The sequence below is a fragment of the Acomys minous genome (genome assembly GCF_964271855.1).
Source record: "Acomys minous genome assembly, chromosome: 16".
NCBI classification, from domain to species: domain Eukaryota; kingdom Metazoa; phylum Chordata; class Mammalia; order Rodentia; family Muridae; genus Acomys; species Acomys minous.
The window spans coordinates 56,231,532-56,373,871 of NC_140498.1; the positions used below are offsets into that span (position 1 = coordinate 56,231,532).

The 142,340-nt window shown below is 51.2% G+C and overlaps 1 protein-coding gene, 2 long non-coding RNA genes and 1 pseudogene across 9 annotated transcripts in view; 3 read left to right on the plus strand and 1 right to left on the minus strand.

The window, feature by feature from the left end:
• The first annotated feature begins 1,522 nt into the window (after positions 1 to 1,522).
• LOC311585746 lies at positions 1,523 to 5,015 on the plus strand. The gene is made up of 3 exons (XR_014775334.1): positions 1,523 to 1,742; positions 4,122 to 4,289; positions 4,653 to 5,015. It is a non-coding gene; the product is annotated as an uncharacterized lncRNA (long non-coding RNA).
• Positions 5,016 to 9,603: 4,588 nt separating this feature from the next.
• On the plus strand, positions 9,604 to 23,121 carry LOC311585744. 4 transcript variants are annotated; one of them, XR_014775329.1, is made up of 6 exons: positions 9,604 to 9,673; positions 10,036 to 10,164; positions 15,656 to 16,241; positions 20,754 to 20,859; positions 21,512 to 21,726; positions 22,548 to 23,121. It is a non-coding gene; the product is annotated as an uncharacterized lncRNA (long non-coding RNA). The 4 variants fall into 4 exon arrangements; XR_014775330.1 differs by lacking the exon at positions 21,512 to 21,726; XR_014775331.1 differs by lacking the exon at positions 21,512 to 21,726 and having other exon boundaries at positions 20,754 to 20,855.
• A 7,360-nt stretch (positions 23,122 to 30,481) lies between these two features.
• KATNAL1 (katanin catalytic subunit A1 like 1) lies at positions 30,482 to 85,076 on the plus strand. 3 transcript variants are annotated; one of them, XR_014775271.1, is made up of 12 exons: positions 30,763 to 31,110; positions 36,524 to 36,699; positions 38,433 to 38,593; positions 51,662 to 51,818; positions 60,135 to 60,262; positions 60,621 to 60,726; positions 61,696 to 61,854; positions 62,806 to 62,932; positions 65,284 to 65,418; positions 75,192 to 75,318; positions 80,888 to 82,483; positions 82,584 to 85,076. XR_014775271.1 is itself a non-coding variant. In XM_084761001.1 (11 exons), exons 2-11 carry the CDS (start codon positions 36,538 to 36,540, stop codon positions 81,084 to 81,086), a joined length of 1,461 nt encoding a protein of 486 aa, XP_084617127.1. In that variant the 5' UTR covers positions 30,482 to 30,599; positions 36,524 to 36,537; the 3' UTR covers positions 81,087 to 85,076. The 3 variants fall into 3 exon arrangements, 2 of the variants coding, with proteins under 2 accessions (XP_084617127.1, XP_084617126.1); XM_084761001.1 differs by lacking the exon at positions 30,763 to 31,110 and adding an exon at positions 30,482 to 30,599 and having other exon boundaries at positions 80,888 to 85,076; XM_084761000.1 differs by having other exon boundaries at positions 80,888 to 85,076.
• Positions 85,077 to 141,606: 56,530 nt separating this feature from the next.
• The window catches only part of LOC311586383 (small ribosomal subunit protein uS5-like), a 904-nt pseudogene continuing 170 nt past the window's right edge, over positions 141,607 to 142,340 (minus strand). The window contains exon 1 of the transcript in view: positions 141,607 to 142,340. This exon is cut by the window's right edge and continues 170 nt beyond it. The product of the transcript in view is annotated as a small ribosomal subunit protein uS5-like (transcript).

A 142,340-nucleotide genomic window follows, 5' to 3' on the forward strand; every position in this document is an offset into this window, starting at 1 on the left:
CTGCCAGCCTTGAAGGTCTCCTTGTGGGGCTCCTGAACCCTGTGGGTCCTTCCATCCTCCCATTCTTCTGTACCACCTGGAGTCGAGCAGCGAGTTCCTGCATCTGTCCCGAAGGGCTAAGATCCGAAATATATAAGGAATTAAAGAAAGCGAACACCATCAAACCAAATATGGCAATCGGAAAATGGGGCACAGAGCTAAGCAGAATTCTCAACAGAGGAACATCAAATGGCCGAGAAGCACCTAAAGAAATGCTCAACGTCCTTAGTCATCAGGGAAATGCAAATCAAAGCGACTCTGAGAGTCTATCTTACACCTACCAGAATGGCTAACATCAAAAATTCAAGTGACAGCACATGCTGGCTGAGGATGTGGAGACAGGGAACACTTCTCCATTGCTGGTGGGAGTGCAAACTTGTACAGCCACTCTGGAAATCAACCTGGTGCTTTCTCCGAAAATTGGAACTAGTGCTACCTCAAGATCCAGCTAGACCACTCCTTGGCATATACTGAAAGATGCTCCACCATACAACAAGGACATTTACTCAGCTATGTTCATGGCAGCCTTATTCCTAATAGCCAGAATCTGGAAACAACCTAGATGTCCCTCAACCGAAGAATGGATAAAGAAACTGTGGTACATTTGCACAATGGAATATTCCTCAGCTATTAAAAACAAGGAACTCTTGAAATTTGCAGGCAAATGGATGGAACTAGAAAAGATCATCCTGAGAGAGGTAACCCAGACCCAGAAAGACACACGTGGTGTATTCTTATTTATAAGTGATTGGTAGCCCATCATTGATGTCCTCTGAGAAACATGCATTTTTAACATCTTTGTTTTCAGCACATCTCCATGTGATAGTGGAGAGGGAGACCCTGTCTATTTTTTCCAAGGTTGAGCTGGTTCGCCACAGACATCCTTCCCATGAATTTAACATTCAGCCTTACATTTTATTTTAAATGAATCTTCATGCCTGTGTGGTTCTGAGGGTGGAACTGTAAGACCTGGAGGGCTAGGTCCTACTTCCCGGAGCCCAGTGAGACAAGAGAGTCCAGTCAGATGCAAACAGTAAGAGATGCTTTATTTATCAACCACGATGGGGTCTACCAAGCTCTATTGAGCTGGAGACCCCGAATAAGCAAAGCGTGGGTCTTTTATATTCTTACCAAAGCAGAACTTAGTACAAACATGATTGGTTAGTTGCCCTTTAAAATGATTGGTTACTAGTTATTTTATCCTTGAGGAGACAAGAGCTCAGCTTGGGGCATCACGTGCTCAGGACAGGTAAGAGGGTGTGGTTTTAGAACAGATCTGAGGCCATCTTGGAAGGTACCGAGTGGTCAGGGTTGAAAAACAATTTTTCTATCTTTTCAGAACCTGAGGCCTTGCATGTGCGAGGCGAAGTGCTCTGCCATCCTGCTCTGCCCAGTTGATGGCTCTTATTCACCTGCGTTGCTCTTCTCCAAAATACCGTTAATAAATCACCTCTGCTGTGGCTATGCGCGTCTGGTCTACAAATAAAGGAAGTTTAAGTTGGACGTGGTGAGCCAGCCCTGGGGAAGCTGGGGGCAAGAGGAGCGTGAGAACGAGGCCAGCCTGGGCTACACGTGGGAGACCCTGCCTGGGGAAAAAAAAAAAGCAGACTCCCAAACCCAACCCCCCCCCCCCCAAAAGACAACCAAGCAGACAAAGGAAGGAAGACACGAACTGGGAAATTCACTCCTCCTGTTGACTGTTGGTGAGACCTTTGTGCTGTTCCATCCGCGGTGGGAAAAGCAGACGCCTGCAAAGGGGGGAGGGCGGGGGAGGGCGAGGGAGGGCGAAGCTTTCGTAATAGCCGTGCAGGTTTTAGTGTAGGTCAACTCTACAGAACGTGGGAAGAGAGACTCTCAGCTAAGGAATTGCCCCCATCGGATTGGGCTGCGGGATATTTTCTCAATTGCTATTGGATGCAGGAAGGCCCAGCCCACTGTGGGCAGTACCATCCCTTAGGCAGGTGGGCCTGCGCTATGGAAGAAAAGTGGCTGAGCCAGTACGCAGCACTCCTCCATGGTGTTTGCTTCAACTCTTTGCTTCCAGGCTCTCACTTCGGCTTTCCTCGGGGTCGGAAGCTGAAGTCGGTCCTTTCCCCCCGCCCAGCAACTGTAAACCAAGCTAGAGCAATCGCTAGAGCAATCCATTTTCACTACTGAGGTCTGCACCTGTGACCTCAACATTTCTGACAAGGCCTGACCCTCCCCCTCTCCCCAACACTGCGGTACTGAGGCATCAGACCTCACCCTGAGTTTGGATGGGTGCGAACCGGACACTTGCGCGATTATAGTGAGAATACTTGTGAGGGAAGAGAGGGGGCGATTCACGTCAGCAGGCGGTGCGTGAGCTAGCTACCGGGCAAGGGTGCGCAGGACCCTTGGCGGACGCTGACCGCGCTACTTAAGCAAGGCGTTGTTGGAACGGTGGCCGCAGCAAGGCCTAGAGGCAAAGGGAGCTGGGCGCAGAGCCAAACTCCACCGCACTGTACAAGTGCGAGCCCAGGCGAGAGGTTGAATTTCCTACAGTTCGCAACTTATAGAACGCGAGAAACCCGCGGGAAACGCCTTACTTGCGTGACTGTTGGGGGCGGGGACCAGGTGATGGGAAAGAAAAAAAAATCGACGCCGACCTTTCTTTCCTCCTTGCTTCATAATTCCTGGTACTGTAAGAAATTCGGCCGAAAAGGGCATGTTTATAAACCTTGTTCCGGGCAGTGGAAATGAGAGCAAAGCCCTGGCCTTGCGGTTCTGTCCGCGTTTGGCAGAGGACGACAGCTTTGAGCCAGAGACGCCTCTGCAGCCTGTGGCGCTCTGCTGAGTCACCGTCCAGACCTCGGAAACGACAGTGACGAGGCACAAGCACCACATGACTGACTGCAAACTTTGCTTTGTGCTGTAGGAAGAAGGAATCGTCACGGCAGCTGCTGTGGCCTGAACCCACTTGGTCTCCTTCAGTGTCTGCCTAACCAGGGTATAGGAGGCACCCCCCCCCCGAATAAAAACATACCAAACAAAACAACAACAACAAAAAAACCCAGTGCCACGCTTGTCCTTTCCCAGACATTCCTTGTCACGTCAGGATGTCTTTTTCCTCTTGGAAGCTCTCCTTGTGGTCATAGCAGCGTCATTGCAGCGTTCAGCTGTGACCCTGCAGCGTTCTCGGGCAGGCAGATGAAATTTCAAAGAAGAGGCCTTTGGCCTGGTGTCTGGGATTACACAGGGATTTGGCGAGTTAATCTCTTCTGTGTCTGTTGTTGGGGAAAAGGAAAACAGAGTTGCTCTTTTACCCTCTCCTGCCCCCATTCCATGTCTGCCCCCCCCTTCTCTCCTGGAAGGCGGGGAGGCAGAGGAGGGTTGGGCAGGTCCGTTTAGCCTCTGAAGGCCAGCTGGGTTCACCTTAGACCTCCAAAGTGGACACTGCTGGTCACAGTTTAAAGATCCTAGGAGGGGTACTCCGCAGCCTCCCTAGAGAGTCAGGTCAGAGAGTGAGCTGTCACTGGAAAAACGTAATTTTCTTATTATACTAAAAATGCACAGCGCCAAGGACTGAACCTAGGCCTCTGCACATACTGGGCAAGGGGGCTCCCCTTCTGACCTAGATTCCCCAGCCCAGGAGTGAAAATTAATTTTAAAAAATCATTTTTATTTTTATAAAGTTATGTCTATGGGTGTTTTACCTGGGTGGATGGCTATGCACTATTTGCATGCAGTACCCTCAAAGGCCAGAAGAGGGCGCTGTATCCTCTGGAACTGGAGTTAGAGGTGGTTGTGCGTCACCAGGTGGGTGCTGGGAGCCGAACCCAGGTCCTGTGCCAGAGCAACACACGCTCCTAACCACTGAGCCATCCCTCCAGCTCTCAAACTGAATATTTTGATGCATAAAGTCCTGGGTCTGATATCTACATACCTAGTTTCCAAAACAAACAGAGCAAAACAAACAAACAAACAAACAAAAAACCATTTAAATTTGTGGTGCCAGGGTCCAATCCAAGGCTAGCAGTCTATTCTCGGTGCCCCTCCTTAAACCTGAAAGAGTTCTTGTTCTAGTTTTCTGAGTACAAATGATCCCTTTTTTTCCCCTGCAGGTTCTGCAGTCACAAGGAAGCACCCCACATTTGGATGCTTCCAGGAAAGATGGGGTCCCCCCCCAATGTCCACGTGCTAGCCTCCAGAAGGACCACATGTTCTCCCGTCATCACAGTGGCCCGAGGCTTTGCAGTTCCCCAAGCACTGACTAGGTGCTTGCAGTGTCTGTGAGTGGCTCTCTGAGACCAACGTTTGGCCCTTCTGCCATTGGGGGGGGGGGGGGGGCGGGGGGACAAGCCTGGTACGTTGCCTGTTTCTGTTTAGCCTATGAACTAAAAATGGATTTACCCTTGGCTGTCCTGGACTCACTTTGTAGACCAGGCTGGCCTCGAACTCAAAGAGATCCGCCTGCCTCTGCCTCCCGAGTGCTGGCATTAAAAGGCGTGTGCCACCACGCCCAGCCTGGATTTACCTTTCTTAAGTGGTTGAAAAAGAGTTGAAAGAAGAATGCTATTCAATGGCATGTATGTGTGAGGAGTGCCCCTAAGTAAAGTCCACTGGAGGCCAGCCCTGCTGTTCCTTTATTTCAGTCTCATTGGATACTATTTGTGGCTGCCTTCCCGCTCCAACGGCCGTAGTGGGTGGCTATGACAAACGCTACAAGGCTGGCGAACCCTAAAGAAAATTCTCCCGAGGCCTTTCCCAGGACAAGTCTGCCAAACCCTGTCTCAGAGCTTCAGCGTCTCTGGGCTCTGCCTCCTCCGTGATGACGTGGTGTCCAGGATAGCCCCTCAGGCCTCGGCCCCAAGATGAGAAGACCGTCTCCTTCCTCGGTGGCCTTGTTAAGTCAATGGTGGTCAGGCTGCTTCACCTAAGCCTACAGGGGGAAGGCCAGAAAAATGCGAGACCGGAAAGGAGGGCGGGGTCAACTTGGGGAGGGGCGTGGCTGGGAGCAGAGGGCGGGGTCAACTTGGGGAGGGGTGGCTGGGAGCGGATGTTGCCAGACCTCCTCCCTCGGTGGCCAGGGCGATTAAATATCCCGTCTTTGCTTTTCATAGTTGTTTGTCTCTTTGGTTGACCTCCTGGGGAAGGGGTGACGAACCGAGATTGCTGGTGTGTGTGTGTGTGTGTGTGTGTGTTGTTGTTGTGTATCAGAATGTAATTCACGTGACTTGAAGGGAGAAAAGACTATTTGAGGGGAAAGGAGACCGGAGAGCAGAGGGGTTGGCGTGAGCTGGTAGGGAAGAGCATGAACAACCACAAAGTATAATGACACAAGTGCACAAAAATGCCACGTGCAACTCATTAAATCGACTTTTAAAGTAATTGGGGGGTGGGTGGGAAATTATGTACAAAATAAAGTGTCACGACGTACAGTTGTTACAGGAGATTTTTAGGGTCAAAGCCTGGGGCCCTGGCAACCGCGGCAATCTTGGAAGGCTTCTTTTTCTTCTTCGGTTTGTGAGCTCCATCTGTCTTTCGTCCAACTCCTCAGTCCAGGCCGGAAGAGGAAGAGGCAAAATAACAAGAGGACGCCCTGAAGCTGGGCAGCAAAACCATTCCTAGGAACCTGCAGGACTCATGACGCGTGGCCTCTCTTAGCGACAAGGGTCGTGTGTGCGTGCGCAGGCGCTTTGCCAGCCTTTGCTGGACCTCTGGCCTTGCCAAGCGAGACACACAGAGGAGAGCAAGGGAGTCCCGCTCCGCCCCCCGGCGAAGGCGACACCTGCTGCAACCCCCTTTTTGTGTTGTGTCGCTGGGGCTGCCCGGTGGCTCCTCTCTTCTTTCTCGTCAGAAAATGTGATCGGCCATCCCACAAGGTAGCAGCAGCTCCCAGCCACCCGCGAGGCCAAGCTCTGCCTGCCTGAAGGCATTTAGGGTTAAATAAAAAAGGAACAAACAATGGTGGAGTTCAGAAGTGACAGCCACCTGACAAACAAAACAAGGCAACAGTGTATATGTATTCTAAAACGTCACTATTTTGTGAGTGTGGTAACCGAGGGCCACGCCCATGTGATCTACTGTTTATGTACATCCCACATCCTGGGCCAGTGTTTTTTGTGTCTTGAGTCGGCTGACTCGAGTTCACATCTGTCATACACAACTACTTTAACTTTATAAGCAGAGTTACGTTTCATAAAAAGCTCAGCCATAGCTGGGCGCTGGTGGCGCACGCCTTTAATCCCTGCACTCGAGAGGCAGAGGCAGGTGGATCTCTGAGTTCCAAGCCAGCCTGGTCTACAGAGTGAGTTCCAGGACAGACAGGGCTGTTACACAGAGAAACCCTGTCTCAAAACAAACAAACAGCAGCAGCAACAAAAATAATAATAAATCTCAGTCTCGAGGCTGGAGAGATGGCTCAGTGGTTAGAGCATTATGTTGCTCTTGCAGAGGCCCCAGGTTTGGTTCTCAGCTCGCAGGCAATGGCTCAGAACCATCTGTAACTCCAGTTCCAGATAATTCGATGCACTCTCTGGCCTCCGTGGAATAGAATACACACTTTTTTCTCCGTTGCATTTTTATAACTCTTAGAGTCTGAACTACTTATACACAGTCATGGACTGTCTTGGGTAGTGTGTGTGTGTGTGTGTGTGTGTGTGTGTGTGTGTGTGTGTGTGGTGCATACCAGGCACCCGCCTGCCCTAGTCTCCTGAGTGCTGAATTATAGACATTTGCTAACAGGTCTTTTCCCCCCCAGTGTTTCTTTGAGTATGTGTTCAGTCTCTCATGCAAAATACAAACTGGTTTAGATGAAGGATCATGCTGTGGGATGCTATTTGGATTCTAGGATTGTACATAATTTTTTTTTGAAAAAGGACATCTTGAATGTTGAACGAGGAGCCTGCCTTTCCACATAAATATATTTGCAGATCTGAAAACAATCTTTTATTAGACCAAACATCTTTTTTTTAAAAGCCCTTTCCTTTAACATGTTATTTTTATAGGTGCTAAAAGAAACACAGTGTGGTGGTAATAAGACCAGACACTTGTTGGCTTCCGGCTGCGTAGAGAACACTTTCCGGATCGCTTTCCCATGAAAGAACTGTTTTCCTCCTCCTAAGAACTTGGGAGAGGCTGGTGTGGCTGCCGCCCTCATCCTACACCTTAGGAAACCAAGGCGCAGTGCCGCCGACGTCATCGCCAAGGTTAGACCGCACCGCCAGGTTCCGGTGGCTGGGCCCCGAGTCCAAGGCTTGCCCACTGCACTCTGCAGCTCTCTCACAGGCCAGTGAGAGAATAAAGAGCAGAGCTGTAATTAGAAGCCGGGGAGGAGGCGCGGAGACCATCTCAGGGTTCGGCTCTCGGGAGCCTGTGACGTGGAACGAGTAACAAAGATGCCACATGCTAATGAGGTTGGGAGAGAGGAGAGTCTGAGTCTGTGAGCTGCGGGCCTATTTTTAGAACTTGATCTTCTGATGTTACGAAGAAAACGATGATGCTTCCCAGTTGCTCTCTCTGTATTTGAGACCTCTGACTGGGATCAAGTTTTTTTTTTTTTTTTTTTTTTTTTAAGGATGTTCTCCCCAAACTCGGGCTAATGCACTCTGTCGGGCTTTTCATTACAAGCTGCCATCTTACACCTAATCCTTTTCCCCTTTATAGCTAGGAACTCTGCCGTGGGGGCCTTAAGTTCTTTCAATATCTTTAGGGGCCAGTATTCTTGTGTGGGCTTCTCCAGCAAGCCAATTCTGCTCCTGAGCTCTTGGTGTCGTCCGGTCCTGTCTTCCATCTCCTCGCTGGATGGCAATAAAATGCTGAATTATTACTCATTTTGTGAGGTCCCAGAGGTGCCTGTCTAGAGGCTACTCTATGTGCTAGAAGCCCTCTCAGGTGGGAGGGATGCCTAGTCACCATTTAAACATGCAGGTTTTGTAATAGGACCACCACCCCCATAGCTGTTCGCAGCCAAATGCAAAATGGGATCAAATGAAATAAGTCAGCATAAAAGGGAAGCAGGGGGGGAGGGGGGAGGGGTGTCTCTTTGGTGCCCATCTCTACGTCAAAGCCTTTCTTCGTGTCCCATGTGAGAAGCGATCGTTATTAGTTCTGCGAAGCGCAGTCAAGCTGAAGTTTTTAGTTGTCGTCTTCAGTTCTGCCTGGATTCTTTCTAGCAGTGTGTTCTCTGGAAAGAAATTTAAAGACTTTTGAAAAGATTTTCGTTTTGTGTGCCCGAGTGTGCCTGCATGTGCAGTACCGGAAGCGGCCAGAAGGGGGCATCAGATGCCCTGGAACGGGAGTTACAGACGGTTGTGAGGCATCATGGGGGTGCTGGGAACCATCCTCTCCTAACCACTGAGCCATCCCTCCAACTCTCCTCTTTAGGGAAAATTTGAACCTTGTTTTCTCCTCCTCTTCTTTTTTTGTAGCCCAGACTGGTCTTAAATGCATTATGTAGCTAAGGTTGACCTTGACCTCTTGACCCTACTATCTTCCTTTTCTTTTTCTTTAAAAATTTTTAAAATTTACTTTTATTTTATGTATGTTGGTATTCTGCTCCTCTCTGTATGTGTGTGTGTGTGGGTGTGTGTGTATGTGTGTGTGTGTGTGTATGTGTGTGTATGTGTGTGTGTGTGTGTGTGTGTGAGAGAGAGAGAGAGAGAGAGAGATCCCCCTGGAACTGCAGTCACAATGTTGTACACTGCCATGTGGGTGCTGGAAATTGAACCCTGGTCCTTTGGAAGAGCAGCCAGCACACTTAACTGCTGAGCTGTCTCTCCAGCCCCGTCTTCCTTCCTTTTATAAGTTCCGGGTATCACCATACCTGGCTAGAAACTATTCTGAAGAAATATAACACATTTATATCTATAGTGAAAATGTATTTTTATTTGGGTCGACCCTAAGGGGAACCACCATTTAGAATGTATATGACGTACAATACAATGTAGTTCAGTGGAAGAAACTAAGGTGAAACACTGCATGATTATTTCTTTATTATGAATGGAAGGAATTATATTAACTAGCCATCTGTTGGCGCAAATTTATCTTCTAGGATTAAAAACAAGTTACATAACCTTTTAAATGTTTAAAAGCCGGAGAGACGGCTCAGTGGTTAAGAGCCCTGGCTCCTCTTGCAGAGGGCTGACTGGCGCTCAGTCCCGTGCCCTCGTGTGAGCTCACAACCACCCCAACTCCGGTTCCAGGGGATCTCACGCCCTCTTCCGCCCCCACAGGCAACTGCACACGTGTGGTGCACACACTTACATGCGGGCAAAACATTCATTCAGGTAAAATAAACACATCTAAATAAAATAAAATAAAAAGGAATTCTAGTGTCTGCGATTTGGGAACAAACTGTGCCCAGTGTTTAGAGGCTGTCGTTAGAACAGTGATGGGGAAGGTGGGGTGCGCAGCACCCTGGGTTTTCTATCCTGTTCATCACCTCATCCAGTGCACACAGAATTAGACCCGCTTCTCTCCAACAGGGGCAGGTTAGACAGGAGGCTCTCCATTGGAGAAGGATGGCTGAGGCGGGAGATAGGGGGTGGGACATCCGGCAGGCAGAAAGGATTCTGGGATAGAGCCAGGTGCCGGGGAGAGGCAGGGCGGGACAGGGGGCGGGGATTCATCAGAGAAGATGCGGGGAGGACAGACACATGGTACCTGGGCAGAGGTAAGCAGCCATGAGGCAGAACATAGGTGAATATAATTGGGTTATTGTTATAATGAGCTAGTCAGCGAAGAGCCTAGCTATGTGGCCAGGTGTTTGTAAATATTTATCTTGAGTCTCATGAGTCATTATTCCAGGAGCTTGGGGATGGGGGGAGGGGAGAAGGGGCGGGGCGGGAGTTGGGCAGGGGGCGGGCGCAGAGGGATGAGACCCTATAACAGATCATGAGTGTCCTTCAGAAGTGTAGGGGTTAAAAGCTTGGTCACAAGTCTGTGGCAGATATTGGGAACTGGTGGAATGCTTAGGAGAGGATAGGAGGGGGGCAGAGAGAGGGGGGGAGTGGCGACGTCATCGTGTCTTTGAAGGGGCCGTTGTCTCCTTTTGTCTGATGTTGCTTCGTGGAAGCTGTGAAGTAAAGAGGTCTCCCACCCCGGAGCACCAGGTCTAAAGCGACAAGAGCAAGCCACTGTGCCCCGAAACCCCTGAACCCACAGGTCAGAAGATCTTTCCTCTGTTTAAGTTAACTATTTCAGGCTCCTAAAAATTTTTTTTGTGGGGGAGGGGCAGGATGCGTATGCTACCACACATATGTAGAGGTCAGAGGATAAGATTTAGGGTTGGTTCCTGGGAACTGAAATCAGAGCAGCGGGCAGTACAGCAAGTGCCTTTCTTTCTTTCTTTCTTTTTTTAAAAAATATTTATTTATTTATTATGTATACAATGTTCTAACTGCATGTGCACCGGTAGGCCTGAAGAGGGCACCAGATCTCATTATAGGTAGTTGTGAGCCACCATGTGGTTGCTGGGAATTGAACTCAAGACCTTTGGAAGAACAGCCAGTGCTCTTAACCCCTGAGCCATTTCTCCAGCCCGCAAGTGCCTTTCTTTACCTGCTCTCCTGCTGGCCCAGCCTCGGGTGTTTTGTTACAGTAATGGAAAGCTGGCCTATGTAGGAGGCTTGCTGGATACTGCACATGTGAGGTTTTAGGGTCACTGTGGTTCAGGCCCCGGTTCTGGATCTCTTTCCCCGGTGACCTCAGGCACACTGAATTACATCTTCTGCATCTACAATAAAAAGGATATACCTCCCCCCGACCCAGAACTACAAGCTGTTGTTCTTTTAAAAATTGAAACCAATAGGCATGGGACACGCCAATGGAGTCTCCATAGCAGCCCCAAGCCTAAGCTCCACGTCCGAGTAGGCCAGGGACGCTGAGGCCCCGTGAATGCCCAGTTCTCCCCGACCCCAAGGCTTAAATTGCAACAGGCCAGTTTGATGACATTGCGTTTGAGAAGCTGCTGTGACATTAGTAAAACATACCTCTGCGTACGTCCGTGAGGTTGTTTTCAGAGGTGACTCTGACATGAGGGCTCCTCCCCATAAACGTTTAAATCCATGGACACAGTTCTGTGTGGTGGTGACCGTTGGCACTGGGGCCTGGCTGGGAGAAATACGTCCCCGGGGGTGTGCGCCTACAGCTAGGTCTCAACCTGCGTCTTTCTTGCACTCCATCTTCTCTCTGTGTTTCCTGGTTATCCGTGAAGGGAGCTGCTGCCCGCTGTGTCATGCGCCCATCGCCAGGATATTCTATCTCAGCACACTGAGGAAACAACAGTAACAACGGGGCCGGGTGGTGGTGGCACACGCCTTTAATCCCAGCGCTCGGGAGGCAGAGGCAGGTGGATCGCTGTGAGTTCGAGGCCAGCCTGGTCTACAAAGCGAGTCCAGGACAGCCAAGGCTACACAGAGAAACCCTGTCTCAGAAAAACCAAAAAAACAAAACCAAACAAACAAAAAACCCAGTAACAACAGAAGCACCTGTGACATGAACGCTCTGAAAGCGCGCACAGCATCAGTAGGGTCAGGAGGCTGCGTCAGTGGTCAAAAGCGCTTGCTGCTGTTGGGAAAGGATCTGGCTTGATTTCTGTCAAACCTGTCCACTAGCTCATAACCATCCCAACCACCTGTAACTCCAGTCCCAGGGGATCTAGCGCCTTCTTCTGGCCGCCACAGGCCCTGCACTCACATACTGCACATACACACATGCAGGCAAACACATAAAATAAAAATAACGAACTAAAAAAATTACTCATTCTTGCCTTTAAGTTGTTCTTCCAGGCATTTTGTCACAGCAACGGCAAAAATAAACCATTCAGGGTGGAGTCTAGACACCTAGATGCCTGAGTCCCCCAAGGGCTATAACAACAACACTGTTAGAAGCTCAGTAAGCACCCCATCCCCACAATGACCGTTGTCAGTGTACCCGTAGAGATGGCACACAAGGGGAGTTTTATAGGTGATAACACGCTGCACAGTGACTGAATGCCTGCCATAAAGTGCACTGCAGGAGCAATCTCTGCCACTCAGCATTTTACACCCTGCACCGGCAATGTCCCCACAGCTGTGTGCATGGTCTGTAAGGAAAGAGAGGAAGCTGAGGGCGCAGAGCAAACGAGTCCAAGGCCACAGATTGACAGCCATGGGGCTAGGATCCAGGTTCCTGGCTGTTATTGATTTTATAAATTGATGTTTGTGGGGTCTCAGCACACGTGAGGGCAGCAGAGCATTGATCCATGGGAGGGAAGGAGGAGATTTGGTTCAGCATAACTCAGTAGCCAGTGTTGATTCAAACCTTGAGAGTCTGACACCAAGTAATTTATTTTAGGCATATATATATATATATATTGAGACAGGGTTTCTCTGTGTAGCCTTAACTGTTCTGGACTCACTTTGTAGACCAGGCTGACTTCGAACTCACAGAGATCTGCCTGCCTCTGCCTCTGCTGGGATTACAGGCGTGCGCCACCACTGCCCAGATATTTTAGGCATATTTAAGCACAGCACAATTGGGTAAAAAAAAATTTTTTTTCTGGTGATAGCTTAACTTAATTCGGTATGCACAATAAAGCTGAAGACGTGACTGCGTCGAAACGCTTTGTGAAGTATGTGTGACATATTTCGTAAAGACGGAGTCTATAGGTTGACTAAGAAAAACAAGCTCATGAGAAGGGTCTGGGGGAAGGCGTCGGTGTGCACTTGGCCACGCAAACAGTGCAAATGTCACCAGGCCACCAACCACATCCGCTCCCAGCCTCCTGAATGGATTACAGTCTCTCTCCCCCCCCCTCTCTGAAGAGACAACCTGTGTGTTTTATGTTCTTGGTCCCCTAGTGCTTATTGTGAGCACAGGACACCCCACAGATGCCGCGACGCATGGGGCGCCAAGTAGCTCCTGCCTTCCGTGGGCCCACAGTGAGTCTTGCTGTCCTCGGCTACAGAATGCGGCTCCAGGACTCCAAGACCTATGAGGACAGAAGGACATAACACGAGTTAGGGAGGACTGTTGGGGACCGTGGGCCATGTGGCCAATGTTCAGCCATCATGTCAGCCGTCTTGTCATTTACCAGAAGCCAGCGGACCCTGCTGTGGTTCGGCAGTTAGACTAAAGATAAGATCTAGACGGAGCCACCCTGTTGTAGTTTAGCAGTTAGATTAGATAAAGATAGCGAAATATTCGGTGTGGCAGGACGTGGTGACCTGCCTGGAATTCCTCGAATCTTGAGGCTGCCGTAGCAATATGCTTCCCTGCCCCCTGCCTTATGAAAACTCTGTGAATTTTTTCAATAAACGGGGCTTGATCAGAATCCAGACTTGCCCTCATTTCTTTGTGTCTCCTGCCCCCCCCTCCACAGGTACCCACTGAAGACCCTGCAGGCCGGGTTACAGGACAGCCAAGGGAAGCCGACTCCATGGCTACTGGGAGTAAGAGGGAGGACAGAGCAGCAGTTTGAGGGGTGCTTCTGCCCTCATGTCCGGGTTACAGACGGTCACAGTGTGAGGTGTTAGTGTGCAACACGCTCTGTGTCTGTGTCTGGGTTGGCCTCTTCGTTGCTTTGCCAGACAAGGTTAGGGAGTTGACTCAACCGGCTGACCCTGGGGTTCCTGGGGTTAAAAACCTGTCTGAGGGGAAGACGCTGGGTCTGTTTTGGTTTCAGTTGCATCTCCTCTGCTGCGTTGGGGACTTTCTGGCTTATAACAGTACCTGGGCATGTCTTTAATGCCCTCTGAGGTCCACAGTGTGCCTCTTGCCGCCTTTTGGCTGCCGGGGGCTATTTGGAGGGCCGGGGTTAGCAGTGGGCTGTGGGTACTGAATTTTTAAAAAATCTGTTTGAAAGAGCTCCTCCCTTGCTCTACACAGGGCCTTCTGTCTGAGCCCAGACATGGATTAGTATAGCAAGGGCTGAGGTTTATAAGACTTGAAAACAGGGAAATAGTTCAGAGACCAGAGACGCGTGCCTGAGAAGAGCTCTTTCACCACCCCACTGTCAGTGGGACAGTCCACCATATTTAGCTGTGGGTGTAAGCTGTGTTTTAAAGTGAGAACTGTCCCCCAGAGGCCATTTCCGTGTGTGTGTGTGTGTGTGTGTTTGTGTGTGTGTGTGTGTGTGTGTGAGAGAGAGAGAGAGAGAGAGAGAGAGAGAGAGAAAGAGAGAGAGAGAGAGATATTTTTTAAAAGATTTATTTATTAAGTATACAGTGCTCTGCCTGCATGTACACCTGCTGGCCAGAAGAGGACATCAGATCACATATAGATGGTTGTGAGCCACCATGTGGTTGTTGCTGGGAATTGAACTCAGGACCTTTGGAAGAACAGGTGACACTCTTAACCTCCGAGCCATCTCTCCAGCCACACTAATTCCCACACGTTTCTTACTTAGCACTCTCCAGCACAACACTGTATGGCAATCAATTTTCTTTAAACGTTGAGAATTTTGTCTGCTAATTATATGTTCGTCTGTCCGTATTATATTTTGAGTCTATACTTGACACTGTGATGGGGCGGAGGGTACAAAATTGTTAGGACACAGTCCCCATAATTAGACCAGGAAAACAGAGAAGTAATGCAGTAGTTAAAACAGCATAGGTTGGGGCTGGGGAGACGGCTCTAGGGCTAAGAACATGGACAGCTCTTCTGGAGGACCGAGATTTGATTCCCAACACCCACATGGCAGCTAGAGACCCTCTGTAATTCCAGTACTAGAGCATCTGGTGCCCTCTTGTGGCGTGTATGGATACTGCATGCGTGAGGTGCGTGGCAAAACACCCATCCATAAAACAAACAAGAAATTTTGAAGAAAAAAAAAAGTGTAACTGTAATAAGGATGAGGAAAGGGGGTGTATCATGGGGTGCTATGGGGCACAGGAAAGAAGTCCAGGGGTCATGCAATGGCAGTGTCCTCACAGAGTCTTTTAAGGTAAATGGGGGAGCTTGCCAAGCGAAAAGTCCCACATGGGGAAGATGGGTGTGAACACAGGCAGCCTGAGGAGGCTGGAGTATTGGAGAGCAAGGAAGAGCTGGCAGGGCCGCATCACAAGCACACACTGCACCATCTCCAGGGAAGAGGGTTCTGGAGCCACCAGAGCACGTGATGCCCAGTGAGGGCGCGTGCGCGCTGATTTGGCGAGTTCCGGTTTCAGCAGGTGCATAGAGCATCTGGTGCCCATGGCTGAATTGAGTGCATAGGCTAAAAGCTTTTAAAAGGCTGTCTGAGTTCTGTTCCATAAACCAGAGAAGCCATGTGGTTGGCGCTCATCTGAGCATGCTGTTCTGGCACAGTCCGTGGGGAGGGCTTGAGGGTCAGCCAGGAAGGCGATGCTGAGGGTGGAGGTTGGTGAGAGAGACGGTGTGCATAGGATGTTAAAGATCATGGCTCGGCCAGGCCAGCTCGGCCAGTGCCGCCTGCAGACTCTGGAATGAGAACCAGGTCTCTAGGCTTCCTCAAGCTAGTGTGGTGTGGCCTGTCATAGCAGGCTGACCACAGTCGTCAACTGCTCCCGCCTGTGGGAGAGATGCGCTGGCAGAGGCCAGCCACGCCCCTCTCCTGGGATTATCCCGCCCCCTGAGTATGGGCGGGGTCTGAGCTGGCCTTTACCATCAGGCTGCCGAGATGGATGGTCGACTTCTGTGAATTCGTTTCCCCCAGAGTCCGGCTTTTCTCTGCGTAGCAAGTCTAGCTCCCAGCTGGCTTCGGTAAAGCAAGCCATCAGGCCTCGAGCCACCTCATTGACGATGCTTCAGTTACAAAGAACTGAGGGCAGAGCGCTGGCCGGTAGCCAGAGAGGAACACACCAAACACTGAAAAGGCGGGGAGTTCTTTGGGCTGGAAGAAAAGGATGTTCACAGGTAACAAGAAACCAGCGGACAGTACAGAACTCACGGTCAGAATACCTCCAGCTGCGGCGCTGATGGGCTCATCAGTTTGCCTTTAGGAAAACTATTGAATATAGTAGTGGTAGCAACAAAGTAAAACCCTATGATAGGAAAGAAAGAAAGGAAAGAAGAAAGGAAGGAAGAAACAAGCCTACAACTAAAGAAAACAACTAAACCACAAAGGCAATGACAGGAAGGAAGGACCAAGGGCCCACAGGACTAAGCCCCGGTTATACAACATGGCAGGAGAAAACCCTCACCCGTTGTGAACGGCCTTAGTGGTGTAACTCTCAGACCTGGCACTCAGGAGGCAGAGGCAGGTGGAGCTCTGGGAGTTTGGGGCCAGCCTGGGCTACACGGTGAGTCTCAGGTCAAATCAGCCACACTGGGAGATGCTGTGGCGGTCCTTTTGCTTTTCAGAACCAAGTGACGCAGGATGGTCAACTGGAGCAAGGTGGGGAAGTGAAAACACACCAGAATCCTCGTAGCCCCTGACACAGCTACAGCCGCCTTCCAGTCAGACATTTCTCAACAGCCTTGTCGGGCGCCATGCCAGAGTGTAATCCCTCCAAGGACTATGCCGATGTGCTTGTCTCTGGCGTTGTGTGTGGGCCGTCCTCCCAGCCTCGTTTCTTATGTTGACTTGTGCGCCTTCCAGGTGGACAGCCTTGGCTGTCTTGGACTCACTTTGTAGACCAGGCTGGCCTCGAACTCATAGTGGTCTGCCTGCAGGCATGTGCTGCTGCACTCGGCTCTCCAGGTGGCTTTCTTTCTTTTCTTTTCTTTTTAAAGATATATTTATTTATTATGTATACTGTGTTTTGCCTGGATGTAAGGCCTACAGGCCAGAAGAGGACACCAGATCTCATTGTAGATGGTTGTGAGCCACCATGTGGTTGCTGGGAATTGAACTCAGGACCTTTGGAAGAGCAAGCAGTGCTCTTAACCTCTGAGCCATCTCTCCAGCCCCTCCAGGTGGCTTTCTAAAGCTTTAAAAGACCCAGCGGCCTCCACTCTGTCACCTGTGTAGCAAAACCTTCTTCACACGGAAGCTAGGAACACCACCAGAGCAGAGCAGGAACCCCAGCCACCATCCCGTGACAAACAACGGCGCTGTGAGGGGAACCGTGGAGGAATATTTGCATGCAGAAGGCTGTCCGTTCTAGGTGACCGGGAATTGGTCTTGGGATCCAGCAGCTAAGGGAACACGGGAGGAGGCATGAGCAAAGGCTCAACACACCCTGGAAAGATTCCGTCACCTGCATTAACTGTTCCTTCAGAAGAGCAGCACTGAGCTCAGGGACATGGACGGGGGCCACTGCTAGATTTGTCTCTGTAATCCATGGCCACTCTCCTGAGCCTCAGATGCTTTACTGGCCACACCAGCCTGATGCAAGGGCTTTGGGCTGGGCGAATATGTCCTTTCCAATTCCTTAATAGTTTCTGTGATATTTTTATCCTATTGCCAAGGCTGCCTGTGCTGGACACGTATGAGGAGTGGGTGCCTCTGCAGGCTCCACTTTCACTCAAGCACGGTCTTTTTGTTTGTTTGTTTTTCAAGACAGGGTTATTCTGTGTAGCCTTGGCTGTCCTGGACTCACTTTGTAGACCAGGCTGGCCTCAAACTCACAGAGATCTGCCTGTCTCTGCCTCCCGAGTGCTGGGATTAAAGGCGTGCGCCACCACACCCAGCCAAGCACATGTTCTGTATAGGCAAAACCTCTGCAGCTGGAATGCAGGCTGTGTGCCTGGGGTACCGCAATCTGTGGCTCACTTTTTCTGTATGGGGAAATCTAAACAGTGCATTCCCCTGTAATAACTGACTCCCCTAGGAGCCTGCTGATGCGCTCTCTACCTGTGACTCTTCTTCCTCCACACCTGTCCACACAATCCACACCCGTCCACTCAATCCATGCCCTCCACATCCATCCACACCCATCCACGCTCATCCACGCCCTCCACACACTCCATACACATCCACACGATCCACACCTGCCACACACGTCCACGCCATCCACACCCGTGACGCTTCTGGGCTTTGCCCTGACTTAAGGCACGCTTGGCTGTCTTATCCAATAGAGTCCAACCCAACATTAACGAACCAAGGAATCTGCATTTCGGCAGACTCCTTCCCACCCACCCCATTGCCTTGTATGGCTCCTGCATGCAGCCGCCTCAGCCGTTCCTCTAAGCAAGCCGTTCAGAGGCTCACAAACGCTGAATTTGGCTGTGGTCAGGTTTCCCCTACGGGCTGTGACTCTGCACTTGACGTCCGGTGACCTAGATGGGCTCACCACTTACTGCCTCCTTCCCTGACCCCTCTGAAGGGCACTGGCACGTTACAAACTTTACTGCCATGCCAGCCTAAATGATAGATCAGGACCCACAGCGGGTCCCATAGGACTCCCAAGGCCCCCTGCAGAACTAGCTTGTTTCTGAGCTGCCCTATGACCCCAGCCCTGTCAGATCTGGAGAACTGAGCACCAAGCACTGCCTCACTCATACTTAGTTCTGCCCTCAGTAACACCCGTCTTTCCTCTCCTGGCCTCCCGCCTCTGATAATGTGACCACCGACCGGGTAGCAGTGGCCCACGGGAACCAGAGCACCAGAGCCTGGCCGTCTTTACGTTGCTTCATACGATGCAACCCCTACCTCAGTGAGCTCCCCTTGCCACTGCTCTCTCCCCTTCCAGGCCCTCACACAGATGCCATCCAGCCCCACGCCCACAACCGCATAAGCTAGACTGTGAGCGAGTGGCTCAGAAGCCTTTCCCTGGGTCATGAAGTCTGAGCGCCAAGCCTTGACTACATGAGGCTTGCTCGCCACTGTTCATTATGAAGCCCCTGCCTGCATGACTTCCCCCTCATGGCGCAGGGCGGGTATCCTGAGGGGTATGGTCTGTCACCTTACTGCACTCTTCCTCCTCACTGTCCCATCATTCCCGTGGGCTCCATGTTTTTGAGTCCCATGCGGGCCTAGTCAGCTTCTACCTTCCAACCCCACTTAGAACGGCAGGACAATGGCTCCACTTGGTCCTCCTTTCTTCCTGTTTCTGTCAATTCAGAGGCCAGAGGCATCATCACATATGTTTTTCTCTTTGTGATTTCTTCTTTTTGTGGGCAAGTTCCTAGAGCGCAGACAGCTGAGCCTTCGTTGCATGTCTTACCACCTACAGGCAAGGCCACGCAATGGAGGCCACTGTACCAAAGGCCACACAATGGAGGCCACTGTACCAAAGGTCACACAGTGGAGGCCACTGCACCAAAGGCCGCACAACTGAGGCCATTGCACTGAAGGCCGCACAACTGAGGCCATTGCACCAAAGGCCACACAACTGAGGTCACTGCTGCACCGAAGGCCACACAGTGGAGGCCATACCCTGCTTATGATACTGTCCCAGGCTGGTTACTTTGGGGGGACTGCAATACATTTCTGTAACCCATCAGTTGTTGTGAGGGGTGTCCCTAAACTCACACAATAGACCCCATTCATGGAGAAGGTGTGCCTCTCTGCACAGAGGGTGGTTACCCTGGCATCCCTCCAGGACACTCCATCCTTAGGTGGAACAGCCTCAGCTGCAGACCTTACCTGTCACAGTAGAGGAAATACAATTGTTACTATGGAAAGGCGGATGCCAGTCCATACCTCGCGGGCCAGGACTGCCCCTGCAGAGGGTCCACCCTCAGATGGCTTAGGTACAGCGGCACAGCTTACCATCCAAGGCAGGGACAAGGAAGCATCCCTTCCCAAACCCATCTGCTGTATCCCTGTTTAGGTACCAAGTGTCACAGTAACTTTTCCTAAAGAGACTTGAGAAAACAGTCTTGTCACCCCCAGATAGGGTACCAAGGACAGACCATGACGTTATTATGCTTGAGTCTAGCTTAGAGCCAGAGTTTGCCTGTAGCGACATAGAGGAGCACGGCTGAGGAATGGCGGACCGGAGTGTGAACACTTTAAGGCCAGCTGCACCACTGAAGACTGTCTTTCCTGTCCTCAGAGGAGCAGGTCTCCTTGTGCACTGACTTGCGTGTCCTCTTCTCCTTCCGGGGTGGAGGGTGGTGTGTCGACTCTTGCGAGGCCTCGCATGGGTAAGCAGCTGCTGTCTGAAGACTGTTGCAGCCATGTTATGCTCGGAGGGATGGGGTGCTCAGAGGGTGTGTGTGTGTTCACAGTGCCTGAATGGTACCGAGTCTGGACTTTGCCTCTGCTAAACGGATGCTAGTGCTCATTTGAGTTTGTCCCCGCTTAAGTTCCAGGACACAGGCAGAATGTGACAGGAATGGCCTCTGGTCCAGTTCCCAACAGAGTTCCAATTTCTCTCTGAACTCGCAGGCGACTGGCCTTCGCTGTCCGCATTTCTATCAACATCCTGGTCTTTTTCACTTGCACCCGAACGACACATTAAGCTCTGCTTGCAGCCTTTTGCAGTTGCTTTAGCTCTCAGCTCCAAATCCTCCCATATTTTAGTTGAAAAAGCTTACAAACCGTGTGGTCTGGTTTACCGCAGCAATTAGCCTGCGAAGTATTCATTTTCTCCATTAATGAATTTCCTTGGGGCTATGGATCTGACAAAAGGCTGAGGAGGATTTCCACTCCCGGGTTATTTGGTGTCTAGACCACGATGTTGGGGGAGGCCCGCAGCTGGAGACGGGCGTGGTCTGAGATGCCTCGAGCTGGAGGGGCCCCACTCACATCTTGGTGGCTGACCGAGAAGCACCAGTGAGGCTAGAGTGGGGTGCATGGCTGTGTGCATCGAGAACCCCCCGCCTTAGAGCAGGAGGCACAGCTTGGAGGACTTTGAGGAAGGATGGCTGCGCATCCTCTGGCCCCGCCCCCACAGAATCAGTCCCACCACTTTCCCTTACAGAGGCAGTGGCTGGGGAGCAAGTGTTCAGACGTGTTGGCCTGTGGCAGACAGTTCACGTTCAGCGTGTAACATGTGCTCTGGGGGGGAATGGATGAAGATGAGGTAGGTAAGCGTTGTTCGAATTGTTCACCGCCAGTGACGGGGTTTAGAGGAGAAATGTGAGGTGAGACTCGAGAAACGAGTTAGGCAGCCTGAACATAGGGAGAGAACCCCAAAGAGAAGGGACAGGTGCACCATTTGGGGGGTTAGTCAGTCAGCAAGAAGTCACTCGATCCCACAGTCCCGCTGCAGGGCGTGGCTGCCGTGGCCACGCCCTCTGCCTGGGGGCGGGGCTTCCGCCTCCCAGAGACTCACTATAAAACCCAGACATTTTTATTCCACTTTCCTCCCACTTGACTTTGCCCTTTTCCCACCTCCCTGCCCTCTCCTTCCCTTCCACCACCCCCAAGAACGCGCTTTCCCTTCCCATCCGCCTCCCGCACCGTCGCCATTAGCCCATTCCGATTATTTAATCAACCACAGATTTTGTATCATTCGTGTACATAAGCCACTACGACTCAAAATATGCCAGACAAGCTAGAGCCAGAAAAGGAACTAGGTTTTTTCATCCCAAACCTATCACTCCAAATTCTCGATTGCTGAAGGACACCAGAAAAACAAGACAGCAGAGGATTTGGGGCCAGGAGGGGCTGCCTAGGGGGAACTTCCGGGAAGAGAAAATGGATGCTCTGACATACTGTTCCTCTTCGCCCGCTGAGGTTGGAAATGGTCTGTGACGGGGGTCAGTTGGCAAAGCACCGCTGCCTGTGAAGAGAAAACCCAACTACTTGTCTGTGACCGTGCCTCAGTGGGTACACTGAGAGGTGACGTCCTTTTCAGTGCAGTGGAAGACAGTCTGTGCGTCACAAACAGAGCAACGGTTGCCAGTATTAGCCCGAGTGATCTGTCTACTAACGCATTAGCTTTCAGCAGGGTAAAGAGGGCCTTGCTGCTGTTTTCTTTTTTCTTTCTTTTTTTTCTTTCGAGGCAAAGTTTCTTTGTGTAGCCTTGGCTGTCGTAGACTCGCTTTGTAGACCAGGCTAGCCTCCCGAGTGCTGGGAGTAAAGGCGTGTGCCACCACGCCCGGCTTTGCTGCTGTTTTCAATGGAGATCCCCATTACTCCAGGCTTCAGGTGTCGACCCTGTAAGCTATGCGCCCACACCACGACCAAGTTTTGTATCTGTCGTAGTGATTCGTTGCTGTGAAGAGACACTATGACCATGGCACTCTTAAAAGGGAAAACATTTAGTCAGGGCTGATTACAGTTTAGAGGGTTAAGCCCAGTATCATCACGGTGTCCAGAAGGCAGCTGGAGCAGTAGCTGAGAGTTCTCCAACTGGACAGACAGAGAGGAGAGGAGGGGAGGGAAGGGAAGGGGAGGGGGAGGGAAAGAGAAGGAGGGGAAAGGGAGACTGCGTGGCTTGAGCTTCTAAAACCTCAAAGCCCACCCTCTGTGACACACTTCCTCCAAAGCCAAACCTCCTACAAGGCCACTCTAAGTGACTCCTGGGGGGCCGTTTTATTCAGACCACCATGGTTATCTGTTTGTTTAGCAGCCTCAAGCCCTGGGGTTTAAAGTTTTGAGCTTACATAAATACAAAACCATAAATAGAGGAGAGCCCTCACAAACTACTGCCAAGGACTTTTTTTTTTAATGTTTATTTTGGCATACCTAGGAAATACTTTAAATTCTTAACATGGGAGGCAGTTCTTTTCACGGAGACTGTGTGACTGCGCCTTGTCTCTCCCGGCAGGCGGAAGACTAAGCGCAGTCAGTGTGTGAGGTAGGACCCGACGTGGGGAGCGGACCTACGCATTCCTCTTCCCTGTCTACCTTCTCAAACGACCTGCAAGAGGTGATGGCAGCGGAGACAAGACTGTCGTTCTAAAGGTCTCTTTGGCACACTGTGGCGTGAATGTGGAGGTGTGAGGGCGACTTCCAGGAGGCAGGTCTCTCCTCCTGCCTTGTTCTGAGGCAGAGTCTCTCTTGTTTCTGTCGCTGTGCCAAGAGCACTAGGATTCTTCTTCAGTCTGCCTACCTGTGATGTCACTGCTTACCTGCCACGGGGGGCGTGGCCCTGCGACGGGGGGCGTGGCCCTACCATGGGGGCGTGGCCCTGCCACGGGGGGCGTGGCCCTACCCTGGGCCACATAAAAGACACCCTGCACGTGGCTCGCTCTCTACTCTTTTACCTCTACTTCTGTCTCTACCTCTCTTCCCTACTTCTCTCTACCTCTCTCTCTAGCCCCCCTCTTTGTCTCTGGGGTACCCCTTCCCTCTTTCCTTCTCCCCATATAGTCATTTAATAAACTCTGTAAAACATAATATCTGCTGCCTGGTATCTTATATTTTATCATTACTTTAATTTTTTATATATAACACCGAGTGCACAGCCTTCTGGTAGATTGCCCCCCAGTTCCACCTCCCATCTGGCTATGGGGGTGCTGGGGTTACAGACCCACACCATCTTCCTTGTCCAGCTTTCTGTCGTGGGCACCAGGAATCCAAAAAGCACCTTCACCTGCCGAGCCAGTTCCCGGCCTCCTCAGCATCTGAAGTCTCTCTCCTGCGTTTGTCAAGTTCCGTGTCCTCTCTGGAGACCTGGCCTTGCTGCTTCTCTTCGTCTACCTCCTTCCTACCTGCAGCTGGGGAGAATGCCGAAACTTCCCATGTGTGGGCCAGGTCAGGCTCCACTCGCGCCTCAGGGTTAGCCTAGTTTCTGGGGACAGCTGCAGGCTCATTAGTGCTAGTCACAAGGCTGGACCGGACCTGGGGTCCAACAGTCGCTGTACTGTACTGTCATAGGATGGAGTTTCGTTTGTCATAAGCCTGAGGTCTAGGGTGGTCCCACATGTCACATGTTAGTTCTGGCCTCCTGGTCCCTGCGTGTTTGAGATGTTTCCCACCGCGGTGGGGCTGCTTATACCACGTGGTAGGATGGCTCAGTGGGAAGTGGTACTTTATTTCACAGTGCTTGTTGAAGAAGAAGTCAGAGGATTTTAACAGAGAACTTAGCGTAAGGAGTTGAGTGAACAGATAAGAACTGTAAAAAGGAACCCAGGCATAATATTAAGCACAAGGGGCAGCTGCAGGCAGGACCAAGGATTGAAAGGTTGCAGTTATCAGAGCCCAGAGCTTGGAGGAGGGGGTGGGGCAACAGGGCTGGAACTGACAGAGGGACACTGCCTGGTTGAGCTGATAGCTTGGGGCCAACGGTAGAGATGTAGGCTTATGCTGCAGCCAGGAGGCCTGGCATCAGGCTCACAGGCCTCTGCCATGTGGGGTGATACCCACCAGTGCCCCCCCCCCCCCGAGCCCTGTGCATTCCCCCTGCAGTCGGCAGACGGCAAAGCAGCAGCACTTGGCTCTACCGGCTCTGCCGCCGCAGTGGGAGGTTGAGAGGCAAAGCAGTGAATGACTCAGTAACTTCCAGAGTCACCTTAGCTATGAGGCTGTGCTCCAGACTTAGCTGCACGCCTGTTTTCCTGTACCTTGTCTGTCACATTGGAAATGCTAAAACGCTGGGACAGTAGCACACACCTGTAATCCCAGCACTCGGGGAGACTGAGACAGCAGGAACCAAAGTTGTAGGCTAGTCTGGTTCACATAGCTCCGTGCCCCGCAACGTGAGCTCCACCTGACCTGTGACCTGTAAGGAGGCCGTGGTCCAGAGAGGAAAACTGTTCCAGTGGGGGGGCGGGGGGGCGGGGGAACCCAGCTTCTTCCCACTGTCTTTGCCCACTGAGACCTGACTCACTCACTGGGGGGCCCCTCTGCTGAACACACATGGGCACCTGTCTCCCCAAACCCCAGGGACATTTATATTAAGAGGTCACACGTGTTCTGTACACAATTAGCACCATTTACTGCTGGGTTTGCTTTCCTACCTACAGTCAGCAAAGGCTCACAGTGTTAAATGGAAACTTGTGGAAAGTTTTGGTGTCTTTAAAAACTCAGTTATGTTATGTGAACAAGTTTTTTGTTTTAATCCCAGATGTGGGATATGGGCCTGGCTCAGACTGTCCACAGCAGCAGACTATGCGACTCGTTCGGGCTGTGAGAGGGCGTGATCTTTGCCAGCTGCAGATAGTTTAATTCTAAGGACTATGAGAGGCAATAAATGCCAGAGCCCAGAGAGAGGGCGGGGGCTCCGAGAAAGAAGGAGGAGGAGCCGGGCGTGGTGGCGCACGCCTTTAATCCCAGCACTCAGGAGGCAGAAGCAGGCGGATCACCGTGAGTTCGAGGCCAGCCTGGTCTACAAAGTGAGTCCAGGACAGCCAAGGCAACAAAGAGACCCTGTCTCGAAAAACAAAAACAAAAAAAACAAACAAACAAAAAAAACCAAAAAACAAAAAAAAAAAAAAGAGGAGGAGGCAGCTGAGCACCCTCTGTGCCCTCCCAGCCCCCCCCCCCCCCCCCGCTGCTCCTGGCTGCTGTTGCTGCAGTTTGACTAGAAGAAATTGGAGATATCTTGATTACAAAGACTGGACTTGCCCCAAAGACCCTAACCAGCCGAAAGTAGTCTAAAGAGGTTGATGCCCCCTGTCCCTTTTAACTGTCTTTCTCTCCCACCTAGAGATGGGGGGAGTGCGGCGGGGGGGGGGGGGGTTGGAAGGGAGGAAGAGGCATGAGACACGACATGTAAATAAAACAGTTTTTAGAAGTACACCAACAGAAAATTCCAGAGACAAACAAACACACGAAAAATTTAATAGGGCCTTAGCTTGCTTGGAACTCAATATGTGGCCAGGCTGGTCTTCCTGCCTCTGCCACCTAAGGATTAAACTTGCGGGCCACCAAACCCCATACAATGTGTAAGTTTTAGGTATCTTTATTTTAGTGTCATTATTCTAGTCTACAATTATTGTTAATCTCTTACTGTGGCTAATCTATAAACTAAATTCAATCATGGTGTGCCTTTGGGGAAAAAGCAGCACACATGATTCAGCACTATTCACTGGTGGCCTTTGGACAAAATCGTCTACAAACAAGGGGGATCATCATAGTCCCAGGGGGATGTACAAGAGGGAAAGTAAGGGACCGCAAACCACAGGGAGGCGTGGGAGCCTGTTTGCTGAACAAGCTTGAAGATGCCGGTTCGAGGGCTCACAACCCATATGAAGAAACCTGGGCCTGGTGGATGCTTGGAAGGCCAGCTCTAGGAGGCAGAGGCAAGCTCACTGACCAGCCAGGCCGAACCAGATGGTGAGCTCCAGGACAGCAAGAGTCAAGAGACCGTGCCTCAGCAAAACCAGGCTGTACAGTAGCCGAGGAATGATGCTTGGGGGTGACTTCTGGCCCCCCATATGTGTGCACATATGTACGCCAAGACACACGCCATATGTCTATCTGTCTATCTATCTATGATGCTGTTTGGGGGATACCCAGAAGTAGAAACATTTGAAACATAGCAAGGAGAAGGTGAAAAAGAAATAGATGAGCTATCACCACATGGAACGGACAGCAGGTTTCGTGACAAGTGAGTGAGAGGCAGAAAGATACTGCAGTGGGCGGGGGGAGGTGGTCAGGAACAGAAACGCTGTCTGGGAAGGGGTTGTGTAAGTCTGTGCAGGACAGGTAGGATGCCGATGGCGGCCGCAGCGGTCAGTGGAAGCAGAGGACCGCAGCAAGGATGCACGAGGGCCAGGGAGGACACTGAGCTTTCGCTAGAGTTGGGAGGTGGGACCCTGGGAATGGTCGAGGATATTGGGAACACTACAGCGGACAGATGGAAAGCTCTGAAGAGAGCAAGGGTCATGGGTCACCACAATGGGTGATCAGCAGCATTGAACTCTAGAGGTCAAGAAGACCCGGACCAAGACTGCAAGAGAAAAGTATGATTTGATTAGAGATCCTTATAAGAGTGATAAATTCATTAGCATTAATTTTCCAACTACAGTTTTTGGGTTGGGTTTCTACAGTGCTAGCTATCACGTTAACAGGACAGAGTGTGGTGGTTTGAATGAAGATGGCTCCCATAGGCTCCTATATTTGAATGGCTGGTCCTTAGTTGGTGGAACTCTTTGGGAAGGATCAGAAGGCGTGGCCTTGTTGGGGAGTCAGTGTCACTGGGGATAGACTTTCCTCCTCTGTGCCTTACAGTTGTTATCTTAACACATAAGCTCTCAGCGGCTGCCCCAGTGGCCAGTGGCTGTCTGCTTCCAGCCATGATGGTCCAGGACTCACCCTCTGAAACTGTCAGCAAACTCCAATTAAATGTTTTCTAGGTAACCTTGGTCATGGAGTTCTTCGCAGCAAATAGGACAGTAACTAAGACACCACGTATCCACTGAAAATAAGAAAAAAGTTTCTTGTTGGTTCAATTTCTCCCAAGCTCCCTTTGGGGAGTTTCTGCCTGTGCCTCAGTGGCTTGTGGTGTTCATGACCATGCACCCCAGCTGGTGTGAACGCTGTCTGCTGTCTCTGCCATCACCCATTTTCAAATGGCTTGTCCTGCTAAGCCGATGTCATCAGATCGTGGCACTGAAAATCAAATCAAGGCAGCTAAGCATCAGAACTTTATCTTTTCTTCCTTCCTTCTTCTTTTGTGTTTTTGTTTTTGTTTTTTGTTTTTTCAAGATAGGGTTTCTCTGTGTAACAGCCCTGGCTGTACTGGACTTACTTGGTAGTCCAGGCTGGCCTTGAATTCACAGAGATCTGCCTGCCTCTGCCTTCCAAGTGCTGGGATTAAAAGTGTGCGCCACCATGCCTGGCTCATGTTTTTGTTTTTTGTTTTTGTTTTTGAGACAGGGTTTCTCTGCGTAGCCTTGACTGTCCTGGACTTTCTTTGTAGACCAGGCTGGCCTGGAACTCACAGCGATCCACCTGCCTCTGCCTCCCCAAGTGTTGGGCTTACAGGCGTGCACCACAGTGCCTGGCCAGAACCTTATCTTTGGAGTCCTTTTCACTGCTGCAGACGGCACTACAGGCCTGACTAGCTGCCTTGAGAAGGGCAGTGAGGGTCACAGGGAAACTATAAGGAGTGGGGGTGGGGTGGAGAACAGGACAGACGGATCAGGTGACCCTCATCCTCCTGTAGATCCATGTGTTCCGCTGGGAGCAGAGCGCGGTTACTTTCTCCTGGAAAGTAGAGTCTCCCTGCTCACTACTCATGCAGAGCTGTGGAGGCAACGCGACAGGTGGGACCTTATGGGTTAAATGCTGCCCCTTCTCTCTGTAGATGTGCACAGGGCTCTGGTTTCATTTCCTTAGGACAGAACCTTGTTATCTTCATGAGTCGTCCGCCTCTGTTAGGTAACCCCCTCCCACAGGTGTAGGAAAAGGGTTAATAACTGAAGCCACTGGGCTGGAGAGATGGCTCAGAGGTTAAGAGCACTGACTGCTCTTCTAGAAGTTCTGAGTTCAATTCCCAGCAACCACATGGTGGCTCACAACCACCTATAATGTGATAGGATGCCCTCATCTGACCTGCAGGTGTACATGCAGGCAGAATATTGTATAAATAATAAATAAGATAAAATAAAATAAACACATTAAAAAATAATAATTGAAGCCACTATGAAGGTAGACTGACAGGTCGTGCGCACACGGACTAAATAACACTAAATGTGGGGATATATACTATGGTGTGAAAACAGCGTGCAGGTGTGTGTGCAAGTGCACATGTGTGAGCGTGTGCGGGTGTGTGTACAGGTGCATATGGCAGCCAGAGGAGCCTTAAGTGCTGTTCACTGGCTTGGAACTCACCAAATAGGTTCGGCTTGACCTCCCCCCCCCCACCACCACTGTGATGACAAACTGAGCTGCCACACCTGGCTTTTTCCGCCCCATTGCTTCTGGCACTAAAGTCACAACTTTATGTTTCTCAAGACAAGCACTTTAAGGACTGTGTCATCTCCAGGGCCCTGAAAAACTATTGTAATTTCTGCCACCGAAGTTCCTTTGGGGAAGGCACTTGTTCCGTGTAGGAAGACACTAGGTAACCAGGTTAGCAGTGGCAGGCATGGAAACGTGGGCTGGGAGGCGGGAAATAGTGCACAGAGGGAGAGGATGAGTGGGATGGCGCTGGAAAAGCGGTGGGCAGTGGCGAGCTGTGACATCTGCGGAAGGAATGGGAGCTGTCGGATGAAAATGCCATGGGCGGGGGGCGGGTGGCAGAGGCGGGGCGATCGCTGTGCATTAGAGGCCAGCCTGGTCTACAGAGTGAGTCCAGGATAGCCAAGATAACAGCGAGAAACCCTGTTCCCTCCCCCCCCAAACAAAACAAAAACAGAGAGAGAGAGAGAGAGAGAGAGAGAGAGAGAGAGAGAGAGGCAGAAATTCTAATTTTTAGGGGTGCGTGCAAGCCTGTGTATTTAATTAAAATCCATCTACTCCAAACCTTCAGAAAAGTGCTTTGCAAACATACAAATAATGGGCGGGGGTTGCAGGTGAGGTGTGAGTCCTCAGAGAAAGGTCTTTGAGCTAGAAGTGACATTGACACTGGGTCCCCCACGGGCAGTAGTGTCTTAGAGAGGACTGGCCTCCTCATGGAGGTGGGCCAGTTTTACAAGCTCTCTGTGATAGGGCGACACTGATAACAAAGTAACTTGGCTTTTCAACTGTTTTGGTTTCTCTCCCCACCTTTTTGAGACAGAGTCTCACCACTTAGACCTCAAACTTGAGGGCAGTGGACCAACTTAGCCTCCCAGGTTCTGAGATACCATGTGGGAGCCCCTGCACCCAGCTTCATCATAACATACCTGTTCTTTTCTCTGACAGGCTCCCACATATCTCAGGCTGGCCCTTTAATTCTCCATGTAGCTGCTTCCATTCTCCTGAATAATGACTAGGGTTATAGGTGTGGGCCACCACCCTCGGCTTCTGTGACGCCGGGAATCAAACCCCATGACTTTATGCACGTCCGATAAGCCCTCTAACAAGTGAGCCACATTCTCAGCCCTAATTTCTTTTTTCTTTTTCTTTTCTTTTCTTTTTTTTGTTTTTTGTTTTTCGAGACAGGGTCTCTCTGTGTTAGCCTGGGCTGTCCTGGACTCACTTTGTAGACGAGGCTGGCCTCGAACTCACAGCGATCCGCCCGCCTCTGCCTCCTGAGTGCTGGGATTAAAGGCGTGCGCCACCACACCCGGCAGCCCTAATTTCTTAAGAGGCATTATGAGAAAATATTAAGGACAGTAAGTCACTTCCTCCCCTTTTTTAAAAAAAAATTAATTTCTTAATTTCCTAATCTATAAAAGGTGGAGATTGGGCCTGGAATACCCGTGGGTTTTCTATTAGAGCGCTGGCATTATATTCCTTTTGAGGTCAATTTATGTACAGTAAAATGTCCAATCTTAGCTCTCCTATTCCATGAACTCTGACAGCTACACACAATTCCCTGACCTAAACCTTTAGCAAGATATAGCACTTTTTTTTTTTTTTTTTTTTTTTGGTTTTTCGAGACAGAGTCTCTCTGTGTTAGCCTTGGCTGTCCTGGACTCGCTTTGTGGACCAGGTTGGCCTCGAACTCACAGCAATCCACCTGCCTCTGCCTCCCGAGTGCTGGGATTAAAGGCGTGCGCCACCACGCCCGGCGATATAGCACTTTTTAATCAGCACAGGACAACGTCCCCCCCTAGGCCAAGAGTCTTGGGTTCCTCACCCTGCCGGCTGAGGGCTCCAGGCTAGCAGCACTGGCCTTGGCGCATCCTTCCCCACAGCCCCTCCCCCGCCGCGCTGCCGCGGCTACCATGGCAACCGTGCACCGCCTCCCTGCGCAGGCCGCGAACTAACGGACTCCAGGCGGTGGCTAGCGGAGCCCGCCCCGCCCCGCTCCTTGGCAACCCTGTCCTGCAGGATCTAAACGGTGAGCCCGAGGGGCCGGCGTGGCCGGGAGAGCCGAGCCGCGGCGCCCAAGCGGACAGCCCCAGTCCGCAAGCCATCTGCATTAGGGTGCTCCCGGGAGGAGAAGCGGGAGAGCCGCGCGGACTCTAGCTCCAGTCGCGAGGCATCCTGGGTCTTGTAGTTCGATGGCTCCTCGGGCTCGCCGCCTCGGCCGCGTGACTCGGTGCCGAGAACTACAAAGCCCAGCGGCCCCGAGCGCCCCGACCCACTGATAAATGGGGAGCCGCCCTTAAGGCGTCGGTGCGGCTCCCGGGTGGTCTCTGAGTGGGGCGGTGGCCGTCGGGCGGGGGACGCGCAGGTGACCATCCGTGCTGCGCTGCGGTGGGATGCCGCTGACCCCGGGGCCCCGCCCATCACCACCGCGCGGGGCCTCCTAGGGTGCTGCCTCTTGGTGCAGAACCGTATGTATGGCAAAAGGTCGATGGAGATCCGACAGACTGGTCATTAAAAGGCCTTTTCCCGTGAATTTCTAGGTATTTCTGCTTATTTTTCAAGTAGCTCAGAGCTGTCGGCATATTAAACCCACCCATTAGCGTGTGTTTAGAGGGCAGTGATATTTAAAAGGATAAGTGTGAAAGCGGATGAAAAATATTACTGTTTTTTAAAAATTGTTTTTCATTTTAGCTATTAAGGTTCAATGTCGCCCCTTCTCGCTCTGCTCCTCACTTTGCATACACTTAGTTTGGTTCTACTTTGAAGACCAGTTAAACTTTAAATGGTTAGTTAATTTCTTTCTTTCTTTCTTTTTTTTTTAAAGATTTATTTATTTATTATGTATACAGTGCTCTGCCTGCATGACAGAAGAGGGCATTAAATCACATTATAGATGGTTGTGAGCCACCATGTGGTTGCTGGGAATTGAACTCAGGACCTTTGGAAGAACAGCCAGTGCTCTTAACCTCTGAGTCATCTCTCCAGCCCCCAATTTTTTTCTTTTTCTCTCTTTCTGTTTTTCTTTTTTTCTGGAGAATATCCTTAGAATTTTTTTTTCTTCCTTCCCCCAAATACTTGATAGCACTGAGGTGTGAAGCTGTTGGGTCTGGAGTATTTTGAGGCGGTCTTAAATAACAAACTCAGTTTCACTGACTGATACAGGACTGCTGTTGAGGTTACTTAGTTTTCCTGGCGTGGGTTTGGTATGGCTGTGATCTTACCCACTTGTCTATTTCATTAAAAGCTTTGTTTGGCCTTTCACTGTCTTTGACATTTGTATTGCCAGATCTCCTTATTTCTGATTTTGGTAATGTTTTCTCCTTTTTCCTAGCCAGCTTTACTAGAAGAAGTTTATTAATTTCATTGAACTTCCTGAAGAATCTCCTTTTGCCCACATTGAAATGTTTTGTATTCTTTTTCTTTTTAAATTTGATTGAGCGATTTCACATTGCACTGTGAGGTTTGGGCTAGCTAGAACTCACTACGTAGACCAGCCTGTCCTCGAACTCAGAGATCCATTTGTTTGTGCCTCAGAAAGCTGGGATTCGGCATGGCCCAGGGTGACTTCTTCTCTTTATTATGTGTAGTGAGGATTTTGGTTTCTTTGAAAAACACAGATATAAGAACGGTTCCATTTGATCCCAGGTGTGGGATACGGGGCCACGTCAGACTGTTGGCAGCTGCTGACAGTGATTTGCCCGGTGTGTGATCTTGCAGGTGCAGACAGTTTCTGCAATCGTGTGATATTTGGAATTCTGGGGACTCTCCAGAGGGTATATAAATGCTACGGTCCGAGAGGAAGGGTTGTGGTTTGTTAAGTAGTCATATGCAAAGAAGAAATTAGATATCCTGATTTAGAAGATCGGGCTTGCCCCAAGGCACTCGATGCTCCTAATTGGCAGCAAGTGGTCTAGGGGCAGTGATAACATCCCCCGCCCCTTCCGACCCCTGATTTTATTCAGGGATCTCTTTCCTTCCATCTCTATCCTTTTTTTCTCTCTTATCTGAGGTTAGGGGCTTGAAAGGGTGGAAGAAAGAAGAACCCACAAATGTAGCCAACGTCTGGCTGCAATTTTGTTTTTCCTTTCTGCCTCTTTGGGGTTGAATTCCTCCAGCCCTCAAATGGAAGGTGGGCGCTCCTCCACCCAGGGGCCAGTTCACACTGAGCTGTGTGTGCGCGCGCGCGCGGCTCTTAGCTGCCTTTCTCTGGAGTGGCAGTGTTGAGTAGGTGTGTTGGAGATGGCGTGCCATTTGCACAGCTTCATGCGCGTACGTCTCTGTGCTGTATGTGACATCTAAATTATTATTTTTGTCAGCGCACACTCTAGTCAAAACAAGAAAAGGTGGAGAACTGCATTTGGAATTTTAACTTGAGAGCACAGGGAGTCAGAGGACGAGGCACGGTGCCTTGTGTGGCACACGGTGTGTGTGTGTGTGTGTGTGTGTGTGTGTGTGTGTGTGTGCGCGCGCGCGCGCGCACGCTGAAGCGTTGGCACACACTAGCGTCGTCACCAGAGTAAGCATCCAAGGTGCAACATACCCAAGTTACGTAAGAAAGCAAAGGCCAGGCGGATCATCAAACTTGAGGAGACTTCACAGAACCGGAAAGTGGAAATGCCTGTCAGTTTCCAAATGGCCCGTTTGTTAGCCAAGCAGGGAAATCATTGACCAGTGGGGAGTTAGATTGCAGCAGGATCAGAATTGTGTCTGGAGAAAATAAACTTGTTTAAAATGATTAGCCTTTTGGCAGGAACAGTTGCTCGAAGCGTTGAGGGCGCCATTAATCAATTAGAAACCAAAGCAAATGCTTTCGAGTGGCTTTCCCTGGCTCCTGATGAGATGGCAGCCGTTAGCAATACTGCTTGGTTGGTTGTTTGAGCAGCCAGTGCTGAGCTGAAGCTATCGAACAGTGAGTGTGTGCTGGGGTGGCCAGGAGACACAGTGTTTTCAGGACGTTAAAACACCAGTCTGTACAACTTGAATCTGAGGAGATACATTAGAACGATGGTTGTAAGCATCTGTGTAGAATGGGCTTGCGTTCAGGTGGCCATGGTCACGATGCTATGAAAACGTCACTCGGATGAGGCTTGTAGGTGCCTGTTGTTAATTCTGTGGCATTTGGGAGATAGTACGTATATCTGTCGTATGGTCAGGGTCCCTGCAGGGTTAGCCTTTGCCCTCATGGAATTAACAGGTGTCAGTTCCACAGCTTTGTGTCAGGCGTAGAACCAACACCTCCCATGCCTTTGCCACACAGCTGCCTGATGGCTTAGCCATACCCGGCTTTGAGTGTAGCATAGAGGCGGGAAGTCGTCAGAACGAGAGAAGCTGCCCTCAGCCACTGTCATTGAACACCGAATGGCTTTAGCCATCAGCTTTTTCTCTAAACGAATGCACCTTACACATCCCAAGACAGAACAGGAGTTTCTATCAAAACCAATACAGCAGTAAAATTACTGCAGTGCCACTCAGTGCCCCCACACACAGCTAGCGTTGCTCGGCTTTCCGTTAGTCAGAAAGCAAAGCAGGTGACGTCTGTCTCCGTTCCCACCTGCGTGGCTGTCAGTGTTCTGAGCTGAGCCGGGTTTCACATTGTTTTCTTGACTCCGATGTCAATTTCTGTATTAGATTTCCATTTAACTATGTTTTTGGCGTTCCTTGCAGGCTCATCTTTAATTGGTCTGGAATAATGTGTAGAATGCATTGTTTACTCTGACTGAAAGCACGTGGCTGCAGTTTGCTAACAGTGTGTGGGAGGACTGAACTGGTGACTTCCCAGCTGAAATGCATACAGTGTTATTAAACACCAGCTCGAATGGCATGTTTCTTGTGATTGACAGCCGGGAACACTAACTAACTCAGTCCTAAGCCTTGGAGAGAGCTGTTTCTTTTCACTAGGAGACTTGCTTTGCAGAGGTCCTATTATCTATATTTTTAAATTTTGAAATATAGAAAAATCTCCTCCTCCTTCAATTTTAAAAATTTATTTAGTATACAGTATTCTGCCTGCATGTACACCTGAAGGCCAGAAGAGGGCATCAGATCTTCTCATAGATGGTTGTGAGCCACCATGCAGTTGCTGGGAGTTGAACTCAGGACCTCTGAAAGAACAGTCAGTGCTTTTAACCTCTGAGCCATCTCTCCAGCCCCTTGTTCTTATTCTTATTTTTTTTCAAGACAGGGTCTCTCTGTGTAGCCTTGGCTGTCCTGGACTCGCTTTGTAGACCAGGCTGTCCTCGAACTCACAGAGATCTGCCTGCCTCTGCCACCTGAGTGGCAATTTCATCAGCCTATGTAAGTGTTTACCCGGTATCCTCTATTTTGCTTGTTAGGCTCCTTAAAATTTAAATAGTTGTTTGAACCTATACAAAAAGGATATAACTTTTTTTATATCTATTTTTTCCTACATAATGGTGTGCCTGCACATATTAGCAGACAGCAGCCTTAGAAGACTGTGCGTCACAGAGAACTTTGTTCCCTCTCATCTTATTCATCGAGGCTTAGCTAGTCACAAAGCGAGAGTTCAGACTGGTGCGACAAATACCCGAGAAGCACAGCCCCCGGGAAGGTGGGTCTGTTCAGACATGATGGTTTTAGCTTCAGCCCATGGGAAGCTGGTTCTGCGCTTCGCTCCTTCCTGAGGTACTTAGCACATTCGGGCAGAAGGGTGTGGCTGACTGGGCTTGCTGTGGCACCCAGGAAGCAGAGAAAAGTCTGGGTCCCCGGGCTCTGAGATGCTGCCACCCATCCTCTGGGCAGGCTTTTTCTCAAGGTTGACTTTCTCTGGAAACGTTTTCTCAGATAGACCCAGAGATGCAATTTACTGAGCTTCTAGGTGCCTCTTTTAAATATGTTAAATGTATATACATGGTGTGAATGCACACTTGTGTGTGTATGCACGTGTGTGTGTGTGTGTGTGTGTGTGTGTGTGTGTGTGGTCAGAGGGTGACAGCAGGGTTCTCCTCCTTGCTCCCCGTCTTCTGCACTGAGGCAGGGTCCCCACTCGTGCCCACAGCTTGCTCAATTCTACCGTCTCCTTGGGGAGGGTCAGGCTACCCCAACCAAGCTCGTTCTCTGGAAAGACAAGGAGAAGTACTTCTATTTTCTTTGTTAGACGTTTGATTGGAGATAGTAGGGCAACTGGTACTCTTGCTGCGTTCCCATCTGTATTTCAGGCTTCTGTGCTCCTGGTCTTGGGAGGAAAGTGTCTTTTCTGAGAAGCCTTGGGTGCCTCTAGGAGTCTTTAAGCACGTCTAGAGAAAAGCCAGACTTGCCGAGCTGAAGGACTGGCCTGGAAGCCAGAGTCACAGAGGACATCCCTAGCGTCCGATGGGTGGGTCAGGTGGGGCGTTATCAGGTGGCTGAGCAGGGGAAGGGGAGAGCCAGCCCAGGAGCGGTACCTGACTGTCTCCCCCGTGCAAAATAAATACACAGTGAGGGGGACGGACATGGTGAGGTGCAGAAATTGCTCAGTGTTGCTCTCAGACTTGCTGTGTGACACAGCTGAGGCATCTACGTGACAATGGACATCAAAGGCTCCTCCGTCCTCCACAGTGAAACCTGATTGTTCCCAGGTCAAAGGGTGTCAGTGAAAACAGCACGTGCTCAAATAGTTACTGATGTTCACGCACTTTTTCTGTGTTATAAAGAAGTAGCTGGGCAGAGCAGAATCTTGCGAATATGTCTGAGCTTGTGGCAGTTATAAATGAGCAAGGAGCATGCGTGTCCACTGTTCTCACAAACCAGCCCGTTGTCACCAGCTGGGTGGCACTGCCTGTTACCTCCATGGGTGTCCTGCGGTCTCCTTCACTCTTACAGAACTGGAAATTTCGTTCAGCAGTAAGGCTACGTTGACTCTCAGCACTGTTTGGTGCACATGTTACAAAACTGATAATTGTTTTAAAATCCAGTGCCAAGGACTGCTTTTAAAAAGCGTTGTATTTTATCACGCAGGTGTCAGAAAGAAGATGAATCTGGCAGAGATTTGTGAGAATGCAAAGAAAGGGCGAGAGTACGCGCTTCTGGGAAATTATGACTCATCCATGGTGTATTACCAGGGCGTGATCCAGCAGATTCAGAGACACTGCCAGTCACTGCGCGACCCGACCCTCCGAGGAAAGTGGCACCAGGTAGGACAACCCACAAGGGTTCCATGCACGGTGGTGGCCCTGCTGGTGAGCTTGAGGAAGCAGACTTGTGGAATTAGCCAGAGGCTTTAACTATTGCTTTCATTTGTCTGAAAATTGAAACACATGTAACTCTGCCTGCGGTTCTGATAGGCTACCTCCTTAATAGTCTGTATTTTTTGACCATTCATTTTAATCCTTGAGAATACTTAACTGTACTTAAATGTTTTCTTAAGGTCCATGCTTAATTTTATCTGGCCACACATTTTTGAAATTAGATATTTCTTGTTGCTCTCTCTCATCTTTGTAGTTCTGACGTATTTAATAAACGCTTTCATCGAGAGCCTTCTTCCAAACCCAAATGAGCTGGTAATCTAATAAAAAGCATTAACATATTTTCTGTCTTTTTGACTGTACAATTTGATTATATAATAGTCTAGTTAATGCAAAACTGGAATTACGATTTCCCCAATTACGGTTGTAACTTAAGATCCTTTTAAAATGAAAAGTACAAAGACGGTGCTTTGAAGCTTGCGTTTCCTCTGCTGCCTTTCCAGAACCTCTCAGTTGCCTGGAGTCAGGGATGTTGCTTCACTGACTTTTGAGGTAAATTTGGCTCACGCTCCAACATGAGCCTACCCAGTTGTGTTGAGCAAGAGCAAGCGCACTGGCTGTGACTCGGCCTGCAGCCTTGGGCCTCCCAGTTCCCATTCGTGCCTCTCAGGCCTGGAGCTGTTCTGTTGATGTGTTCCCCGCGTGTGCTTTGCACTGGCCCTGGCGTGCAGCGCCTGTGTGCAGGTGGTGTCTCAAACAGCCACTCGGGCTGGCAGCGGGCTCTCGCTGCAGGCTTTGGTTCTGCAGCTTCCTCGGGTGTCCTCTTAATATGGTTGCAGGGGGAAATTTTCTTGTGCTCTACCTTGGAGTTCAACGGGCTTTCTGGTTAAGAAGTTACTGTAATTGTAAAGTGAGTTTAAAATTACAGCCTGTCCAGTCACTGTGTGTGTTTGAGAATTGGCCTGAGGACCGGGTTTGAAGGCAATACTTTGCACATTGTAGGTTCTCAGTTACATCTTCTTTCTTTCTTTCTTTTTTGTTTTGCTTTGCTTTGCTTTTTTGAGACAGGGTTTCTCTGTGTAGCCTTGGCTGTCCTGGACTCACTCAGTAGACCAGGCTGGCCTTGAAATCACAGAGATCCACCTGCCTCTGCCTCCTGAGTGCTGGGATCACAGGTGTGCGCCACCACGCCAAGCTTGAGATACAGTTTTCAACATGACTTAAATTTAACATCAAATCATATTCAGGACTCAAAAGAGCTGAAGGACAAGAGAGGCTGTGATGAAGGGAGGGTCGTGCTTAACACAGGGGCCACACTTGGGACGAGCGTTTCATATTTAGTGACAGTGGAGATGGGGGATAGGGTGAAAAACCTGACCAATTTCATCCTCATCTCTAAGAATATGGAAAGATGTAGTGTAATGTCTGCGATGTCTGCGATGCCCAGCTTGTTCCTGACTTCAGTGTTTTCAGGCACCTTGATAATAACTACATTTTAACTCAACACACAGCCCTTCCTTTTGTGAAGAGGCTGGCTACGTGGCCTTCTCGTGCAGCTGTGTGCCACCATTTCTATGACACACTTTGCACACTTGGGTACTAAGAAAGCTTGCACTCTGTAGTAACTTACTTCCTCGTAGTGAGCTCTGAATGGCGTCTAACGTAACCGCTCCTTTCTTAAGGTACGGCAGGAACTCTTGGAAGAATACGAACAAGTTAAGAGCATCGTCAGCACTTTAGAAAGCTTTAAAATTGACAAGCCCCCCGACTTCCCTGTGTCTTGCCGAGATGAACCGTTTAGAGACCCGGCAGTTTGGCCACCCCCTGTCCCTGCAGAACACAGGTAAGTGCACCTTGGGGGACGGGCTGCTGGATAGCAATGCCCAGGGTGGAGCTTTGTCTGAGCAGTGTTCTGCAGAACCACCTTGGGGGCTTAGAAACCTAGTATGTCCATCATGATTGTCCTTGTAGGTGTCAGGCCTTGTCAGGCCTTGTCAGCCCTTGTCAGCCCTTGTCAGCCCCTTGTCAGCCCCTTGTTAGCCCCTTGTCAGCCCCTTGTCAGCCCCTTGTTAGCCCCTTGTCAGCTCCTTGTCAGCCCCTTGTCAGCCCCTTGTTAGCCCTTGTTAGCCCCTTGTCAGCCCCTTGTCAGCTCCTTGTCAGCCCTTGTCAGCCCTTGTCAGCCCTTGTCAGCCCTTGTCAGCCCCTTGTCAGCACTTGTCAGCCCTTGTCAGCCCTTGTCAGCCCTTGTCAGCCCTTGTCAGCCCTTGTCAGCCCTTGTCAGCCCCTTGTCAGCCCCTTGTCAGCCCCTTGTCAGCCCCTTGTCAGCTCCTTGTCAGCCCTTGTCAGCCCCTTGTCAGCCCCTTGTCAGCCCCTTGTCAGCCCCTTGTCAGCTCCTTGTCAGCCCCTTGTTAGCCCCTTGTCAGCCCTTGTCAGCCCTTGTCAGCCCTTGTCAGCCCTTGTCAGCCCTTGTCAGCCCCTTGTTAGCCCTTGTCAGCACTTGTCAGGCCTTGTCAGCCCCTTGTCAGCCCCTTGTCAGGCCTTGTCAGCCCTTGTCAGGCCTTGTCAGCCCCTTGTCAGCCCCTTGTCAGCCCTTGTTAGCCCCTTGTCAGCCCCTTGTTAGCCCCTTGTCAGCCCTTGTCAGCACTTGTCAGGCCTTGTCAGCCCTTGTCAGCCCCTTGTCAGCCCCTTGTCAGCACTTGTCAGGCCTTGTCAGGCCTTGTCAGGCCTTGTCGGCCCCTTGTCGGCCCCTTGTCGGCCCCTTGTCGGCCCCTTGTCGGCCCCTTGTCAGCCCTTGTCGGCCCCTTGTCGGCCCCTTGTCGGCCCCTTGTCAGCCCCTTGTCAGCCCTTGTCGGCCCCTTGTCGGCCCCTTGTCAGCCCCTTGTCAGCCCCTTGTCAGCCCCTTGTCAGCCCTTGTCAGCCCTTGTCAGCCCCTTCTCAGCCCCTTGTCAGCCATTGTCAGCCCCTTGTCAGCCCCTTGTCAGCCATTGTCAGCCCCTTGTCAGCCCCTTGTCAGCCATTGTCAGCCCCTTGTCAGCTTCTTGTCAGCCCCTTGTCAGCCCCTTGTCAGCTCCTTGTGAGCCCTTGTGAGCCCTTGTCAGACCTTTTCAGCCCCTTGTCAGCCCTTGTCAGCCATTGTCAGCTTCTTGTCAGCCCCTTGTCAGCCATTGTCAGCCCCTTGTCAGCCCCTTGTCAGCCATTGTCAGCCCCTTGTCAGCTCCTTGTGAACCCTTGTCAGCCCCTTGCTTTCTATTTCCCAGTACCAGGTTCTACAGCTTACTGTTAGGAGCGGTCTTTTAGACTCATGATTTCAGCATCACACCTTGTTGTTGAGAGAGACTGACCCCTTCAGGTGAAAGGGTGGGCGCCTGCACCGGTCCTCTGGGCAGCCAGTGCCTGTGTGTAGAAGGCTGCTGTAATTGACAGTGCTTTTTTGCTTCAGTCTCTTCAGGGTGGCATGTGAGGCTTTTGCTCCCACCTGTTTCTCACACACTCTCCATCTGACCGCTCTCTTCTTTCTCTTTTCGGTCTGCACACAGTGTGTTCTTTCTCCAAAGAACACCCACAATTCACCTCACTAAGCTGCTTACCTTTTTTTTTTTCCAAGACAGGGTTTCTCTGTGTAGCCTTGTCTGTCCTGGACTTGCTTTGTGGACCAGGCTGGCTTCGAACTCCCAGCTATCCGCCTGCCTCTGCCTCCCGAGTGCTGGGATTAAAGGCGTGCGCCACTGCACCTGGCTAAGCTGCTTATCTTAAGTCTGTCAACTGACCGAAGCGTTGTCTTTGGTGTCTGGCTGGCAAGTGTCCAGCTTCATTCGCTTGTCTCTTCGTGGTTCAAGGCTGTGACGGGTGAGGGCCATGACCCGGTTTACTTAAAAACCTGGCAGTAGCAGGAATAAAGGAGCAGCAGGGCTAGGCTCCAGTGGGCTTCATTTAGGGACACTTAGCACATATACATGCCCTTGAATAGCATTCTTCTTTCAACCACTTAAGAAAGGTAAATCCAGCCTGGGTGTGGTGGTGCAGGCGGATCGCTGTGAGTTCGAGGCCAGCCTGGTCTACAAAGCGAGTCCAGAACAGCCAAGGCTACACAGAGAAACCCTGTCTCAAAAAACAAAAAAACAACAAAGCAAAAAACCAAACAAACAAAAAACAAAAAACCTGGCAGTAGATGCTCATGGGAACACAGAGGTTTGCCCTTAGTGGGAGCTCAGTGCTGAGGGACTAAAGTGAGCAGCTTTATGAGTTAGCCCGGGGCCCGGGAGAACTGGCCGCTTGAGTCAGGTTGGAGCAGGCTCTGTGAGCAGATCTTCCTGGCTCCCTCCCCCCAACCCCCCACCCCCGTCTCCTGCGTTGTGAAGTGGCACTGTGGGCACAGTGTTGGCCCAGAAAAGATACGTTTTCTTTTAGCCAGTAGCTGGAGTCGTCTGGGGTTAATTTTTTTGGTGATTCAATTTAAGACAGGGCTATATATAGCCCAGGCTGGCCTGGAACTTCCTATGTTGCCTAGGCTGGCAGGAACTTGTTATGTAGCCCAGGCTGGCCTGGAATTTGCTATGTAGCCCAGGCTGGCCTCTATCTCTGATCTTCTTGAATCTGCCTTCCAAGTGCCAGGATTAGACTTCTGCACCACTGTCCCATCAAGTTCTTCCAGAATTGCTCCTACTAGTTACAGGGGGCTTGTGATTTTCCTGGTAAAGGCATACACTAGATGGGAATTCTTTTTTTTTTTTTAATTACTATTAATTAAACAGTTTTTATTGGAAATTCTTTTTTAAGGTAAATGATATGTCTATATATTTTTATTTAGTTAGCCTCACCCTTCAGAAGGGGTCAGGGCTGTTCTCTTGGAAGCTCCAGAGTAAATATTGGAGGAATGTGACTGTAGTCTGTCAGAACACCACATTTTTTCTATATATGATAGAATGACTCACTTTTTCCCCCCTGAAAGTCATTAATTCTGAAATATACATCTGGCATAAAGCTAATAGCTAATAATAAATTTACATTTTAGAGTACATGTTCTGAATTGTTAGGTCACCATCATTAATTTTAGGAAGCTGTGGCTGCAGACAGTAACTTTAATTATTTGTGACTCAAATGATAAAAATTGTGGATAACATTTTCCCATTGATGATTGCCTAACTAGAAACTGTCCCTCATTACTGGCCCCCAACTGCAGCCATTTCCTGTCATTTGTCCTTCCTTACGTGCCTGTAACATAGATTGCATTTTATAGTTGTTATATTTATTTTGTTGTTGTTGTTTTTCAAGGCAGGGTTTCTCTGTGTAGCCCTGGCCATCCTGGAACTCACTTTGCAGACCAGGCTGGCCTTGAAATCAGAGATCCACCTGCGTCTGTTTTCTTAGTGCTAGGGTGCAAGGCGTGCGTCACCACCACCTTGCTATGTGTAGCTCTTCTATGTGGCATGTGCTTCTGTGTTCTCTGTGGGTTAGAGAGTGTATAAACCGATCTGAGCATGTGTGTCACTTGGAAAAGAGAGTCTCATTTCCACAGTGTATTAGTTACTTTTGTGTCGGTGACAACCACCTGAAAAAACCAGTGGGAAGGAGGGCTCACTCTGCTCAAGGCTGTGGAGGCAGTGGAGGGTGGAGGCTGTGGAAGGTGGAGGCTGTGGAGGGTGGAGGCTATGGAGAGTGGAGGCTGTGGAAGGTGGAGGCTGTGGAAGGTGGAGGCTGTGGAGGGTGGAGGCTATGGAGAGTGGAGGGGTGGAGGCTGTGAGGGTGGAGGCTGTGGAGGGTGGAGGCTGTGGAGAGTGGAGGCAGTGGAGGGTGGAGGCTGTGGAAGGTGGAGGCTGTGGAAGGTGGAGGCTGTGGAGGGTGGAGGCTGTGGAGAGTGGAGGCTGTGGAGGTAGAGGCTGTGGTTGCCAGTGCCACGCTCAGCAGATGCCTCGGTGGAGGAAAAGCTTGGCAGAGTAGTGCCGGTGCTCACACGGCAGAGGGAGTGAAAGGAAGCCTGGGCAGCCTGCTTCCAGCAAGCCCTCCCTTTAAAGGCTCCACACGGCACTATCACAGGGACCCAGTTATAACAGCTAAACCCACAGGGATGTCTCACATGCAGCCTGCAGCCATTATTACTGCCTAGGTATTGACACTGAACCCCACTCTTACAACCTCCCGACTTGTCCTGTGTTTTCTTGTAGTTACTGACATGTGTGTTACAGTGAACCTCAGAGCCACCTACAGTATTCACTCTCCCTAAAATATTCCTTTCATTTTTAAAAGTAAATACGGTAGATCCTTTTTCAGCCTTATTAAAGTAGAATTTGTATTTAAGTTCTACAACTTAACAAATAGATTAGATTATGAATTAATGACTACAATTGAACTGACCTCACCTAATTTGCCTTTTTTTCTTTTTGTAGGGAGAACACAAGATCTGCCTTAGCAAAATTCAAGTGTAGTGCAAATGGTTAACTGTGGTCCCCTTCATGTATGCTAGAGGTCCCTGTGACAGTGTTGGCCTGTGCCGTGGTCTGTGTGTCTGCCAGAGCTCTCATGTTGGCACCTTACTGCCCAGGGCAGCAACACCGAGAGGCTGGCTGCCTGAGGGACTGGGTCCTGAGGGTGAGGCCCGGGGATGGACTGGTGCTGTTAGCCCTCACGAGAAAGTCACTCCTTTCCACCCACAGACGTGTGACCACGCCACACTTATGTGCTTGTAGCTGTGGCTGCCTCAGCCCCAGACTTCTCCGCATCCCAATGGGAGCACAGACAGCACTGCTTGTTCTCAGTTACCCAGTCAGGTGCTTTGGTAAGGGCCCGGATGGTCTGAGAAGGCCTGGTCCCTTCCCTTCAGCTCTCGGTAACCGCCACTGTCCCCTGCAGTTCTGGTAACCGCCACTGTCCCCTGCAGTTCTGGGATCTGACTGCCTCAGGTTGCATATGTAAATAAGTCCCTGTGACCTGTCTTTCTGCAGGGGGTTTCTTCCACTTAGCACAGTGTCCTCTAGGTTCATCCGCGTCTTTGCAAATAGAGAACCTTTCTTCTTTAAAGCTGGATAACAGCCCATTTTATGCTCGCCGCATTTTTATGCATTCATCAAAATTATTTCCACGTCTTGTTGCTGCGAATAGCGTTGAACTGAACATGGTGGGGGTGCAGCTGCTTCTTCAACCCCATCCACTTTTATTTAGATATATATTCACAGATGGGATTACTGGATCATATAGTAATTCCATTTTCAATTTTTAAAACATTTCTTTATTATATGTGTATGGGTGCTTTGTGTGCATGTGTGCCTCTGTACCTCTTGATCACACATGTGCAGTGCCTGCAGAGGCAGAAAGTGGGCCTTAGATCCCCAGACGACCGTCAGCCACCGTGTTGGGTGCTGGGAACCCAGCCAGGTCCTCCAGTGCTCTGAGCTGCTGGGCCATCTCTCCAGCCACTATTTTTAATTTTTGAGGAGCTATTGGTGTTCTTCTCGATGGATATATGAGTCACATTCCCATGGGTTTTAACCTACCCATGCCTTTAGGGGAGGGACAGGTGAGTTGTCTGTGTGAGCCTGGAAGTAATCATTGGGTTTGTGCTGTGTGGGTACTTTTGTGACTAAAGCCCTAACGGACCCTCTAATGCTATTTCCTCAAGACCTGGAGGCAGGGGCTGTGGAGAGAGCCCACTGTGTAAGGAGCTCACTGTGTAACTAACCCGAGATTGGATCCCTGCGCCCACATTAAACCTGGGCACAGAGGTGTAGACCTGCAGTTCAGGGCTGGAGGCAGATGGAGGAAGGTCCAGGGGCTTTACTGGCCAGCTGGTCTAGCTCAGTCTCTGAGCTCCAGGCTTGGTGAGCCAGACTGACTGCCTCTCTTGTCTCTGTCTCTCTCTGTCTCGTGTGTGTGTGTGTGTGTGTGTGTGTGTGTGTGTGTGTGTGTGTGTGTGTGTGTACATGTGCTTAGGGAAGATAGTACACTGTATCTCCACATACACTTAGGGAGATTGGTTTTCCTTAAGTCCCTGTGGGATTTCTTACAGACGTGATGTTAAGGTTGTCGCCACAGGTCGCCTTGAGTCCCCTGCCAGCTGCGGTAACTGTCAGCATTCAAAACAACGCAAAACAAACCCAGCTAATAATGAGAAGGTTTGGCTAAGGCCCAAGTCAAGGACTGAGAGAGAGGAGGCGACTGTTTGCTCTTTGTGAGTCCTTCACCTCTGCTCGCATTCGGTTGTGTTCCAGCACAACGGGGCGGGAGGGGCGGCCTTGCTGTGGCGCTGAGAGCCAGGCATCCTCCAGGCTCGCGCCATGTGAGGGCGTCACAGTGAGATGGAACCTGTGGAGGAAGGATGCTGCAGGGCCCACCTGCCCGGGCTTTGTAAACGCAGCTTGTGTGCGTTTACCTTTGGCCCTGCAGGTAGTGTAGTGGCAAGAGCAAACTCCACAGAGCTGGGCCCCGGGGGTGCTGGCACCTGTGACCCGCCGAGCTCTGCGCCAGCTGCTGTGCGCCTTGGGTGGGAAGCACAAACAGATAGGGCCCTGCCCTGGGGTGGGCGCCAGAGCATTCTGGGTAAAATAGATTAGAGTTGGTGACAAATGAGATAGTGAGAACGAGAGAGCAGTGGGACTGGATCACTAAGTAGCTGCTGAATAGGGATTAGAGGTAAGAGGGACTGTGGGCGAGCAGTGGAGGCTGCCTAAGAGCGCCCGCCCAGGAGGGGGACAGACACTTACGGCTGTTCTTTGTATGATGCAGCAGGTTCTAGACTAACACCAGGCTAGTGCCAGGCGGGGGTCACACCATCCCTTGGCATTCTGCAGGCATGTATCGCCTGGGATGTGGGATGGTGTCTCAGATTGCGAGGAGAATATAGGTGACTTGTCTCAGTAATAAGTGGCATTGACTGAGTTCTTTACATGGTTTATAATTTAATCTTCACACCCTCCCATGGACAGAGCCACTACAGGAAACTGTAGTACACTATAGGGCACTATAGGACAATGTAGGCCACCGTGGGACACCATAGGGAACCATAGGGCACTGTGGGACACTAGGATACCATAGGACACTATAGGGCACTGTAGGAGACTATAGGAAATGGTAGGGCACTATAGGACACTCACTGTAAGACACCATAGGACACTATAGGACACTATAGGAGACTATAGGGTACTAGGATACTGTAGGACACTGTAGGACACTGTAGCACACCATAGGACGCTATAGGACACCTTAGGACATCATAGGGCACCATAGGACACTGTAGTACACTATAAGGCACTGTAAGACACCATAGGACACCTTGGGCCACTAAAGGGCACCATAGGACACTGTAGGGCACCATGAGACACTGTAGGGCACTGTAAGGCTGAGAACCAGGAGGACGGTAGCAGCACACGCTTACCTGCAGCTCAGCACACAGCACTGGAAAGACAGCCTAAGTTTTATTTGGATATTTGAAACATGATTTCCTGTGAACGTCTGGGCTGGTCTCAAACTCCTGATCTGCCCGTCCCAGCTTCTCCAGGTCTGAGATTTCAGGCGTGCACCACTGTGCACAGTTAGAATGGAATGGCAGAGCACCGCAGACCAGGTTTAGATGGAAACGGTGAGTCCACAGTTGGTCCAGCTAGTCCCACTGACACGAGGAGCAGAGCAGAGAGGCGGCTGCTTGTTTACAGCCGGTGCATGGGAGGCTGTGCTGGGAAGGTGATGCTGGGGGCGGGAGCGTTGCTGCAGGCCGGGCAGGTCTCAGGAGCAGTGGTCCTGATGCAGTGGGGCAGAAAGCTCAGTCAGAGCAGGGTGAAGTATAGAGAACCAGCTCCCTCCTCCTTAGTGCAGGTGCTGTTGTCAGCTTATAGGAAGGTAACAGCAAGGAAGGCTGGGAAGGGGAGGGGCCTCCAGAGGGAAGGGCATTGTGCTGGGCTTTGGTTTTTTTGTTTTGTTGTGTTATGTTGTGCTTTTTGAGACAGGGTTTCTCTGTGTAGCCTTGGCTGTCCTGGACTCACTTTGTAGACCTGGCTGGCCTCAAACTCACAGTGATACACCTGCCTCTGTCTCCCGAGTCCTGGGATTAAAGGCTTGTGCCACCACCCCCAGCCCTTGATTTTTAGAGTTTGTCTTATGTAAGCTTTCGGTAGGAAAGATCTGTTTCTTGCTACAAAACCACTAGTCACTTGAATTTTGGAAATCTAGATATTTACTACAGTGAGTGCCTAAAAAAATTTTTTTTAAAGATTTATTTTTATGTTGTGTGTGTGTGTGGGGGGGGGTGCTTTGTCTGCTGTGTGTCTGTGCACCACATGCATGCAATGCCCACGGATGCCAGAAGGGGGCACCAGATCCCCTGGAACTGGAGTTACAGGTGGTTGTGAGCCACCTTGTGGGTTTTGGGAACTGAACCAGGGTCCTCTGCAAGAGCAGCTGCACCGTAGCCACTGAGCCATCCTTTCGGTCCCCTAAACTTGCTTATTTCCATGTTTTAGAACAGGCAACTGAATGTGGACAGTATCATTTACTACAGGCAAAGAGTCAAAACAAGATGGTGAATTCAGAATGAAAGAGTAACACAGTTGCTATCACGTTTGCACTGAAACAGCTTTGCCTTGCTGTCCTTCTCCTGGTAGCCTGGCACCCATTCCCCTCAGTTCCTAGGAGGCTGAGTTCCCAGCCACTGCAGCACTGGGATTGAGCCCTTGACTCCATCCTGCAGCTGGCCAGTGTGACAGTGTCTCCTCCCTCCTCACCTTGGCGACACTTGCTCTGTCCTTGTTGGCACTCCTTCCCCTCTTCTGGATTCTGTGGCGTTTACATGGCTCCACTGTGCACCCCTTCCTTTTGTGACAGTGGCCTCTTCTCTCCTGCCCTCCCCTGTCCCTACTCCCCAGCTCCCATGCTCTTCCTGGTGCAGCTCAGCGTGACGTCACTGGTACCCTCTGGATGCTGACAAGCAAGAGCAAGGTCTGTGTCACGCAGCATCTCCTTCCCTGCCACTATGCATAGACCAGTTGCCGGCTCTGGGGACAGAGAGGGTCTCCTCTTAGCTCTGCCACTCGGTGGCCCTGACGATAGGCTGGCAGCTTCGTTTTCCCTCTGTAAATCGAGATCAGTGTGGCAGTTGCCCCGGGCGGTGGTTGTGAGGTTGAAGTGGCTTAGTGCACGCAGAGTGTGACGAGCAAGCAGCCTGGGGCAGGGTGTGCAGGACGGGTTTGCAGCAGGTGCAGCCTGGGGCAGGGTGTGCAGGACGGGTTTGCAGCAGGTGCAGCCTGGGGCAGGGTGTGCAGGACGGGTTTGCAGCAGGTGCAGCCTGGGGCAGGGTGTGCAGGACGGGTTTGCAGCAGGTGCAGCCTGGGGCAGGGTGTGCAGGACGGGTTTGCAGCAGGTGCAGCCTGGGGCAGGGTGTGCAGGACGGGTTTGCAGCAGGTGCAGCCTGGGGCAGGGTGTGCAGGACGGGTTTGCAGCAGGTGCAGCCTGGGGCAGGGTGTGCAGGACGGGTTTGCAGCAGGTGCAGCCTGGGGCAGGGTGTGCAGGACGGGTTTGCAGCAGGTGCAGCCTGGGGCAGGGTGTGCAGGACGGGTTTGCAGCAGGTGCAGCCTGGGGCAGGGTGTGCAGGACGGGTTTGCAGCAGGTGCAGCCTGGGGCAGGGTGTGCAGGACGGGTTTGCAGCAGGTGCAGCCTGGGGCAGGGTGTGCAGGACGGGTTTGCAGCAGGTGCAGCCTGGGGCAGGGTGTGCAGGACGGGTTTGCAGCAGGTGCAGCCTGGGGCAGGGTGTGCAGGACGGGTTTGCAGCAGGTGCAGCCAGGCAGGGTGTGCAGGATGGGTTTGCAGCAGGTGCAGCCTGGCAGGATGTGCAGGCCCTGGCGTCCAGTGGCCGACACCCTGACTTTGGCTTTGCTCAGATGATTTCAGGAGTCCAGCCTACTTAGCTTTTTTTTTTTTTTTTTTGGTTTTTTGAGACAGGGTTTCTCTGTGTAGCCTTGGCTGGCCTGGACTCCCTTTGTAGACCAGGCTGGCCTTGAACTCACAGCGATCCGCCTGCCTCTGCCTCCCGAGTGCCGGGATTAAAGGCGTGCGCCACCACGCCCGGCCCCAGCCTACTTAGCTTTTATCCTTTCGTTCCTACTGCTACCAGACCTCACGTGTGCTTATTGTCCGCCCCTCCCCCTCCCCCACCCCCATCATACACCTGAGGCTTGGTCACTGCTGCATCCCTAGCACAGGAAGAATATGTGGTCCAGGGTAGGGTTCCAGCAACCTTGGAGGACTGTGAGGTGCCTGTTTACACATCTGTCCCTCATCCATCTCTTTCTGCTTGCTTTCATCCTTGCTGATGTGTATTTAGTGGTTCTCGCAGTGAAGGCCTCCACTGGTGATAAAACTATCAGCTTTTATTTTAGAATATCTGCCTCTTCCTGTGGCTCCTAAGCGGTAGCTGGGTGTAGAGTAGCTGGTATTGATTCACTGTGCGGAGATGATGGACCAGTTGCTCTCTGGTTTTGAAAAGCTGTGTTCTTATAGAGTGTCGGTCTGTTTGACCATCAGGGCCGAGCGCAGTGGCCCCGTGCAGCCCCACCAAACCCTCTTTTTAAGAAGCCTTATGAGTTTGTTGCTTACTCAGCCTGGAAGCTGTCACGGAGTCCCCGCAGTGAAGCATGGCACTGCTCAGTGATGGCAGTGGACAAAGAAGCCCAGAACGGAATCAAGGGTGTCCTCTGGGACATCGACAGAGTCTGTTACACATGTCATGTCCAAAGGCAGTGAGGTGGAACTGAAGACGCAAAGAGCACACACGTACTTCCCAGGAGACATGGGACTTGCCGAAAATGCCACCTGCAGCTTGTTGAGCCCTCCGTGCGCCTATCAGAATAGTGCATGCAGGCCGAGCTCGGCGCACCCCTTGGAAGGCAGCCTGTGGGAGGCTTGGAAGGATCTTAGGACATAGCTAACCAAGCCAGCCGTGGGCTCAGACTGGACCGCGGTGGGCCTTGTGAGCAGCTGTAGGAAGCCAAGGGTCAGGACTGTCTCAGGATGCATGGCAAGGCCTCACAGAGAGCCTGCATGAAGCTCAGGGGCTGGGCTCAGCCTAGAGGAGCAAAGGCATCGTGCTGGACCACAGTGAGCCATTTGAATGGCAGCTGCTGGCATTGAGCGGAGGGAAGATAGTCTCCTTGTGTCACCGATGCCCGGGACTTGTGCAGGAAAGACACTTCTGCATACATGCACACACAAAGCTTTCTAGCTCTTCCTCAAAACAAGGAGTAAGTCAAACAGGCCCGGTTGCCTTTGTTCACCGCTGTGATAAAACCCCAGTGAGGAAAGACTTGGTTTGACTTGTGTTCCTGGGGACTTCACTTGAGCAGGAAAGTTAAGGGAGCCAGGCAGGCAGGAGTGGGAGGCAGCTGCTTGTTGGTTCTGATCAGAGTCGGGACAGGGATGGACCACAAGTGTTTCTCCCATCCACTCCCTATGTCCCCCAGGCCTTGCTTCTCAAAGGTTCCACACGCTTCCGCTGCTGAACCATGAACTGGGGGCCACACCTGTGGGAGCCACTTTCCATCTAACCGCAGCTCAGTGTCAGAGCCGCAGCCCTCAGGAGTGTGTGGATCCTTATTCTTGTTGGGCCAAGGACACCAGGAAGGAAACCTGGTGCTGAGTTAAAGCCCCGGAGCTGCAGGGGGCACTGCAGACAAAGAGGGCGGAGAGGTAGCACGGCTGGAGGGGCGGGGACCTGGACTGCTCCCTTCCAAGCAACAAAGGGCTTGCTGTGCCCTTGAACTCAGCAGCCATGGTTACATGCACAGGATCTTCACAAGGTTGGACCCTTGAGCACTCTGTCATGGAACGGGGAGGGCCTTATAGGGCCCCACTCTTAGCTGAGTTAATGGGGTTGGGGGAGACCTTTTCAGCCATTGGTCAGGTGCTCATGCTCCTGTGACCAATGCTAATGAAACTTCTATTGGGACACACACAGAGAGCAGGGGAGAGGGAGAGAGTGAGAGAAAAGAGAAGCTAATTTGGAAGAGCAAAGGGGTTGGTGGGAATGGGGGGAGAGCAGGCAGGGGATTAACTAGGGCGTTGGCGAGTAAAGTGTGTGATGCACCTGTGTGAGAATGTCCTGACAGGATCGTTAGCGTGTGTAACTAAGATATGCTGATGAAAGCATTAGGAGAAACACACACTGCCCACGAGCCTAGAGACGGGACGGTTCCTGAGCTGTTGGGGGGGGGGAATGGTAGCACACAGGGGTCTGAACTGTGTACCACAGGCATCAGTGCTGCTGCCATGGCCCTGGGCAGGGACAAGCTAGGGAGATGGGAGGGTTGAGAATGGAGATGAACTCTGAAGTGATGAACTCCCCACCAGGGAGACGCCCCAGTGCTGTGCCGGGACCTCTAAGGCTCAATGTGTCAGATGACGACAGAAGCTGCATCATGTTGGCAAGAGGCTGCACTGAGCTTCGAGGGCCACTTGGGGATGCATTGACATTGTTAACCACACCTGCAGCCCTATAACAGTTTCTGACACCCATCCCACATAAACGGTTTTGTTTATAAGACTATGCCAGCGCTGAGCCCTGCCATTTGTAGTTTGCTTAGTGAAATGCTGGCTTTTCCAGAGTAAGTGGAGAAAGTCATCTTGCTTATAAGAAGAAAACATCTAAAGTATACGAATATTTGTAGTTTTAAACTACTTTAGGAAAAAGGTTTGTATTGTTTCTGAGCCAACTCCTCTTGACTTAAGGTACCAAGGCTAACAGGTGGGCGCAGTCTGTGGCGCCCCCTGTTGGTGACTGCGATTACTTTTGGCAAAGCAATCGCTCCATAGGTGTCACCTATATTTTATAATTGTATCAACCATTGTACCTTGGGGAAAACCGATAGTCTTTCAAGTAAGTTGGTGTGGAATTACCTGTCTTTGATTAATTTCTATTTAACTGTCTGTCTTTTGTCAGAGCTCCGCCTCAAATCAGGCGTCCCAGTCGTGAAGTAAGGCCTCTGAGGAAAGACGCGGGCGCCCGAGGACTCGTGGGCCGAGCGCACCCCATATCCAAGAGTGACAAGCCTGCAAGTCGGGACAAGGACTGCCGAGCCAGAGGCAGAGATGACAAGGTGAGACTGCGATTCCTTCACAGGCAGCCTGGGTTTTGGCGGATGTTATGATTGCTGCTGGGTCCTCAGGCCCCTACTGCTCTTTACAGTTCAAAGGCCACATCACATTGCACAGAAATATAGAGGGGTAGTAAGTGTGCACGCACACACACACAGAGGTATAGGCGGGTGTATTTAGTTAAGTAGGTGCACACACATTCACAAGCATGCGTGCGCACACATGTACACCCAGAGAAATAAGCAGGCGTATTTAGTTAAGTAAATGCACACATACACACTCACAAGCACACACCTTTTCCTTAAAGGACAGGACTTAAAACTACAAGTACTTGTATACTTTAGATGTTTTCTTCTTATAAGCAAGACGACTTTCTCCACTTACACTGGAGAAGCCAAGCTTTTTCCCTAAGCAAACTGTTTGTGGCAGGGCTCAGCGCGGACACAGTCAGGTGCAGGTGTGTTAGTAAAGTGGACCTTTTGTGGCAGCCTTACACAGAAGAAAGGTCAGAAGCAGCTCTGGCTGTGGCTGTGGAAGCTTGGGCACCAGTCATCAATAGCTTAGAAGACAGCCTTACACCTCTTTTCAGAGTAAAACTTAAGGGGTGGGGTCTGGGGCCCCCCCGTTCTCCTCCTTAATCCACCAGCCAAGTCTGGATTGGATTTGAGAAAAGAAATCCACAACTGAATCAGTCAATCTTGGTTTTTAACTGTGACTCTTACACTGAGAACAGGGCGACCGAGTAACACTGTCACATGGTACAGGTGTCCCTCACTGAATTCACTCACTGCTCAGCTGCGCCATCTAAAGCGCTTTGTGTCATCACGTTACATAAGCAGCTGGCCGTGGTGACCGGCTTCTGTCTGATGGTTAGCGCCGAGACACACACACGGAGGGGTGTGGGAAACAAGACCAGGCTAGCCTGCTGACACCTGCTGACTGCACAAATGAGCAGTGACTTAAAGTGCATACGTCATAATGGAGTAGTTTTATGAATTATCATCTTGTGGGGTGCTAATGGGTGTTTAAGAACGACTTTTCTAGCTGGGCGTGGTGGTGCATGCCTTTAATCCCAGCACTCGGGAGGCAGAGGCGGGCGGATCGCTGTGAGTTTGAGGCCAGCCTAGTCTACAAAGTGAGTCCAGGACAACCAAGGCTACACAGAGAGACCCTGTCTCGAAAAACCAAAAATCAACCAACCAACCAAACAAACAAACAAAAAACGACTTTTCTGGAGAAGTGTGTTCATATATAATTCATGCACACATACTTGAGTCGCTACAGATGTGAGTGACATGAGGCATGGGCCGCTGTTTGTCCAGTGCCCTTTACAGACTTGAGAAGGTGCCTTCGCTGACCTGGGCCCACGTCTGTCTCTGTCTGACTGTGACTGCAGACTGAGGGGTGCAGTGCAGACACGGGTGCTGGTGGTCAGTTTGCTTTCATTGGTAAGAAGGTAGCAATGCAGCGAACGCCCCGGCAACTTCGCTCATTTGTCCATGACTTGTGCAACATTGACAAAGAGGATAAGTTTCAAATGTTGGAAGAATATTCTTTTTTTTTTTTTTGGCTTTTTTATGCTGTAAAACTAATAGAGACAGCGTGTGTGTGTGTGTGTGTGTGTGTGTGTGTCTGTGTGTGTGTGTGTGTGTGTGTGTGTCTGTGTGTGTCTGTGTGTGTGTGTGTGTATGTGTCTGTGTGTGTGTGTGTGTGTGTGTCTGTGTGTGTCTGTGTGTGTGTGTGTGTCTGTGTGTGTGTGTGTGTGTGTGTGTGTCTGTGTGTCTGTGTGTGTGTGTGTGTGTCTGTGTGTGTGTCTGTGTGTGTGTGTGTGTCTGTGTGTGTGTGTGTGTCTGTGTGTCTGTGTGTGTGTGTGTGTCTGTGTGTGTGTGTGTCTGTGTGTGTGTGTGTCTGTGTGTGTCTGTGTGTGTGTGTGTCTGTGTGTGTGTGTGTGTGTGTGTGTGTGTGTGTGTGTGTGTGGATGAGGGTGCCTGTGCCTGTGCACAGCTGTGCAGATGTGTGTGGCAGTCAGAGGTCGACACCAGTCATCTCTGTCCTTTTCCACTGCAGTTTTGGAGACGGGGTCTTGTGCTGACCCTAAGCTCTAGTTGGCTGGGCTGACTGGCCAGCAAGCTTTGGGGTCCTCTTGGGCTGGGGGCTGGGGGTCTGCACTCAGGCCTTTATCTTCCTGTCTGGTGTTCACCCCTGAGCCTGCTCCCCGCCTCCAGTGGCGTACTTCTAGGTTGCCTTCGCACTGCCATTTTTCCCTTCACTGCCTAAAGTCCAGACAGTCAACAAGGCGCATTGAGGCCTCACAGCACACTGAGTTCTGTGCTTGATTCCAGTGGGGTGCTCTAGCACCTCACTCTACTCTGTCTCCGTGGGAGGGTGATCCTCACTCTGCGCTGTTTACACCATTGCAGAGATTTCAGAAACTTATAAGCAGGTGATGGCGCACGCCTTTAATCCCAGCACTCGGGAGGCAGAGGCAGGCGGAGCTCTGAGTTCGAGGCCAGCCTGGTCCACAAAGTGAGTCCACAACAGCCAGGGCTACACAGAGAGACCCTGTCTCGAAAAACAAAATAAAAAACAACAACAAGAAACGTGTCGAGCACAGACAGTGGTAATCAGGAAGTGAGGGGATTAAAGTAATATCTTTTTAACACAAACATGTTATAAGCTCTTGATGAGGTTTAATATTTAGTATTAAATGTGTTTCACAACTGGCTTATGAAGTTCTTGAAAATATAATAATTGTCCATCATAAGCTAACAAGAACCAGTTTTTGTAGTAACTCTTGTAGCCATCTTGTCATAAATGTGACCATTCCAGGTCAAGAACCATTGGTGCTTGGGACGTCAGAAGCCTTGGTCCTGATGCTCCGTCTCTGCCCCTTCCCTCTTTCCTAGAGTAACCAGTCATCTTGTGATGGTGGTTTGTGGGTTTGTAGCGTCTGGCTTGAGGTTGCCTGTTCTTGGGAATTAGATCTCTGTTGTTGTTGTTTTTACCTTTTCTTTCTCTGTGTAATGTGTGTTTGAGAGACTCTCCATGCTTTCATAGTTACTGTAAGTTTTCCCCATAATAATCACACACTCTTCTGTACAGTTAAATCTGTCTCCTTGTTAGTAAGTTTGGGGTCGTCTAGTCTGGAGCTGTTGAGTGGTGCCAGTGTGGGTGGCTTTTCTTCTTTGCTGTGCCTACGCATCCACTTAGTAAGTACACACTAGGGGTGGAGGGGTGGCATCATGGGCGCCGTGTAAGTTGGCTTTGCAAGCAGGTGTTAGCAGTTTGCACTGTAACTGGGAGGGAGGGCATTGCAGGTCTCCACACCATTCCCAGCACTCAACAGTGCTGGTCCCTTGAAGGTGTCGTGGCTTTACCAGCATGTTTACTGTGCGTGGTATAAAGGCTCTAATGTAGGAGACTGAAGATCTTCCCTTACGTGTACTGGCTGTGTTTTGATCAGTGATGTGTTTTAAGAACGGTCTTAACTGTGATCTTTGGGCGTTAGACCATCCATCTGTTTCCATCTTACATCAGCTAATATGCAGTGATGTGGATTTTCACTTTTGTATTTGTACGCCACTTTTATCTCTCTACCTGTGTCTGACTTGCACATACATATGCATTGGCACTGCTTTTTAAAAATCCACATTGGCTTTCTTTTCTCGCCTGTTATTGTCTTGGTGTTTGAGAGGCCAGCTCTGAGGCTGTGGGAGGGCAGGCTGTGTCCTGTTGAGGGAGGGCAGGCTGTGTGCTGTTGAGCGACAGCAGGCTGTGTCCCATCGATGAGTCAGGGTCAGTGCCCCTGCTGTACTTGAGCCTCGCTCGGCGAGCATTCTGTTCAGCCTCTTGATTTTAGAATCTGGAGGTTCTTGTTGATCTAAAGTGTTCGCACTGTCAAGGCTATCAAGTTGCTGAGGGTCTGTGAGCTCTGTTTAAATGTGGTATTTCATACCTGGGAAGATTGGATGTGACGTCTTAGTGGCCATCTTTAATTCCTTTCTCCTTTCTCAGAATCCACTGCTCATGCTAGCCATCCTGTGCACTGTAGAGAGCGTGAGCCAGGACACAAGGACGCCATTGCCCCTGGCCTGTGTGCCCTCAGCAGCCCGGGACACGGCTCGCCCTGTGTCCTCTGCTCAAAACCTTCCACCAGCATGTACACGGCCTGGCTGGCCTGACTGCCCACCGCGAGCGCTGCTGCTGCCCCTGTTCTCGGAACCTGTGAGGGACACAGCCGCTTGCAGCATTTTCCCCTGGTGTTCACTACGCTTGCCTGACACGTGCATGCACTGTGTCCTCTCACCTCAGCCCGAACCTCACGAGTGCAGAGGTCTCCGTTTGCTTCACTGCTGAATTCTGTGTCTAGAACAGAGCCTGGCACACTAACCCAGCTCACAAGCACTGTGAGCAGAACGTGCGCGCCGGAGAGCACACGGCTTGCTGCGCATCTGTTGTTCCGTCCTCGGTGTTTTCCTAGGACCATGCAGGGCTCTGCGCCGTGCCAGCCTGTGGGACTTTGTGGAACAGCAGGGCTCTGGTGGGCTACAGTTTGGGGGCCTTGTCTAACAAGTCCTGTGTTTGCTTCTGCTGTGGGGTAGAAGCAGCCCCCGGGTGCAGCTGTGTGCCCTGTGAACCGGAGCCGGAGTACCTGGGCCGCTGTTTATGCTCAGACGGGTTACTGACGTTTTTTTCCGGTTTTCTCCTCTGTGTGATGGAAATAAGAAGACCCACTTCGTGCTTCCCTCAGAATGCCTACCTGATGCATGCCGAGTTCCCCGGACACCAACACAGCGAGCAGAGTGGATGTCAGCTGTTGGCCTAACGTGACACTGGGAGGCTGATAAAGACATGGGAAAGATTCATCAAAAGTAGTGTTTTATAGAAGAGGTATTGGAGCCAGAGCACTGACTCGGTGGTTAGGAGCACATATTGCTCTCCTAGAGGACCTGAGTTTGCTCGGATGAATCTCAGTCCTGCAATTCCAGCTCCGGGGGGTCTGACGTGTCTGGCTTCCTCAAGACCCTGTGCTCGCACACGCACGCACACTTAAATTAAAAAAAAAAAAATGTATAATTGATATATTGAGGCTGCGGCTATAGTTCTGTGTTTAGAATGCTTGTTCAGCATGTGTGAGGCTATGGATTTGATCCCCAGCGTGGAGAGAGCAGGAGGGAGGGAGGAAAGAAATAATGAATGTCCAAGAAATTTTGTGTTTGCTTTTGGCCATTGAAGCCAGGCATCAGAGGGTAAATTGGACACGGGAGAGGCAGCAGCCTTATTGAAGGAACCGCAGGCCGTCTGCAGATCATCCAAGTCTTTCACTGCCTGACTAGGAAGTCGGTGTCTTTGTTGACGAGGACCCGTTGTTAGGAAATTGCCTGTGCTGACCTGAAACCTGCTTCTTCCGTTACTCCTTATGGGCCCACTAGTACCGCCCCAGCTTACGTGGCATGACGTGTGAGCCATCTGTCACCTGGTCCTCAGTCCCTGGTATGATTCATTCATCGTTTCTGTAGCTGACTGGGTCTTAGCCACTTAGCCCCACACTGTGAGAAGCTGCGAAGCAAAATGCAAGTTCTGTTTGCACTGGGGACAAGCCGTATCCATCACTGACTGCCGTATCCATCACTGACTGCAGGCTATAGATATTTGCCTCTACACGGGGAGCCTCGTTTTCTTCAGACAGAATGACAAGGCCTTACTCAAAACCCAGCCTTAAGGATTGATTAGAATAATTTATAAATTAGTAAAGAGAAACTTAAGTAGTTTGCTTTAGTGAGAAATTAAAAGCGGTATGCCGGCCTCCACACTTGTCAAATGCTCGATATTTCTGATTGTAACGACCAGTGTGCAAAAGTAAGAAAAGAATTTGGAGGTCATTGTGTGACCTTCTAGCTGGGGTTATACATACGTCACAACATCCCAGTGATGGTTTGAGCTTCATTGCTTGAAACCAGTTTTATTAAAGTAGTGAGCTCTCGGCTGCTTCTGCTCAGGCACACGGTGTTTGTGTGACTGTCCCTATGCTAACTTGTTTGTTATAAGGACAGTTGCTGCCCGTTTTTACTGATGGTTTTGCTTTAGCTTTCCCTGATACGGTCCTCGCTGGAGAGTTGCTCATGTCTGTGGGGACTAGCCAGGCAGGCCATTCAGTGACTTATCCGCACTTTTCCTCCACACTGTCGTCCTTCCCAACAGTAGCCAGTAGGGCCGTCTAAAGTACAGGTCAGACTGTGTTATTCACACTCTTGTGAGGCCCAGACTTCTCCAGCCCTCATTCAGCGCACTGAGGACTCAGCTCTGCAGCACCGAGGGCCACAGGGTGCATCGTCATCCCTGCCCTGGACCACACGGGATTGGGTGGGCTGTGTGACCTGCTCACGGCCACCTGCTTATGGTCCTGTGCTTTGGGTGTTCCCCTCCTCTTGGTGTGTGCTGAGCTTCCTGGCCATGTGGACATTGGTGTGAAAGTGACGTTTTGTTTTGGTTTTTCGAGACAGGGTTTCTCTGTGTGGCCTTGGCTGTCCTGGACTCACTTTGTAGACCAAGCTGGCCTCGAACTCACAGCGATCCACCTGCCTCTGCCTCCCAAGTGCTGGCATTAAAGGTGTGCGCCACCGCGCCCGGCTGAAAGTGACACCTTAACTTCACTTTTACCTTGGCAAGTCTCAAATTACAAAGGTGCATGAGGCCTTAGTAGGACCAGATGTGCTGCTTCCTGTTGACGCTTTCACCACTTTGTTTCTAGAATAAAATGGCCACAGCGTTCCCAGGGATTGGCCTGTATGTGACTTGTAGCCGTGGCCAAGCCATGCTGTAAAATGTGATCGGAGACAGGGCTTGTCTTAGATTTGCTGATGTTGTTTGCTGTGTTATGTCAGAAGTCTGCCTGTTTTAATAGTCAGTTTTCACATACGCCATTTGAACGACAAGGATTTTAGTAGGCATTTAGCCTAGCCCTGCCCCATGCTGCCCGAGTAGGTCAGTCCTTAAGAAGAGGCACCAGGACGCTGTTTGGCCACAGAGCCCCAGAACTTCTGCCAACTAAGCCGTTTGGTTTCCTCACGGTATGACTGGGCCTCTGTTTCTCTCAAACAGAGTTGGGGAGGTCTATGGTATGCTGTTGTCTCCTTGTCGTGACCTTTGCCCTTCATTTTTATTTCTGACAGAACAGGGGCTAACGTGGCTCTACTCATTCAAGCTGTTCTTGTGATTGAAATCCAAAAAATCAGAGCATTTCCCCGTTTAGTCCTCAGCACTGACTGAATCCTGCAGACCCTGCAGCTCACAGAGTCACATGGCCTAGACTCCTTCTTTTTCTTAAAGCCACAGTATTAGTAAAAACTTCGGGTAGATCAAACATTTCTTTAGGTCCTAATCCTATGATTGAAAAAGGTCTTCTGAGCAGCAGGAGGAGGTGGGAGAGTTGAGAGGGAGCTCACAAGTTTCCACAGCATGGAGTTCCCACAGCATGGAGTTATTCTGCGATGGGCCCAGGGAGCAGCACCTGGAGGGCACCATTGAGTGAGCTGTGTGCAGGAAAGGTCTCAGGTCTGTCTTTCCTGTAGCCTTTGTACTGGCTGCTCCCGGCCTCTCTCAGCTCTGCCCTCTGCTGCACACAGGGTTAAGCAGCCCAGGCAGCCATGGGATCAGAAAACCATGGAAAGGTGTTGCTTTAGGAAGACATGGAGGCCTGAGCTTCATTTTCTGCCCCCATATTTACTGATGGCTGGAGCCTGACTTGGCTCTGACACTTCATCTTCACCACCCAGCTTTTCTGAGGCCCGTTTTCCTTACTTGGAAAGAAAAGGAAGCAGTCGCGGTGCCAGGCTGTTCATTAAGTGAGGCCTGCGTGAGCTACTCTGTCACAAGGCAAATGCTCAGTGATTTGTTTCCTCTTTGCACACCAGGAGGTGTGCAAATCCTTTGTACCCAGTGGTCAGAGGCAGCACCCCCCCCCCCCCCCCGCAGCTGATGGGTCCAGTAAGGGTCAGTGAACTCTTGCCTGGAACTGCCCCCTAAGGACGTAGATGGGAGGACGGTTATATAAGTTGGACCCTTTAGCTATTTCTGAGGAGTTAAATAGGGCAGGGCGGCATCTGAGCAATCAGGAGATATTTTTAAAGAGACCACTCTGGGCAGGAATGTAGCTCAGTGCTACAGCCAGCATGTGCAGGCTCTGGCATATGCACATATATGCACACACATGAACATACATGCACAACATGCGTGCACAGAACACTGTATGTTGAAAGCGTAGTGATATCAATTAGTGATTTTGTTACTGGCCATAACTTTTGTATTTATACCTCCAGGCAAGGAAAAATATGCAAGACGGTGCAAGTGATGGCGAAATCCCCAAGTTTGATGGTGCTGGGTACGATAAAGATCTGGTGGAAGCCCTGGAGCGGGACATTGTGTCCAGGAACCCTAGCATTCACTGGTGGGTCTGGAACGATAGCCAGGAAGAAACAGATCATGGGGGTGGGCGGGTTGCTGTCCACTTGTCCCCTCCCGGGCTCCTGACGATGCCTTGGTCCGTGATAATGGGTCCCTCAGCATCCAACTGGGAAGTTCTGCGCGCTGACCTGCTGTTGACGCGCTGGCAAAGTTTGCTCAGGGCATAACGTTCTGTTCTGATTAATAATGCCAGGGTGTTTTCACTGGTCATTTTTAAAGTAAGAATTAGAATACAGTCTTAATATAAGAATAGTTTTGCAAGTAAACAAGTTTAAAGTAATTAACTTTGACCATAAATCAGAGGTGCCTCTTGACTAAGCCTGCGGCCGCTTTTTTTCCAGGGACGACATAGCCGATCTGGAGGAGGCTAAGAAGCTGCTCCGGGAAGCTGTTGTCCTTCCCATGTGGATGCCGGACTTCTTCAAGGGCATCCGAAGGCCCTGGAAGGTGAGAGTTCTGACAGGCTTGCACAGTGACAGGCAACGCTGCTGCTGTGGAGCTCGGTGCTAACACCAGCGGGCAGCCTCCCCACCTGGCGAGGGGGGGGGAGGGGGGCAGGGGGGAGGGCAGGAGCGGGAAGGATTTGCAGTTGGGATGTGCTGTGGCCACACAGCAAGAGGGGGCGGGGCGCTCAGGTCAGTGAAGCGGCTGTCATCAAAGCCATGTGCTTCAGGTGCTGAGTGAGAGGTTGATTTTTAAGAACTTTTGGATGTCTTTTCCTGTAAATAAAAGTTAAGCAAGTTAAATTGTGTGTGTGTGTGTGTGTGTGTGTGTGTGTGTGTGTGTGTGTGTGTGTGTAGGAGACTGTGCATGTGAGTACAGATGCCTCCACAGGCCAGGAGAGGGCGTCGGATCCCCTGGAGCTGAAGTCAGGGGGGTTTTAAGCCTTATGTGGGTGCAAACCTGAGCTCAGGTCCTCTGCAAGAACAGCATCCCTTTGCCACTGAGCCACAGAGCAGTCACTCTGGTCCACAGAACTATAGGAACGTCTCCCCTCAAGGTTCTGTCTGAGTGCGTGGGAAGGTTCTCTTCTGCCCGGGGCTGTTGTTTTCTCCCTTCTCCCTTCCTCTTTTCTTCCCTGTCTCTTGTTTTATCAGACAGGATCCTCTGTGGTCCAAGCTAGCCTCCAGCCCTGAACACTCCACGCACACTTCCCACGTGCCAGGATCACGGGCGTGGGTAGCACACCCGCTCAGCCTGTCTATTCCGAGCTCATCTCAGGCTGCGGCTGACCCACGATGCCCGGAGAAACCACCTTCATTGTTTTCTTGATGCTCTTGCTAAATGCACTGATCTCACCATGACAACTGAGTTTGTTTTAGTGAGGATCCTCATGGGTACAGAGTTATCAGATGATGATAGTTAAGGAAAAGCCGTTACGTCTAGTACGCTGTTTAATTCACCTTGAAATTTCAGGGTGTGCTGATGGTCGGACCCCCCGGGACAGGTAAGACTATGCTGGCTAAAGCTGTGGCCACTGAGTGTGGCACAACCTTCTTCAATGTGTCCTCGTCCACCCTGACATCCAAGTACCGAGGCGAGTCTGAGAAGTTGGTCCGTCTCTTGTTTGAAATGGTGAGTGACAATGTTTGTCCACCTGGGCTGAGTCCTCAGGATCCCGGCCTGTGCACCCTGTGATCTTTTGAGAGAGCAGCGTGGGCGTCTTGTGCTAGTTGTGGACACGTGAGGCATTGTGCCTTTGTGCGGCGCTTGGTGTATCTTCGCCATATCTTTCTCTGTGAGATGAAGAAAGGTCTTTTGCCTCCTGTCCTGTGAGGTGACTAGCATTTTGCACGTTTAGTGCGTGAATGGAACAGAAGACTTTGTTAGTTTGTTTATTTGTTTGTTTTCCAAGACAGGGTTTCTCTGTGGAGGCCTTAGCAGTCCTGGATTTGCTTTGTAGACCAGACTGGCCTCGAACTCACAGAGATCCACCTGCCTCCCAAGTGCTGGCATTAAAGGTGTGCACCCATCACCGCCCAGCCAGAAGACTTTTAAAAACCAGCCAGAGGCAGATCTGTCATTCGATATTGATTGATTTGAAATTATTTCCAAGACTTTTTTTTTTCAATGATGGAAATTTCTCATCATAAAACTAGGAAGAGCCGCCAGGTGTGATGGTGTCTGCCTTGGGAGGCGGACAGGTGGATGTGGTTTCTAAGTCTGAGTTTGAGGCTAGTATGGTCTGCGTAGCCAGTTGCAGACCAGTCAGGGCTACCCAGTGAGACCTGCCTCAAAACAATAATAAATACATACAAAGTGGAACCAAATGATGCAGTGGCTTTCCGTGTATGTTTCACCCAGAATCACCAACTATGTACGTTTTATTTCTGGATTGATGTATGTTTTATTTCTGGATTGCTTTGTCCTAAAGTGAGAGTCAGTGACAAGATAGCGGTGGCACTTCAGCAGACGAAAATCGCAGCTTTCGTTTGCCACTATTTTAGAATGAAAAGCAAACGTTAGTTAAAAATGCCTAGTGCTTTGTGAGGGCACTGACTGGGTACTTTAAATATTCTCGCCAAGGCCAGGTTCTATGCCCCCACCACCATCTTCATTGACGAGATAGACTCTATCTGCAGTCGGAGAGGGACGTCGGACGAACATGAAGCGAGTCGCAGGGTCAAGGCCGAGCTCCTCATCCAGATGGACGGTAACTGACGCTTAGCGAGGCCCAAAGGCACCGCTCCTCTTTCAGCTTTGTTGCATCCGTGCTTTGGAAGTTCTCTGCACGGACTCGAAGGCAGCTGGGATTTTTTAGTCATTTGCTTAACCACCCATGTGCTTGAGCACCCTCAAGGACTCACTACACCTGTCCTGCAAGCCGTGTGCCCGGCAGGGTTCTAGGCAGAGGCCTGCTGTGCCCAGCGAGGAATCCATGCAGGGCCCCACCAGGGCCACACGTATCCAGTAACAACACCGAGGCACATTTGCTGGCTTTGCTTTAATTCTCTTACAAGTGTGGAGTAGAGGATTCCAGGGTCAACAAAACCCAGGGGCCTCAGGGATGGAGGCTGGCGCAGTTGGGCGAGCACAGCTTTTTCCTTATTTCTTCAGATATTGAGCCATTTAAAAAGTATTCTAAGACTTGGCAGTTTTGAAAACTATGCTTGTTTTTCATAAAATACACGGTTTATCTTAATTTGATGATTCATGGAGTCTTAGTTGTATAGTGAATTAACACTTTGAACACTCTATTTACCTGCCTGTCTATCTACTTACAGTGCTGGGCTAGAACTTGGAGCCTGTGCCTGTCTGATGGGCAAGCCAACACATGGCCTTCCTGTGTTTTGGTTTCTAATGGCAAATACTGCTTGGCATACCCAATGATAGCGCTTCGGAGTTGCAGGGATTTTTAAGAACATCAAAGGTTCTGGGACGAAAACATTTGAGACCAACTAGCTGCTATGTCAGAGGCAAACAGCTGACTAGGGAACCACCCAGCGGTCCCCTCTGTGGCAGAAGAAAAGTTTGGGTGGAGGAGTCGCAGCAGTCAGGGCGGGAGGGCTGTAGCATGACAGGCAGAGGGGCTGTGATGCCCTCACTAGCATTGTCCAGACAAAGAGGGAAAGCGTTTGGGGAGTCATGAAGGAGAGTTAGGGGCTCACTCTGGTGGTTGTGTGATAGACAACAGGCAGTTTAAGCAATCCACAAGAAAAGGTAAAAACATGTCCAAAATACTCAGCAAATATCGTGAATGATCATTTACTAGGTTTGGAAACTGGAGTCGTAGTTACTGTTCTAGTCCTGTGAAGAGACGTCATGACCAAGGCAACTTACACAGGAAAGCATCCCCCTGCTTACAGCCTCACAGCTGGGTGCCTGGCAGGCAAAGTGCTAGAGAAATAACTTGAGCTCTCACATCTGGTTTGAAACCTCCAAGCCCACCCCTAGTGGCACAGCTCCTCCAACAAGGCCACGCCTCCTAACCCTTCCCAAACAGTTACAACAACTGGGGAGCAAGCATTCAAACGGCAGCATCTGTGGGGTATTCTCAGTCAACCCACCACACTCAGGATGGTACTTAGCATAACCTGGTACACAGTGCCAGGCTCTGCGAGAGCAGCAGTGTGTGCCAGCCGGCCTGCCCCTCAGTCACTGTGCCACCTCAGCTCTCGCTTTGATGGGAAAGGAAGGAATATGTCTTATTTGGGAAGAAAGCATAGCCGGAAACATTAGGTATTTAAAATTGGGGCCGCAACATTACAGGATACGTGTTCAGCAGGATTTCATTCAACAGTGTTTACGACTCCTTGTTAGCTGGAGAGATGTAAGACGGCATTTAATGATGATGTATTTATTCTGCATGTTGAACTGGGTTGCTCAGAATCTACTATGACAAACACTCATATTTGTGAGCTTACGTATGGATGACATTTCAGGGTGTATTGCCCTGAGCTGACTGTGCATCCTCAAAGTTTTTGTTGTTGTAGGTGCTTTTTTTTTTTTGAGACAAGTTCTCTCTATTATGTAGATCTTGCTGTCCTTGAACTTGCTAACGTAGACCAGGCTGACTTTGAACTCACAAAGATTCACCTGTTTCTGCTTCCCAAGGGCTGGGATTAAAGCAGACAGTGCACACAGACCCTTGGCTGCTTTGGCCGTAAAGCACGATGCAGTGTCTCAGCTTCTTCAGAGAAGTGAGAAAAAAAACCAAAAACAAAACAAACAAACAACAACAAAAAAAAAACACCAAAAACCAAACAAACAAAAAGACAGAAAAAGAAAAGAGACAATTTACAGTGAAAACATTAAAGAACGCAGTAGACTCCAGCCCCTGAATCCTACGGAAAGCCTGGGAGAGCCCTTCCTGAGGTGCTTGGGTCTGTTGGCCCCTTTGTTTTATTTCGTGTTGATGTCGGGTTTGGCCACTCCATGGAGGTCGAGGGGATGGTGGCCTTGCCTCACCGAGGCCCCACCCGGAGCTGTGGCTAACAGAGCTGCTGGCTGAGGGAAGGGTTTAGTGGCCAGCACACGACACTTACGGCCCTTTCCTGTGTCCAGGGGTTGGAGGAGCCTTAGAAAATGACGATCCATCAAAGATGGTGATGGTGCTGGCTGCCACTAACTTCCCGTGGGACATCGATGAAGCCTTGAGGAGGAGACTGGAAAAACGGATCTACATCCCTCTCCCGACAGGTGTGACGCCTTCCTCTTCCTGCATCTGGGGCTCTGTCATTTCCTGTTACCCTTGTCTCTCCCGGCTGGGACTTTGCGGGAAACCCTCTGTGGCAGTCGGAGGCCAGTCTGAGCGCTGGAGACAGAGCCCATTGTGCCGTCCCCTGCATTTCAGGGAAACCCATCTTCAGAGCAGGGCTGCTGCAGCTAAGTTTGATAGCACTCAAGTTCATATTTTTAAAGTTGGGTTTCACCAATCGTTATTTAATATTTTTAAAAAAAGTTGTCTTGAGTGCTTTCAAAAGTGATTTCCTCCTGAGTGTTGAAATTTTCTTAGGCTATTTTTATCTTTTCTCTTTTGAGCTAAGTGTATATGTAATGAAAGGTGTGTCTTAAGGGTATGACTGGATGAGCTGTTGAATTGTGTGGTCAAGTTGAATCTGTCCTAGCTGGGATGTGATAGGATAGAGCTCTGTTCCCGCAGAGGGCTTCGGTGTGCCTCCGCGGTACACGACTCTCCTGGCCCCGCAGACCAGGTGTGCCTCCGCGGTACACGACTCGCCTGTCCCCGCAGACCAGGTGTGCCTCCGCGGTACACGACTCTCCTGGCCCCGCAGACCAGGTGTGCCTCCGCGGTACACGACTCTCCTGGTCCCGCAGACCAGGTGTGCCTCCGTGGTACACGACTCTCCTGGCCCCGCAGACCAGGTGTGCCTCCGCGGTACACGACTCTCCTGGCCCCGCAGACCAGGTGTGCCTCCGTGGTACACGACTCTCCTGGCCCCGCAGACCAGGTGTGCCTCCGCGGTACACGACTCTCCTGGCCCCGCAGACCGGGTGTGCCTCCGCGGTACACGACTCACCTGGCCCCACAGACCAGGTGTGCCTCCGCGGTACACGACTCGCCTGTCCCCACAGCCAGGTGTGCCTCCGCGGTACACGACTCTCCTGGCCCCACAGACCAGGTGTGCCTCCGCGGTACACGACTCGCCTGTCCCCACAGCCAGGTGTGCCTCCGCGGTACACGACTCTCCTGGCCCCACAGACCAGGTGTGCCTCCGAGGTACACGACTCGCCTGTCCCCACAGCCAGGTGTGCCTCCGCGGTACACGACTCTCCTGGCCCCGCAGACCAGGTGTGCCTCCGCAGTACATGACTCTCCTGGCCCCGCAGACCAGGTGTGCCTCCGCGGTACACGACTCGCCTGTCCCCGCAGACCAGGTGTGCCTCCGCGGTACACGACTCGCCTGTCCCCGCAGACCAGGTGTGCCTCCGCGGTACACGATTCTCCTGTCCCCACAGACCAGGTGTGCCTCCGCGGTACACGACTCGTCTGGCCCTGCATCCCCGCAGACCAGCCTCTCTCTAGCTGAGCTTTGTGTAAGCAGGACCGTGACAGCACACAGTGACTACACTTGTCATCAGTTCCTTCTCCGTGTGATAAAGCTACCGTGTGCTGAGTCCCCTGTTGATGGGCACAGGGGTTGTTTCTACTTTTTGGCTGTAGTGCCTTATAGATATTTTTTACGGGTGGCTGCATTTAGGTCTTTGGCAGACTATGAATAGGACAGATCAGGCGGTCATAGGGAGGCGTATGTTTAGGGAGGTGCCCACATCTAACAGGACACCTGTACTTAACTTTATAAGAAATACCCAAGCCTGCGTGGTTGTACCATCTTGCCTTGCTACTGTCACTATCACCATCATTAAATGGGAAGGCCAGCACTGCTGCAGCCTTGCCTGGGCTGCTGTCACAGCGTTTCTACATTATGTGCCGTGGCCCATGTGAAATGGCATCTCATTATAGCCAGTCCATGTTTCTCTGACGGCTTAAGATGTTGACTTCATCAACACATGTAGTTTTTCCTCCCATCTTGTAATATTTAATAGTTTATTAATGCTTTATATAAATTTGTTTACATACAGTTTTATAATTTTTCCTTGTAGTTTGTAGTTTTTCAATTTTCTTAATGTTATTTCTTGATAGCCATAATATTTTAATTCGGTAAAGACCATTTGTCAATGTTCTTTTGTTTTATTTTGTTTTGTTTTTTATTAATAGGGCATCCTGTATCTTAGGAAATGTTTCTTTACCTCCAGGATGCAAAGTTTTCTTCTTCGGTTTACTATATTTAGCTCTGTGGTTCTCCTTGAGTTAATTGTATGCATGGTGATTGGATTGGCTTTTATTTCTTTTATGTGTATAATCAGTTCTAGTAGAATTTGCTGAAAGGAATTTCTCAATTCGATAAAAATCTTTAAAACTGGTATCTTAACAGTAATGGACTTGAATTAAGAATCAATAATAAGATATTTAGGCTACCTCAATATATTATTACTAAATAAGTTTAGCTCTGAGTAATAAAAAGGCATAAGAAAATTGGAAAAATAGAAAATATTTTTATCATGGTAAAAAATGTGTCATAAAAAGGAAAGCTTGAGTTGATACTGTTTTAGTCTTTGAAACACAAGTTAGCCTCAGTATGTAGAGAAAATAAATTAGAAAAATGTTAAGTGAAACGTGAGATAGCCTATTAGCAAGACAAATAATTCTCTAGAGGAATAATGGACAGATAAATGACCAATGCTCGGAATGAGGGAGTCACCACCACAGATCCCACAGACAGTAAGGAAAATGGAGGACGTAGCTCTAGATTGTGTCAACCGAGAGTGAGATTTCCCTGAATTTTCTTAATTGCCTTTCCCTGGATCCATGTGGACCATGGGGGTGAAAAGTTCACAGCTGTTAATATTTGCACGTCAAAAGAAGAAAGGCTCAACGTGGTCCTCTGTTTCTGCTTTCAGAAAAAGAGGAAGTTAAGCTCAAAGAGTAAGCACCACCTGCAGCCAGCCAGGTGCGGCAGACGCTAGTGCGCTGGACAGGTTTTCTGGTGTTAGACACAGTGAGACCAATGTTCCACTCTCTTCCTACAGCGGGAAAAGCCTGGATACTTTGTCCCAGTGCTAGGAGCTGTGCAAGGGTTTTTCAAGCCGCCATAGGCTTCTGGTGCCGTGGTAGCTACTGAGTTCTATTGTCAGTGGCTCTCGGGCCACTGCAGACTCCTCCTCAGTACTCGGAGTCAGAGCCAGCAGGCAGCTCCTGACAGTGCTGTGGGAGTCTGGGATGTGAGGTGCACACCTCCCTCTCCTCCCTCCCTCTCAAGGGGAAGCTACAATTTGGCCTTTTCCTCCCAGTCTTCAGTGCTGCGATAGCTCAGGGAAGAGCTGACTACTGAGGCCCACACTCTGAGCATGCCTGGTTCTGGGACTTTCTGCTGACTTCTGAACCGTGCTGAGCTTGAGCCTTTGTCTCCCCATCATCAGGAGGAACCAGGTCTAGAGTTTCTTATTCCTTGCACTGCTGCCGCCTCTGTTTTTACGCGATGTCATTGTCCCCTTGTGTGTTGAGGCGTGTCTTTCCACCTTTGGTTTTAAGTCAGGTTTGCGAGGAGTAAGTTAGGCACAATAGACTTTATCCCCTGATCATTCTGAGAGATGGCAGTGGCTGTACCACCATGAGACCACACACCCAGAAGCAAGGCATCGTTCATCTGAGAAGGCTTCTCCGGCCCTCCCCAGGCCTTTCTTCCTTCTTCTCCCTGAGCTGATCTGTCATTTTGTCATTTTATTGTGTCACCAGTCACAGACTGTTTCTCCATTCCCTGTTGATTGATATTAGACTGTTTCTAATTGAGGCCACTGTGAACAAATTGATGGTTGGGTGTTTGTGTGGCTGATGTCCGCTTCTCCTGCGTCACTGCTGAGAGGTGGCATCATGACACACACATGCTTGGCTATAGCAGCGGCTGCTCACCGTCTGCCCTGCTGTTCTCAGATGGAGCACTTCATCTTCACCAGCGCTCCATCCCTCCAGCCCTAATGTGGGCTTTCCTTTCCTTTTCTCCTGCATGTGTGTCAGGCATCTTGGTTCTGCTGCAGCTGTCACTGGGGTGTTATTCATTTTTCTAGTCTTTCTTTTTTTTAAATGATTTTTTTATTATTTATACAGTATTCTGCCCACACGTGTACCTGCCCACCACAAGAAGACACCAGATCTCGTTACAGATGGTTGTGAGCCACCATGTGGTTGCTGGGAATTGAACTCGGGACCTTTGGAAGAACAGATCGTGCTCTTAACCTCTGAGCCATCTCTCTAGCCCCATAGCCTTTCTTTCTGTTAGGCTCCATCTGTCTTCTTTCACTGACCTTTCCTCTACCTTCTCTTCTGCTTTAAACCTGTCCTGTAAATTTTCATTTAAGTCTGTTTTACATACCTGTCACTTGCAGCTTTTCAATAGTTTCTGTTATTTGCTGGGATTCCTCATGGCTTTGTCTCTCTTTCCCTTTAACTCGTGGACTTCTGTCGCCACATTGGTTGGGTGGCCTGTGTCTAGTAATAATGTGGTAGAAGTGACCCTAGGTCAGAACAAGGCTGGTTTCTGCCTGAGTTCCCTCTCCTGAGGCTGAGGCAGCCATGACACAAGGTTACTCAGGCAGCCCACACGGGCACTGAGGCCTCTGCTAGCAACCACCATCTCGACAGCCGTGGCAAGGAGCTGCTTCTGACGTGACTAGTGTAGGCCTGGGGCACAGCCTCATGAGACACTTTCTGTCGTCGTCAGCTCTAGCTCTCACCAGAGAGGCTCAGTGGATCAGCTACCTCAGCCTGGCCTGCAAGCGTGGCTTTGGGGAACCATCCTGATTATTAGCTGACGTCTGGGGCCCAAGCTCCTGTGGGCAGCACCATTCCTACACAGTTGGGCCTGGGCTGTGCAGGAAAGCTAGCTCAGTGTGAGTCCGTGGCCACAAGCAGCCCTCCCTGTTTCTGCTGTACTTCCTGGTCGTGAGCAAGTTCCCTGGTTGGAGGTAACGTGCAGTCCTACCTTCAGCTTCCTGTTTGAGTTCTAGTAACTTCCTTCAGAGATAGGCTGTGAGCTGGAAACGGGAGCAAATCACTATTCTCTGGATGAGTCACTGTTGGTCAGAGTATTTTATCACAGCATCAGAAGGAAACTAGGACATCTTCTGTTGGAGTTGTACAAAGAACAGGAACCAAGAGAGTGTATCTGTCTGTCTGTCTGTCTGTCTGTCTGTCTGTTTGTCTGTGTGTGTTGGGGGTTGGGAGGAAGAAGTGAGAGTTAGGAGGAAAGAGGAAGGGAAAGATGGATGGCTGGAGGCATCTCAGGGCAGGTGTCGTATGGAGGTGTCACAGTGTGCAGGGTGAGTGCCACAGTAGAGACCCAGGAAGAGTTGATGTCACAGGCAGTTAAGCCAGAGGCAGGCTGACTCCAAGTTCCCTTTTCTGGGCGAGGCCATTGTTATAAACTATACAGGCCCTCATCTGATTGGATGAGGCCCAGCTACGCCATGGAACAGGTGGTCTGCCATTCCCAAAGTCACCAATGTAAATACTGATCTCCAGAATAAAACCTGACATAAATTTTGGTCACTTTGTCTCAGCCATGTTGAACATATAAATTAGACATCATGGACCTTAAGTTGGAACATTCTAGATAAGCAGCTTTCAAGTTCTTAGTTCACAGAAGCTGTGTAGTTAATACACTGTTTTAAGCCTCTGAACTTTAGTTTAATGTTTACTCAAAAGTAGATCGCCACTTCCCACGTTGCTAGCCAATTCTAACCTTTAGACCACCGTTTCTATCCACTGATTTTAGTTTTCTCGATTTATTTAAATTGTTCTCTTAATAATACCCTTGATTTATATTGTATGCTCTATACTGTTAGGGAGTCTAGGTTTGCCTGGGTTCCTGCAGGCACTCAGAGGCAAAGCTAAGAAAACCCATGTCAGTACTCTTGGGCTGGAATGGTGGCAGTGGTTAAGATCATTTGGCTGCTTTTTGAGAGAACCAGGTTCGGTTTCCAGCACCAGCGTGGTAGCTCACAACCATTTGTAACCCTGGGGGATTCAGCGCCATCTTCTGGCCTATGTGGGCACTGCACACACGGGATGCGTAGCCACACATGCAGGCGAATGCCCAGGCATGAGAATAGTTGGCCTCGTGACTTTGTCTAAGTTTGTAGCTGTTTATCATAGGAGGGCTGGTCTGGACTCTTATTTCTCCATGGCTATTAAGGGAAGCCTTGTCTATGAATTTTGAGACTGTATTTTTATAACATATTACTTGAGCGCTCTTGACTTGGCCTCCAGGCTGTATAACATAATTAACTGTAGAATTTCAGCTCACAGGCTCTGCCTTAGGTCACCTTTCCTGGCTGTTACTCTTTGTTCTGCTACTTTTAATAATCTTGACGTACAAGCGTTTCTTTTTCTTACAATGGTGCTTAATTACTGGTCGAGCTTATGAAGCGAGCTCACCTACAGCGGCTGCTGAAGTGACTTGAATGTGTTTGTCCCAGAGGCCTCCAGGCTCAAGTTCAGCCCCAGGGCAGCGCGTCTGGGAGGGAAGACTTCGGAGCTGTGCCTACTGTCCTCCCACCACGACTGCGCTTGCTGCCTTGTCTCACTCGGCTGTGTGTGTGCGAGCCACAGCTCAGGGCAGAGTCACACAACAAGTCAGATGCCCTCACAACTTCTAGGAAAGACACACGAAAGCCTCAGAACTCAGCGGCTCCCCAGGGTGTCCTCCTAGCTTACCCTCTTCCGGACCCACTGCCAACCACTGCCACTGCCTTTATAGAAAGATTTATTGTTTTTTCCTCGTAATTTTATCACTTAATATGTTTCCAAACAGTTTTGTTTCTTTCGCAATCCAGCAACAGAATGGTGTCTGTCGGCTGTTTTCGCTCGGTAGTTAGTTCTTTCTGGTGCCATGTGGTGCTCCACTGTGTTTGTGTTTTAGGGGTGCTGTTGGAAACACCAAAGCTGAGCTGTATTGAACAATAGAGATCCACTTGCTCACAGTTCTCTAAGTCCTAGCATCTGAGACAAAGGTGCCATGGAACCCAGTTGTGGGATCCATGCCGTGGGTGGGAGATCTCTCCCACACGTGAGTGATGGGGATACAAACAGCTGTTATTTGGCAATGGAACAGTGGATAGGAAGCTGCATAAAGCCAGCTTCTCTACTAAGGCAGCTTCTCCACTACAGGCAGCTTCTCCACCACAAGCAGCTTCTCCACTAGACACAGGGAACGAGGAGAGAGGAGAGAGGATTGAAGGGAGGAGCATCATGCCTCTTCTGTGCACTGACAAAGGTCCTACAGGGACACAGTGCCCCGCTCTTCATTCCTTTGCTGCTCTGGTATTCTGGTTATGGTGGCTGGTAGGTGACTTTACCTTGAAGGGGGATAAGACACAAGGCAGATTAACCCTGAATTCTAGGACAAGATAGAATATTTCTCTAATACTCAGTTTGTCTACATGCAGGGTGAGTAGAATATGCCCAGAGGAGAAGCCAGCCAGGACCACAGACAGGACGAGGGTGAGGGCGCCAGGCCTTCTGCTCCTGTTGTGGTCCCAGGACATCTGTGGACCCAGGGAAAGACTGTGTTTCCTGCCAAACGGGTCTCAAGTCTCAGGGAAGGAACTTAGTTCGCCATTCACAGTGACGCAGTAGTGCAGGCGTTCTCCTGCGAGGCTGCTGGCAAGTCACTGCTGGCGTAGACCTAGCTGTGTGTCCCCCTTCCCCGCCCACCCCACCCCGGAGCAAGCGAGGAGAAAGGGACTGCTCAGCTTTCCCTAGAGTCAAGGCTGTGTAGACATCTTTCACTGAGACCCTTCTCTTTGCCTGGTGGAAGCCGTCTCCCCCCTGGATATGTCCGTGCCCTGAGCTCTCCGGAAGAACGTCGGTTACTTTGGGTCAGGGCAGACCTTTAAAAAGCCTGGCCACCAAGTGCAGTCACGTCCCAAGGCCCTGGAGTTAGCACTTCAGCATAAGGACACCTGCGGTGGGGTTCTGGTGAGACTAGGAGTTCCTAGTTCAAGTGTGATCTGCACGGCAGGCTCTTCCTTTGCACTTAGCTGTGTGCTGTGTCGCATGGGGTGATCATGTTTGCACAAGTGCTGTGCATGTGCCTCAGAGGCTGGTGGTATAGGTCTGTCAGTCACCTCCGTATTTTTTGAGACGGACTTGGACATGGCCTTGGAGCTCACTGACTGACTGGATCCCCACTCCTGCCTGCCAGCACAGGGCCTACAGTTGATGCTGAGGGTGCTAGGGATCTGGACTCAGGCCCTCGGGTACTAGGGACCCGGGCTCAGGCCCTTGTGCTTTCATGGCGAGCAGGTTACCAGCCCCAGCACCCCACCCCCCGCCTTAAAAGTTTGTATCTTGAGAATTCTCCCTGAGATAATCAACTGTTGTCCTACTTACTTTCTAAGATCTTATAACTACATTTATTTTACTTGTACTGACACTGATTTTTGTGTATAGAACAAGGGGAAAGCCGACCTCACTTTCCCTGAGGATAGGCTTGCTTTTCCTCATTGCCCGAGCCACCTGTCACAACCTGGAGTCCAGTGTCTACCTCCCTCTGATCTGTCCCCGTGATCTGTTTGTCCCCACAGTGTCCCCCTGCAGGACCCTCTCGCCTTCCAGGCCACCATATGCATCGTCAGCATCATTTCCCCCATCCTGCTGCTCTTGCGGCGAGTATCGGCTCTCTCTGTCCTCATAAGCATTATAGAATCTGCCCTGGGATTCCATAAACAGCCCTCTGCACATGTTGATGGACATGTAGGGCCTGGCTTTAATGAGAGACCGTGAGCTGTGTGTGAATGCAGGCTGTGATGTGTTAGGCACCACGGGGCAGCAAATACAGCAGGGCCTCGTATGTGAATTGTGTTCCAGGTACGGCCCAGGCATTGCTCTTGTGTTTCCTGACACTAGTGAGAAGTGTGCAAAGATGTCTTTGTTCTCAGGAGATGCTCAGAACAGTGTGGCCATGGTGTTACCAGCAGCAGCTCTCAGTTCACAGGAGTGTGTGCAGGGCAAGGTAGGGACACAGAGTGACGCTGTAGCAGCCAGGGAATTTTGAGAAGTAAAGCCTTTTTTTTTTTTCTGTACATTTAAAATTTCTCAAAATACCAGTTGGGGGAAATTACATTTATTATGTAGCTTAGGAACTAGAGACCCAGGTAAACCTGTTGTGGTCTGGGTCGTGTTTTGTTCAAGCAGGGCTGCTGCAGTGTCCCTGCTCTCACCCTCTAAGTAACAGCCTCACCAGTGAGCTGTTAGCTAGTCTTAGCCACTTTTCTGAACCGTGGACAAGAGCTCTATAAATCTGTCACCCTAACACTTGAACAGAGTTATTCTGAGGACTGGTGCTCCATTCAGTCTCATTTCATAAACTAGGCCAGATAGTTTTTCATTTTTAAAAGTAATTTTATGCATATAGGGATTTTGCCAGCATGAATAGTGCCACATGCATGCAGTGCCTATGGAGGCCAGAAGAGGGCGTCAGAACCTCCGGAATTGGAGTTACAGGTTGTGTGAGCCCTGTGCAGGTGCTGGGAACTGAACCCAGGTCCTCTGCAAGAGCAGCAGGTACTCTTGGCTGCTGAGCCATCTCTCCGGCCCCCAGATTTTGTACTTAGAAGCCGTTCTGGTACCTGAAGACAGTGTTTATCTTCCCTGGAGAGCTCAGACCTTTGGTTTCACAGCAGGCACCTTGCATCTATCAGGAGAATAAAGTCACGTCAGGTTTCAGGGACTGTGTATAGAAGGCAGGATGCTGTGTTATGTGGCGAGGTGCAAGTGCCGTGGGACGTGCCTTCTTGGCTGCCTCTTTATTGCTCTTCTTTTCCGCACGTTCATATGCAATCCCGCTGCAAACTGAGTAGCAAATTTACATGAGACCCCTATCTTCCTACAGCAAAAGGAAGAGAGGAGCTCCTGAAGATCAGCCTTCGGGACGTGGAGCTGGACCCCGACGTCCACCTGGAGGACATTGCCGACAAGACTGAGGGCTACTCGGGCGCTGACATAACGAACATCTGCAGGTGCGTGCACACAGCAGCCCACACGGCAGCGCACACAGCAGCGCACACAGCAGCCCACACGGCAGCCCACACAGCAGCGCACACAGCAGCGCACACGGCAGCCCACACGGCAGCCCACACGGCAGCGCACACAGCAGCGCACACGGCAGCGCACACGGCAGCGCACACGGCAGCGCACACGGCAGCCCACACAGCAGCGCACACGGTAGCGCACACAGCAGCCCACACGGCAGCCCACACGGCAGCGCACACGGCAGCCCACATGGCAGCGCACACAGCAGCCCACACGGCAGCCCACACGGCAGCGCACACAGCAGCCCACACAGCAGCGCACACGGCAGCGCACACGGCAGCCCACACGGCAGCACACACAGCAGCCCACACGGCAGCACACACGGCAGCCCACACGGCAGCCCACACGGCAGCACACACAGCAGCCCACAGGGCAGCACACACGGCAGCCCACACGGCAGCACACACGGCAGCCCACACGGCAGCACACACGGCAGCGCACACAGCAGCCCACACGGCAGCCCACACGGCAGCACACACGGCAGCCCACACGGCAGCGCACACAGCAGCCCACACAGCAGCCCACACGGCAGCCCACACGGCAGCGCACACGGCAGCGCACACAGCAGCCCACACGGCAGCCCACACGGCAGCGCACACAGCAGCCCACACAGCAGCCCACACGGCAGCACACACGGCAGCGCACACGGCAGCGCACACAGCAGCCCACACGGCAGCCCACACGGCAGCACACACAGCAGCCCACACGGCAGCGCACACAGCAGCCCACAGGGCAGCGCACACGGCAGCGCACAGGGCAGCCCACACGGCAGCGCACATGGCAGCCCACACAGCAGCCCACACGGCAGCGCACACAGCAGCCCACATGGCAGCGCACACAGCAGCGCACATGGCAGCCCACACGGCAGCGCACACGGCAGCGCACACGGCAGCGCACACAGCAGCCCACACGGCAGCCCACACGGCAGCACACACGGCAGCCCACACGGCAGCGCACACAGCAGCCCACAGGGCAGCGCACACGGCAGCGCACAGGGCAGCCCACACGGCAGCGCACATGGCAGCCCACACAGCAGCCCACACGGCAGCGCACACAGCAGCCCACATGGCAGCGCACACAGCAGCGCACACGGCAGCCCACACGGCAGCGCACACGGCAGCGCACATGGCAGCGCACACGGCAGCGCACACGGCAGCGCACACGGCAGCGCACACGGCAGCGCACACGGCAGCCCACACGGCAGCGCACACGGCAGCGCACACGGCAGCGCACACGGCAGCGCACACGGCAGCGCACACGGCAGCGCACACGGCAGCCCACACGGCAGCGCACACGGCAGCGCACACGGCAGCGCACACGGCAGCCCACACGGCAGCGCACACGGCAGCCCACACGGCAGCGCACACGGCAGCCCACACGGCAGCGCACACGGCAGCGCACACGGCAGCGCACACGGCAGCGCACACGGCAGCGCACACGGCAGCGCACACGGCAGCCCACACGGCAGCGCACACGGCAGCGCACACGGCAGCGCACACGGCAGCCCACACGGCAGCCCACACGGCAGCGCACACGGCAGCGCACACGGCAGCGCACACGGCAGCGCACACGGCAGCCCACACGGCAGCGCACACGGCAGCGCACACGGCAGCGCACACGGCAGCCCACACGGCAGCCCACACGGCAGCCCACACGGCAGCGCACACGGCAGCGCACACGGCAGCGCACACGGCAGCGCACACGGCAGCGCACACGGCAGCGCACACGGCAGCGCACACAGCAGCCCACAGGGCAGCGCACACGGCAGCGCACAGGGCAGCCCACAGGGCAGCGCACATGGCAGCGCACACGGCAGCCCACATGGCAGCGCACACGGCAGCCCACAGGGCAGCGCACACGGCAGCGCACACGGCAGCGCACATGGCAGCGCACACGGCAGCCCACATGGCAGCCCACACGGCAGCCCACATGGCAGCGCACACGGCAGCCCACAGGGCAGCGCACACGGCAGCCCACATGGCAGCGCACACAGCAGCGCACATGGCAGCCCACACAGCAGCCCACACGGCAGCCCACACGGCAGCGCACACAGCAGCGCACATGGCAGCGCACACGGCAGTCAACACAGCAGCCCACAGGGCAGCGCACACGGCAGTCCACATGGCAGCGCACACGGCAGCCCACACGGCAGCCCACACGGCAGCGCACACGGCAGCCCACACGGCAGCCCACACGGCAGCCCACACGGCAGCGCACACGGCAGCGCACACGGCAGCCCACACAGCAGCCCACATGGCAGCGCACACAGCAGCGCACACGGCAGCCCACATGGCAGCGCACACGGCAGCCCACACGGCAGCCCACACGGCAGCGCACACGGCAGCGCACACGGCAGCCCACACAGCAGCCCACATGGCAGCGCACACAGCAGCGCACACGGCAGCCCACACGGCAGCCCACATGGCAGCGCACACGGCAGCCCACACGGCAGCCCACACAGCAGCCCACACGGCAGCGCACACAGCAGCGCACATGGCAGCGCACACGGCAGCGCACACGGCAGCGCACACAGCAGCCCACACGGCAGCGCACACGGCAGCGCACACAGCAGCCCACACGGCAGCGCACACGGCAGCGCACACGGCAGCGCACACAGCAGCCCACACGGCAGCGCACACGGCAGCGCACATGGCAGCGCACACGGCAGCGCACACGGCAGCGCACATGGCAGCGCACACGGCAGCGCACACGGCAGCCCACACGGCAGCGCACACGGCAGCCCACACGGCAGCCCACACGGCAGCCCACACGGCAGCCCACACGGCAGCGCACACGGCAGCCCACACGGCAGCCCACACGGCAGCCCACACGGCAGCCCACACGGCAGCGCACACGGCAGCGCACACGGCAGCCCACACGGCAGCCCACACGGCAGCGCACACGGCAGCCCACACGGCAGCGCACACGGCAGCCCACACGGCAGCGCACACAGCAGCCCACACGGCAGCCCACACAGCAGCCCACACGGCAGCGCACACAGCAGCGCACACGGCAGCGCACACGGCAGCGCACACGGCAGCGCACACAGCAGCCCACACGGCAGCGCACACGGCAGCGCACACAGCAGCCCACACGGCAGCGCACACGGCAGCGCACACGGCAGCGCACACAGCAGCCCACACGGCAGCGCACACGGCAGCGCACATGGCAGCGCACACGGCAGCGCACACGGCAGCGCACATGGCAGCGCACACGGCAGCGCACACGGCAGCCCACACGGCAGCGCACACGGCAGCCCACACGGCAGCCCACACGGCAGCCCACACGGCAGCCCACACGGCAGCGCACACGGCAGCCCACACGGCAGCCCACACGGCAGCCCACACGGCAGCCCACACGGCAGCGCACACGGCAGCGCACACGGCAGCCCACACGGCAGCCCACACGGCAGCGCACACGGCAGCCCACACGGCAGCGCACACGGCAGCCCACACGGCAGCGCACACGGCAGCGCACACGGCAGCGCACACGGCAGCGCACACGGCAGCCCACACGGCAGCGCACATGGCAGCGCACACGGCAGTCAACACAGCAGCCCACAGGGCAGCGCACACGGCAGCGCACACGGCAGCCCACACGGCAGTGTTAGCTTCCCAGGACCGTGCAGTCAGCCCCAAACCCGAGGCAGCGCCCGTTCCCTCCAGACGCCTGCCCACTGCTGCTCGCACTTCTTTCCGACTATCTTTACTTTCTTTCTTAATCACATCATCCTCCCTTCCCTCTCCTCCCACTAACATGACCGCCCAGTCGTGAACAACAGTGGCCTAACATGGAGGCGGCCGAGCTAGGAGGCCTCAGCCCTAGACACAGAACTGCAGGCACCCCAAGATCCGTGAATGTGGGAGAAGTAGCTGTCCTGAGATAGCATTGCCTGGTGGCCAGGCCTGAAAGCGCGCATGCGCGGAGCACTATACAGCCGTCCCCTAACGCACGGCTTCACTGGTTGCTGTTAGACAGACAAGCACGGAATGTGATGAGTTTTTCCTTGCTTTGCTCAATTCTTGACACCAGGTCCTCTGTCACCCGGGCTGTCTGTAAGTCCCTGGTCCTGCACTTCTCTCTGGAGTGCTGGGACTGTGACACCCTCTCAGGGTTTTGTACTTTGTCCCTTTATGGTCCCAGGCATCGGACACAGGGTCTGGCATGTGCTCGGCAAGGGCTCTGAGCTCTGCCTCCATCCCTTACTTAGACTGCTGATCGCTGTGGAACAGTGTCGTACGTGGCAGTAGGAGCCGAGCGACCCCCGGCCCAGGGCACCAGTGAAGCATGTTTGTGCCACTGTCCTGGGCAGATGTGGGCCACGTGCAGATGAACAAAGGCGATTGGTTCATGGATGGAAGAGGCACCCCATCTTCATTTCCCCTTCACTTGAGGGCTTCATGACCTTTCACTGCCCTGGAAGGAGAGAAAAGTCTGCACCATTGGGCACAGCGGCTTTTCCTTAAGGCTTTAGTGTCTGTCTCTCTCACGTTTCCTGCCAGCATTTTTCTAGGCGTGTCTGAGTGTGAAGGCCTCGGTCACTCTAGCTCCACACTCTGGGGTAAAACACTAGCGAGCCTGACGCGGCTGGCTTGCCCTTCCTACCAGACCTTGCTGAGAACTCAGCCGTTTCTTCTAAACCTTCACACTTACTCAGAGGTGGGCAAATGGGGCTGACAACGAGCTGAGGAGACGGAGTTTACGACACTAGCTTCCTGCAGACACCGAGCACAGGGAAGCTGTGTGTGGGTGTGCCTGTGCCCCCGCCTTCGCCCGTCTGCGTAACACACGGCTCGAGTTGTTCTAACATTAGGCAGATGTTCGTTCCAAGCCTGAAGCTCTCGATCCCCAAATCCGACTTCCTCTTCCTGAACTGTTGTTCCCTGGCTGTTTTGGAGGCACAGAGAAGGAAACTGAGCACGCACCGAGCTTGCCCAGGCTGCTCTGACAGAGAGCACCTCTCAAGTCTTTCTTCTTCCTACCCCGTGTGTGTGTGTGTGTGTGTGTGTGTGTGTGTGTGTGTGTGTGTGTGTGTGTCACACACATATGCAAGCATGCTCACGATTGGAAATGCACAAATGCGTGCAGGTGCCTGTGCACATGTGTGTGCCTGCACATGGAAGCCAGAGACCCCCCTTGGGTGTTGTAGGTGCTGGCCACCTGGCTTTGTCTGTGTGGTGTATAGGGGAGGGTGTCTTAGGTTTTGCAGGGTCTCCCTGCTTCTCTGGCTGCCTATGTAAACCAGGCTAGCCCCAAACTCACAGGAGCCCTGCCTGCTTTTGCCCTCTGGTTCCTGGGACTAAATGTGTATTTCACCTCCCCTGGCCTCACTGTGGTTTTTCAGACAAGGTCTCTCTGTGGCCTTAGGCTTACTGTCTAAGTGGTGTCATAAAAGCACATGCCGAGTTGCCCTTGGCGTGTGTGTCTGACTCCTGACCCTAAAGGCGGGAGTGTGGACGGCAGGGAGGCTGCTGACTGCTCTGCCTCTGGTTCCAGGGATGCTTCTCTGATGGCCATGAGGCGGCGTATCAATGGCTTGGGTCCAGAAGAGATCCGGGCCCTGTCCAAGGAGGAGCTGCAGATGCCTGTCACCAGAGGGGACTTCGAGTTGGCACTTAAGAAAATCGCCAAGTCCGTCTCTGCTGCAGACCTGGAGAAATACGAAAAGTGGATGGTCGAGTTCGGATCTGCGTGACCTGTCACCTCTTCCGGCTCTGGTATTTTTCTTTATAAAATGTGAAGACATTCCTGAAATTAAAAAAAAAAATCTGGATTTTTAAAATTTTTATTTTTTATTTTTTTCTGAGACGGGGTTTCTTTGTGTGGCAGCCCTGGCTGAAGGGGCGTGCTGTGCTGAGCCGGGGCTTCATTTACAGAGCACTGGCAATGTTTTCTGTTCTCACTTGCATCGTGGGTTGCTTGGAATTGTTCCTTTGAGAAGAATGACACTAGACTCTGCAGATAATTATGAATTTTAAATCTGTAGAATTTAAGAGTTACTCTTACAATCTAATATGTAGTTAGAATTTTTCACTCCTCTTATTTTATGCCTCTCGTACCCGGGCCGCTGGCTTGTGTATTCTGGGCATGAGTTTGAGGTTTGTTAGCCCAAAGCCAGCAAACTCTGTAAGCGGCTCTTATATCTCAACTATGTTTCTCTGTAGCTCTAGACATTTTTATTGTGTTTTGGCCTTTAAGTGAAAAATTTTCTGACTGAATATTACTGATTTGGCCGGGCGTGGTGGCACACACCTGTAATCCCAGCACTCAGGAGGCAGAGGCAGGCGGATCAATGTGAGCTCGAGTCCAGCCTGATCTACAAAGCGAGTCCAGGATACCCAGGGCTACACAGACAGAGCCTGTCTCGAAAAAAACAAAATAAAACAAAAAAGCGTTGTTCTGTTAGCTGCTGGCTTACCCTATCAAGGACGAGTCTGTGATCTGTGGGGTCCTAATCGTGTTGCCAAGCGCTTTCCCTGGCTGTAGCCTTTGATGCTGGGGCCCTGACACTTCATCAGGAAGGACAGACGACTCCTTCTTCATCCTGCCCTGTGGAGTTCACATCGCTACAGCTGATGTGTTTCCTCACTGGGTTTGTTTAAAATGAATAATCTGAGCTCTAAACAAGACTAGTCTCAGCCGGGGTGGTGGTGGTGCACGCCTTTAATCCCAGCACTTGGGAAGCAGAGGCAGGTGGATCACTGTGAGTTCGAGGACAGCTGAGGCTACACAGAGAAACTCTGTCTCAAAAAGAAAAAAAAAGAAAAGAAAAGAAAAGAAAAAGAAAAAAGAGCCTTCCCCCGCCCCCCTACTGTGAATCTCTTACTGGCATGTCTGTCTGTACACCACATGTGTGCAGTGCCTGGGGAGGCCAGAAGAGGGCGCTGGATCCCCTGGTTCTGGAATTACAGGGATGTGAGCCTCCATGTGGGTGCTGGGAACCAAGTTCAGAGCCTCCACAATAGCAACCAGTGCTCTTAATGGCTGAGCCATCTCTCCAGCCCCACAGACAGAATCCCTTACGGTTCTCAGACAGCTTGTTTACTAAGATGTGCCCTACCCAGTGAGTGATACTCATTTAACATTACAAATGTTTCCTTCTAAGAACTTTGAGCGTGCAGCGGGGTGGGGCAGTAGGAGGGTCTCAGGAAGGGAGCTGCAGGCATGAGTCCCAGGCACAGCGCCTGGCGAGCCTTCTCTGTAGGTTAGGATGCCTAACCCATTTGGGCTACCGGGAGGGCTATGCCTTCATATCAACTTAAACATCTGTGTGATATAACTACCCTGGTTCTCAAGCCCACTATATCTTAAGTTACTTACATCCTCAGGCCCATTTAAAACCTCTTCATGTGCTCCTTAAGCCATCTGGCCTCTTCTCCTTACTAAAACCTATAAATGCTTTAAGCTCTTTTCACATAGCACAGAGCCAACTCTCTTTAAACCCTGGATTCATCTGATGACTGTAAATGCTGTCTTTCTTCTGAGACACAGTGACGTGAAGGGCTCTCGCAGGCTAGGCCAGACCACGGCAAACACAGCGCTGGCAGGATTGGCCTTTTACCCTTCTCCCCCCCCCCGCCCCCCAATACATAGGTCCCTTTACACAGATTATAAAATTTCAAATCTGACATGATTTTATTGTAATGGGACTACTTTTTGAGAAATTGAATGAGGGACTTTTTCCTTTTATGAACAAACTTGCTTCTGCCCTAAAATGAGTAGCCACCCAGAAATGTGTCAACTATGGCTCTTTATCCTTCTTCCTGTGTGTGGTGACTCTGTGGGGGTCACTGGTCTCCTTAGGCTGAGGTATCTGAGCTTTCTTCCTTGGATGCACTGCAGGGTCCCAGCCTGTCCAGGTTTGGGCCAGTTACCCTCTGTTTGCCCCAGATGCTGGTGGAGACCAAGGCAAGTCATTTGCATAGTGGGCGTGGCTTTGGCCTTGGTGTGGGCTTCTTTGGTCTTTAAAAAAATTTTTTTTCCTTAATAGTACATTTCTATTGCTGTCTTATTAAATATAGACCACAACTAGGGAATGCCCCGGGCTGGGGCTTAAGTGCTAGGTGGGACTTGGTCTTTTCCAAGAAAAGGTCATTTAACTCTAAGGATGAGGAAACAATCAGAATGTTCCACTGTTTTTGTGGCTTTGTTTTGTCACTTCCTGTTTAGAATGTATAGTATTTTAAATCTGTGACATGCATTGTATGAGAATCTTGAATCAGTCACAACAGAAGAGAGCAGGATAGCGCTGAAGGACGTCAGGGTGAGCTAAACCTCGTGTCTAACTCTCATCTTCAGTAATTATTGTTGTAGTTTACTTTGTAGTAATTACTACATGTTTACTTATTTATACTTTTAATTTATGCTTTTCATACTTATTTAATTTTGGGCTCATTTGCTTTTGATATTGTTTCTTAATATGGAAACTGAGTACTTAAAACATTAAATCTGTATGGTAATATATTGTTACACACTTAGTAGTAATTTGAATTTACTAGTTTTTTTTTTCTCTGAAAACTAGTTTTGATGATATTTTTCATTTCAGGTGCCATGTTAATAAAAACATTAAGATGGTGCTATGAAATTATTTTTGCTTTGCTTCTCTCATAACTTAAGAAAACTAAACACAAAAACTAAAACCTGAATATTGGCTTAGTACTAGTGGTGTCGGATTGGTACATTAGGCACAGCAAATGGGGGATTGATGCAGGCCTGGGGTCTTACAGGGATAAATGCTCCCTGCTCTCCACTCTCTCTGTCTCCCTGACAGTGGCGCCCATGCCCTGGGGAGTGGAGCCAGCCAAGGGGCCTCGCTCTCCCGCTTAGTTTTAGGCGGTCTGCCCTCATCACTGCGGATCTTCAAGCACTGCCTTCCCTGCTTCTTTTACCTCCTCCTGCTAACTTTAAAATTCGAAACCGAAAATTTTAAATAATTATTAGTAGTAGGAATAGTAATAGGACTAGTAGTATTTTGAGGCAGAGTGTTGTGAGTGCTGGCTGGCCTGGAACTCAACACGTCAGTCAGGCTGGCCTTGAAGAATCTGCCTCTCCTGCTTCCCTAGTAAAAGGCATGAGCCACACACCCAGCTTAACTTGATTAAACACACACACACACACACACACACACACACACACACACATTTTGCCATTGCTCCTCTGGCCATGCCAGATTCCCCAGATGGCCCCCTATGAAGTGTGGAAGTCGCTCATTTGAATGCGTTTCATCCCGAGGAGCAGGCACAAACACACACATACACACACACACACAAAGCACACAGCACACACACTGGCTCCCAGGAGTTCTGGAAATGCCGATCCACATGGTGGCATTAAACATTTTGGAGCCTGCAGTTCCTCTTTCTAGCCTCTGAGAAGCTAGGTACTGTATGAAAACACGCCTGCTCACGTGGTGGCTCTCAGTGAACATCACCCTCAGTGGCCACTTTGTGGACACAGTGTCCAGTGGGCCCACTGCATGTCAGAATGGCTGTGGGTCTGCCTCTACAATTTTAGCTTCCAGTGTTTATTATCCAGTATTTGAAACTAATTTAAAAAAATGTTTGTGAGTTGTATCTGCTAACTGTGTCTCCCCTCACATTGTACACTACTGTTGGCTGGAGATGAGCCTTGCTGTGTTTGTATGTAAGTTGCAACGTCACAATAAAGTCCTAGAGAGTTGACTGTTGGTGGCCTTCCATGTGGCTCAATTCTGATGTGCAGTGATGCGCTCTCCCTGTTGCCACGGGCACAGACCCCTCACCAGCTGTGATGGGTTCTTTATGTTACCATGGGAACAACAGACCCCCTCATTAGCTATGATGTGTTCTTTTGGTTACCACAGGAACAACAGACCCCTCACTAGATGTGATGTGCTCTTCCTGTTACCATGGGAACAACAGACCCCCTCACTAGCTGTGATGTGTTGTTCTTGTTACCACGGGAACAACAGACCCCTCACCATCTGTGATGTGTTCTTTTTGTTACCATGGGAACAGCAGACCCCTCACTAGCTGTGATGTGGTCTTCCTGTTGCTACAGGAAGAGACCACTCACCTGTTGTGATATGCTCTTCCTGTTACCATGGGAACAGCAGACCCCTCACTACATGTGATGTGTTATTCCTGTTGCCATGGGAACAGACTGCTCACTAGCTGTGATATGCTCTTCCTGTTACCATGGGAACAGCAGACCCCTCACCAGCTGGCAATGACCTTTTTTCAGACTTTTCTCATGAAACCCTATAGTATTAGCCTGGTATTTTGTTTTCTGTGCAATATACTAATAATTTTAAGGTTGGTGTGGTAATGTGTGTGGTTTTCCAAATTCATTATTTTAATATTTATGTGGTACTGTTGCACAGTGGGGTTTCTGTATAGTGAATTTCCCAGACCACGAGTCCTATTTTATGACACTCTAAAAGCGACTTCATAAATGACCAGACTTTATTTTTTAGAGAACTTTTAGGAAAACGTGAGTGGAGATGGTTCCTACGGCTCCCAATCTCCCTTGCCTCCACCTCTCCCCGTTAGCATGTTGCACTGACGTGGTACAAGTCCTCCTGTGTGCGTCCTTAACTTGCAGTGGGCTACAGTCTCTGTAGTGCTGGGTTTTTGACAAGGGCATAATGCATGTGCCTACAATAACCGTTTCACGAACAATCATTTCGCTGCCCTGAAAATCCCTTAGGCCACCGGCTGCTCATTTTCCTGCACCTCCCGGGCCCTGCAGCCACAGACTCTCATGTCTCTGTAGTTTTGCTTTTCCCAGTCCAGTTGGGTTGTAAGACTCAGGCTCTTAGACTGCTGTGAGCCATCTAGAAGCAGTTGCACCCTTAGCATTTCCGTGTGTGTACCTGGGCTTTCTCACACGACCCTGCACTGTATAGCTACGCCGCCTACTGAAAGCTGTGTCAGTTGCTGCCGAGCCTCAGCAGTTATGAGTAAAGAGGCTGTGACCCACCCTGGCATCTTTACAGTGTTCCTGTGCAGTTTTTGTGTACACACAAGTTTTCAACTCATTCGAGTCAATGCCTCCAGCTCTGGTCCCTGGAGAAACTACACGGCTGTCTTCCTACACGCCAAGGTCATCTCACATTTGCACTAGCGGAGAATGTGCATCTCCTTGCTCCAAACCCTTGCCGGCATTTGGTAGTAGTCATTGTGTGGATGTTACCATTTTGTTAAGTGTGTAATTGCTGTTTTAGTCGGCTTGTCCCTGATGACAACTGATGTTGGCCATCTTTTCATACGCTTCTTAATTTTAAAACTTTTTTATGTTTATGAGCATTTTGCCTGCATGTATGTATCCGAAGAGACCAGAAGAGGGCGTCAGATTCCCTGGAACTGGAGTAACAGATGGTTGTGAGCCACCGTGTGGGTGCTGGGACCTGAATACTGGGCCCTCTGGAAGAGCAGCCAGGGCGTTTAACTGCTGAGCTGGCTCTCCAGACCCCACCCTTTAATTTCTACTGAGATGTCATTGGAGCCCCACTGTATCATACTCTTGCTCTGGGTTCCTAAGTGAGAGAGTTAATTTATCCTTTTCTTTGGGGTGCAGAATTATGAACAGCAAGCACCTCTGGCATTTGCTTTTCCCGTATTCCTACTAATCTGAATCATGTCAATGGGGTCTCCTCCTTTTCCGGTCTGCACTGACCCAGTGAGACCATTGTTAGGCCGTGAGAATCATGGAGAATGGGTACAAGCTGTTTGGGGACAGCGAGGAGTGGAGTTCGGGTGTGTGAATGCGTGTCCTCACTCCTCTGGGCTCACTGTGACTCTGACAGGGTCCACGGTCACCTAGGAGACAAGCCTCGGGCACACCTGTGAGAAAGTGCCTGAGACGTTGTCTTCACTGTGTCAATTGATGTGGGAAGTTAGAGCTTTGCTGCAGGCTGGACTGTTCTGTGGGAGCAGGGATGCTGGACGGTGTGAGAGGCCGGGAGCGGAGCACCAGCAAGCACGCATCCCACTGATGCCATGTGATGGAGCTTCTGCACCCCGACTCGCCACGAAGGACTGTACTACCTTAAAACTGTAAGCCAGATCACACCTTTCTCTCTCATGTGGCTTCTGTCAGATTTTTTTTTTTTTAAACCACAGAAGAGAAACCAAGATGCTTGATTCCCAGAAGCGCTCTGGGTAGAGCAAGCATGAGGCTGGGATTTGCACACAGCCACATTGCCACACGCTGGGTCACATTTATAGCTTGGAAGGTACATGACACAGTTTTTGGGCCCACTTTCCTTCCTGGGACCCCAAGTGCTGTTCTATGCCCCTGAAGGGTATTGGAAAAGAGTTGAGTAAGTGGCACCAAAGAGCCAGGAGGGCCAGAGAGGCCAGGTTGTCCCACTCTGTCCCTCTTGCTCTGTCTGCTTTGTCTAGGGCCCAGGGCCAGTGCAGCTTGGAGCTGTGAGACAGACTGGGACGGAGCGGAGTTCAGTGCTGGGGGGTGGGGGTGGGCATGGAAGAGGGTCCCTGAGAAACTAGAAGTTAACCAAGAAACAGAGGAAGGTGTGAGAGCCACTGGGTCCTCCACCCTCTGCTTCCTCCCTAACAGAGGACCCGAGTCCCCTGTCCTACCTGCCTGGTTCCAGCTCTCTCTCCAACTGCCCGCAACAGGTGGGAAAGGAGGTAGTAACTTTCTGTCCCCATTATGGTGTCTTGAGTGGCTCACTGTTACCCAGAGCTGAAATCAGGAGCCAGCAATGGTTCGAACAACTCTCTCTTTCTCTCTGCGGTGAAGGGTTAACCAGAGATTTTTTTTTAAGATTTATTTATTTATTTATTTATTTATTTATTTATTTATTTATTATGTATACAATGTTTTGCTTGCATGAACCCCTGCAGGCCAGAAGAGGGCACCAGATCTCATTATAGATGGTTGCGAACCACCGTGTGGTTGCTGGGAATTGAACTCAGGACCTCTGGAAGAGCAGTCAGTGCTCCTAACCGCTGAGCCATCTCTCCAGCCCCTTAACCAGAGATTTTAAATGCTCTTCCGATGCTGTGCAGTTCTCACTGTGAAGTGTGCTGCTGAAGGTGGAAAGCAAGTCACACGTCAGAGAACAAAATGTCTGTTACATGTACAGCTTGAGTATTCAGTCTGCTGGAGCTCGGAGTCCTTAAGAGTATGGCCACTTTGGGACTTGGGTGGTACTTGGGAGTATTTGTATATATCTTAGGTCTGGGACCAAAATACAAATCCAGATTCTCTGTTTTGTATTCGTCTTACAGATGAAGCCCGAAGGTGATCCTACGTGGGACTTGTTCTAGACTTTGTTTTGGCTGTGCCCTGTCAGGAGGCTGGGCGTGGTGGTCTCCGCGTGCGGTATCTCATCTGGTGCTCCCACACTGGGGCATTGCTGATTGGGGATGCCCAGCTGATTGGTTCAGGTCCCTAATAGTTAAGCACAAGACATTAGCCTGCAAGAACTGAAGATGGCATTTACAGTGCCCCGTATATTTGAGATGGATTTATGGTCATTGGGTTCTATTCGGCCTTCTGCAGGGGAGGGGGCAGGTTTCAGGGTGACCTACTGCAGGCACGTGGCTCTCATGCAGGGGGATGGCATCCTAGCCTAGCCTAGGTTAGACTCAAGATCGGATCGCAACCTAGCCTGGCTCGCTCAGGTTAGCCTCCCGATTACACTGAGCAGCCCTGCCCTGTTTCTGAGGTTTCTAACCACTCACCTTTACTCATTGGCAGGGCTCTCTTACCAGGGCATTTTTAGAACAGTGTCCTTGCACATCCTTTTGCTTTTTACGCTACTGATGGTGGGCAGGGGAGCGGGCGCCACTGTCATGAGATGTTAATCGGGATGTCGCTGCCGCTTGCTGGGCCACAGTGTGCGTGCACCAGCCTTGTTTCTCAGTGCAAGGCTTTCTGAAATAAACTAAGCATCCTAAGAGTTGCAGAGCAGTGTGATTAGAGCCCCGTGTAGGTGGCCTGGCTCTGCAGCAGTGGCACACTCGGCTCCTTAGCCCTTTTTCCCTGGCGGGATGTGTGCTGCATCGACTACTGCACCACTAAGGCCCTGCCCCACAGCCCAGTTTCATGCCGGATGCCCCAGATGTCTTTCAGTTAGCACATCTTCCGTAATTTCTTAAATAAATGGCTAACCACGGTATGGCCACCCTCCCTTCCATGGCATAAATCTTGGACTGCGGTTCTCCCACTTATTATGCAGTTAGGGGTGGATGAACCGCTGTGCTCACCTGCGGTTAGTTAGCTACCGCGGGCTGTTTTCAACACTCCTCACACTTTGCAAACACATCTCCTCCAGGGTTTAAGCCCTCGTGCATCTTAAGGGAAGTGTGTGTTTCTCATCCGTGTCACCCTGAACTCATCAAAGCTGTTTTTAAAGAACAGTTTGTTTTCTAACAAGTCGCATGAACCCTTCTCATAAATTCTGTTAGCCTTTCAAAGTGCCCCCCTTAATCAGAACTTTTCCACCCATGATAGATGTGGGCAATGTGTTTTAGTTCCGTTGAAGCTACAGAGCTTGAAGTCTAAGCCAGCTCCGGATTGAGGCTAATAAATTAGTCTGATTTCACCGTGAGAACTGGCTCCACTCACTGCTTTTCAAAGCAGATACCAGCGAGGGCCTTACAAAGTGTGCATTTGAGCCAGGTGAGGTGGCACACACCTTTACTCCCAGCACTCAGGAGGCAGAGGCAAGCAGATCTCTGTGAGTTCGAGGCCAGCCTGGTCTATAAAGTGAGTCCAGGATAGCCAAGGCTGACACAGAGAAACACTGTCTTGAAGCCCTCCCCCCCAAAAGTGTGCATTTGAAGGAGCGGGGTGCTCGCTGCCTCTCACACAGTGGAGGTGAACTGTTCAAACACGTGCACGTCGGAGTCATAGTCACTGTCACATCCTCACTTACAGTCGGTGGAGTTCTTCCCAGCGGGCCTGGAGCCCTGACTTAACTCCCTAGCTCTCCAATAAAACAGACCTGAAACCCCCGTGCCCAAGAAGGTAGAGGAGGCAGGAGGATCACCCTCCCCTGCAAACAAGTTTGTGGGCAGGGTAGGCTACAGGAGACCCTGCCTTCTAAAGAAATGAGGTGAATTCTGATTGGTTACCTTAGCTCCTCCCCCGGCCCCGCCCCACCCCGCCCCCTACCCCTGTTGTGTATCCCTTACCAAAGGCTCAGGACAATGGTGATTCCAGAGTTGGAGATGTTTGTGTGCAGGGGGATGTTTGCACAGCTCTTACCAGTCTAACCTCTGAAATGCAAAGTGGTCCAGAATCTGGAAGGCGCATCCTGTCCATGTCAGTGCTCAAAAGGATGGCGATTCTCAACTTTTCCCCTAAACTTTTCACAAGATAGCATTCTCAACCAAATTATTAATTTATTGCAAAGTTGCAATAATTGTTCTCATCTGTATTTTAGACGTGTTTTCCACCGGAGCGTTAGGCCAGCGGGTTTCCGCGTTGCCTAGCAGTGGGGCTTGGAGACCGGCTTTTTGTTTGGCTCTGATTGAAGCACTTAAAGGCTATGCAGTCTTCTTAGTATAAGTAAGGTCATTGCAGTGAAGGGACGAGGAAGCCTGCGACAGCTAATTGGACAGGAAGTCAGAAGCTACAGTGACTCGGGAGAGAGCCGCAGAACCGTAGCACAGATGGGGGCTTGCTCCAGGCAGCTAGACAGCCGTGGAAGGGAGCCGGAGGACGGTGCGGCATCTCCATCGGTTCCTGGTGGGGAGGCGTGAAGCACGTGCCCCTGACACCATATCTTTAATAACTGGGTTTTCTTTTTCAAGGATTTATTTAGCAGATAAATCTTTTTGGTGCTTTCAGAGTAGCCTGGTTTCACACAGACTCACTGGTTTGTGCCACAGAAAGGGATCTTAATATTTCAGTGAAACTATCCTGATAGATTAGTGTCAGAATTTGCCCTTAGATGTGGTTGAACTAAAACAATTTTATCTTAGTAAAAGTTTTTTTGTTTTTTTTGTTTTTGTTTTTGGTCTGGAGAGATGGTTCAGTGGTTAAAAGCATTGAGTGCTCTTCCAAAGGACCTGGGTTCAATTCTCAGCACCCACATGGCAGCTCACAGCTGTCTGTAGCTCCAAGATCGGACACCCTCACACATACATGCAGGAAAAACACCAATGCACATAAAAAATAAAAAGTTAAAAAAAAAAGATTTTCTTTTACCTTTTACTTTGTACCTTTCCATGTGACTATTTTACAAAGGAAATGCAGAGGGTTTAAGTTATAAGAAGAGCAGTATTTGTGGGAATGACTTACTCTTTTCTCCTGGCCATGGCTGTCACACTGTTGCCTTGACTACCAGTGCTGGGGCATACCAGCCCTCTTGCCTACCTCAGGACAGTCTGCCCCAGCTTTGACACTGCTTCCAACCAGGAGTAATGTGAACGGCAGCCCTGTGCCCTCCTAACTTCGGCGCTCAGGAGCTGGGCAGAGGATCATGGGTTCAAAGCCTGCTTAGGCTATATAGGGGCTTCCAGGAAACAGGACAGCACTGAGTGCTGAGACCCAGAGGAAAAGCAGAGCTCAGTGAGGGACAATGCCTGTCTGTATGCAAGGTCCCGGTTAGGGCTGACCCACAGACCAGCCGGACACTCACCAACATCTGCCCTGCCCACTCTGTTGACAGCTTATTAGGATGGTTGTGACTGACAGCATTTGTATATAATTTCTAGAAACACAGTGTAGAAAATTTAAAGACGAGACTCGTGAACACTGAAAACCTTCCTAGAACAAAATCTTTACAGAAACGGTGAATAATTTGTGTTGAAAGCCATGAGGTTAGATGTGTCTTACTGTTTTTTTTTGGGGGGGGGGGATAATGATTTGGGGACACTGACTTTGTTTAGTGCCTAATCTCGGTGGTAGTGACTGCTCACAGAGCCCCTGTGACAGTGTAAAGTTTTGGACGGAAACTGGCTGGCTGCAATTCTAAGTCCTGAGCATCATTTTTCAAGCATTTGTTTGTATCCAGGACTCTAGGCATCTTCCCTGACCATTACACTGGAATCATTCAGCTGTCATACGGGTGGGCGGGCTTAGAACAGGCCACACCCTCCCCTCTCCTCCCCCGAATCTTCCCTGACCGCCTTGCATCAGTGTAAGATCAACTCTTTAATGAGCCTCACTGTGAACCATGCCGACTAATTATGCAGGGAGTTTTTTGTTTAACTTTGGAATTTTCCTTGATGCTCCTCAGCCTCTCTCACATTAATTGGAAGGTTGGAGTTTTGTATTAACAGTGCAAGATCCACCAAACCTTAAAAAAAGAAAAAGAAAAAAAAAACAAATAGGAAAATTGCTTCAAAATTAATTTACCCATATTAAGCGTTTTAATAAGAGACTTGACGTTTTTGGCAACAAAACTCTGTAACAGTGAGAACATTTCTCAACATCAGTCTCCATCTGATGGATTGCTTTTAAAATGATCACTATTTCCTCATTTAAGAGAATTAAATTATAGATAATTGAGATAAGCATTTCATTGTATGAGAATAGATATGTATGCACAGCATAAGTTAAAAAAAAAATACCAATACCTACCCTCACCATGTGTGAGGCGCTGCAGTGTTGCCACTGCGTTCCTTTTGTAAAACTGCTGGATCTGATGCAGGACACTGGGCCCCTCTCCAGCCAGCCCCTGAGTGCACCCCCTGGGCCCCTCTCCACGGGTGCACCCCCTGGGTCCCTCTCCAGCCAGCCCCCGGGTGCACCCTCTACCCCACAGTGTGTGCTGGACCTCAGTGGCCCTTTCTAGAAGTGGGCTGGAGACCACACCCCTGCCGGTGCCCCACTACTCTGCTCCTCAAGCTCCCTCTCGCCTCTGCCCAGGTGGCTCTCTGGGCATCCACCCCCACCCATCGCTCCTGTGCTTGCGAATTCCACTCCTTCAGCCCGGCCGATGCTTTCCTGGTTTCAGTTGGTCGATATATTATAGTCCTTGGGTGACCTGGGCAAGGTTTTCGCTGTTGTTTTATTTATGGTTTTTTATTTTTAAGTTTTATGTGTATGGGTGTTCACCTGCATGTATGTCTGTGCTGCATATGTGTGCCTGGTGCTTGCAGATGCTGGAAGATGGTGTCAAATCCCCTGGAACTGCAGTTACAGACGGTTGGGAGCCACCATGTAGACGCTGGGCGGCAAACCCAGGTTCTCTGCAAGAACAGCCAGTGCTCGTAACCGCGAGTCATCTGCCTGGGACAAATTTGATTTCTGATTAAGCATTCATTTCTCTATAGTCAGTCATAAAGTCTTGACATCTAGACAGAACATGTATATGTCCTTTTTGAGATTGTTTCGTTTTTCAGAAGCCAGTCAGCAGCGTTGTGTCAGTATCTGTGTCTCCTCATATCGTGGGTCTGGCCCTTGGGGAGGTGCCAGGTCGCAGGGACTCTCAATAAAGTGCGGAACATTTAGACAGCTGATGGCTGGCCATCGCCGATCATCAACTCAGTCGTGGTAGAACCCCTGCTAATAGGGGTACGACAGGCTGCAAAACGAAAGAACATTTCCAAAGGGAGAGGGCGGGGTGCATTCTGTGACTGGCTAAGAGAGGTCAGCGGGACCCATGGATGGATGTCTGGTCGTATGCAGATGGCCTCCCATGGCCAATGAGCCAGCCCTGCTCACCAGTGAGATAGTCTTTGTGCCCATGAGATGGCGAGAATCTTTGGGCAAGTGGCTCACCCTCTTTCTGTGCCTTTTATTTTACCTGAAAAGGGAGCTAGACACCAGTTAACTGCATTTCTGAGAGCTCTGCTGAGGTGAAGTGAGGCACATGACACTCAGGAGTCTGTCAGCTCTGATGCTGAGGGAGCCTCTACTAAAGTGGCTGCAGCTGTCGCGAGCTAGTCCTGCTGTGGACTGGGCCAGAGCCAGTTGTTGGTTACTAGAGGATGTTTCCAGCCTCCCCAGCATCTGGGGCCAGCACAGGTCCCCGAGGGGGGCCCCTTATCAGCACGCTAGTGCTAGCTCTGTAGCCTGCAAGCTTGTGGGGTGACTGACTATGGCAGCTGCTGTGTCACAGAGACTGTAGGCCACAAGAAGAGTGAAGCATCCACTCTTCTGTTGTCCCCTACCAATACTTGGGCATTTCTGTCAGAAGCAGTGTGGTTCCAGAAGTTTCCGAGCCCCCTCAGCCAGTGCTGCTTACCCATCAGTCACCCAGCAGACACGTGCACGCAAGTGTTTTGCTGAGAGTTTGGCTTTCCCAGCAGTGGCCACCCCTCCTAAGCCTCATGTAGCACACAGTAGGGTGTCCATCCCTGCTCTCCGTAGAAACCAAACAGCAACCTCAGTTTGCCAATAAAGAGATGCTTTAGGGTAATTGCAAGCAACACATTCTCCTTCTTGTAGTCCTGGCTCGTGCCCTTTAGAAGGAATCCCGCAGACTTCTGTGTGCTTTGCTTAAGAGACACAGACGAGAGTGATGCCACTGCATGGCGGCTGAGGGTCTCAGGTTCCACAGAACTTTCTGCAAGGTCTCCCACCTGGAGGTTTCTGTAACCCTGTAGGATGTTCCACGGGGCTGTAGGGCTGAGCCAGGACTTGTCTTCCCGTCTATCCTAATTGGAACCCTGATGTTAAGTCTGTCATGTGGACTTGAGGGAGATAATTTGAGCGTATTGATTGCACAGAGGATTTGAGGCCTGGCGCTTGCTCGGCCCCTAAGCTCAGCCTGTAGAGAGACGCTGTGTCAAGCCCGGGCTACTGGCTGCACTCAGGTCAGTGAGCGTGGGGCTGAGAGGTGGTCTGGAGGAGGGCAGAGAAAACCTCATAGGAGAAACAGCTTCCTCTAGCCCCGTTAACCCACAGTAGCCTTAGCCAGTACAGAGGGAAGTATAAAAAGTTAACTTTTATTCTCCTGGCTCAGTTGTTGTCTGGGAGGCTTACTGCCTCCTTCTGCTAACCTAGGCCTAGTCCTGGAAGTTTCTAGCCTAAGCTGGTTTTTTTTAAAAAAAGATATCTATTTATTTATCTATTTATTTATTCATACAGTTGGAGTTATTCTTCCTGTACGCCAGAAGGGGGCAGGGCACCAGATCTCACTATAGATGTTTGTGAGCCACCATGTAGTTGCTGGGAATTGAACTCAGGACCTTCAGAAGAGCAGACGGTGCTCTTAACCTCTGAGCCATCTCTCCAGCCCCTCCCCTCCCCCCCCCCCCCGCTTTTTTTTTTAACCTGATAGTTGTTCTATAGCAGGCTGGCCTTGAACTCAGACTCTTTGTGTCTGTCTCCTGGATTAAAGGCGTGTCTGTATTCCAGCCGGATCACACAGACCTAGAAGGTCTTTGGATGTGATCACCAGCTGGGCAGCTGTGTTCTGCATTAGCATTCCTGTTCAGGAAGGTGACACCAGTCCTGCAGAAGTTGCTGTCTGTCTTAGAGTTTTGTTGCTGTGAAGAGACACCATGGCAGGGCAGCACTTATAAGGAAAACACTTCACTGGGCTGGCTCACAGTTCAGAGTGAGTTTAGTCCTGTCATCCTCATGGCGGGAAGCCCGGCGGTGTGCAGGCAGCTCTGGGGCTGGACAGGAGCTGAGAGGTCTGCGTCTAGGTCAGCAGACAGTGAGCCACTAGACCTGGCTCGAGCTTCTAAAACCTCAAAGCCTGCCCTCCAGTGACACACTTGATTCAGCAAGGCCACCCCTGTAATAATGCTGCTCCCTGTAAGTCTATGGGAGGGGGCGGCAGTGCATTCAGAGAGCCACACTGTCCCTGTCTCAGTGGCTTCGTATCAGTGCTGTGGTGGGGTTCTCGAGAGCACAGGTCACTACCAACAGCCTGTTTAGCTCAGTGAGGGCCGAGGCAACCTCTTCCTGCCACCCTCTGGTGCTAACCCTATAAAGGGCGATGCCAATCTGCCTCATACCCTCAAGTCTGTCCCTGTAAGCAAAGTCCTTCCCTGCACAAGTGTCACCTTGGATTTGATCTCCTGGCTGGAAAGCCCTGAGTCAAGTCCATGGTCCAGCCTGTGGCTGCCTGTGAGGTCACCTGTACACTGTGCCTAGTCATGAGGAGGGAACCCCAGTCCTCAGAGCAGTGCAGCCACACCCCAGCACAGCGCAGCTCATACAGGCTGCTGGCTGAGGAGCCCCTCCCCGTGGCCTCGGGGTCTCTGCGGCGCCCTCCAGTCCCCCGTCTCTTTTTCAGGGTCTCCAGACTTGTCAGACGGGTAGAAAAAATTCCACCCGTGAACCAAGCCTGCTTTGGAAATCAAAAGGCACTTCCCAATTTACAGTTGTATATTAAATTCACACATTTCAGATAGAAATCTGTGCAATCTCTTTTGCGTTCTCACACTTCATGGCGATTCCTCTTGGCCGCTGCCCTTAGGCTGTGCAGGAGGGAAAAACGCGGGTCTGAGGTTTTAATTTTTTTTACTTTGTTCACAGACTGTAAATCTAATTAGTTCTCTATATGTTGTGTCTCTTTTCTTCTTTTAAAGTAGCATGGACATTGCTCTCCAAATATCTGCAGAGAGAGAATCTCTCCAAAACCATGTGCATCTTACGTCATTCTGACAACTCACTTAGAACAGTCTTCTGTCCATGCCCCCACCCCCACTTTGATGCATTGTGTTGATGTGTGCCCCCCACCCCCCACTTTGACACGTCATGTTGATGTGTGCCTCTCACAGACATGGCGTGGTCCTGTGAAAGGGTGAGGCTGTGTCCAGATTCTTCAATGCTTTGCTCTTCTGTTCAGTATCACGAAGACTAAGCTACACTCCACTTGTTCTCTGAGGATGATAAAATGTTGCACCTTCATTTTGATAGACAACCACAACTTCTATCTATCTATCTATCTATCTATCTATCTATCTATCTATTTATCCTTTATCCTTTAATCTCAGCACTGGAGGAAGGGGGTGCAGAGGCAGGCAGATGTCTATGAGTTCTAGGCCAGCCTGATCTACAAAGCAAGTCCAGGACAGCCAAGGCTACACAAGAAACCCTGTCTAGAAAAACCTAACAACAACAACAACAACAACAACAACACACACACACATACACACACCAATAAAGAAAAAAAAAAGAAATTATAAACCCCTAAGCTTTGCTATGTATAGAAACAAGTCTGTGGCCGGGCATGGTGGCGCATGCTTTTAATCCTAGAACTTGGGAGGCAGAGGCAGAGGCTGTGAGTTTGAGGCCAGCCTGGTCTACAAAGCGAGTCTAGGACAGCCAAGGCTACACAGAGAAATCCCGTCTCAAAAAACCAGGCATCTTCCAGGGAGTCGAGTCCTGTGATCACATAGGCCTCCCAAAGCCTCCCTGCCACCTCCACAAGCTGTGGCTCCAGACGCCCTGCCTGGGTTAAGGGTGTCCCCAGCAGCCTGGCGGACATTTGTCCTGCATGTTCCTGCCTTTTCCCTTTCACCTCTTCTGTTGTTCCTCTTTGGTGCAACTTCTAATGTCCTCTTGAGAGAAATCCTATGCACACAATGCTTCTTGCCTGTGCTCGTCAGAGCAGGACAGTTAATGAGAGCAAAGCCCCTCTCCAGGCGCCCCCCACCTGCCCCCTGCCCTCACTCCCCCCCACCTGCCCCCTGCTCCTCCTCCCCGAGCCCCTGACATGGTAGGTTTCAGAGAACCTACATTTTCTTTTTCTTTTTTTAAATATTTATTTATTTATTATTATGTATACAATGCTCTGCCTGCATGTACACCTGCAGGCCCAGAAGAGGGCATCAGATCACATTATAGATGGTTGTGAGTCACCATGTGGTTGCTGGGAATTGAACTCAGGACCTCCAGAAGAGCAGTCAGTGCTCTTAACTGCTAAGCCATCTCTCCAGCCCCAGAGTACCTACATTTTCAAAAAGATTTCTAGATAGTTTGATTAAGGCTTTATTTGTTTGTTTGTTTTCGAGACAGAGTTTCTCTGTGTTAGCCTTGGCTGTCCTGGACTCACTTTGTAGACCAGGCTGGCCTCAAACTCACAGCAATCCGCCTGCCTCTGCTTCCCAGGTGCTGGGATTAAAGGCGTGCGCCGCCACGCCCGGCTGCTGTTTTGTCTGTGCACATGTGTGTGCAGTACCCACAGAGACCACAAGATGGCGCTGGATTTCCCCTGGAACTGGAGTTACAGGTGGTTTTTGAGCTGCCTTATGGGAGCTGGGAACTGAATGTGGGGCCTTTGGAGGAGCAGCCAGTGCTCTTAACTGCTAAGCACCACCGGAAGAGTAAGAGACCGGCTTCCTGGGAGGTAGTTCATCCTCTCGGAGTTCTGGATGAGATCCTTCAGGCTGTTTTCCCTGCTCAGGCTCCTTGCTGCTGAGCTCCATAGCTTCCACGCACTGGAGATCCTTGGACAGAGGTGTGTATGACGCTTGGAGTCGCTGGGCTTAAGGCAGGCTGTGTGAAGTCACCTCCCCATTGACCTCTGCGTCCCTAACTGGTCGTCTACATCTTCATCTCTTTCTTTCCCTCCCTCTCTTCTGTCAGTTTGTACCCCGAGGCCTTTGGCTGAAGGGATTAGACTTCCCTAGGCTGTGTTAGCAGTCCTGTGCCCTTAGCACACAGCACTGTCATGACTGTGCATGACAGTACTGTGTGCCAGGTTCACGTGGTTCTAAGCTTTACTAATTACAAACGTTGGTCCCTGTGTATATGCGACTTGGATATCATGCCTGTCTGCGCACAGATGAACCGAACAGCGGGAAATTTTTCCTGGTCACATTGCACATGTGTTTTGACAATTTGGCAAATTTGACAGTTTGACAAATTTTGACAAATTGACAGTTTGGCAATTTGGCAGAGGGGGTTGGATGTTATGAAACTACAGCTGAGCACACTTACAGTCTGCCCATCATCCCTCTCCAGCCACTTCCTGCACGCGTGCGCACATGCACACACACACACGCACACACACGCACACACACGCACACACATACACACTCGGGCTCTCTCGTGCATGTGAACATGCAATGCATGTGGAGGTCAGGGGTGAATTTCATGTGTCAGCCTCAGGAACACTCCACCCCATTTTTTGAGACAGAGCTGACGTCAGCCTGGAGCTGCTAGGCTAGACTGGGGCCCGTCCTGCCTCGGCTGCTTTGGTTGGTGTTAGAGCGAATGCTGGTCCGTGGACTTGCACTGCACAGTGATGGAGCCGCCCTCACCCAGCCCCCAGCATGGTTTGTTTTGCTTGACAACCTTTACAAACAGCTCCGTAAGGGTCAGGGAAGAAAGAGCTGGGCTAAAATGAATAAAGACAAGTGTAAGGACATGAAGCACGGGATGAAAACCACCCCTGGACAAGACCGAGGACCAACCAGGTCTCACAACACAGACAAAGCCCTAGGAGGTCACCGGAACCAGCCAAGGGGCCCCCCACTGCGCTCCAGCAGCCACAGCGCTCTGACTGGCAGTTTCCAGAATCCAGCACCCAGCACTTCGCTCCACAGTTGGGTAATTTATGCATTCGTCTTGACGCCTAAATTGCCCACTGCTTGAGAGAGTTAGAACCATTTTCTGCTTTCCAACTCCTGGTGACACTGTGCCCCACAGAGGGGCATCCCCACAGGCAGATGCTTTTGTCCCGCCTGGTTTAGTCACAGCTATACACACACTGAAGACAAAGCTTGGCATTAGGAAGTCTCAGTACATGTTTATTGAAAGAGTGACATATTCGCTCTCAGTGTGTGTGTCTCCTTAATGAGTCACTGCTGTGTGGCCATCCTGTTGCCGCAGCAGCAGCACACACGCTCTGTCTTGTATTTAGGCTCTTACCGCAGCCTCATTTATGAGGAAGGTATGGGTTTAGACAAGAAAGACCAAAAGAAAAGGAAAGAAGGAAAAAAAAAAGGATTGGTTTATTTAACAACTTAACCCCAGCAGGACCTTAGCAACTGAAAACTGGTGGTACCCCAGTCAGATCCTGATGTGGGCGGAGAGTTCTGGCCTGAGAACGAGGCTCTTTCTTGAAAGCCTTTGGGCTCCTTGTAAACACAGATAAAAACACTTCGGTGTCAGTGCGTGGAACACAAAGTACTGGCTCTATAGATGTAAATACGATTACTCAGCTCTGGCATTAGATGCGTGTCTGGAGGGCAGAAGCTCTTAGGAAGGCTCAAGGAAAAAGAAATCAAAAAATTGCTGCTGAAGGCCTGCCCTCAAGGCTTAGTGCTCTTGCAAGTCAAAGCACGGGCTCTGATTAGTTAGCCAAGCTCCTCCGAGCCGAGTGAGTGGGGAGGTAGAGGCCTTGCACTGTGGAAGGAGTGCTGGTTTCCATGGCAACGGCACATTAGATGCTGAAGCAGGCACACCTGGCATTCTCAGGTTATCCTCCCCACCACCACCATATGGCATCTCATATATTTCATCAAGAAAAAAAAATAGAAATTTATACCTTGACCTCCCCGCTATTGCATGCACAGATTCACCACACACACACACACACACACACACATACACACACACACACACACACACACGTACACTCTCGCCTCTTGCTATTCAGAGCAACTCGAAATGTGTGTTTCTGTCACAGACCAGAAACAGCACTAAGCTGATCAATTAGCCAGAGGGTCTGAAGATTGTTGTTTGCATTGAAGAGGGGCACCCCAAAACAGGAGGGGCACCCAGCAGATACCCCAGCTGGCTTGTAGAGCACCCAAGGTGGGAGTCACATCCTTGAGCGGGACGACGCATGACACCATTTGTAAAGGCGGCCTTGCAGACTCACGCACGTTTAAATGCTTAGCCTCGAACTAGTATAAAAGGATTTTTTTTTCTGGTATGATTTTAGAAAATGGAGACAAGCCGTAGCTGCCACGTGACACCACGTAGTCATGGCTACTAAGAGACTTCCTGTCCAGCCTTGGAAATAGATGCTTAGAGATTTGGTGTTAAAAGAGATGTCAGAAACTGGGGACAGGAGTCACTTTTTGGAAACACATCAAAGCTTGCCTTACTGATTTGGTCTCTTCTTCCGTGTTTTCCGGGAAGCACACTGGATCACCAGGCTAGCTTCTCTAGCATGCCTGAGTGGTGCCACGGGTCCTGTGTGTGACCAGCCTTGGAGGACAGCGACTGTAAAACTCGTAGTGAGGAAATGGTAGAGCCAAGCAAAGGTCTACTTTTGACAGTGAGGGTGGTTTTTTTTTTTTTTTTTTTTGCCTCACCCTCTGAGGAATGAAGAATGACAACCAAATGTCCGGCCAAGGCGGGGAAAGGGAGCTGCGTCCTAAGACATAATTCGTGCTTCTTTATACAAGTTCCCTAGTCAGTACTTAACTGTCATCGGTGAAAGAGGCACAAAACCTGTTTCTTCCCTGTCACAGCAGCTCGTTGGTCGGCTCCTTCCCTTGGCCCCCTTCCTCATCCTCGATGGTGCCCTTATCACCCAAAGGTCTCCCGCAGAGCTTTCGTTTTCCCGAACAAGCCAAGAGAAGTCAGGCTTGGGGGTTCCAGCGGGGCCGGGGCAGCCCCTTCCCGCTGACCTGTAACCGAAAAGCACGAGGAGACTCTGAAGGGAGGATGAGGCCGCTGTGCACCCCAGAGTCTCAGGCACCACACAGTGGCGACTCCTGGGTGTTTCTTATTCCAGACAGGACTTAAGGGTAACTTACCCACAACTGTGTCCACCCCGCCCCCACCCACTCATCCCCACCCACTCACCTCCACCCACTCGCCCCCCACCCCACCCCCACCCTCATTGCTAAAACATTAGGGGTGACCTAACTGCAGAAACTCTCCCGGCAACTCTCAACATCCTCTAGATCAGCGGTTCTTAACTTGTGGGTCAAGACCCTTTGGGGGGAGTTGAGCGACCCTATCACCTAAGACCATCCGAAAATGCAGATGCATTACATTACATCATGATTCATCACAGTAGCGACATTACAGCTGCGCGGTAGTGGTAAGAATAGTTTGCAGTTGGGGTCACCACAGCAGGAGGAGCTGTACTAAAGGGCCTCCCGTCAGGAAGGCTGAGGGACAGTGGGGAGCCAGGGACATCCGAGGCACCCTCCCTCCATCTGGGGTGACCAGCCGAGTGCCCCCCCCTCACTGACCCGTCACGTGCTGCGGTGGCACAGCAGTCACTTGATCTCCCACCCCCTGCTCTGTGGTTGCAGGGAGAGCTCTGGTTTCCCTGCCTTCGGGAAGACACCACAGAAGGAGGGGCTTGCCTTTGCTCTCAGTTTTAGAGGGAAATGTTGCAGGTTATTTGGCCACACTGTGAACCCTGAGATCGTGTTATTTACTGGAAACCCTTGTTTCTAGTTAGGATGTGGCTCAGCCATAGCACACACCTTTAATCCAAGACAGGATTTTAAAAAAGTCAACCCTAGGTCAAGAGGCAGAGAAAGCAACCGTGTACAGGAAGTGAACACAGGAAAAAAACCACACAGAGTAAGAGGAAGTGGGGAGGACGAATAGGGAGGTGCACAGGAAGTAGAAAGGAGGGACGTTGAGTTTGAGGGTTTTTGAGACACAGTGGAGGAGAGATTCCCTTTTCTTTCTGAGATGTCGGCTGAGTAGGGAGGTCAGCTGGGTGCGTTCTCTGCCTCTCTGAGCTAGCAGGTTTTCGCCCCAGCATCTGGATCCCGGGTCTTTATTGGTAAAATCGAAGCTTGAGATCTTGTTTAAAACAGGGTGTGGTGTATATACATGAAGATCAGGAAGTGGGGTGGGTTACAACCTCAAAGGTCCCGCCCCTGTGGCGCTCCCGCACCAGCCAGACCCTGCCTCCTAGGGGCTCCAGGTCCCGCCCCCGTGGCGCTCCCGCACCAGCCAGACCCTGCCTCCTAGGGGCTCCAGGTCCCGCCCCCGTGGCGCTCCCGCACCAGCCAGACCCTGCCTCCTAGGGGCTCCAGGTCCCGCCCCCGTGGCGCTCCCGCACCAGCCAGACCCTGCCTCCTAGGGGCTCCAAGACCTTTCCATACGGTGCCCTCAGCTGGAGCCAGTGTTTGAACACACGACCCTGTGGGGGGGGGCACTTCAGGCTCCAGCCACAGTAAAGGGCTGTGCGCTCACCGGTGGCAGCGAGGCAGGCGGATGTGGGAGATGAGTCACTGCCTTTCCCCTCCCCAGGCATCAACAGGAGCTTGTCCTAAGTCTGCAGCAGGGAGCCATGGGGGTCAGCCCTCCCCTCCCCTGCCTCTGGGTGTCAGTGGGAACCAGGGGGAACTGACTTCATGCTTGCCCTTGGAAGCAATGAGGCATTGTGAAAGGATGGTCTTACTTATCCTAGGAAGGTGTTCGTGGGATTGAGAAAGACATCTGAAGAGACAAAGTGAGATACACAAAAGGTAAAACCAAGTGCTGGGAATCCATGCCAAGACATAGCCGAGTTAAGCTTTTTAAAGTCACATTACAAACCAAGGCAAAGCCAAAACAGCATTTTTGAACGGGAGGTGGCTACTTACTTAACAGAGGAACTCGGGTCTGAGTGTCAGGGGCCTTTCCATCTGAAGCCAGACCAGGAGGAGCTTGTCAGCGTTTTTAAGTATTGAAAGGAAAGACCAACCAAGGCTGGTGAGATGGCTCAGCAGTTAAGAGCACTGGCAGCTTTTGTAGAAAACTCAAGTCCAGTTCCCAAGCACCCACATCAAGAGGCTCTGATGCCCTCTTCTGGCCTTCATGAGTACTGCAGCTACACATGCTTACACACACACACACACACACACACACACACACACACACACACACACACACACACACACAAATACAAATGCAAAAGTCTTTGAAAGAAATGAATGACCTACCACAAACTCTGTAGCCATCAACAGTGGAAGGAGAAATACATTATCACACACACACACACACACACATACACACTCACTCAAAAGGGGAGTGCATGGCCAGCAAGCCTATCTCTTCAGGTCTAAACAGTTTTCTCTATTTATGGACATACAATGTAAACATTGATTTTTAAAAAGATAAAGGGCAATGGTGTCACTATCTGACAAAGAGACTTCAGGACAAAGAAAATTCTGGAGACAAGGTGGGCTTCTCATAACATTTGAAGGCTCTAACCACCAGGAAAATACAAACCAAGAACAGAAAAAGAAACTACTGCTCTGTTTTTTAATTAGCTTATTAATTTATGATTGTTTTACCTGCTTGAAAGTATATTATGTGTATGCAGTTCTCACAGTGGCCAGAAGAGGGCGACTGTCTCCCTGGAAACGTGTTACACATGGTTTTGAGCCTCCATGCGGGTGCTGGGAATGGGGCCTGAGTCCTTTGTGAGAGCAGCCGGTGCTCTTAACGCTTACAGATGACACATCCCTTCTCTCTGGGACAGAGCCCAGAAGGAGGACTGAGGGGGCTGTTGGCTATGCAGGGCACCATGACAGACTAACGACAGAAAGGTCCTTGGACTAGCTGACTCAAGGCTTGGTGAAGACAGGCTACCCCGGCAGAGCCCTCCGCCCTGGCTATCTATGTTCATAATCCTTTCCAGGACCCTGGGAATTCTTATGCAAATAACAGCCCAGCTCTCCCGAGAGTCCTATGCAGATTAGGCCCCACAGTGACCCGAGAAAACACATCCATAAATAACCCCACGTTCCCACGTTAGAACACACTGGGGCCAACCAGCCGAACATTCCTTTAAGCCTTCACCGAGGTTCGGTGTGAAATCCCTGTCACGGAGGAACATAAATCTAAGCGCCTGGCTGGGAACGCGTAGCGAGCTTACCCTCCCTCCCCTGGTCCCCCCCAACCTCCACCCCACCCCTGCGCACATCGTTAAGGTTCATGGTGGCGGCAGAGGAGGTTATTGGCTTGGAAAATAACAGCTGACCTGAGATTACTGGATGTTCTGGCTTTATAGTTGTGGTACTATTCAGTGCCCCAAGTATGCAGGCCGTGGTGTGAAGTTTCGTGACTCACGCTAAATGCACACTGTGAATGCACTATAGAACAGGCCATCGAGGCCAGCACATGCCAGGTGTGATGCAGGCATTGCCAGGTGTGATGCAGGCACATGCCAGGTGTGATGCAGGCACATGTCAGGTGTGATGCAGGCATTGCCAGGTGTGATGCAGGCACATGCCAGGTGTGATGCAGGCATTGCCAGGTGTGATGCAGGCACATGCCAGGTGTGATGCAGGCACATGCCAGGTGTGATGCAGGCACATGTCAGGTGTGATGCAGGCACATGCCAGGTGTGATGCAGAAGACAGCTTTCCCTGTGGGATGTTATTTTGTCTTTTTTACACCCCCACCCCCCCGAGCTGAGGACCAAACCCAGGGCTTTGCCCTTGCTAGGCAAGTGCTCTGCCACTGAGCTAAATCCCCAACTCCCCTCCCCCCACCTCTGGGGTGTTTAGGCAGAGTGATGGGTCCCAATTTCCCAATCCAGAAGGAACTCAGGACTTCTCCCAAACATCTATCTCCTCATGCGGCCAATGAGTCCAGCCTGGCTCAGCTTATAGGACGCCATCTTTACTCTGGTGTTCAGACCTCTGATGTCATTTCTCCCTGACAGCCCCTCCCTTCCTCCCAGGTCTCCCCGCCATGGCCAGCCTCACCCATGGCCTCAGGTGACCCCATCAACCCTGCAGCAAGAGTCCCCGCTGGGGCCTCACAGGCTTTCCACCTGGGATGCCATCTTTCTCTCTGAGCCCCGCTCTGGCTCACACACTTGGCCTTGGGATGTGCCGTGTCTTCCGTTTGCCTCATCTGTTGTATTTAGTTGTCGTTGTCACCGTCGTTGCTGAGACAGAACACCTGATAGAATTAGTTTAATGGCTCATGGTGTCAGAGGGTACAGTGGCAGGGACGTGTGGCAAACCTAGCAAGTCTTCCGGCTTCGCTTGTTCTCTGTTAACTTAAAAAAAATCCTTGCCTTAAAGGTCACTGTCTCCCCAGCAGCTCGCTGGAGGCGGCACCTGTGGGCAGTTGCTAGCCGTTGCTCGGGTTACCTGGTGAGCTCTGGAAGCCTGCTTTTGCTGAACACAGTCATTTCATCTCAGCTCAGATACTTGATGGGGGACTGACGGAGTCAAAAGCCTTGCCGCAGTGTGCCGCGTCCTTTCCTGTCCTGGCCCTTGGGTTGGAGCGCGTCTCCTCAGTTCTGCACGTAGACACGTTTTCTTTGTCTTTTTCTCCCCCCTCCCCACCTCCCCCGAGACAAGGTTTCTCCCTGTAGCCCTGGCTGTCACAGAACCCGCTTTGTGGACCAGGCTGGCTTCGAACTCACAGGGATCCTCCTGCCTCTGCTTCCCAAGTGCTGGCGAGTGCTGGGACTAAGGGTTTGTGCCACCACCACTCCGCTGACGTGTTGACCATTTAAGAATCGTTTTGTCAACTCGACAGGTAGAGTTGAGCTGCTGGCAGATGGAGCGTGGTATCTACCCATCCCTTTCCTAAGATCTGAAAAATAACTTCTCTGAAGTAGTTAAATTTAACCAAAGGGTCAAAAGCAAACGACACTTGAACAGCAACTTTGCGGGGGGGGGGGGGGGAGGGATTTGTGCTGGTGTGTGTGTGTGTGTGTGTGTGTGTGTGTGTGTGAGTTTTTTTTTATTGTGTTTTCAATGGAGAGATATATCATCTGTTTACAAGATAGCTCTCGAAAAAAATACAAGGAGTACAGATACAATAAAACAAAGCAAACTCCGGTTTGGAGACACCGCTTACATCATGTGAAAGCAACAGTCTGATCTCCAGGTAATAAAAACTAGAATTAACAAAGTCGCTGTGCAGAAAAGATCCACGTCTCCAGCCTGGTGAAGCCTGGCTGCAGTTACACGGAACGTTCACTAAACTGAATTTTCCCCCCAATATGCAAACAAAACAACAAGACCGAATCTGTGCCCGGTGATGCCAACCTAACTCCGAGGCTCCACACTCGGACACCGCTGCACATCACCGGTTAAGCGAGAAAGGGAAAGGTGACTGCAGAGCAAGAGGCAGAGAGGAGAAATACTGCACATAAACAAGGCGAGTGGTAGAAGAAAGCCTTAATTAATGCATCGCTTAAGGGCAAAGGCTATACTCCAACCTCGGATATTAATTTAGGAGCATTTCAGTAACTGCAGTTGAACGTGAAAATGCACAAGCGTGTGACAGAACGCAGGAAACGCAGGATTCGAAACCGTGCACTGACAGTGATCCTGAGCAGCAGCTTTTAATGGAGGAGATGTTTTGAACAAGGACGTGCTGTGCTGTCTTCCTCCTGGTCTCCCTCTGTCCACTCCCCCGGGGATCTTAGCTGGGACACTCTTGTATGCTGCAGGCTGCCACTGTCACATCATGGCTTCCCAGGATGAGCCCCGATGTGTCCCCAGCCGAGGGTGGCTCCTGTGGTCTCATTTTGTCATCTGCAGTGCTGCCTTTCCTTTCTGTAGCTGAAAAAAAGGGGGAAGGAAATGCCTCCAAGCTGCCTGTCCTCGTGGAGAATGGGCATGTCTCCAGAGACTGGAAGCCACACACACACAGCAGGTGGCCACTACGCCTGGCAAGCCCTGCCCTCCCCCACCTTCCCCTCCCCCTCCACACACCCCCTTGCCATCCCTGCTTCCTTGGCCACCTAGACATTGTGGGCCGCGCAGCCCTCCCTCCCGTGCTGGCTGCCCGGGTCCTGGCTGTGCTGCGTCTGGCCAGGCTCTGAGTGGACTAGATGGTGTGACCTGCTTCTCAGCCCGAGTGTCCTGCGTCAATGTGGACCGATGGGTTTTTTGATGAACCAGGGGCAGCGAGAAATACAGGGTCAAAGGAAGCATGCCCAGAAAAGTGAGGCCCGAACCACGTTCTCACATTGGCACACGCGCATACACATACCACACACATACACACACTACACACACACACATATACACACACCACACATAACACACACACTACACATATACATACCATCACACACACCACATGTGTCACACACACATACACTGCACACACACATGCACACACCAACGCCTATATACCACATACACCACACACACAGCACACCCACACCGCATACACACACAGAGCACACACACCGCACATACAGCACACACACCCTGTGCGTACACACACACACACACACACACACACACACACACACACACACACACACACACACCACACACACCAGAGCATGTGTCACTGTGAGTAGGGGAACATCTGCAGAGGTGTGGAAGTGCAGGCTAGGGCCAGGGGGGAAGGAGCCGTCCTCAGGGCACATCGCTAACCCTACCGTCTAGCCATGCGAGAAAACTCATTTGCTCTGACTGGTCCAGTAGTCTAGCATGTCCTGGTGGCTGCATCCTTAGCCCACAGGCTCCAGAGAGACACTGGCCACTATGGTAGCAGGCAGCCTGTGCTTGGGGGGGAGGGTGGGGGTGGGGTCAGGGGGAGGGGCCCGGACACCAAAGGATCTGTCAGGGACAGCTAGAAAAAGCAGAATTCTGGAGGGACCCGTGGCAAGGGTCTGCAGTTAAGTCACACTGACGTGATGTGAGGGTCATGCCTCTCGGACAATGTCATCCTGGATTCTCTCTGGCAGGGTATAATTACCCATTGTAACTAGCTGGTTAGGCGTTTATGCTTGGTTAAGTTAGGTAAGCACTTACGCCGGGCATCTCTGTGGCAAGCATCGCACATCCATGCCCCAGCCCTCCAGAAGCTCATGGCAGAGTCTGTTTACAGAAACAGGTCCCACGGGCACAATGTGAACCATGCCTATGGTGGCTAGAGTTGCCGCTGTGGATCAGTGTGGCGGTGCACTCCTTTTAATCTCAGCACTCCAGAGCCTGAGGCAGCTGGGTTGTGAGTTCAAGGGCGGCCAGGACTAAAAATAAAATGATGATGATGATGATAATGAGAAGAAGAAGAAGAAGAAGAAGAAGAAGAAGAAGAAGAAGAAGAAGAAGAAGAAGAAGAAGAAGAAGAAGAAGGAGAAAAGAAGAAGGAAAGGAAACAACTCTTCCTGGCCAGGGGCTGAGGGTGGCAAAATGGGGCTCTGTGAAGGTTTCCCGGGACCATTGGGCCATAAGAGCTTAGTCCAGCAGAATTGGGGACAGTCATTCCAAGATTTGGTAGCTTGTCCCTTGGTGGAGCATGGGTTCCACCGGTCCCAAGACAGTGTGGGAGAACTGTGAGAATCAGATTAGACACCCCTTCCTCTACAGCCTCTTCTGGTTGGGTGTGCTGCCCGGCGTGTCACCAGCCCCATACGTCACTACACACCTGCTGGGAGGACCCGAGCCTGCAGTTCAAGGTCACCCTGGGCAATGTAGTGAGACTCCATCTCAACAAGCAAACAAACCAACTCACCCCAGGCTCCCACAACGCAACATTTATTTGTTTGTTTGTTTGTTTGTTTTTCGAGACAGGGTTTCTCTGTATGTATCCCTGGCTGTCGAGGACTCACTTTGTAGACCAGGCTAGCCTTGAACTCACAGGGATCCACCTGCCTCTGCCTCCCAAGCGCTGGGATTCACAATGCACCATTTAAAGGAAGCAATATTAAAACATATCTAGGCCCCTCTTCTTTCCTGGGGACCTAACTGTATTCTGCCCCGGACATGCCCACGGTCACAAAAGTCTCACCCTGATGTCGGGCGCTTTCCCAGTCCACCCTGGGTGGAGAAGATATGGTCTCCGAGACCGTAAGATTGGCTCTGGCCTTTTCACCAACCAGTCACCATTCCAGCCAGCAAAGCTTCTGGCCTTTCTGTCAGCCAGCTCCCAGAATCCCCACAGGTCAGAGTTCATCTCCAATTTTCTCACTTGTGTTGGGTAAATAAGCACACTACGGAAACCAGTTTCTAGAAAGAGCCCCAAGGGGCAGCTTATTTGCCACTCCACAGGCAGTGTGGACCTGGGGAGAACAGAGCCTAAAAATGAGACTGGCTAAAGTCTCATGCAACAGCTCACTTTATTCAGAGCATCAGACAGTTTATTACTCTAAGGTTGAGAAGAGTCACACGGGTAGGGTGTTCAGTGACAGGGACAAGCCACACAGGGCAAAACCCATGTTTTCCCGTAGAAGCACATAAACAAATAAGAACCAGTCGTCATGAAGAGTCTGAAGTAAACTCACTCCTGTCTGCCATGCCTGTGAGGAGGACAGAAACACATTCTAAGAGCAATTCTGTGTTTTTGAGAAAACTGAGGTCAAAAGACTCATGTTTTGTTTTCTTAGAGTTTTCTCACAATCACTCAGAATTCTCCTTACATTCTCCATCCCTGGACCACGGTCCATCCCGCTCACCTCCCTTTCTCCTCACATTCTCCATCCCTGGACTGTGGTCCACCCCGCTCACCTCCCTTTCTCCTCACATTCTCCATCCCTGGACTGTGGTCCACCCCGCTCACCTCCCTTTCTCCTCACATTCTCTATCCCTGGACCACAGTCCACCCCGCTCACCTCCCTTTCTCCTCACATTCTCCATCCCTGGACCGTGGTCCACCCCGCTCACCTCCCTTTCTCCTCACATTCTCCATCCCTGGACCGTGGTCCACCCCGCTCACCTCCCTTTCTCCTCACATTCTCCATCCCTGGACCGTGGTCCACCCCGCTCACCTCCCTTTCTCCTCACATTCTCCATCCCTGGACCGTGGTCCACCCCGCTCACCTCCCTTTCTCCTCACATTCTCCATCCCTGGACCGTGGTCCACCCCGCTCACCTCCCTTTCTCCTCACATTCTCCATCCCTGGACCGTGGTCCACCCCACTCACCTCCCTTTCTCCTCACATTCTCCATCCCTGGACCGTGGTCCACCCCGCTCACCTCCCTTTCTCCTCGCATTCTCCATCCCTGGACCGTGGTCCACCCCGCTCACCTCCCTTTCTCCTCACATTCTCCATCCCTGGACTGTGGTCCACCCCGCTCACCTCCCTTTCTCCTCACATTCTCCATCCCTGGACCGTGGTCCACCCCACTCACCTCCCTTTCTCCTCACATTCTCCATCCCTGGACCGTGGTCCACCCCGCTCACCTCCCTTTCTCCTCACATTCTCCATCCCTGGACCGTGGTCCACCCCACTCACCTCCCTTTCTCCTCACATTCTCCATCCTTGGACCGTGGTCCACCCCGCTCACCTCCCTTTCTCCTCACATTCTCCATCCCTGGACCGTGGTCCACCCCGCTCACCTCCCTTTCTCCTCACATTCTCCAACCTTGGACCGTGGTCCACCCCGCTGACCCCCTTTCTTGATGTTTGGCCTTGGAAGTGAGGGTACAAACTCCTCCACAGCCCTGAATTCCACCAGTCAAGTGCTGTGAAAATGAACACTCCCAAAATTCATCATCTAATTCCATTTTTTTGCAAATGGAAACTAATCTACCACTTCTTCTAAAAATATTTATTTATATTTTTATGTGTAAGTTTTGGCTGAATGTATGTGTGTGCACCACACACTTGCAGTGCATGCAGAGGCCAGAAGAAGGCATCAGATTCCTTGAGCTGGAGTTACGGGCAGTTGTCAGCAACCACAGGGGTGCTGGCGATGGGACCATGGCTCCTGGAAAAGAAGCCAGTGCGCTTATCCACTGAGCTGGTGGGGGTGGTTCACAATCAGAATCCCAGCAGTTGGGAGATTTAGGGTTATTGAGAGTTCAAGGCCAGCCTAGCTACAACATGGAACCCTGTCTCAAAAGAACTGAAACTAATGCAATAAAACCAGCAAATGGATATTTTATGCCTGTGTCAAAAACTTAGCCAAAGCAGTAAGACGAATAAATGAATATTCTACACATGCCTTTTTAAAAATTAAAGGTGTATCCGTACCACACACAGCTTATATAGTCCCCCCCCCCTCTTTCTCTCTCTCTCACACACACACTTTTTTTTTGTTTTTCGAGACAGGGTCTCTCTGTGTAGCCTTGGCTGTCCTGGACTCACTTTGTAGACCAGGCTGGCCTCGAACTCACAGCGATCGTCTACCTCTGCCTCCCAAGTGCTGGGATTAAAGGTGTGCGCCACCACGCCCGGCTCCACTTTTTTTTTTTTTAAAGACAGGCCCTCTCATTGAACTTGAATCACATCAGTTTGGGTGGGCTGTCTGTCCAGTGAGCAACAGAGATCTGTCTGTCTGCACCTTCCCAATTCTGGCATTAGAGACATGTGACACACACCGAGATCTGAATTCTAAGTACGTACAGCAAGCACACTTCATCGACTGAGCCATCTCCCCCACCCTTACTTATAAAAAAAATGCTTATTTTCTTCGCCTGTGCCCTTCTTTGGAAGTAGAAAAGAAAATGACATTTTCCTATTAATGATTTTCCGGGAATAATTTCACACTCTGGCTTCTGTCTTATTGCATAATGAATTATCAAAAGGTACCTTTAATCATGAAATTTCAGGACATTTATAATAACTTTGAAAACAGCCGTGCTTGCAGATTTCATTACGCAGCCCCAACAAAGCAGTAACCCTAAAACATCCAGAAAGATCGGGTAGTGAGGGTAATATTTAAAGAAAATGTTCTCTCACACAGAAACACTCTTTGTAAGAAAATATGGGCATTTTAATTCTTTACGTACAGTATTTTCATACGGCTCATAAATTTCCTAGTTGGCTTCTGTGCTAAGAGCAGCTCGGAGAATAGGCTTTGCTTGGCTGTCTACGTCCAGATCACCCTCCATCGCGGGTAGCTAGGGCAGGAGCAGAGGCAGGAACCATGGGGGAACGCTGCTCTCTGCCTTGCCCTTCCGGGCCTCCTTCCACCTGCTCTATCCTACAGCACAGGACCACCTGCGAGGGGCTGCACGGCCCACCTGCGAGGGGCTGCACGGCCCACCTGCGAGGGGCTGCACGGCCCACCTGCGAGGGGCTGCACGGCTCACCTGCGAGGGGCTGCACGGCTCACCTGCGAGGGGCTGCACGGCTCACCTGCGAGGGGCTGCACGGCTCACCTGCGAGGGGCTGCACGGCCCACCTGCGAGGGGCTGCACGGCCCACCTGCGAGGGGTTGCACGGCTCACCTGCGAGGGGTTGCACGGCTCACCTGCGAGGGGTTGCACGGCCCTCCTGCGAGGGGCTGCACGGCTCACCTGCGAGGGGCTGCACGGCCCACCTGCGAGGGGCTGCACGGCTCACCTGTGAGGGGCTGCACGGCCCACCTGCGAGGGGCTGCACGGCTCACCTGCGAGGGGCTGCACGGCACACCTGCGAGGGGTCATGGCAACCAATGCCGCGCAGATCCGTATCAACAATGCTTCCTACGAGGATTTATTTGCAAAGAAATTGTTTCATGGACGAAGAAGCTGAGGCACACAAAGACCAGAAGCCTTGCCAGAGGCGTTTAAGTCAAGTGTCCCAGCGAGGCCTATTGCTGTGATAAACACCATGACCAAAAGCTGGTCACATCACCACAGCTGGTCATCCAGGGAAGTCAGAGGCAGGGCCCGAGAGCAGCAACTGAAGCAAAGATGACAGAAGACGGCCACTTGCTGCTGGGCATTCGCTCTGCTCGGCTTCAGGCCTACCTCCCGACATAGGCATGGCACTGCCCACAGGGGGCTGGGCCCTCCTGCACAAATTAGGCCAATCTGATGGAGGAGTTCCTCCAGTGAGGTTCCCTCTGCCCAGGCATCTCTAATTTGTGTCAAGCTGACAAAAACAAGCCAGCACATTAGTACTGGAGAGGCTGAGGCAGGAGGATTGAGAGTTGGAGACCAGCCTGGGCTACGTAGTAAGACCCCTCCAGGTCAAACAAAGGAACCCACAAATAAAGTCATTTAATAGTTTGCGAATCATCATTGCAAGCCTTAGCCATGAGTCCTGAGAGGCTTAGTTAAGCGACCTTTACAAATATTGACGGGCTTGCAGGGTGCATGTCTGTGCACGGTGTATGCACATGTATGTATGTGTGCATGTGTGTATGTGTGTGTGTGTGCATGTGTGTATGTGAGTGTAAGATAACTTTGGGACATCTACTTAACAACTCCTAGTTGGTGATCCTATTCCAAACTGTTTCCGTAACCTTTTTGTCTAAACTTGTAATCTTGCTGTAGGAGCTCAGACTCCATGCACTGGGCCCTTTCCCCTCTGCCTCCCGTAGCCTCTTTGTACGTTGGTGTTGGCATTCCCAACAGAGGAGATCTGGTTTGTAGGAAGCATTCATGAATTAATAGCGGACTGACAGGGCTGGAGAGATGGCTCAGTGGTTAAGAGCACTGTCTGCTCTTCCAGAGATCCTGAGTTCAATTCCTGGCAACCACGTGGTGGGTCACAACCATTTATAATGTGATATAACGCCCTCTACTGGCCTCCAGGTATACACGCAATAGTGCACTCATATACATTAAATAAAATCTTAATAAAAAAGAAAAAGGAGTAGACTGATAAACATGGGCTTCTTATGAGGCAAAAGCTGTTTGGTTTTAATTTTGGAGGGTGGGGGAGCTCATCCCTGTATTTGGCCACCCTACCCTAATTGTCTTTTTCAGCGCAAATAGTCTATTTCCTCTTAGATCCAAGATGCGAGCTTTGAAGATAAAAGAACGAACTGCCCCTCATCTCAGATCTTTAAGCCACGTGCTGCTGAGACAGGAAGGGAATGATTTGCAATCCTTGCTGTGTCCTAGGAGACTTGTGTCAGGTTCTGCTTCAGGGGCCGTGACCTGCTTCCCTCATCTGTGAGGGGCCCAGAGGTGAGCACACAGTGGGGCGCTGCATGGGACCCCTGCACTGCGTAAGGCCACGAGGCGGAGGCTGCAGGGATACACTTCCTACCCAGCCTCCACGACCTCTTCAAGGCCAAGGGCAGGCATCTGGCTGGAAAATGAAAACTCACACTAGCCAACAAGAAAGCACCAATTAAAGACCTCATGTGGGAAAACCTGATTAAAGCACAAAATTTAATATATTGATGTTTTATCTTCCCGATGAGAAGCGAGAAGTGACGGCCCGCTCATTTGTCACGCTCAGCAGAGCCTTGAGGGAGCGCTCAGCACAAGAGCATTAAAGTTCATTTGTCAGCCACATTTCACAACACGGAGGAAGGGGGTGCACCAGCAAACAAAGAGAGTGGGCCCCCCCAACACCCACCCAATTTACTGTCATAAGCCCACAAGGACAAAAAGACAAGTTAAAGGCCCTTAACACACACTTAGGCTACAAAGGGCTCTGTTTCTTGCCAAACCCTGCTTTGAGGCTGCCCATCCCAAGGTCAGATGGGAATGCAACCTAAGGCTGTGTGACACCCCGTGGTCAGGCCAGGGCCGCCAGAACCCCTGAGGACTTGCAGAGAGATACGAGTGGACATCGTAGTTTGAGGTTTTGAAGGTTCTTGGCCACAAGCCAGAACATACCAGTTTACAAGTGAGCTGCTTTGAAAACTGGTTATCTAGGGGCCTGGAGAGATGGCTCAGAGGTTAAGAGCGCTGACTGTTCTTCCAAAGGTCCTGAGTTCAATTCCCAGCAACCACATGGTGGCTCACAACCATCTATCCCAAGATCTGGTGCCCTTTTCTGACATGCAGGTGAAACACTGTATACATAATAAATAAATAAATCTTTAAAAAAAAAAAGAAAGAAAACTGGTTATCCAGGCTGCCAAGTGGAAGTCTTGATGTCACTCAGGTCAGAGTCCCAGATAGTGGCTTTATATATTAAAAAAACAAATCCCCACCCTCACTCCCAGCCCCTGCCCTGCCCTGCCCCTCCAGCCCCTGCCCTGCCCTGCCCCCTCCAGCCTCTGCCCTGCCCTGCCCCCTCCAGCCTCTGCCCTGCCCTGCCCCCTCCAGCCCCTGCCCTGCCCTGCCCCTCCAGCCTCTGCCCTGCCCTGCCCCCTCCAGCCCCTGCCCTGCCCTGCCCCTCCAGCCTCTGCCCTGCCCTGCCCCCTCCAGCCTCTGCCCTGCCCTGCCCCTCCAGCCTCTGCCCTGCCCTGCCCTGTGTGTCTCTTTGCCTTGATCTGATGGGAGGCGACAAGGTGTCCCCTGCCACTCTGCTCCACACTGGACACTTGGGCACCTTAGAGACAAGGGCTGTGCTTGAAGCTCCTCAGCGTCTCTGGTGCCAGCCCAGGGCTCGCGGACAACAGAGGCATGATCTGTCCCTGATGGATGATGAAGGGACAGATGGCACCGGAGTACACACAGACAGGCTTGGCCACCTCACGTCCTGAGTATGTCGGAAATGGAGCATTCTCTGTTTTCTTTAGATTTTATGTTGCTGTGAACACAGAGGGGACTGCGGCATCCCCAGCGGGATACGGGTGAGATGATTGGATTTAGCTCTAGAAATGGTAAAAATTTAGGAATGCCCCCGTTTTTACTGTTTCATTTCAAAATGCTGGTACCCTGATAGTAAGAGACCCCAGGCAGGTGCTGGAACCACAGACCCCATCCTCCAGGACAAGAGAGAGACAGACATGAAGGAGACACCGTCCTCCCCAGGCCCAGAGCTCCATGTATGGAGGTTGCCAGTACAAATGGGAATTTTCTAGGGTGAGGTAGAGAGAGACAGAGGAAAGGCCAGTAGGGAGGCCAAAGGCGTCAGGGACCATCACAAAAGGCCTTAATCCCACAGGGGAAGTTTTCACAGGCAGCTTCTGTGAGAGACTTGCTTGTTTTCTGGAAGCATCTCTGAGAAATTCATGGTAATTCTTCAAATAGTTTTCCTTACGAACACTGTAATTTTATTTATTATAAGCCCGCTCAGGTTTTCTTTCTTCTGGAATCAGTTTCGGTGGTTTGTTTCTTCAAGGTTGTGTGTTTCTTCTTGTTTATCTAGTTCGTCCACATGCTGTGCCCTATGCTGGTTCCTGGAAATTCTTTGTGCTATTGTAAGTCATTGCTAATGACCCCTTTCATACCTGATTTAATAACTGGAAAGTTCTCTTTTCTCCTAGTGCATTGGGTGAAATGTTTCTCAGTCATTGATCTTTTGTGTGGTTTTTTGTTTTGGTTTGGTTTTGTATTTGTTTGTTTCATTAATTTTCTCTATTTTTATCTTATTCTTGGCTTCCTCGTACTGTAATCTTTGTTCCTTCCTTTTCTTTCCTCTTTTTAGCTTTTTAAAAGTGGAATGCTAAGCTATTGGTTTGAGATTTTCTTTTGAAAAAAAATATGTTTGAGCATGTATGTGAGAGTGTGTGAAAGTGATAGTGTGTGCGTGTGAGTGTATCTGTGTGAACACTTTGCAGTTTCCCTGAAGGCACTAAGTTTCACAATGTTATGTTTCTATTTCCATCTATCTCAACTTGACACAATGTCTAGTCACCTGGCAGAGGGAACCTCGATTCAGGCACTGGCTCCATCAGATCGAACCGTCTCTTCGTTGCTGACCTGGCCCACCGTGGGCAGTACCGTCCCTAGGCTGCTGGGTTTGGGCTGAGCATGGGCCAGAGAGCTAGAGAGCTAGCAAGCACCAGACTTTCATGGTCTCTGCTTTCTCCTGCCCTGACTTTCTTTAGTGATGGGCTGTGACTTGGAAGTGTCAGCCATATAAACCTTCTCCTCCCTATATTGGTTTTAAAATGGCCCCCATAGACTCACAGGGCATGGCACTATGAAGAGGTGTGGCCTTGTGGGGGGAAGCCGGTCACTGGTAGGCAGGGGTGGGCTTTGAAGTTTCAGAGGTTCAAGCCAGGCCCAAGGTTACTCTCTCCTTCCTGCTGCCTGCTGACCCAGATGTCGAACTCTTAGCTGCCCCTCCAACGCTGTGTCTACCTGCTGCCATGTTTCCTGCCATGGTGACAAGGCAGCCCCAATTAAATGTTTTCCTTTATAGGAGGTTGCCGTGGCCACGTCTGTTTACAGCAATAGACACTCTGCTGAGAGATCATCCTCAAGTTGCTTTGGGTCAGAAAGTGTCACTAGGTTATCTGCTGGTACATCTGTCACCCTCTGTGGCTGACTAACTCTCACTAACTAAGGAATCCATCCTTCCTCCAGACTCAGTGCTGTCTCCCCCAATGCCCTTTTAGAACTGGGATTTGAATCTTGCTTAGTTTGGTTTTAAAATTCACCATCCTAATTGCCCCATGTGATACTTAACGCTGAGCATCACCCTGACAGGATCTAGAATCATGAAGGAGACAAACCTCTGGCCACGCCTGTCAGGAGGCGTTTCTGGATTGGACTAACCGAGGCGGAGAGAACCAGCCTTAGGTGTGGGCAGCACCGATCTGTGGGGCGAGGTCCCGGACTGAATAAAAAGGAGGGGGAGCGAGCTGAGCATCGGCGTCAGTGCAGACGTGATCAGTGGCCTCTGTGTCCTTGTCACTTTGTCCTTGCCGCCACATTTCTTGCCGCAGTGCCCCTGCCACCAGGATGAACTGTACTCTTAAACTGTGGGGCTGTGAACCAAAATATACCCCTCCTGAAGTTGCTCTGTCTGGTATTTTAAAAAATATTTTATTTAATTTTAATTTATGTCCATTGGTGTGGGAGTCTCACATCTTGGAGTTACCAACAGTCAGTTATGAGCTGCCATGTGGGTGCTGGGAATTGAACCCGGGTTCTTTGGAAGAGCAGCCAGTGCTCTTAAACACTGAGCCATCTCTCCAGCCTTCTGTCTGGTATTTTTGTCACAGCACTAAGTAATAAATACAGCCGGTAATTCTCGAAGCAGGCTTAGTGACTACAGTGAAAAGTACAGTGCACACTCATCAGGTGTTCACTGTTGACCTACTGGGTGCCGGTGACTCTTCTAGGGGCTGAAGTGTAATTTTACTGAGAAAGACAGAATAATCCTGGTTTACGGAACTCACATGCTAGGTGATGAAGACAGAAAAGCAAATTCTATCATTTTCGGGGCAGGTCTGCGTCAACACAGAGTAAAAAACAGGAAGCAAAAGGGTATTGGCTAGGTGGTGACATGGCTGACTGTGGGTGTCAACTTGACTGCGTCTGGGAATCAACCAAAAGCCAAGCAGCTAGGTGCTCCTCTGAGGGCACTCTCCCCCCCACCCCAAACTCTGGGCCACACCTTTTGGGGACAGCTTATATCAAACGCAAAGAAGGAAGCTTTGCGTTTCGGCCTGCTCGCCTATGCCGCTGCTGAGGCCAGCCGTCACTGGTGTCAGAACCGGCTTCTTCAGGATGCGAGTGTGGCTCGAAGACCAGCAGCTCCCTGGGATCCTTTGGGACTCCTCATCAGGGAGGGACCACTCACATCCGGCCTCGAGGAGTGAACAACCATGGGGTTCTTGGCCTTTCCCTCAGGCGGACAGCTTGTAAGCCACACACACATGCGCGCAGTGGCTCTCTCCTTTCCACTGCTTTAGAGAACCCCGGTACAGGTAGGTAGTGAAAGACAATGAAACGACGCTCCCAGGTAATTCCTCGGGAGAGAATGGCGCCTGAGTGGCGCTAACCCAGGTGAACACCGCTGTGTAAAGGGCGAGCGCGGAGTCCCGAGGCCAACAGGCAAGCGGACGGCAAACTGAGATGAGGTCCAAGAGCAAGACGCTTCAGGCCGTGAGAGACTTACAGGCCTCCCAGGGGATTTTGCCGGGAGAATGTATCTGTGTATCCAACCTCAGGGATTTGTGCATCACAGACAGACAAGGACCTGGGGAGCTGAATAGAAAACATAGTCTCTCAGGAGAAGGCAGGTGGTGGCTCCTGCTGAGGTCGTGGCTGGGAGCAAAGCGATCAGCGACCGGCTACTGTTCACATGGGCTTGTGGGTGAAGAGTGAAGGAGACGACGGCCTCTCTTCAGATGCCCTCACGGTGTCCATCCATCAACATGAGCCACACTGGCGATCCACTAGTAAGCCACCAAAAGGACCAGCAGGGGGCGCTGCTGGGCTCCCGCGATGTGCTCTGCTTCTCCACAATTACAACATTCCATTTCAAAAGCTCTTTATTAAATAAATAAACTCTAAGTGAGTGGTGTTTGCAGTTTGAAGCGCCAAGCTTCGTTTTTTTGTTTGTGTTTGTTTTTGTTTTGTTTTTTTTTGTTTTTTTCTCAAATGAATTCATGTGGCTTAGCTCTTCCCCTGGGCAATTGAGCAAGTGGGCTTACACTGTGTACCTCTCCAGGCAAAGTGAAAGAAAGAGACCGCCTGGGACCAGGACTCATTCAAATCCTTGGTTAAACGACCGATACACAGACTGACACTGCAGAGCCTGTCGCGCAGAGCCCCTCCTGCCATATGCCCCTGGCTGATATCTGTCCATCTGCCCTCAGTCTCCCGAGTCCGTGCAGGGCCGCGGGCCACTTGCCCGTCCCACGGGAGAGCTTTGTTCTGGGACAGCAGAGAGAACCAGCTACTCAAGAATTGCCTAACACAACTTCCTCTGCAGTGTCTTCCCCTGCAGTCTGTGGTCACAGCTTTGAAAGACTTAATAGACGGATGTGTCTGTCTCTCCCTGCATAAGAAAATGAAGATTTCCACTTGGCGATGGTTGCCGCCGCTGTCTTTTTGTTGTTCTAACGATGGAGCAGAAAATTGTTCCTGTATTGCCCAACTGCCCACGCCACTTCCACTCCTTGGGAAGAAAATAAATTGATTTGTTTGGGGGGTGTTTTGCAAATTTTATTCAGACATTTTTGACTATTAGTTGCTGAATCCTTTCCCGCTTTTTTTTTTTTTTTGAGGCGGGGATGCTACGGAAAAATAAACTATCCCCAATATTAATAAAAATCAGTGGCCATTGTCTCCATTCATTATAAAAAATAACAAAGCCTTGTCTTGTCACAGGCTGTTAAGGAATGGCGGGGCGCTCAGGCAGTTTTCAGTGGCTTTACTATTCCTGAGTTTACCCGTGTACCAAACATGGTGCATACAGACATCGCCACGTTCCAGCTTCACAGCAACCCAGCAGGCAAGCTGTTTCCAACCCCCCTGGGCTGATAAGGCTGCTAACCACAAGGACTGCAGTCTGTTGCCTAAGGCTCCATGCTCAGGATTCACGACAGTGCCTGCACGCCTCCAAAGATCACTGTCCCTGTCTTTTAGACTTTGTGCACCAATCGTAGTTTGAGTCAAAATACAGTGGTTTTGTCAGAACTGTCACATGATGTGCTAGGTACAAAGGCAGTGCAGACTCAGGTTTAGAGAGATGCTGGCTTAAGGAGGGCAGCAGAGCTTAGAACCCCCCTCCCTTTTAAAGATTTATTTATTTATTATTTATACAGTGTTCTGCATGCATGTGTGCCTGCAGGCCAGAAGAAGGCACCAGATCTCATTATAGCTGGTTGTGAACCACCATGTGGTTTCTGGGAATTGAACTCAGGACCCTTGGAAGAGCAGCCAGTGCCCTTAGCCTCTGAGCCATCTCTCCAGCCCTCCTAGAACCCCCTTCAAAAGCCTCGTTTTGCAGACCAGAGGCCCCAAGCATGTTTGAAAGCACTTGAGAACTTTGGACTGTGCAACAAACAAGCGATCTGTTTGTCTGCTGATGTTGCTGTGATAAAATGTGCTGATCAAAAAGCAGCTCAGGAGGGAAGGGTGCATTCAGCCTCACGCGTCTACGTCCACGCCATCATCCAGAGGAGACAGGGCGGGACCCTGGGGGCAGAAGCTGAGGCAGAGACTATGGAGGATGCTGCTCACTGGCTCGCCATCGTTGATTTGTGCAGCACCTAAGCTCTCTAAGCTTTGCATATGGGGAACGGGGGAAGCCTCCACTGCTGTTCAGGACCATCGCGTTTCCATTTCGTGAGCAACCGTTGCAGTTCTGAGTCACTGAAGGCATGCGTGAGCCTGTTCCCCACCCATCTCTGGCACACTTTTCATCTTCTTATGCGCTTGTTTCTTTGCTGTGATCTGACAGTATTCACCAGAACTGGATCTCTGGTGCAACAGGCAGACCTAATGTAACAGGTGGCTGACTTAACGCAACAGGTGGGTGTTGAAGTTAGTTTTTATAAAACTGCTTGTTTCTCTTAGCTTATTTCTTAACCGGGCTACCACACAAATAATTGAGACTCTATTGTAACGCAAGGCTTCACGACACAATCTGAGCAGTTTAAGTCTGTTCTTAACCCTCTATGCTATTTTGTCTTACTCCCAGCAAACATCCCAGAGATACGTGCACTTTGTAGCTTTCCTGGGCTCCAGCTCCTTCCTCCTGATCTTCCTTGGACCTCAACCCATGGCACAATCCCCTGCTTTGTCTCCTAACTCCTCCTCCCCTGGCTGGCAGGAAGTCCAGCCCCAATCTCTCTCTACTCGTTGATTGGCTATAAGCCGCTTTATTGACATATCAGGGGGACAATTGGGGAGCAGAGTTTACACACTGTGACAGGAAATCAGAATTTAAACTACACAATAACCATACGCTGACAGTTGGGCCTAATGCGACCGATGGAACGTGAACCCCGTGCAACAAGAGACAGACTTGATTCAAACAGTGGGGGAGGGGGGCAGGGCCTAATTCGAGACTTCCTGTTCAAGCATGGCTTTGTTATGACAGGACTTCAGGATAAGGGTTTGGTGTGTTGCTCTCCCTCACCTTTTATGACACAAAGAAGATGCTTTGCAGACGCGGCCCCTCAATGTCAGCCCCTCCACACGCCCCAGCACTGTGAGCCGGTATGTGGTGGTGGATACAGAGAGTTAGCATGACAAGATGGAGAACCATGGAGGAGGCAGTCTTCTGGGGAGAGCTGTGTGTGGGGTGCTAGCTGGGGTTGAGGTGGGAAAGCCAACCCTACATATGGAGTCCACTGTCCCATGGTTTGGGGGCCCAGAGCAAATAAGAAAGGGGAAGGCAAGCTGAGCACCATCGCTTGTGTGGGGGAGGCAAGCTGAGTGCCATCGCTCATGTCTCCCTGCTTCCTGGCTGAGATGCTCTGAGACAGCTGCCCACACTGCAGCCGCCATGATTTCCCTGCCTTGACCCTCAAACTGTGAGTCAAAAACCAACCCTCTATCCTTCAGTTGCTTTGGTCCGGTATCTTATCGCATCAGAGAGAAAAGTAACCACTACACAATGCACTTCTGTTGGATGTGAGCCGTCCAGACTCTGGCATTCTGTTACAGCACCGCACCATGGGCTAAGCCAGCCAATGGGCTGAGAGCACCTGCAGACGTTGGGGCGTGTTCATCAGAGAAGACTCCTTAGACACGGGTCTATGGCCGCTGGCAGCTTCCCTGGCTGTTCGGGATTCCCGAGCTTTTCTCAGGATGACCCGTTAAGCACAAAAACCACAGCCTGGCTTGACATACCAGAGTTAACAAGAGCCGGTAGCCAGAAGCAGAGCTACAGACGCTAAGAATCAAAGTTAGTAGGTTATGAATCAGTCTATCATCAGCCTTGTCAGCACCAAAAACTTTTTCTAAGTGGTCAAATAGAAAGTCAGCAACTTGCATTGCCTTAGACATTATAAGCCCAAGTCTCAAAGCTAGACATAAAGGTAAATAATATTCTAACCCAAAGAAGAGAACTTCCATGTTAACAGTCTTCCTAGCTGTCCTTCTATAGTGTCCTTGGGAAAATTATGTGAGGGATTATGTTTTGTCTGTCTTAGTTGTTTGGGCAGATAATTCAGGGCTATGAATAGAGGTCCCTGAGTGGACTTAGGGAAGTGAGCAGAGGAACCTGGCCTGTGATGCTGAAGAGGTTAACCCTGTGCACACACACCACCATCACCACCATCACCACTACCATCACCACTAGCATCACCATCACCACCATCACCACCATCACCATCACCACCACCATCATCACCACCATCACCATCACCACCATCACCATCACCACCATCACCATCACCACCACCACCATCACCACCACCATCACCATCACCACCATCACCACCACCACCATCACCACCACCACCACCACCATCACCACCACCACCATCACCACTACCATCACCACCATCACCACCACCACCATCACCACCACCATCACCACCACCACCATCACCACTACCATCACCACCATCACCACCACCATCATTACCACCACCATCACCACCACCACCATCACCACCACCATCACCACCACCACCATCACCACCATCACCATCATCACCACCATCACCACCATCATCACCATCACCACCATCACCATCACCACCATCACCATCACCACCACCATCATCACCACCATCACCATCACCACCATCACCATCACCACCATCACCATCACCACCACCACCATCACCACCACCACCACCACCATCATCACCACCACCATCATCACCACCATCACCATCACCACCATCACCACCACCACCATCACCACCACCACCATCACCACCACCACCACCATCACCACCATCACCATCACCACCACCATCATCACCACCACCATCACCATCACCACCATCACCATCACCACCATCACCACCACCACCATCACCATCACCACCACCACCATCACCACCACCACCATCATCACCACCACCATCATCACCACCATCACCATCACCACCATCACCACCACCACCATCACCACCACCACCACCACCATCACCACCACCACCATCACCACTACCATCACCACCATCACCACCACCACCATCACCACCACCACCACCATCACCACCATCACCACCATCACCATCACCACCACCATCATCACCACCACCATCACCATCACCACCATCACCATCACCACCATCACCACCACCATCATCACCATCACCACCACCATCACCACCACCATCACCATCACCACCATCATCACCATCACCACCAACAACTCTATTGTTTTAACCACAGAATGGTTCCTAACCACCCATTACATGCCAGCTGCAGTTCTAGTACCTTCTCCGTGTGAAGTCCTTTAATTTCCACACCTGCCTTTTGTGTGTCTCTACTTAGAGACCCAATCGTCTCTCTGCTGTCCTGCAGGTCTGGTAGGCGTGCGGGGAAGGCAGGGCGGGGAAGGCAGGGCTGTCTGCCTCAGGGAGACCAAGGTTTCATTTAACACCTGCCGTGATCTGTAGTACCAGCAAATGGCCTGCTTTCTGGTGTCTTTCCTTGCCTCTCTTCCCTGAAAAAGAAGTGTCTTCTCCCCATTCCCCTAGAAGGACAAGCTTCTAATTGTCCGAGCTGGCAGTGCGTAGGAGGCCCTTGGTGACCATGGCCAGATTCCTCTGCTAACCTAGGTACACCCTGACGTGGGTTTCTCAGAGACTAGTTTGGGTTCCATGTACCCTCAAAGACTGAAATACTAAAAACTCGGTCCTGTCTCTACTGAAAGGTGCTGGAGAACGTGAGGGGTGGGACCTTGTGGGAGGTGCCTAGGTCGCTGGTGAGGGCGTGTCCCCCAGAAGGCATTGTGGGACTCCCCCATCCCGCCATCTCTCCCTTTCCTTTGCTTCCAGGCTGTGAGGACCCTTTTCTGTGTTGCAAATTCTTGCCTTGATGTTTTTACTTCACCACAGACCCGAAGCCACAGCGTGAGGAGACCATGATCCAATCCTCCCGCCCTTGACCGCTACGGTTAATCTTGGATGCCCGGTTGATCAACTAGGGACCGTAGCTCTGCGCATGTGTGCGAGGGGATTGACTGGGAGGGTGAACAGAGGGAGAAGACCCCCTCAAGAGTAGGCAGGACTTTCTGAGGTGGCCCAGATACGGAGCTCTGAGGAGAAGCCACTCTGCCTGGCCGCCTCTGGCCCTTGCTTGTGCATGCCACCACACGCTGCCGCCATCTTTCACCACCTTTGGAACCCATCGCTCAGCCTTGCAGAATCGATTGAAGCACGGTAAATCTCTATGAATCCTTCAGGGCCAGATCGGGACTTGAGGCGGCCTCCAACCTCATGGCCTGAGCAGCGACCAGCTTCGAGGACGCCCCGGCATGCGAAGAACCCATATGCTATAAGCCAATCTGACGAATCTTCTTCGTCATATGCGCTCATCACACTGACTTTGTTTAAGAAAACTTAACTGGTGCCACGAGCCCAAATGACGCTCCGAGGGGCACTAGCTGACCAGCACAGGACTGACTCCGCTATGGGAGGATACACTTGCCAGCACGGATTTGTCAGGTCACAGTGCACAGGCATTGCTCTTGGCCTTGACCCAGGCTTGTTGGGGGTCGTCATGCTTGAGGCCTGACTGCAATGGGAGATTAATATGGACTGTCACGCTCACCATAGACCTCAGCTTCGGCTACCATGTCAGGGCCTCCGGTAAGCACATCGTGGAAGATTTGTTGCTTAATTAGAATGGAAAAGCAGTGAGGGCTGTCTCAGCAGTGTCTCTCCTGCCCTGGCCCACCCTCCCTGTGGAGAGGAGAAAGCTATGGGTGGTTTTGATTGGCACCTCTGTGAGCTCACCAGGCTTAGCTCTCCCTCAGACTCCTGCTTTGGGTTTGCCTGACAACAGATAAGACCTTCTTAAAATGGAACGGGATGTGTTCAGACCCTGCACAGACACCCTTAGACCTCTAACACACTTGTGTCCCTAGTAAACCCACCTGAAGAGAAAATATCAGCTGATAGTTTGAACCTGAAAGTGCATTTAATAGGCTTGACCTACCACGCTTTGAAACAGCCCGGACCTTCCTTAGATACCCTCAGATCGGTTCCGTTGTCCCACGGGTGGTAAAATGATATCACCCAAATCCCACTTCCAAACAAGCTGTCATGTGGTTTTCTGTGTAGACCAGGCTGGCCTCGAACTCGCAGCGATCGTCCTGCCTCTGCCTCCAGGAGAGCTGGGGTTAAAGGCGTGCGCCACCATGCCCGGCTATGTTGTGTGGTTTCTTGAGTGTTGAGAGCGAGGAACGGCAACGTTCATATCACCGGGTAAGCAGGACCGTCTGTGTGCTGGCACAGTGCTTATGCATGCTCACTGTCCTGGTAGGATCTGTTGCTGTGATAAAGACGCCATGACAGAAAGCAACCTAGGGACAAAACCGCTTATACATCCATCCCAACCATGGTCAGTCCTGGAGGGAGGCCAAGGCAGAGACCTAGAGGCAAGAACTGAAGCCGACCAGTAAGCAGCACGCATTACCCAAGGTGGCCAGAAGACGGCGCTGGGTTACATGGCCTAGAGTTAAAGCAGCCTTCGTGTGGGTGCTGGAACCAAACCCGGGGTAATGTTTCCGAACCGCAGAGCCATTTCCCCATCCCTATATTTATTTTGCGATCGGATCTCACTGTAGCTGCCTTTGTTAGGGTTTCTATTGCTGCAACAAAGCATCAATGACCAAACAGCATTTGGGGAGGAAGGGGCTTATCTTCCACATCACTGTTCCTCACTGAGGGAAGCCAGGACAGGAAGAAACAAGGCCAACCATGGAGGCGGGAGCTGACGCAGAGGCCATGGATGGGTGCTGCTCACTGGCTTGCTCCCCATGGCTTGCTCAGCCTGCTTTCTTTCTTTCCTTTTTGTTTTTTGAGACAAGGTTTCTCTGTGTAGCTCTGGCTGTCCTGGACTCACTTTGTAGACCAGGCTGGCTTCAAACTCACAGAGATCCTCCTGCCTCTGCATCCCTGAGTTCTGGGATTACAGGCGTGCGCCACCACACCTGGCTTCAGCCTACTTTCTTACACAACCCAGGACCACCTGCCCAGGGGTGGCGCTGTCCACAGTGGGAGGGGCCTTCCCTCATTAATCACTGATAAAATCAATACCTCACACACCTGCCTCCAGATGCTTCCAGTTCATGTCAGGTGACTAGACACCTGCCTACCTGTGCTAAGTTTTAATTAATTAAGGCACAATGAGAAATTAACCACAGTAGCTAATAGTAAAAGATGGCAACATGGCAATATGTTACAATATGCAACTATATTGATATTTTGGACCACCCTTAATTAAGCTCCTCGGAAGCAGGTCTGTGTGACGATGCTAATGGCAGTGGCTATGTGTGTGAGCTGGACACCAGTCTCTCATTTCCTCCACACAATAGCCCTACAGTCTGTGTATTAAAGCTATCACTTTACAAGTGAGAAAACGGCCTGCGGGATTGGACAGCAAATCTGGGAGATGGGTCCCATTCAGGCTTTGGGGAGTCATGTGGAGGCGATATGAGCCTGTGGTTTAGAGCCTGGCCTAAGGTTTAGAAGGAAATCAGTTTTCAGATTCTGCAGAGAGACAATGCCCGTGGGCTTCACAAAGGCAGAGCACACACAAAGAGAGAACATCACGTCATACTTGGCGTCCATCTGTAAGCTGAGGGACAGTCATCTCAACATGGGACCGTTGTTTTCAGCCTCCGGGAGGCCTTCATGGGAGGTAAAGTACTCCCACACTTATTGGGGGGGGGTGGGCTCAACAGGTAGAGCCCTGCCCCATCTGGAGCCTCAGGTGGCTGATTTCTCAGGCACCCGACCTGGAGCCCAAGCAAGTTGTTCAAGAGTGGCCCTCAGCCGCTTAGCTACTGCCTGGAGCTGGGGAGCAAGGGGGGTGAGCACCTGTGGGGAAAGGAAGCCGTCAGAACCAGTCCTGTGAAAGCTTCTACAGTGACCTGTCTGGCTCCCTTAGTTTACCGCACCTCCTGGCAGTACAGCGTTTTCACCGCAGCACTGGTGTTTAAAGCAGGATCTCATGCTACAAAACAAAGCAGAAATCTTTAAGATACGACTTCCTATTCTAACAATCTCAAGTGGGAGATGAAAAGTCTCTGCCCAGGAAGAATAGTGTGTGTCCATGGCCACCTTCCCGACACAGTGCATGACACAGGCGTATCATCAGCTGCAGTGTGTGTCCATGGCCACCTTCCCGACACAGTGCATGACACAGGCGTATCATCAGCTGCAGTGTGTGTCCATGGCCACCTTCCTGATACAGTGCATGACACAGGCGTATCATCAGCTGCAATGTGTGTCCACGCTACCTTCCCGACACAGTGCATGACACAGGCGTATCATCAGCTGCAGTGTGTGTCCATGGCCACCTTCCCGACACAGTGCATGACACAGCTGTATCAGCAGATGCATGAGACTGTGTCCCCAATGTCCCTGTCTGTGCTGGGCCAGCTCCTGTCAACACAGCAGGCAACTGCCCCCTGCTGTCCACAGAGCATACCCTCCACAATGGATGTGGGGATCTGCAGATGGTACGGAACCTCGAGCTCTACAGTGCATCTCCACGAACCCACAGGAAAGCTTAGCTTATAGCTTATGCACGGGAAGAGATGCCCACTGACAAAGAGCCATTGTAAGCATCCACTGGACTATGCTATCTGCTGCTCTCTCTTTTTTCTCTAGAACGTTTTTCACGCGGGCCAGGAGAGGTGGCTCAGTGGTGAAGAGCACTGCCCGCGCTTGCAGAGGAACAGGGTTTGATTCCTAGACCCCACATAGTGGCTCGCTCCATCTGTAACGGCAGGTCCAGGGGACTTAATGCCCTCTTCCAGCCACCAAGGACATGTGGCACATACATGGTACATTTGCATAGATGCAGGCAGAACATTTATATATATAAAACAAAATAAATATATCAAATAAATTGTGTGTGTGTGTGTGTGTGTGTGTGTGTGTGTGTGTGTGTATACCTGAGTGTGCTGTGGTGCTCATATGGAAGTCAGAGGATGGGACCATGTCAGATGTTGGTCTCCATCTCCCGTCTTATTTAAAACAGCACATTATGTACTAGGATATCTGGCTGGTAATGCTTGTTTTTAAAACTCTATTTTATTTGAGGTATTGAAATCACTACCTCCCTTCCACCAACCCCTTAATCCTGATTATGAGAAAGAATGTTAATGGGAAGAGGTGGGTGCAGATCCCCTTACTTCTCCTGGCTGTTTATGGTCAATGGGGTTTTTTGGGGGGGTGGGGCGGGCAACGCAGTCTCCGTCAACAGCAAACGCAGCAAGCAGTCTCCTCTGAGCCTCTGCGTTGAAATGTTTTTCTCAGTCTCGCTCCTAGCTGCCACACTGTCTGTCTCTGGTGTCTGCAAATCGCTACATGCCACACGCCACCACGGCACGCCACACCCTCTCTCTCCTCACTGTCCTGTTTATCTTCCTCAGAGTCCTAGGCCACGCCCCTCTCCCTGTCTCTTCACACAAGGTTATGTCTGGGGCAGTGAGGGCTGGAGACAGCATTGGGAAGTGTAGCCGGTTGACTTTGAGCTCCATGGTGAGCTCCCTTATGTGGGCTCGGGGGTGTCCAGCCTGGCCGGCCACAGGGACTGAGGGGTACCCACATGGCCCCAGTCTTAACTGAGCTTTCCGTTTGTAAAGCTGATGGTGACCTTCACCAGGCACTATGATTATACAGGCTCAGCCAAGTGCACACAGACCTGTGTCCTTTACCTCACACCTTCAGCATGTCACAGGGACCCTCTGTCCCTGCTCTGGGTGGCTTCACAGAGCCATCTTCATCATCCCACAGGGACTCTCTGTCCCTGCTCTGGGTGGCTGTACAGCTCAGCCTCTCTTCAGGTTGTCATGACAATCACCGAGCTGTTTCTGGACAGGGATCAGAAAAAGAAACGGGGAAGACACTTGTTAAAGCCAGGCCACGTGAATCCCAGGACTTCAGTGGCTTTAATGCCCCTCAGCTTTTGTCCACCACCAGCTCCTGGCTGGGAGCTTTGCTGATACACAGTAGCAAGTGTTGTCGAGATTGTAATTATAATTATAGCAGTAACAACCGTAAACAGAAGTCTTCAGAGTCATGTCCCTCCAGCCCACCCCAGTGAGAGTGGGCCTAACTATTGTGGTGACAGGGGGCGTCTCGACCTTGGTGGGTGATCAGGCTCAGCAGCACCCTCGCTCCATCCCTCTGTTAACTAGCTTGAGGGTGTCTTTCTTCTTGGGTTCTAGACATTGGCGCAATGACATCTCAGTGAACAATGATAAAATGGAGAGATAGTGAAGACGTGGACGACGCCCCATCTCACACATCCCCAGGTCGCTGGGCCCCCAGGGAACAACACAGAAAATACAGGGGAAGTGAGTGTGTCCTGCAGAGGAGATACCCAGGCCTCTGTTTGGCCAGGAAAAATGAAAAATCACATTCCTAAATAAGATTGCTCTTTTCTCTTATCATTTAAAAAAGGCATATTTATTGTGGAAAGTCTGAAAGTCAAAATCAGCTCAAATCCTAACCCCAGGACTTTGTACTGGTACTGTGCAGGGAGAGACATATGTGCATACATGCCTGTGCGTGTTTGTGTGTGGCTTTAGGGCATGCTTCTACATGTGCACACACATGCACACCATGTGTGCAGAGGTCGGAGGACAACTTCCGGTGTCATCCCCAGGTCCCTTCCAACTGTTGTCTCTATGGTGTGGAACTCCACCACTCGGGCAAGGCTAGCTGGCCTGCCTGTCTCCCACCCTCACATCTCCCCATCGCTGGGACCACAGACACACACCCAGCTCCTGGCTTCTTGTGTGGATTCTGCAGATCTGAAGGGAAGTTCTCAGGCTTGCAAGGCGAGGTCTTTACTGATGTGTTTCTCTGCATGCAGATGGGAGGATTTGATAAAAAGCATCATTCCTGTCTATCGAAGCTTGGCAACAGATGTGACTCAGGTCAGCATGGGTCTGGAGGATGCCTGAGGGCTAGCCTGGGCACAGGTGGGCTCGTGGGCTGTCATAATTACAGTCACACCACATGCGTCTCGCTCTGAAAGCTGCACCTTTGAGTCAGGCTGTGAGGTGCTCAATCTGTGTAGGCTTCTGCTTAGGACAAAGCAGGTGGCACCTGCGTTACTGTCACCCATATACTGTTAGTCAGGCATTGCGAGGCTGACTGGAGTGAAGCCACGATTCGTTCCCAGGGTCTGTTTCCAGGCTAGCCTATGCACTGGCCTGGGAAACAGACCCTTGGGCCAGCTGCTCAGATGATGGTTCCAGCCCCATTCAGCTGGTTCCCCGCATCCAAGAGTCAGAGCAGGCTGCAGCTCACAAACACTTCAGAACGTTCCAGATCAGAAAACTTTAGTTTGCTGTCCTCAGAGCATCTCAGTCTTGTAGCTCTCGGAGGATGCTGTGATCTTGTGGCTATCACATGGTCGGGCTTAACACGGCTGTCTCTATCTGGGCCATTGGTTTTGTCTCGTCACTATCCCGTCAGTGAAACAACAATTCACGTTGTGTTAGGCCATGGGGGGAATCCAGACTGGATATAAAGTATCTGCAGGAAACTGGCATGACTGTGCACACCCATGATCCCAGCGCTCAGGCCGCTGAGGCAGGAGGATTTGGAGGGTGAGAATACTCCAAGTATAGAAAAGATTCCGGGACAGCCTGAGCTACATAGGAAGACTGTGTCAGGGTGAGGAGGGGGCGGGGTAGACAGGTGGCTCAGCAGTTATGACCACTTGCTGCTCTTGCAAGGGTCTGGGACTTGATTCCCAGCATCCACATGGCTCACACCTTCTAGAACTCCACTACTGGATGATTTGATGCCCTCCTCTGGCCTCCTCCGGAACTGCACATGTGTGCATGTGTGATGTGCATACATACACACCAGCAAACACACACAAGCATGTGTACACACACACACACACACACCACATTCTCTCTCTCTCTCTCACTTACACACACACACACACACACACACACACACACACACACATAATGGATGCATCTCATTTCACAGCTTGGATGTGGCAAGCTCAATGTCAAGACCAAATAACACAAAAGTAGCCAAACTACCATGATAGCCTCCAATGACACTTGCGGCTTGGTGCTGACATGGCACGTGGAGACTTTTTCCACAAAGCATCAGGACATGGCACAGCTGACATCTTGTGACATCTAAAGTGGAGGGCATCCAGCCTTCTACCTTGTTTTCTTGAATTACTTGTTCCTCGAGACTCAGCCAGCATACCCTCTGGAGAGGCGCAGGTGTGGATGGACTGAGGCCTCCCTCTACTGGTCAGTAGCACTCTTTCAGCAGCCTGGTTAAGCCATTTTGGGAGTGGAGTCAGACTACAGTCAAGTCTTCAGGTGAAACCACAGTCCTGGCCGACCTCTTGCTACCGTGAGAGTCCCAGCACCACTGGCACTGCCAGGTCACTGAGTCTTTGGACCCATAGAATCTGTGATAAGAATTGTGTGAGATTATTGCTTTTAGGAGGTTTGTTACTTAGCATCGCACAGTAAATGTGGTACCTCGTGTGGCTCTTCTGGGGAAAGTATCCACCCTTGCCCGGCTTGCAGAGGAGTGTACTCCTCATAGCATCCAGACAGTGATGCCCACGACGTGGCTGTTGTTGTCGTTTGACCCCACAGATGAGGCCGTAGGAGCAGAAGGTGTCAGACTGGGATTAGGGAGTCAGTGAGCTTAGTGGTGATCACCCCAAAGCTCAAACTCTCAACTACAATGTTTACTATATTTTCTTATAAATGCACAGCATGGGCCTTGTTCATTGGGGTCCCGATGGCTGGAAAATGCTGTTTGAGACCTGCCTCATCCTTCAGGCCCCTTGTAAATACACATCCCTGCTTCAAATCAGGCCCCGAGACCCAGACATAGGAGTTGGGGGCGGGGTGATAGCATCTGTGTTCTGACAGAGATGCACCAATCCGAAACCAGGAAACTCAGTGCATTTATTTTCTATATCTGGATGGAGGGGGCAGGTTCATTGTTCACAGCTGAACAGGGATGTGGGCTTAGCTAATCTTGCTCAGGGTTGGGGGGGGGTCTCTGTAAGGGAGCAGACTCAGGGGTAAACCTGAGGAGGAAGCGGTGATTGGCATGGTCTGCACACACTGTCAACGCCCTCACACGGATGCAGGGAAAGCTGTAGGCTTAGATTTTCTTTTTAAAGATTTACTTACTTATTTATTATGCATAAAATATTCTGCTTGCCTGTACACCTGCATACGCACACCAGAAGAGGGCACCAGATCTCACTATAGATGGCTGAGAGCCACCATGTAGTTGCTGGGAATTGAACTCAGGACCTTTGGAAGAGCAGCCAGCGCTCTTAACTCCAGGCTCCGGCTTAGATCTTTGAAAACCTACTTTATTTAGAGTTCTTAAACACTTCACCCTCACCTGTAGCGGCACTGTAAACTGAAAAGGCTAGGTTCGTGGTCACAGCTCCTGACTCACATTGGGAATTCCACTTGCCTCCTACCCTCTCTCCCCGATCATAAGCAAGGGTCTTCCCCATGGCCCCTGAAGGTAAGGTCTTTGCCCCCCATTCTTTCACAATGTGCCCTGTCCCAATACCAGGGCAGCCCAGAGTGGCCAGTGGGGGACTCCTGCCTGGGAGCTGTCCACAAGCTCTGGTCCAACTACTGGAGACTTCTGATCAGACCCCTCCCTGTGGCCCCTTCACTTCTGTGGGTGGCCACAGCCACGGCTGGGCTCCCTTCTGCCTGTGGGGCATCAGCGCAGAGTCCAGCCCTCCTGAAAGACAGCGCACACGCCTAGCGTTCCATTACATTAGGGATCTGGGGCTGGAGTGTAGCTCAGTGGCAGATCACCTGTTGCGCAGCTACAAGGTCCTGGATTTCCTCCCAAACACTGCAAACCGAAACATTTTCCCAGATTGTCCTGGCATCGAGTGTTGACATCACTGCCAGCCTCACGCCAGCTGCCCATCCCATAGCACCAGCACGCATCCTATGCCTGTGATGGACAGTGAGAAACAGGCCGTGGAGATGCCCCGAGCCCCCGGCAGTCTCAGTTTCTTCTCAGCAACTTGTAAAGAAGAAGCCACGTTTCATCGGGTCGTAATTTTACCATCAGAGTCTGGGGTCCAGAAGCCCAGCGTTCAGATTTCAGGCTTCCTGGTGTCTGCATGTGAACCCAGGGAGGCCTGAGATGTTTACCACGTTCTTCCTGGTACCCATGCCTCCTTGGCTTGGCCAATGAAACAGGTATGATGGGGCACACTTGTGTAAGAGGCAAAGGGAGGAGGATCATGAGTCCAAGTTCAGCTTGGCTATGTGGGCTGTGTCAGAAGATCAGACTGTAGATGAATGTCGTGAAGGCACTGGGCGCTCCCATAGGATGCTCTGTCCGTGTGCACACTGAGGTTCCAGAAGCTTACCCTCCACCTAGCTTCCTGGGTGGCTGGCTCTTCACCCCACCCAGGGCCTGCCGTCCTGAGTCACTGATACTTTCTGAAGCTGCCCCTGGTCCCTCATATTTCTGTACCACTAGGGCCGAGCACAGGCCCTGGTACATAGCGGATGCCCGGCCAGTGCTTGTTTATTGGCCAAAGGAAGGAATGAATGAGTAATGTAGACTTTCTCAACCTTTATGGCGGTCTACCTACAAAGAGAGAATTAACTAGCAAAGGCCTTACTTCTCTCCCTCACTCTCTCTCTCTCTCTCCCCCTCCAGCCTCTGCCTCTTCATCTCTCTGTGTCTGTGTGTCTGTGTCTGTCTGTCTGTCTGTCTGTCTGTCTGTCTGTCTCTCTCTCTCTCTCTCTCTCTCTCTGTGTGTGTGTGTGTGTGTGTGTGTGTGTGTGTGTCTATCTCTTCGAGCTTGCTGAGACCAGAGGCCATCCTAGAAGTCACCTTCAGGAGTGACCTCCATCTCCTTTGGAAACCAGACCTCTCACCGACCTGAAGCTCACTAAATAGATTAGACTGGCTGGCCAGTGAGCTCCTCCAGGCCCCAATCTCCCCACAGGTGGGATTACACACATGCGCCAAGAACTCATGTCCTCGTGTGTGCAAAACACGTGTTTTACAACTGCATAGCTCTTTCAATGAAGAGCTGTTGATTTCATATATTTTGTGCCAATTTTTTTTCTTTTTTTCCTTTTTTTTTTTTTGAATCAGGGTTTCTCTCTCTAACCTTGGCTGTCCTGGACTGGCTTTGTAGACCAGGATGGCCTCAAATTCAGAGATCCGCCTGCCTCTGCCTCCCCAAGTGTTGGGATTAGGGGCATGTGCCACCATGCCCAGTTTACCAATCCTGCTTATACCGAAATGTGACCATCTTCCTTGTCCCTCAGCCTTTGGCTTCTTCCAACCGCCAGGCGGGGAGTTGCCACCGGTGACAAATGCTGCGTGGCCTGGCTGACGCGCTGTGCACTAGGCCCTGGCACTGCTGAGAGCCAGGCTTTTGCTCCTGTGCAAGAAAGGCTGTGGCTTTGGAGAAGGTCCACTGCTTCGCAGAGCAAGCGGCAGCCACGCGCCAGGAGCGCCTTCAGGCCCGAAACGTGCGGTGCGTGTCCGAGGGCTCTCAAGGCACCCGAAGCCGTGCCAGCTTGCAATAATTAAACAGCAAGATCCAAGTGAATGGCTCGCTGTGGCTGGGAGACAGCCAGCTGTCTGGAGGGCCAACCAAGCCTGGCTCCCAGCTCTCTGCCTTGCCCTGAAAACTGTCTCGAAAAGATGAAAATCCTCAAGGATACTGAGAGAGTTGGCGATGATGACCTGCTGATGACGAGAGCCCACCACGGGGGCGGAGGGGGGGGGGCCCTGTTGTCTGCAGCTTCCCTCCCGTCACGTCTGCCTTCTGTCAGTCAGACCTTAGAGTTTGCACATAACAGCCAGGGACTCTTATGTCACATTGATCAGGTGCGACTGTCCTTGCCCTGTGCTTTGGGGTCCACAGATATCAAACACCCAGGAATATCACCTTTCAACTCTCCTAACACTTTGGGGCGGGGGGGGGGGGGAGCTGGGTCTTGTCCCTGTTGCTGCACGTGACACGGGTAGTGAAAGCAGAGAAGGCGCAGATCTCAGCCACGCTACTCCTCACCTCTCTTAAGCCAGGCACCTCATAACTGTGCACTGTAAGAGTCCTAAAAGGTCTGCCCTGACGAAGTAACACCGACTGGGAGGTCAGGCAGTGATAACGCCCCTCACAGTCCCAGAATAAACATTCCACATCAGGAGGGCTGCAAGGCCCGTGTTTTCTTTACGATCTTTAGTTCTGAGTCTCCTCCAGCCACTTCCGACACTTTCCTTGAGGCAGCTCTTCTCCTGGTTGCAGCCCCCACCTTTGTTTTCATGTAGCCTTTTCCCTTGCGGAAGTCTGTCCTCACAAGACTGATTCTAACCAGACACGGCCATTGTTTAATTCTCTCTTTGTAGGTAGACCGCCATAGAGTTTGAGAGTTTTAATTAGATTTGTGATATTTGGAGCAATCTTTTTGTTTTGTTTTGTTTTGTTTTGTTTTGTTTGGTTTGGTTTGGTTTGGTTTGGTTTGGTTTGAGACAGGGTTTCTCTGTGTAACCCTGGCTGCCCTGGACTCACTTTGTAGACCAGGCTGGCCTCGAACTCACAGAGACCTGCCTGCCTCTGCCTCCCAAGTGCTGGGATTAAAGACGTGCGCCACCACACCCGACTGGTATTCACCTTTCAAGTGTCCTATTTCTTTGCAATAAACACATTGGTCTGTAGGGAATCTCAGACAAGGTGGAAGACCAGGCCTATTGGTTGCTAGTCCTGGGCTGGTGAAAACTTCTGTCCCTACCTCCCTGTTACCCCTGGGCTGCCACTAGAACCTTTGCCAATTCCTTAGTTTGTCTGACCTCTGACCCTTCCCAGGTGTTGAAAGTCTTTTGAGCAACTTCCATTACAAGTTCTTACCTTCAGAGTCTTCATTCTTCTGCATCTTCCCGTGAAAGTCTGGAGCCAATTGACTTATGAAGGCCACGCTGATGCCGTTGGTTCTCCGGAGCCTTGGGTCGATTGGAGGGTAGGTCCGGTAAGCGTCCGGAAGGCACTCCAGATATGCCGCTGGGGAATCGCTGGACCACCTGGCTTGCTTTAGACAAGTTTGTGGGGTGCCTAGCAGCAGCTTGAACACTCCTATTAGAATCTGGTGATAACCTTTAAATGCCTCCCTACCTGCCACAGTGTTCAGATCCCAGTGTGCTCTGGTCTGAGGACAAGCACTGGCCATGGCAGCAGGGTCCCCAGTGTACCTGCCATCGACACCTGGAACCAATTTGCAGGCCTCGTGCTCAATGACGTCCTGCTCTTCTGTGGTGAAATGTGTCTGGAGCGGTTGTTGATTCTCCTCCCAAGTGGGCCAGTGGGTAAGAAGAATGATCTTGCGAAGAGAAATTAAACCCTGAGGTTTCTCAGAAAACGGGGTGTTCTGGGCCTTCCAGTTGTAGATGTCACTGGTGGAGAAGGGTTGGCCGACCATGAAAGGCTTCTCCTCAGGTGCAAAGCACAGTCTTCTGTCAAGAGGCCGGAGGCCCCCGACCCAGTATGGGATGGACTAGCCAATGGGGGGAGGAGAAGGGCAGCCAAGGGGGCCACGGCGACCTCTTGGGATGAAGCCACTCACGGGGCCCAGTATGAGGGTAGTGGAGGGGCCCCCATCACCTGAGGCAGGAGGATTGGAGGACCTCGTCAGAGGCTATCTGGGACCACTGTCACGACAGCCACAACAATCTCCGTTGTCCGTTGAGTCTGGTCCTGAAAATCCCTAGAAAGGATAGACACCTTCCCCTCTGAAGGCTGAGGGGGTGAAGGACCATGGCCCTTCATCCACTTAGGGGGGTTAAAGAGCAGATGGGGATGGCTTACAGTTTCAGGGGGGTTCAGTCCATCATTGTCATGGCAGGAAGCATAGCCGAGTGCAGGCAGACGTGGTGCTGGGTGAACCCAGAGCTCTACATCTGGATCCAAAGGTCGCCAGGAAGAGATCTTCTGCAGGCAGCCAGTGAGAGGGTCGGGCGTTATCAGAGGGCCCGTGACAGGAGTAACAGTGTGGCCTTGGGGGCCCATGGTGCTGTGGCGGGAGTCACCCAGTCCCCACAAGCACTGGCCAGCACCATCTCTCTTGGAGTCATGTAACGGGATGCTTTTAGTCTCAGAAAAGACTTGGCTGAAAAAAAAAAAACTAAGCCAATCAGTTACTAACGTGACCATATATGGCCCTGGACTGTTACTGGGGTGACCCACCCCAGCCTATCAGTTTACACCTGTGTAATTGCACCCTCTTAGAAATCCCCTAATTCCCTACAAAAGGCCTGCACACCTTTGTCTGGGATTGCCGCCATTTTGTGTGAGTGGTTGGCTCCTGCACGCAGGCTGTTTCTGCAGAATAAACGCTCTTTTCTTATGCGTACTATTTGAGTCTGGGGTCTTTTTTAAGGTATTTTCAGACCCTTACACCAGCAGGAAGCTCTCTTGCACACTGGGTGGGGCTTGAGCATTAAGGAGACCCTTAGTCCTGCCTACACAGTGACACACTTCCTCCAACAAGGCCACACCTCCTAATAGCCCCTTTCCCTGTGGGCCGAGCATTCAAACACATGAGTTTATGGGGGCCAAACCTATTCAAACCACCCAGGGGGTCGTGGTGGGGGGTGTAGGCTCAAATCTCATTCTCTCTGGCTCACAGCAGTGCTCCAGACGAGATGAGAGAGATGGTGGCTCTATGTCCCTACGCTGGGCTGCAGTGGACCACCTTGGAAGCTCCAGAAAAAAATGCAACTTCCCGGGTTCTGCCCTCAGAGCCTTGACTGCATGGGTCAGGGACTCCCAGCCTCGGCATCACTGTTGCTGACACACACATTCCTCCAGGTGACTGCAACATGTGACTTCAGCAGCTCTCTCCACGGAAGCCGCTGGGACAGCTTTTCCACTTGTCTATTTCGGCACTGCCCATTTCTTCTAGCTCCAGAGAGAAGGCTTTGCCCCCAAAACCCAAAGACAGAAAGCAAAAGGGGTTCTGGGATTGACTGACTAGACCTCCAGGGCTCGAAGGCCCCTCCCGAGCTAGGATAACTCTGACAGTGGGCAAAAAGCTGGGCTGAATTTTTGGTGGACACAGGGCCTCAACATGCAGTCCTCCAGAAATCACTGGGAACCGAGACAAACCATACTACTTTGGTCCAAGGTGCCACAGGCAATAAATCTTACCCATGGGCCATCAAACAGGCACATTCATTCCCCCCCTAGGGTGAAATGTTTGTCCTGTCCAACCCAGTTCTGGTGTGCACTCTGTCTCTGCAAGATGAGTAACATCTGAGATCTGGGGAAGTGAGGGGCAGCGTATCGGACACCCTCCCCGGGAAGCTCCCGGCTAAGGCACCATGAGTTCGGGCAGAGAGCAACCTCCCCTGTTGGCCCTCCCACCTGTGGCAGCAACTCTGAAGGCTACAGCCAGCCCTGTTAGAATAAGGTAACACCCTTTTCATCAGAAGCTCTCCCAGGCATCAGGCCACACATCAACCAGCTCCGGAATCATGGGATCTTGGTCTTGTGCCGTTCCCCATGGGACACCCCACTGTTGCCAGTCAGGATGTCCCGGAGAAAGGACTGTAAGCTGGTGCAAGACCTGAGGGAGGGTACACAAAAAGGAGGAAGAGACCTACCTGGCAATTCCAAATCGGCCCCTCATAGACAAGCCTACACTGCACGGGACCCAAAATTCGCCTTCGTCAGCACTCCCTTAAGACAAGAGGAGTCAACCGCCACCACGAGGATTTAAAATTCACCCACCATCTTCAATGTGGCCCTCCACCAAGGCCTATGTGAGTACAGATGAAAAACGCCTAATGTCCCCTTACTTCTATACGTAGATGATCTATTCTTAGCCACTACAGATGTGGACTCATGTGTAGTGGCAGCTGAGACCCTCCTAGAAACTTTACATACAGAGTATCAGCCAAAAAGGCACAAGTTTGCTTGCCTGAAGCTAGCAAAGAAGCCATGCTGGGCATCCCTATGCCCGAGAACCAATGCCAAGAGCCAACAAGTTGACATAACCACGCCCCGTGCCATAACGGAAGTCCTCAAGATGACTGAAGCGGCCCGAGTGTCCATTGCCTCTAGCTCATCTCTGAACCCCGCCACCCCACTACCCAACCCGGATCTGGGCAAGCAACCAACTCGCGACTGCTTGGAGATCTTGCCATATGGGCGTGAGACCTGGCTGGATCTGACTGACTGACCGTCCATGGCCCAATGCAGACCCCACCTTGCACACCGATGGAAGCAATTTCATACGAGATGGGACAAGGACACCAAAGACCACAGCCACCGAGGCCTCGGGGCCCCGTAGGGCAGGTATGGCAGCTGAGGAAGCAACAGAGCTCCTACCCACCCTCCTGCGATCCGTGCCTGACCCAGTTTTGCCCAAAGCTCTGCTTACTCTAAGTTGACAAGGCCGATTGACTTCTATCCAAGGATTTCCAGTGAAGAGAGAGACGGCCCAAACTGTAAGGAACTTACAGAGGAAACAGCTCCTCAATTCAGGACTCTAATAGCTCTGGGATTGGACAATGGCCCAGCCTTCATCTCCCAGGTTAGTCAGGCCTTAGAGCGGGCACTGGGGCAGGGTGGAAGCTGTATTGTGCATATACTCCCCAGAAGTCAGGACAGGTAGAGAGAATAAGGCCTTAATCAAATTAACTCTGGAGACTGGCGATGACTGGGTGTCCCTCCTACAAGTCAGGAATTCCTCCTACACTGAGGGAGTGACCTCTTATGATATAATGTTTGGAAGGCTCCTCCAAACCTCCCAAATACTAGAGCAGACCTATTAGCAGACATTTCTTTTTCTTTTTCTTTCTTTCCTTTTTCAACAGGATTAATTCACTTTATTTTCTTGTAAAAACCCTTATGTGGTAGCCACAGCTGGAGCCTGGGTCCTCTGAACAGACACTCTGGTGTGGGTTTTCACAAGATGATCAGTGAATTCCTGAGAAGGAGACTTGGTGAACACAGTTTCTTTCCAGAGATCAGGTGTCAGGTAGCTGTAGGTCTTGGAAATGGCATCAAAAGTAGCCTTGGAAAAGTTGCCCAGGGTGGCAGTACAGCCCTGGCTGATGTGTAGCAGTCATCAATACCGGCCATCATCAGTAGCTTCTTGGGCACAGGAGCTGAGACAATGCCAGTGCCTCTGGGGGCAGGGATGAGACACACCAAAACAGAGCCACAGCGGCCTGTCACCTTGCATGGAACAGTGTGGGGCTTGCCAATCTTGTTCCCCCAGTAGCCTCTACGCACAGGGACAATGGAAAGCTTGGCCAAGATGATGGCCCCTCGGATAGCAGTGGCTACCTCCTTGGAGCACTTAACACCAAGACCAACGTGCCCATTGTAGTCCCCAATAGCGACAAAAGCCTTGAACCTGGTCCGCTGGCCAGCCCGTGTCTGCTTCTGCACTGGCATGATCTTGAGAACCTCATCCTTTAGGGATGCGCCCAGGAAAAAGTCAATAATCTCAGACTCCTTAATGGACAGGGAGAACAGATAAATCTCCTCCAAGGACTTGATCTTCATGTCCTTAACCAGGCGGCCCAGCTTGGTGACGGGGATCCACTCCTTG

What these genes read in the sequence shown, in the direction of transcription:
- KATNAL1 (XM_084761001.1), top strand. Translation starts at nt 36,538, where the DNA reads ATGAATCTGGCAGAGATTTGTGAGAATGCAAAGAAAGGGCGAGAGTAC. An exon ending in TCCGAGGAAAGTGGCACCAG is followed by an intron (nt 36,700 to 38,432) that starts GTAGGACAACCC and finishes TCCTTTCTTAAG; the next exon opens with GTACGGCAGGAACTCTTGGA. An exon ending in AGGAACCCTAGCATTCACTG is followed by an intron (nt 60,263 to 60,620) that starts GTGGGTCTGGAA and finishes CTTTTTTTCCAG; the next exon opens with GGACGACATAGCCGATCTGG.